A 126,581-nucleotide genomic window follows, 5' to 3' on the forward strand; every position below is an offset into this window, starting at 1 on the left:
CCGTGAAGTTGTCCATGAAGAAGTTGACGTCATCGGCGATCGAGCTCGCCGTCTCGAGGTAGGAGTCGTTAGGAGATGATGCGATGAGGCTGCGGATCGGCAGGAGGTGATGACCCGGCAGGTCCTCGTATTCGGCGAAGTTGGTGCTGGATGAAGAAGCGTAGGATGCAGTGTTGCGCATCCCAATGGGGAAGGGAGACGCCGCAGACGCGCCCCCCTGGGAGGCACTAAAGCTGCAGTCGGTGATGGTGTCGGCGCTGCCGACGCCGAAGCCCGTGATGACGAAGCGGTGGCCCCGTCAGCCGCGACGCTGAGCCGCGACACGGCAACCTCAACCCACGTAGGGGAGGTGAGGCTTGCCGCCCGGCGCCGCTCTGCGCGCGCTTGTCGCGAATGCTGGCCCGAGCGCCTGTTGCGCCAGGCTGGTGAAGCCGGAATGTCCGGGTTGCGTCTGGGCGAGAGGAGCTCCATGAGGTAACCGTTGCCGGTTGCTCTGAACTCAAGGCTCCCGAACTAGATCACGTATCGTGCTGGGAACGGATCCGAGACGCCCATGGGGAATGGGTTGGATCTGCTCGCCATCCCTGGAGATCAAATGGGAACAAAGAAGAAAATGTCACGCAGCGAGCCCCTACCTGGCACGCCAACTGTCGGTGTCCTGACACGGGGGTCCGGATCACAACTAGTAAATGCTGCGTGTTTCCTCGTCCCAGATGTTGATGCAAGAGGCAACACAGTAACGCACGAGTTTATCCTGATTCCGGCCGCGGGGCCGTACGTCCAGCAAAGGGGTGTGCGAGGGCACTGTATTATCTTGCACCGGAGGTGCCTGTAGTAGGGGGTACAGGCGTGGCGAGAGAGGGAGGGAAGCTCCCAGGTCTCTGCTAGAGGAGAAGTCGATTGAGGCGAGTGCCAATATCGAGTGCTGAGCGTTGTGGTCGTCAAAGGTGACGATCCCCTTTAAAGGAAGCCCGCCTCCTCCTTTTATAGTCACAAGGAGGGACGGTGTACATGCGCAGGGGATCGCGGAAGTCGTCGTTCTCCCCCAAATCACGGGGGTGCAGTGATCGAACACTGTGGGAAGTATACTGTGGGACATGGCGTCGGGCGTGGCAGTTGTCCTGGGTACCATCCTTGGTCTTGCGGAGATCGCGCCGGCGTCCTGCCAGCCCCAAAGGACGGCGTGGTCATCACTGTAGGCTGTACAGTCCTCCAGATGTGGCGTGATGGCGCTCCGTGGGCCCTGCAGGTCAGGGTCTTGTACATATACACATGCACCAGTGGTAGCGGGGCACGCGGCGGTCCCGGACCCCCTAAACGGAGTGCTGGCGTGTGCACTAAGGAGCTCTGGGAGTCTCACGGAGATCCCGAACCCCTTGAGGGGGGAGGTCCAGGCCTCCGGCTGCTAATGCTGGGCATCCCTCTTCGGGGGGGCGTGGCGACACCGGACCTCTTCCCGAGCAGGAGGCGGGTCCGGGGTTATACGTGTGATGAGGTGGAGTCCGGACGGCCAGAGTTGGCAGAATAGTAACGAGAGCAGTGCCGAGCCCGTCTCGTCCCACGTTGCGAGTTCCACAGTGCTGCCACAGCGTCCGGGATGGCGGAGCAGTGACTAGAGTTGGCGGACGGGACTCCGGTCACAGCCACTGTGGGGAATGGCGGCCTGACGCCGTCTGTCCCGGGTGCTGTGGAGGAGTGGTTGGCATTTAATGCCCCCGTACGACGGGCGGGTGAGCGGAAGGGCCGTTTGTCCTTTACGTCGACGGGTGGCCTCGAGCGAGGCGGAGATGATTCGACCTGCTCGAGGGTAGGTTTGCTACCGTCGAGCGAGGCGGAGATGCGGGGCGCAGTCGAGGGTCTCGATTGGAGCCCTCGAGTGAGGCGGAGATCGCTCCGCGGGTTCGAGGAGTGTGCGGATAGGCCGTATGCTGGGCTTCTTTGAGTCCTTTCCTTTCTTCCAGATTGGAAGGAGGTCGTGAGCCTTCGTGGGCCCAGTTGCTTAATATGTGTTTTGCGTTTTTAGGGTGATCTTAGTACCCCGATTAGGGTGTCCCTAATTGTGGTACCCGACACTATGGTTTTGAGAAACATGATTTAGCAAATTTCATGTCATATTCACATATCTCACCTGCATATAGAGTATTCATTGCATCCCTACAGACAGTGCCTATTCCAAGTGATTGGCGGTGTGCCAAGCAAGATCCAAGGTGGAAGAGAGCAATGATGGAGGAACTCCATGCTCTCCAAAAGAACCAAACATGGGAATTTGTCCCTCTCCCGGCTGGTAAACGAGCAGTTGGATGTAAATGGGTGTTCACTGTGAAGCAAACCCCTGAGGGAAAGGTGGACAGGTAACTCGTCCGTGAATTGTTCTCTCTCCCAGGCTGCCGCCCCTGTGTCTCTCTCCCCTCGTTCTTCTCTTTAGAATAGGATTAGTCCATGGATTGTTGAGACCTTGTGTTGGATTTGATTGGGAAAGGAGGCCCCATCCTCCTTGTGCCCTCTGGGCTTTTTGAATCAATCCAATCCCCTCGTTTTGTGCCCTTGTGTGATGGATTTTGATTTCATTTTTTGTGCACATGATTGCGAGGATTCTACGAGCTTTTTGTTGTGATTCCCGTGCTTCTAGTCCTATCCCAAACCCTCTGGAATCACGAGCTCTTTTGAATTGGATTTCTTGAGTTCTTGAGAAAACCCCATCCCTTTTGATCTCATCCCGAAATTCTCGTGCTATGAAGATCTTTTGGGCGAGATCCCTTGGGGATATGTTCACGGGGTAGATACGAAGCTTTCCTCCAAGTTTCATCTGATTTGGACTTTGTTTGCTCAAGATTCGTGGTTTAAAGTCTTGTTCACGGGGTTTTCTGGGTGTCGACCGGTAGGCAAGACTGGTCAGACCGGTCTTCTCGCCTTGGGACAGACTCGACCGGTCAGACCGGTCCAGGCAGACAGGACTATTGTTTTCCCGATTCGCTTCCGATTTGCTTTGTGGTTTTTGCTTGCTCGTTCGAGGCCTTTTGTGTTGGTTTAGCTTTTTCATAGCTATTCCAAACTTTGGTCAGAATGCTTGAGGGCTTGGGTGATTTTAGGGATATAAGCCGACGGTTTGAATTTCGGAAGAAATTTTGATCGGCTCCCATTCACCCCCCCTCTGGTCGCCGGCTTCGGTCCCTCAACCTAGCTTACTTTAGTACGATCACAGGTTCCGGTATGGGCCGGACTTAGCCTAATCCCACTGGTTAGCCTGACGGTCGCAGGGATGGTTTACGGGTTTGGACCATTGGGGTCAAGGCCCGAGGGTTTGTGCGGCCGGGCTGGGGCGTGACCACGACTGGGTGTCGGCTATGTCGGTTGTCCGTTCGGGCAGTCGAGCGTGTGGGTACAGTGTACGACCTCTGCAGAGTGTATAATCCATTCGAATGGTCTGTGTCCACGGTATGGACAGGCTACAGTGTGGTCCTAACAACTAGTGAGCTACCTATTGTGGGTTGTGTCGGGAAGGGTTGCATACCATTAGTTGCATTGCTAATGCATTGTGCTTAATGTGCGTCGTGCATATCATTCCCCTCCCGTAGGGCAAGGTGGAGCTTGCTGAGTACTTTTGTACTCACCCCTGTTGATTTTCTCCAGAGGATCCTGACTTTGTGCCGGAAGACCGCGACTAGATCGTGTCCGCACCCAAGCTTTTCGAGTGGAGCCGTGATGGATGAAGAGCTAGTCCTACATGTCGTTATGCTACTTGTTATCCTATGGTTGTTCTGTGTGGCTTTGTGTTGTCACTTTACTCCTCATGTACGTGTTAAATAAAGCTCTGTATGACTCTGGACTCTACTTGATGTAACATGTATTGTGCCGGAGACTTAATTCGGTAAATAATACATGGTTTAGCCTTGATTTTTGGGTCGGGGCGCTTCACAACACCTGGATGTGGAGGGATATTGTGATGCTGATTGGGCAAGCAGCACTGATGACAGGAGGTCTACCTCAGGTTACTGTGTGTTTGTAGGAGGTAACATTATATCATGGAGAAGCAAGAAGCAGGAGGTTGTGGTAAGATCAACTGCAGAAGCTGAATATAGAGCAATGGCCTTAGCCCTGAGTGAGATGATCTGGATGAAAAACTTGATGGCCGAACTAAAACTACTAAGAAATAACACTATGGTGCTGAATTGTGACAACATATCTGCAATGAATATTGCAAACAATCCAGTGCAGCATGACCGTACAAAGCACATTGAGATTTCTTCATCAAAGAGAAGCTGGATAGTAACACGTTGAAATTGAAATATGTAAAGTCTAGCGAATAGCTAGCTGATTGCCTCACAAAAGGGTTAGGTCCTAGTGAAAATGTAATCATGTGTAACAAGATGGGCATGATTGATATTTTTAGCCCATCTTGAGAGGGAGTGTTGGCTAGTAGTGTATTTATGTAAGTCTTGAGGGACCTATTTGCATATGGAATAATAAAAGAGGAGAAGGAAGTGGGGCTGGGCATCGATCCCAGAAAATCCCCAAATTGCAATATCATCAACTCAGAATCATGCACATCCATACATAATAGTAGACAAAGAAATGAGAAGCATGGAAGTGCACGTACCGTGCGAGTGCTGTGGTGATTCATTTCGCTCGGCTGACGGCATGCCCATGGGGTGCCAGCTGAGGTGCTGTGATTCATTTCGCTCGGCTGATGGCATGCCCATGGGGTGCCAGCTGAGGTGCTGCGGCAGCACGGGCATTGGCTTCCGGGAGATGCGAGTCACATTCCTTTGTGCTACTCACCATGTTTCTTGTTTGGCGCATGACAAATTCTACTTCTAACCATTACTGTATATCATGTCCTTGTATAGGATTGGACCAGCTGTGCAGTATGGCTGCATCTCCCGGAAATGGATGTGGCAGCGTGTTAGGAATGCAAATTTAAATTTGAACATTCTAGGATTTTAGCGCGGGAGCATAGATACGCTCTGTTCGGCTGGCTATTACTGATGACCGGTGCTGATTTGTTGTGAGAAAAAAATACTGCTCAATGGCTGGTGTTGATTTGTTGTGAGAGAAAAATACTGTTGACTGGCTAATGCGTATAGAGCGATAGTGTTAGACTTGGGAGTAGGGACCATGTGGGAATGTTTGAGTTCGAGAGGAAGGATGGTTCCATTGGTACGAAGATCTGAAAAATTAGACTTCGGAAATGTCGTCTAGATCGTCCTAGGGAAACAAAACTCCGGACAGTGGCAAGCACCACTTGCTTTAAACACGCACGTGCGCCCACCAAGGGCTTTAACCCAGCATCGCATGTTCCCTATCGTCTGCTGATGCAGTCCGGTGATACAGGCATACAGCCAGCCTGTAGGCCTGCTAATGGGTTGGATAATATTTGGAGTTTTTGGGTTGGGTTGTTACGTGGATTTGTTTGGATGGGAGTTAATGGGTTTACATGACAACTGGGTTGGGATGGAATGGGTTTGCTAGCAAATGGGTTGGGTTGGGTTGGAACGGGTTCATTTTCCCCGGGTTCTCACCCACTCCCTCAGTCTCACCCAACCCCAGTCTGCCCCCAGATCGCGCCGCCGCTCCTCCAGCCCCCAACCGCAGTACTTGTGGCGGCTCTTAATTGTGGTGTCTTCTAATCCAATTATAGATTCAGTACATGTATGACCATTGATATGCTAGTTGAACTTTTTGCTTTTCTGATGGATGCAGGGCAAGGGCGTGTACCAGTTCGTGGACAAGTACGGCGCCAACGTCGACGGATACAGGTGAGCTATCGAGACACACACCAGTCAATTCATCATGTAGATAGCAGCAGGCACATGAGGGTCTATCCATGTGTTTCTATTGCTGTTTGGGAGCTAGGATCATAGACCTGCATGTGTGCGTGAATGTCCAGCTAGATGTGCACTTCTTTTGATTACTCTGCTTAGCTTCTTTTGATTCACATTGATGAATATCCAGCTAGTAATCAATATCAAATATCAAATAACAACTACTTCTTTGGATTACCTGCATGTGTGCGTGAATATCCAGCTAGATGTGCACTTCTTTTGATGAATATCGTAGTGCAGTAGATGTGCGTGAATCGCAGCGCAGTAGATGTGCACTTCTTTTGATTACTCTGCTTAGCTGGATTTAGCTAAACTATCTTCTGATTATCTTAGTGTGTAAACTTTTTGCTCAGAATTTTGCATGTGGAGGCAAGTATAGCTGACTGAATTTAACTCGACCTGATTGCATGCTAACTTAGACCAACTGATTGATAAAATAAGGATAGCATTGGGATGCAGTTCAAATTGGCTTGCCAAGCAGAGTGTTTGATTCTTTATGCTAAACTAATTTCATTTACATTCTCCCAGACTACTTCAATGCGTCTTTGACTGATCTCTTGAGCTCACTATCTGGTTAGCTACCTTGGCACATACGGTGGTTACCTATCAGCAGTAGTTGATTTGATGGAAACGGTAATTCCCTCAAGCAAATATTTTTATTATTATTGAAAGTTCAATGGATTATTGGTTGACATATACGATGATTATTATGCTCAGATGTCAACTTCTCATCCGGCTGAGGCCTCAGACACCAATACAAGCAGCAATGATGACCATTCATCAGGAACACCAAATAGGAGGTCTAAAGTGTGGCAACACTTTGAGCCAGAGTTGGTCGAGGTGGATGGTGCTCTGAAGGCTGTTTGCAGATACTGCGGCATGAAGATGGCTAGCGGAAAATCAGGTACAAATAGTTTGAGAAATCACATAAAAGATTCTTGTCGAAAAATTAGTGCAGATGATAGACAGAGGTTTATTGCCACAATTCAGAAACAACCAGCGGGTCCATTTACCTTCAATCCTCAAATAAGTCGTGAGTTAATGATAACTTGGTGCATTCGGGCAGAGGTTGCATTTAATAAATTTGAGGACCCAAGTTTTTCACCATGGATGGCATCCTTGCAGCCCACATTTGATTGCATTGGGCGCCAAACAATCCACAATGATTGTGTTCGTATGTATGGGAGAGTGAAGCAAACATTAGCAAGTGAACTGCAAGGTCTTGATTCTCGCATATGCTTTACTTCTGATCTGTGGACATCTAACCAAAAGCTGGGATATATGTGTCTAACAGCCCATTATGTGGATGCTAACTTTGCCTTGCATAAGAAGATAATTTCTTTCAAAGCATTGAAGTATCCACATAGTGGTCTAGCCATTGAGGAGGCAATCACAAGATGTATGACAGAGTATGGAATAAAAGAAAAGATGTTCACTATCACCCTTGACAATGCATCAAACAACAACACAGCTTGTGACCTTTTGCAAGAAAGTGCCAAATCAGACTTGCTGTTTGGTGGTCAACATCTTCGAGTTAGATGCTGCGCTCATATTCTGAATCTTCTTGTCCAAGATGGTATGACTATTGCTGATGCAACACTTGAGATGATCCGGGATCTGATTAGGCACATTAACTCCTCACCGAGAAGAATCCAAAGTTTCAACGAGATAGCTGAAAGAGAGAGTCTTTCACCAAAGGCTGGTTTGGTTCTTGATATTCCGAACCGTTGGAACTCAACTTTTGATATGATTGTTGAGGCTGTGAAGTACAGGAGCGTGCTGAAGAGGTATGCTGCATCAAATCAAGAACCTTTTCCATCAAATGATGACTGGATAAAAGTTGAGGCTATAGGTGATTTTCTTGAGGCTTTCGAAGAAGCTACCAGGGCGTTCTCAGCTGATAGATATCCTACAGCACACACTTTTTTGGATAATGTTCTTTGCATTCATGAAGCTTTAAAAAATTCAGAAATGCAAGCTAATGAAGCCATACAAAATTTGGGTAGAGCAATGGAAAGCAAATTCAGCAAGTATTGGGATGGGAACTATAATATGACCCTTGTTATTGCAACGGTACTTGATCCAAGAAAGAAGATGGACTTCTTGGAATTCTTTTATCAGAGGGTGTGCAACTACTTTGTTGATATTGAGACAAGCATGACTTCAGCTAGAGAATGGATGACTAAGTATTTTAGGAAATATGAAGAGATTGTTAGGACAAATGGTGTAGATCTAGTATATACTACTGTATCTAGAGGCATTATGGGTTCACCTGTGCTAGCTAAAAGAAGAATGCACCAAGAGTTTGCCCACTTTAGAAATCAAAAGAGAGCTAGCAATACTCAAAAATCGGAACTTGATGCATATCTGGAAGATGAACATGTGAGAGATGATGAAAACTTTGAGATCTTGAGTTGGTGGAAGACAAATAAAGACTAGTATCCTGTCCTATCAACCATGGCACGAGACTTCCTTGCAATTCCATTGAGCACTGTGTCTTCTGGGTCCGCATTTAGTTTGAGTGGTCGGATTCTTAGTGATAATCGGAGTTCAATGACACCTGAAACCCTTGAAGCCCTTGTTTGTGTTAAGGATTGGTTGTATAAGCTCCCAGGCAATGAAGACTGCTCTCAGATTGTGGTTGACTAGCACAGGTCAGTACAATCGTTTACCAGCTTATTCTAAGTTTCTACTTGTGTTTTGTAAACAAAGCCATCAAAGACTGGAGCCAAATTTAGTTGTTGTAAGGAAATTTCTTGGCATATGGATGGCTATGATTATTCTTTGTTGGGAATTAGGACATCTGTAGGAGAGGTTTTTCCTGTTTTGTAAAATTATATTACCTCTTGAACGAATTCTTGGCTAGGAGGAGAATGCCGTCTTTTAACAGCTATAATTGTGTCATCCTGGAGCAAACCCTTGTATACCTGGTAGAGCTTGACCTGATGAACTACTTTCAGAAGAGTCTGAAGTTCTTCTGTGATGCCACAGGCAAAGTACAATTGCAACTATGACAATACCTAGTACTATCAAGCCTCCTACAGCACCTCCTAGAGCTGCTGCAAGAAGTCTTGACATCTAGTATGGGATATCCTCTCTCAGGATATTGAATGCATCCATGCATGCTTTCTCTCTATTTATTTTATTTTGATTCTTCTCCTTGCTCTGCCTGATCTTAGTAGTTTGGCTCTGTTGTCCTGGGTAACTTCTTTTTCACATGTTCATAGCCTGGCTATTTGTTGCTTAATTACCACTTTCTATACATTTTCGCCAGGATATGGAGTACACCCCTTACGCAGCAAGTTCCTCTGTATCCCACATCTCGCTGCTCAAGGAAGTTCTTGGCTGGAGGTTTTGTCTTAATCATGTTTTGCCGTGTCGATAGCAGTATGTTGGAAGGTTATTGCGGATTAGGATGTAATGTTCAGCTCCAAGTCCGTTTGATTGACGATGCTCTGAATTCAGTACATCTAGATCCTGAATAATTTGATTCAAGACATGGTGGGACTCATGGACTCATGGTCATGGCACAATCTAAGATGTAAACGATGGCCAACGATGTAAACTGGACGATGACATGGATGGTCAGTATGCTTGCGTGGTAGACTGCCAAGAGAGGCTAGGAACTTTTTTTTTTTTTGCATTACCATTACTCACTACTTTGAAGGATCTACTGACAACGGAAGATGTTTTGCACAGCGTGGCCCCAAACTCTGCCTTCTCGCTTTATATGAACATAAATTTGTAACTGTTTTTTTTTCTAATAAGTAGAACATTGTGGATGCAATCTGTTCCTGGCGACTAACCAAGTGGATCTAGCAAATAAAAAAAACACCATTTTTTTATTTTGATAATTATTTTATAATTATCCATGGCAATTCCACGGGAGTAGCTCCATGGCAACCCAAGACATGGTGGGTTGGGTTGGGTTGGGAATAACTTAATTTGGAATGGGATGGGGTGGAGTAAAAAAAACATATTTATTTTGGATTGGGGTGGGAATGGGTTGAATTCTTGCCCATTAGCAGGGCTACCAGCCTGCAAGGCTGCAAGCAAGGATATGCAACTGGGCCGGGCCCGTACCCGATTGATGGCGAATTAACTGCGGCCATGTGTGCATCCACCGTGCTGGCGCCGGGGGCCCCGCCGCCGCGCGCGTGGACCCCGCGCGTCAGCGCCAGCTCCGTCATAAACCCCCGTCTCGTTCTCCTCGCCTTCCGCCAGTTGGCCGTCGCTCCACGCCACCGCAGCAGCAGCCATGGCGGCGGCGGCCACCTCCGCCCGCCTCCTCGCCGCGGCCGCCGTCGCGGCCGCGGGGCACCGGCGCGCCGCGCTCGGGCTCGGGCGCGTCCCGGTGGCCGCCTCCCTCTCGTTCCCCCGCGGCCACCCCCCGCCATTCCGCGGCCGCGCCGGCCTCGCCTGCTCCGCCGCCTCGGCCTCGCTCTCCCTCCCCTCCTCCGGCGGAGGCGGGTTCTCGCCGCCGGGCTCCGTGCCCTTCAACCTCCTCCCGCCGGACTCCGAGCCCTTCATCGAGTGGGACCCGCACCCGGCCGACTCCGCCGCCCCGCCGCTCGGCGGCGGCGGGGCCGGGGAGGGCGCCACGCTGGTCGTGCTCCTCGGGTGGCTCGGCTCGCGCCAGAAGCACCTGCGCCGCTACGCCGACCTCTACCGCGAGCGCGGGGTCGGCGCGGTGCGGTTCGTGGTGCCCGTGCGCGAGCTCATCGGCCTCGACCTGGGCCGCCGCGTCGAGCGCAGGGTCGCCGACCTCTCCGCCGAGATCGCCGCCTGGTGCGACGCCGACCGCCGCCGCACGCTCCTCTTCCACACCTTCAGCAACACTGGGTGGCTCGCGTAAGTGACCCCAGGCCCCAACTCGTCTCCTTCCCCCCTCTTCGCTTCACGCAATGTCGCCAAGCTCTTAATTCTATTCTTCAGTTATCAATTCGAATGCTCAAAAAGCGGGTAGTGACTTCATAGAGCATTTTACCGACGTATGCTGTGCATGGGCTTCTCCTTCAATTCAACAAACTGGCATGGGGGCTCCAGAATGTGGTGTGACACGTTTTTGTTATGAAACTTTAGTTTCCTACATGAGATTGCTGGATAGAATGTGCTTTATTCATGAGGCATATTGGTCACTGAAGACACCATGAGTTGGATAGGAGCATTTAGTACTGTACCGCATCCATTTCTAGTTGTAAAACTAAAAGTGGTTGTGTCAGCCTGCATAGGAGGAAATCTCAGTCGTCTGTTTGGTGTATTGTAGAATGGATCTCTCTGTGATTCTCGAAGGTATGTGTTTCCACTCCCAGTGGTTAATTTAGGAGAAATGGTGAAAGTGAGCTGAGTTCGGGTAAATGCTTCAAGAACATACGGATAAGCATTAGCGGTTACCTACGTTGAATAAACAGAACGAAAAACATCTTGATATTGATGCCACCCTGCTGATTTTGGGTGATGCTCACATTGTTACTTTGTGCACGATTTCCTTATGTCGATCTGTTATGTAACAATTGTGATTTCTTATTAACATTAATGTGCTCATTTACTTGTCGTGCTAAAATACTTTCGTGGCTGGATTTGATCCTTATTTTTGCCGTTGAAACTTGATACTTGTATTTTATTATAGTAGCTTCATTTTGGGATAGTTCAGTTGAATATTCTGCATCTAGTCAAGGAAATGTTCCCATTAATCTTACTTGAAATCCTAGTAGATCACTTACTTGATTATTTAATATCTTTTGTCTGGCGTTCATGCCATTAAAGTTACTGTGCATAAAAACCTTTGCGTTCTATTTTTACTTTCTTTCCAGATATGGCGCCGTACTGGAGAATCTACAATCCAGAGCTGACATATCTGAGAGAATAAGAGGATGTATTATAGACTCTGCACCAGTTCTGGAGATAAGACCAGATGTTTGTGTGCCTGTCCTTTTTTTCTTACTGAATCATATATTGAATTAAAATAATTATTTAACTTTTAGTAGAAAATGTTCTGAAGTACTCCATATATTTTAGCATGTAGACTTTTCTGTCTGGATTATTTTTGTACCCTGAACTATTATTTATGTCTACAATGGTTTCTGCATAGCATTCTGTGCAATAAAGCTTGTTTGCTTGAAAGTTCTCATTTATAAGCTAAACTCAGGTCTGGGCTGCTGGGTTCTCTGCTGCAATGTTGAAGAAAAGTAGTTCCTTGACAGGACCGTCAACTGAATTTCTTGATGGGCCTATTGTCAATGGCACCTTGAGCAGAGCTAGCACTAATGTGACGCGGCCATCATGGAGTGAATGCTTTCTTCTATCAACTCTGCAGAAATTCTTTGAGATTGTTCTTCATGTGCCTGATATAAACACGTAAGTTCATTTATTGTTTTTGGTCACTGCTCTGTTTAAGTATCACGGACAGCTCATATATTTGTGCCAAGCAACGGTCATCAAGGTGTATCCACTAAAATTGACATGGCTGTTCTGTTGATCTGATGTTAAGTGCCTTTTAGTTTTACTTCATTGATAGCAGTATTATACTATTTAAAAATCCATAAAGAATTGCAATAGTATGTTCAGTACAACAGAAGTAAAGCTATATGAGTGCCTCTTAATCTAAAAAAAAAAAACTCGACCTGCGGGGGTTATGACGGCCCCTGGGCATTTGCTAAGAGAAGACCTCTCACGCAAGTCGAGAAAACTCCCGAACACTTTCCCCACCCTTACACAGGGGTGCCGTAACCCGTACCCCTGTGTGAGAGCGGGCCGTGCCTCTTACTAGTATTGCTCCATGCACTTAAAGAATTGATAGTAGTACTATAATATTTAAAATCCATAAAGTAATATTGAACTCAACCCATAGACACCCGATTCTTCTTTCAGTTCTATCTTTTTTTTTCTCTCCATTCAATCAAAGTTGTTCTGAATCTTGTCTCCTTTATAACTACGACTAATATGAGCTTTTAACAAAGAAAACTACAATTGTTCACCATACTGGTTTGTGCGGAGTACATCAACATGGGTGGGAATTACTATAGTGAAATAACATCAGAATAAACTAGCTCTGAATGATGGCTACTGGTTAACCAAGCTAAAAGAAATATACTGATTGTTTATAGCAGATATAGGCTGCTTCATATAGTTAATTTCGTAGTGTCATTGTTGGCTCATCTCTTTTTCATATAGATTCAATATATTCGGTTTTTCTTTCTCCATGCATACCAAATAGATGTGATGTCTTCTCCGTTACCTGATATGTTTCACAACTTGCTGATTCGTTCAGGCGAATGCGCAAGGTTCTGTCAGTTCTTTCAGACAAGCAGCCTCCATGCCCCCAGTTCTATCTGTACAGCTCAGCCGACCGAGTCATACCAGGTGAATGTGTCGAGAGCTTCATGGACTTGCAAAGATCGCTAGGGCGGAGCGTATACTCCCACAATTTTGTGTCCTCACCCCATGTGGACCACTACCGGAGCTTCCCCCACATCTACAATGCCAAGATCGACGAGTTCCTGAAGATCTGCTTCACGGTCAAAGTATCATGACCCCGCCTTCAACTAACAGGCCTGTCGAACGACCTCTTGATTTTTGCTGTATTCTTGAGCTGTAGCCTCTGTTATATCACCCTGAGAGGCACACATAATTCGCTGAATATCTTCGTCCATCTTCTTGAAGCCCTGGAGGATGCGCTCGTTGAAAGGAATAGGTGCGAGTAAAGCTTTTTGGTGCTCCTTTTTTTTTGTATCCTTGTCTTAAGAACATGTATCTGTTATCCCTTCTGATCGTAGGCTCCTGAAGAGGAAGTGTACTGTATCATTATTTGTTGAACGCAAGCTGTACCCTAATTCAAGTTACATTGAAGTTTTAGTGCCTGAATTAGGGGCAACATGTGCTCGTTTCCCATCAGTATGGCTTCATCTTGTGGCACGCCGCACCCATCACGGCGTGTCCTGCTTGTTGTTCGTGCTCAACGTGAGCCTATATTTTATCTCTGATCTCTGCCATGTCCCAACGCAGCTGCAGATGAGATCCCTTGTATTCGATCGCGGCCGCGGCCAAGTTGGTGTCTGTATCCGTAACCCTCACGTTGATGGGCGGCCACCACCTAACACAGCCTACCGCTAGGCTCTTGCCTGTTGGCGTCGCCTTGCAGGTTCCGATCGAGGCCAATGCCACGGTCAAAACCAAGGTGACCGTAGGGCGGCGCGGCAATATAAGCGGCAGCCCACGCCACACGCGCCAGGCACGAGCCAACCACCCGCCCCGTCTCCTCCTCCGGTCTGTTTGTAAGCCATGGCCATGGAGGAAGGATCAAGAGGAGGAGAGGAAGAAGCTGCTGCCGTGGGCACGTTGGCTGATGCCGCTACAGCTGCCGTTGCGGACGCCGTCGTCGTCCCGGGGCCAAACGACGACGACGACGACGGGAAGGAGGCGGTCGAGGGGAGAAGGCCGGCGCCGGCGGCCTCTGCCGCTTACGCGGCCGTGGTGATCGGGGGCACCTTTGACCGGCTGCACCAGGGCCACCATCTCTTCTTGAAGGTATGGCTCGCCTTCCATAGTTCCATCTGTCTTCCTCTGCTTTGGCTTCTGCTCTGCCTGCCTCTCGTGTTACTTTACTTTCATCATCCAATTCATTATTCATGGCTGTAGAAGCTGCATCAGTTCTTGAGCTTTTCGGAACAAAGTCCCGTATCCGTGATCGTACACATGGCGCCGTCTCTTCCCGCATCACATAAACCCTAGTTCATCGTTTGATCCGTGCTTGCTCACTGCTAAAAACTGATCTCGGTGGCATGCTTTGTCAGTTTATGTTCTGTCCCACTGCTTCTTCTTGTTCTTGGTGGTAGTTGAGCGAGCCTCGATGGAAGAAGAAAATTTCGTTTCCTTTTCTTTTCTCGTTTATAAAATTCATCATCAAATAAATAAGAATAACTTTCTTTCGTTCAAAGTCCCATGTTCTCTCATACAAATAAAGAAATAGTATTCATTTACGTGAAAAACGTGACAGGTGGCGGCGGAGCTGGCGAGGGAGAAGATCGTGATCGGCGTCTGCGACGGCCCGATGCTCGCCAAGAAACAGGTTTGCTTATTGCTTTTGAGTCATTGGTCTATATATTCACCATCCATAGTACTAAAATGAGTGATCGCCACACTTGCTTCTACTCTAATGAACCTTGACAAATGGTTCGTTGTTTCAAATTATTGGGCGTGCCATTTTTTTTATTACAATTCGGCGTGCCATTTGAAGATGGGAAATTGGGAATGACAAAGATTGCTACTACTACTCAGCACACTAGCCAATGAGCGCAATGGGGTCCATTGGTGTCTGGTGGGCTGGCCAGTGAGCCAGTGCAACCAGAGACTGAGACATCAGACGGCAGTAATAGGTCGATATCAGTCACTGAACCATGTCATAATCCAATAAAGGCCTAATTCAAACATGTAGGTGGGCGGTTCTACGGATTGCAGTTGTGCAAGTTCATTGAACATGGACAGGTTCCAAACTCAATGGCGAATTTGGTAGGGGTTAAGTGGTGGCATATTCCCTTCAAAGCATGCATGTGAGCCACGCATGGTCATTGCATGTTCATGAAGAATCTAGCCCCCATTTTTTTTATGGGTAATTGGGTGTAGAAATCTGATGGGCATCTTTCGCTTTGGCTGCTTTTTCCTTGCAGTATGCCTACCTGATACAACCAATCGAGAAGCGGATGAAAAATGTCAAGGATTATATTAAGGTACCCATATGATCCAACAGAACTTTTTTGTTATGTTGGTTTGCTGAAAGTGTATTTATGCAATTCCAAGTATATGTAGACCAGTAGGCATATGCCCATCCTCAAGCTGCAAGTATCAAAACCCAAGGACAATCATTCTTGTTATTGTTTAGAAAGTGCAAGTGCATGCAAGAATCAATTAATGTCAAATATTGATAATAAATAGAAGCAAATATGGTTATCTTACCTTCTTGTTAATTTGTTCTAAAATTTCTAAGATAGTTTGGTTTTTTTTAACAGAGGGAATACAAAGGATTCATGTTAACAGATATCATGACGCAGCTGTCTTTAACACTCACTCTTTCCACTTGCAGTCTATCAAGCCTGATCTTGAGGTTCATGTAGAGCCAATAGTGGACCCTTACGGCCCCTCCATTGTTGACGAAGGTCTTGAAGCCATCATTGTCAGGTTAGGATTCTCTTGCCCCACATATTTTCTGACATGGACCATCTTATTTGCCCAACAGTGCCCTATTAGGCCTGACCAAATCTTAAAGCTGATGTTGTTTATATCAGCAAAAAAAATAATTCTGTTTATTTAAAATCTGTTTGTATTCAATTCTTGAGGCAGCAAGGAGACATTGCCGGGAGGCTTCGCTGTCAACAGAAAGAGGGCAGAGAGAGGCCTCACACAACTGCAGGTTTGTTTGCAACTATGAATTGCTATTTCTTCTTTGAAAAAGAAATAGAGTATGTTCAGAGATCTTTCTTTCGACCTTGCAGATTGAAGTAGTAGAACTTGTGCCAGAGGAAACTACAGGGGGCAAGATCAGCTCAACAGCTTTCAGAAAGTTGGAAGCTGAGAAAGAATTACAGCAACAGCAAGAGAGACAGCAGCAAACAGCAGCCCAACTGGAGTGCAGAACGTAGCCGTTCAGTTATTTGGTATTTCAAGCTCACTGAGCAGAATAATAACGCACTACCAATTGTGAATTGTATTTTTCATTTTTTTTTTCAACAGCTGAGTCTGAGCTACACTCATCCGAAGGTAGAGTTACAAATGGGTGCCCCTTAGGTATCCATTGCCCCTCTTTAGTTCAAAAATTTGTACTAATTTTTAATTTTAAAAAATTAGTACAAATTTTTGAACTAAAGAGGAGATGTGGATACCTTTAGGGGAAGCTATTTGAACCCCTATCGGAAGGTATAGCAGAATGCCACCTAGTTAAGGACCGTAACAAGCAAACTTGGGCAAAAACCAATGATGAAATCAATGAGGCTCCGTTTGGATGTAGGTATTGGAAGGTTTGGCATTGAATTGGGTTCAATGCCAAAGCAGAGTAGTATTGATAATGGGTTACAATACCAAACCAACAATGAAATCAATGAGGCTCCATTTGGATGTCGGTATTGGAAGGCTTGGCATTGAATTGAGTTCAATGCCAAAAAAGAGTAGTATTGGTAATGGGTTACAATACCAAATTTATTGTTTGGATATAGATAAAATTGTTAGATGGAATCCAGTGATCTAATATATTCCAATTCATGTTTGGATGTTCATACCTTGGCATTGGGAATTAGATCATCTTCTTCTCTCACCACACAGCCCCGCCTCCTAGGCAGAGTTCACCGCGCGGCCCGTCCTCTGGGCCAAAGCTCACCGTGCCGCCCACCTCTACGGGGCATAGGAAAGAGGAGGGCGCCAAATAGGAGGAAGGAGAGTAGGAGCACCGGCCGCGAGGAAGATGAGTAGGAGGGGTGCCGGTCACAACGAGAGGAGGGTGGGGTGGCCGGTGGAAGGAGGGAGGGTGGCGCGGCCCATTGGCGAGGAGGGAAGGAGTGGGAGCAGCGCAGCCCGCCAACGGAGGGACAGGCCGGCGGAGGCAGCTGATTTGGGGAGGAGAGGGCAAGCGTCGCAACGTGCAGCCCGTCAACAGGGAGGGAAGGAGTGGGAGATAGGCGCAGCCCACCAGCCAGCAGAGGGAGAGGCCGGCGTAGGGGGATGGACGGAGGCACGACCGCTAATTTGGGGAGAGAGCAAGCGGCGCAAGGGAGAGACAACGAATGCATCACGAATGCATCACAATACCAAGGTGCGGGGCTCCAATTTGACCGAGGGTGCAGGACGTTAAGCGATTGCCGCACGGTATTGGCTCACGTTTCCAATCTCCAATTCCAGGGACATCCAAATCTCCAATTCCAGTGACATCCAAACAATGGTATTGGTGCCAGCAAATTCCAATTCCTGATTCAAGCTCCAATGCCAACATCCAAACGGAGCCGGAAATAAGTACACTAAAAAGCTTACGATGAAAAAGACAAGGACGACACAAGTACATTTCATAATACTTGGAGACGTTCATGTTCAGATGCTAATTTTGAACAAATCTAAAATCACACTGTTGCACAAATCAACAAAAGATAAGAAGCCAGATGGGCCCATGCTAACATGAAGTTACAAACAAGACTTCCACAGTAAGGTTCAGCATCTGATTCCAATCAGAGATTTCATTGGGTACATCTTTTCCATTTTCTGCTCCCCTATTCGTTTCAATAAACACAACTAATTGTACATACAGACTTCCAGTTAAAAAAAGAAACAATTAGCAAATTCTGAATGAAAATTGTCAAAGGGTGACGAAAGATGGCACAAAGTAACAAGAGAACCCGCAAGAGAAAGGTCTCATATATTCAAACAGGAGTGTACTATGCCCTCAGACATCCAAGGAAGGATTTTGCAGCATTAGCTCTCAAGCCTGGCGGGGCGAAAGCTCTTAGGCGGCAACTGCGAATGTAGAGAAACAAGCCTTCATTCTATCATCATAGGGCACAAATAACTCCAAATAATCAAAGACACGAGAGACTAATAAAATATCTATAGGCAACCACAAAACGTGACAGTATTGTATTGCATTGCATCAGACATCCAAGGAAGGATTTAGCAGCACTAGCTCTCAAGCCTGGCAGGGCGAAAGCTCTTAGGCGGCAACTGCGAATGTAGAGAAACAAGCCTTTCTTTTATCATCATTTGCAATGCATAACAGCTAATACAAGTTGACAACAGACCATGAACTATATGTACTTCAGAAAGAAAAACTGGATGGAAAACAAATATGGCTCAGACATCCAAGGAAGGATTTAACAGCACAAGCTCTCAAGCCTGGCAGGGCGAAAGCTCTTAGGCGGCTACTGCAAATGTTGAGAAACAAGCCTTAGCTTTATCATCATCGCCATAACAAAATAAAGTAAAAACAAAAGGTGTATTATGTTAAAAGAATAATGTAATAACAGAAACCGGCTCTGTGGACAGATAGAGTAGCAGTCCCCAGGTTCCTATCAACATGTGGAACGTTGAAACAACTCTGTATCGGCCTAATCATAGCATCTCCGATCAATGTCCGTAGCTAACAGAGACGTGGCATCAGGCCCAAACTACTTCAGCAATGGCAGTTAGAACTACAGTCCTACAGACCCAAAGAAATGCAAACCTACACAATATAACCTACTGGCAATTACGTAGAATCCCTCAGAGACCCGATTTAAATCACACACTACAACTGAATCAAACAGCTGCAGATGGGAGCTCCATCCAGGACCAAACCACAAAGGTTATGGTAGAAGGACGGACACCTGCAGCTGATAGAAGCAGCTGCTGGTTAAAGTGTCAAACTGCACTTCCTATCGGTAGGTCTTGAGATCTTCACAGGGACTACATAACAGACTACATCATAACACGGAAAAAGATAAATGCATGACCCCTCTAGAGCTGCATAGCAAAAAGAGGCTATGCTCCGAGTATGAGCTCAGAGAGTTGCTATGCTCTGCTCAACGAAGGGCTTCTCAAACTCATCGCAGCTAATTCTACTATTTGCCAACAGAAACAAGCAGAAATAAGAGAGATTCGCTAAAAGTAACGAGAAGCATCAGGTCAGATTATTTCAGAGAAATAAAATAGGAAAACAGATAGAACAACAACAAAAGGTGCCCTAAGATTGGCGCATACTCATGCCGTTGAAGAGCTCAGAGAGTTGCTAATCTGCTCAAGGAAGGGACTAATCCCTTCTCATACAAGAGGTGTCAGAAATAAGCAAGAACTCATCACAGCACAAGCATTGTCTAAAAACTAAAGAGCTAGTTGCAACGACATCAGAATTTATAGTCAAATGCAACAGAAAAAATACTGATTTCAGGAAAAGACCGCCAGCGAGGAGCTCAGAGGGTTGCTGAATCTGCTCAAGGAAGGGATCAACCGATCCCTTCTCATACAAGAGGTGTCAGAAGGAAGCAAATGCTCATCACAGCTACTCCTACCAGCATATCTCTGCTCTACCTCTGGTGATGCGGCCAATGCACAGATGCGAAAGTGATACAAGATGGGGAGGCGCTTCCATACCAGAGCTGTCAGAAGTAATCAAACAATCATCACGGAACAGCACCCGCAAAAACAATAGGACAATACCCAACGACCGAAACCAGCAGAAGGAGAACGGCGCTAGCGACGGCGGGTGGAGCCGGAGCGTCGCGAAGGGTGGCGAGCCGCAGGCGGGAAGGGTCGAGGCGGAGGCGGCGGCGGCGTTGAAACCCTAGCGGCTAGGTGTGGAGTCTGGCGTGCCCACGATGGAGTTATAAAGGGGAGGTGGGATCGGAACTGGGCCAAAGTCCAATCAGTATGCGGGCCGTAGGCCTTGTAAAAGAGACCGGCCCACTAATTCCGTCAACTACTAGCCCACCTACCTAGTAGGCCGAAACGATTGACCGTATCCCCAGGGTGGGTGACAGTCTAAGATCAGGTTACTTTTAGCACCAAGATCAGGTTACTTCAACCCCAACCCTAAAGAAAAAGTCCACCTTCTATGGCTGGAACAGAAATGGTTCCAAGCTTAGCTTTTCTGACCTCCTCTTCACAATCACAATGACTGGTCCCATATTCTTTGCCAAATCACAAATCATCCAATGTTCACTCTCCTATCGCGTTCTTGGAATATTCGAATCCAAAGAACAATTGGTAAAAATATGGATTACTACGGCAGCTTTGTTTTCAACGAAGAGATTCATACAAAGGAGTATGTTGCAAACGTCTACTCCGTTCTTAAATTAGACGCTGTTGATTGATGAAGTAAAAGGGAATTGTCAACCATCCGAACACGAGTCAACGTTCTAGAAGATGGCTGGATCAGGAATGGTTCTAAGCTTAGCTCGTCCACTTCCTCTTCGCAATGGCTCGTCCAATCTTCTTTCCTAAGTCACCATATCCACACTATTACCTTTGCTCGGAAAATTCGAATCCGAAAGTTATTGTTGAAAAACAAGTGTTTACTGCGCTCTTTTCGACGGAAAAAGTCATATCTTCCCCCCAACATTTCCCAATTCCGAAGTTGATAAGTTGATTTTTTTAAACAACGAATTAGAAGTGAAACATCCTCTAGAGCAAGAAAAGTTTCCACCACCAAACTTCGAAAATCCAAAAGGTTCAAAAGAACACCAAACTTCTGATATTCGTCTAGAACAGTACCGGTCATAACAAAGGGGAAAGAGGACGATGAACACGGAGAACGCGTGTGCACACAGCACATGCCTAAAATAGGCTGGTCCGCAGCAGGTGTGCCGGCACGTCTCCATTGGAGAAGAACTGAAGAAGCTTCTCCCTTCAAGGCCAAATTGCCGATGCAAGCTGCGACAATTCAGCTGCTCCATCACCGGCGTTTGACCCGGATCGTTGAGGTCAGGTCGTCTCGGATCACGCGCCGCCGGTCAGAACGATGAACTGGAGCTTATCCAAAAGCCAAGCCGGTCGCTTTCGTCAACCAGGCGATCACGGATTAATCAAATCGGTCGCTTCCATGAGATGAAATCAGGTCAGCTACTGCCATGGATGGTGCTGGATGCAGGTTGACAAGCAAGTTCAGAGTCAAGAATGGCGCCGGAGTTTTAATTTTTAATTTTTACTTCTTGTATGTACACGAAAAATGGCGATAGAACAATGAGCTATTGCCTAAAATCAAAGGGGGGAAAATGAACGAAATAATCTTTCTTCTTCGAGAGCTTTATTGGTCCCGATCGAAGCGAGTGGAGTGATCGCCGGCGGTAGCTAGCTAGTAGGGGTGGTGCGAGCGGCCGAGGGCGTGCGCGGAGGTGAAGAAGCCGACGATCCCCGGGCGGTAGGGGAGGTAGGACTGCTGCTGCTGCTGCCTCCTGTCGCCGGCGAGCGCGCTGCCGCCCGGCTTGCCGTAGAAGAGCTTGTGCGCGGTGGCCATGTCCATCTCGGTCACGGCAGCGCCGGCGGCCTTGCCGCTCTTCTTCTTGCTCTGCTTCTGCGCTGGCGCTGAAGCCCTGGCGGCCTGCCTGCTGCCGCCGTCCGTTTTGGACGGCGTGGTAGGCTGGAGGAAGACGAACTTCTCCTTGCCGTCGCTGTGGGAGCGGCCGGGGCCGCTGGACACGAGGCTGCGGAGGCGCCAGAAGCGGCGCGCCTCCCCCGTGGAGGCGGACTTGGGGAACAGCGGCGGGCCCGGGTCCCGCGCGGGGGAGCCCGGCGCGGACCGCGGCGCCCACGCGCAGTAGGTGTCCGGCGAGGGCGGCGCCGTGGAGGAGGAGGCCGCCTGCGGCGCGGCCGGTGCCTCGCCGTCGCCGTCGCGGTCGAGGAGGTGGCGGTCGAAGACCGGGTAGGCCGGGAGGATGCGGCCGTGCGCGAAGAGGTCGTCGGCGGGCGCGAGGTCCAGGACGTCCCCGGCGCCGCTCCCGGGCGCCGCGAAGGCGAACTCGAACTCGAACTCGAACTCGTCCTCGTCGCAGTCGCTGCCGGCGTCGGAGGAGGCGGGCTCGTCCGCGGCCGGCGGCAGGGCGTCGCCGAAGCTGGGGACGGAGTCTAGGCGCGGGCGAGGCGCCGCCGCCGCTGCCATCGCGGACAGGAGCTTTGGGGCTAGGCTACCGCAGCTGGGCGGAGGTGGGCAGGCGCGCTGGCTGGGTCTGGGCCGGCGGAGTGGAGCTGGACGCACGCGTCTTCGGCGGTGGCGGGATCGCTGGTGCGTGCACGCTTGGCCGGCGGCGTTTATAAAGGAAGGCGAGGCGAGTTGAGATCACGAGGCGGTGGCAGCGGAACGGAATGCGCGTGATGCGGCGGATGACGCGTGCGGGAGTGGGGCGCAAGCAAAGAGACAGTGGGAGGTCGAGATGGATCCGTCATCCGTGGCGAACGCTGGTCGGGGGAGGAAGATGATTCGGCGGGGACGCCCACACGGTTGCTTGCGCGGGAAGGAGAAGCAACCCGGAACGGACGGACGGTGGGTGGGCGCGAGAGAAAAGGGCGCGAATGTTCGGCCCGTTTCGGGGTGGGACCGAGGTGCCGGGTGGCTGACGAGGTGGGCCGACGGGCGACGGGCTGACGTGGATCTGCTGGTCTTGCTGCTTGGTCTGCAAGGCGCTGCTGCAGCTACGTGGGCCGAAACCGGAGCCCACGCAAACGGAACGTCGTCCGCCGCTGGTGGGCTCGGTCGATAAAACCAGGACGGAGGCCTGTGCCTAGTTGTTTGTTGGGCCAAAACGACGGCCGTGCGTGGAGAACCGAAGCCCACGCACACGCAACGCTTCCGCCCACCCTCGGCGGCGACTCCCACCCACGCCGACGTCGCCCGCGAGTTAGCAGCTGTGGCCTGTGGGCTGTGGCCGACTGGCCGGCGGGTGGGCGGGTAACGCCGTGCGCCGTGCGCCGTGCGCCGTGCGCCGTGCGTGCCTCCCATGCCTCTCGCACCCACCACGCTGCCCACCCTCCCAATGTGGCCACTAGACCACTAGCAAGCAGGTGATTGGTTGCTGACTTGACGGCTCCTCCGGTGCTTGCTAGCCCGGCTGCACATAGGGGTGGTAATAGATTAGATTATGATTCTAATATTTTCTTCACAAACTTACTTGGTCGTTATTTTTTTAGTTCAACATTGAATTAGATTTGAGTCTAGCCCTTTTTAAGCCTGGCCTTTAGATTATCTAGCCTAAAACCTAAAGCACTTTATCACCCCTAGCTGCACAACACACACACAAAAGTACCATCCTTTGGTTTCATCATTTCCACCGCTACTTTGTCGCATATCCCGCCTACTAATAAGGTTATGTTTGGTAGAGCTTAAGTTTAGTGTTTATCTTTATTATATACTATCACTAGGTGATCCCCACACGTTGCTGCAGGATTTGAGAGAGTTTTTCAATAAACTATGGAGAGCATGTAGTAAGACAAATAAACACTTCAATCTAGTTTGCTAAAAACAAAAATAAAGATAGATCTTTTAATAAAGAAAAGCTCGTGTAAATGGTTTGAAAGCCATACGAGAAATCTCTTGGATGAAAAATAATAGGCTTTTGAGTTATTCTTTGCTTAGAGAAGAAAGAAACAAATAAGACACGCATTTCACGGATATAAGACGTGCACTAAGTTGATTGGATGATTACAATAATGAATTTGACATGGCCGATTCAGAGATAAGAGAAATAGTAATAAATTACGGATCCCAATAGTGATGTACATGTTGACATGGCTGAATGAAGTAATTATATATATTCTAATTACTTTTATAAATGAATAAACTATTATAGATAAATAAATGCTAGTGGACTGCATGACATGTTGACGTGGATAATAAAATGCTAGTGTAGTGAATTTAATTGCATATGATAGTGCATTGCTGAGGTGGACAACTTGCATGTTGAGATAAATTTTTAGAGGGGACAAACTATATAGGTTTTATAGATTTGCAGCCATAAAAATGCTAATTTTTTTAAATCTTGTCTAAAGTTTAGCCCACCCTATTACTTTCGTTTGGATGGGTTAGTGCTAAAATTTAGCACTTTCGCATGTTAGCATTTGGATCCTAGTAGAACCTAAAACTCACAGTGAGAAAGGGTGGGATTGGATCAAGGGTTGGTTACAACTCTATTTGGACGAGCTGCTAATATTTAGCTGGCTAAAGTTTAGCTTTAGCACTATCCTGTTTGGAGCCATGTGCTAATCACATGCTAATAGGAACATATTAGCTCCTTCTCCCCTCTAATGTTTGCATATTTTTTAAGTTTGCTAAACTTAAACAGTCTTATTAGCTCTTTCTCCCCTCTAATGTTTTGCTCATATTTTTAAAGTTGGCTAAACTTTAACGCTCTATTCTTGTTTGGAGGTGCAATAATACAAAAGTTTAGCAATTTTATGCATTAGCACTAGTCTTCCAAAGACCCCTAAAGAACAGGGTTAATAGGTACTTTTTGTGCATGTGTATCAAACGACAAACTGTACGGCCGAACAATAGGATGACGTGCGGATTTGGCGATTCCAAAAGGATGATGACCTAGCTGCTTAGGGTAGTTACCTACGAACACCATGCTTGCAATGCAAAATGAAGTTGTCGATGCAAAGACGCATGTGACACGGCGTGCAAACGGTTTGTCTCGCCTAGCTCTCAGCTCAATCTCTGCTTCATAATGTTATGCATTCTTTTTAGCTATATAAAATCGTGTGGTTATTTATGATGGTCGGGTCGCTTGAATAACACATCTCAAATAGATAATGTGTTGTGATCTAAATCTCTTTTCTAAGTACCATAAAAATTTGAAGAAAAAAAATCGCATGTACTCCCTTTATTCACAGATGATAGCTTTATTGAGGATGTGCACAATGACCAAAGTAACAAGTTGCTTATCAATTCTACTTATTCCGTTATTATTTACCTCGTAGAAATAAGCAACCTTTAATCTTAAAACTGGTATCAATGCAGTAACTTTCACGGGCCACCAACAAAAAGGCTCAAATAAAACTAACAATTGTGAAATCTCATATTTTAAAATAGGACTATCATTGAATAAACTAAGGGAGTATATTCTTGCCCTTGCATTATTTGTTGGTCATAAAAGTTGGCGAATTAGGTCGGCATATTTTCTTAAGAGGAGGATGCTTTTTTTTAGAACTGCAGCCTAGGTTTCCCTTCAATTCGAGTGGAATCAGGATTTGTGATTGAAAATCGGGATGGATCGAATAGGTGTGTAATTCGTGTGTAATTCTAAAGGCAATAATAGCGTGGAAATCCTCCATTTTTCTTTTTGAAGTGGTAACGGAAAGTCAGCGTAGCATCAACCACAGGTCCAGGTCGATGGATCCGACGGCTGATGTGCTACTACCGAGGATCTCTTGCAGTCTTTCAATTCGTGTCCGTTTCTAGATCTGGGTGGATGCGGAAGGTGGTTTGCTGCTGTGGTGTGCTGCGCTACGATTGGAGGACCAACAGAGGCTAGTTCTGACGAAGAAGAACAGTAGCTCCAGTTTGGACTTTGTTGTAATTTCGTGTTTCATCAAGGTCCTTCCTGTAAGAAGGGGATGTACTGTGCATGTTTTCTTCTAATATACTAGTAGGGTGGATGTGCGACATCGCACGTGTCTAAAGAATAATATTGCGAAAAAATAACTACACTAAATTTTAGTTGCAGCAAACATTTTTAAGAAACTATATATATTGAAAACAAGCAACGAGGTCTCAATTATGGTGAAAATAGACAAAAATATTCGGAACATGAAAAAAATTATATAATTATAAAAATATGTAAATGGCATGTATAAGAAAGTGTATAATAGAATGTATAAGTATATAATTGTAAAAATATGTTCGAAACATGATACCGCTACGAACACAACTGCTTTTCTAATAATGCATTGCGTTCTATTAACTGTAGTTGTAGGACCAAACATCAGTACCTACCAATGTAGGTAGTGAAATTACCTAAATGCCCCTATGTACAGTCTGGTTTGCAGAACACACGTCATCAGACATGGAAAAAATGAGTATAGTAGTACTCAACACAGCAATGACTGCCTTTCATGCATGTGCAATAGTACGAGCTGACAGTTTTGTTCGAAGTGAGCGTTAATTTTGGGATAAAATTTAAACGCCATGATTGCATGTTTTTTGGGACGGAGGGATGGAAATAGTGGCACATATTTAAAGTTAAATTATTTAAAAATAGTTTGGATGACATCAAATAACTACTGAAAACTATCATAAATAAATTTAGTATGGTTAAAACATGAAATACGCTGGTTAATTTCTCGGATCATGTGTTGCTTTTTATAGAATTGATTGATCAAATATCTACACCTACTTACAATCATAAGTATTTCAATAATTTATCTATAATTGTTACAATGCATATACCTACACGTAGTTAAGTCTGGGGAGCCAAGTATGGGTAGCATATAAATGAAGAGGTAAAAAAGAACTTGATAAGATTGAATTATCAATGCCATATGTTCCCAAGATCTGAAAAAGTATAATTAAACCTATACAAAAACTAACATATGGAAAAAAATCTGAAAACAAACATATAGAAATAAACATGACTTTAAAAGTGCACATCAAGTCAACTCAAGTGAATTTTGCACACCAAAAATACCAACACTAATAGCTTGTCAGTGTACAATCTTATCAATACTTCCAAGCTCTCGGTTCAAATAATCACATATTACATGATTGAGACCATCTTTCCACAGTATATCTCAATGTAGAGTGCCAAACACTCTTTTTAGCCCACCCATTCAATAGGCAAAGAAACGATTTCAATGCATAGAAACAAAAAATTGTAGAAAAAAACATTATTGCAAGTAGAATACCACCCCTCTACGCTTTTCATGATGTCCCGACGCTTCCTTGCAATGCAATGCTGACAGGGAGAAATAAAGAGAGAAATAAATACATTGCCGACACATGTAGACCAATCAAATGATATTTCATCCTCTAAACTAATGTATAGTGAGCAAATTCACCTCACATAAAGCATAATGCTCCTGAAAAGGTACAACATGTGAAATAATAAATAATATTTAGAAAAGACATAGTGGTCAATTGAGCATTAAATCATCAAGTCAAACAAAAAAATGTTGCAAGACGGGGACATTAGAATCAAAGGCATCTAAATTGCAGTCCATCTAAATCTTGGGCTTCACAAGCACATCAAATTTTCATACACTTGAGTTTATTCACTAAAAAGTTTTTTTTTTCAGTTGTATGCTTGAAGCAATCTACCGGATCGATTAACGACAGCATTTTAACAAGGGAGGAGCACGATTCACATGCTAAAAGTTACATATCTCAACACAGGGGAATCGCCAAATTATACTTGACACAGATACTGTTTGGGCACTACAGTTTACTCATCATAAAGGCAGAAAAGACAACTAAACCGTATATACTTAATAATTCATAAACACAGGGTTTCCAAATGATTGACTTGTTAATATAATTGCAGTGTATAGATGAAGATTTACCTGAGTTAAATTTCATAATTAATCCCGATCATCTCCAATTATCCAGTTGAACTATTGCAAACACTATCACCCAGGATGATGATGTTCATAATCTCAGAACATATCTCCAATCATAGCAAATATATTCTATAAAAAAATGTGGTTCCTAAGAACAAAATTTGGTTCTCCAGTGGAGATGCACGTGCCTGGCACGTGTTTAAAAAAATTATTTAAAAATAATTAGATTGTATCAAACGCCTACTAAAAATTAAAAAGTATTAATTAATTTCAAAGGAATCAAATCTAATCTGTGATGTTTGTCCAATCACACTCTTCAAAGCAGTCTGACATGATCCTTGATGAGTTACAAATTGTAATGTATAAAATAACATGAACTGAAAGTAAATGTGATGATTTGATGCACTTGTATCACGATTTACAAGCACTCCAATGACCATCAAAAAGTTGTTTCCAGGTTCAATATCAATAAATTTTGCACCCATGGTTTGGTCCGATCAGCCACGATTTACAAGCTTTTGGCAATGGCACATTAGCCGGCTTCTCACTGGCAAGATAACGACTCTAGTTGTGGATCTAGCAACTCAAAACGAACACATGAAATCAATCAAAGGATCAGGACATGTTTTGCACTGTTCCGATCGCAATAAAAAAGCCAGAACAAGGAATCAGTTTCAGCGTGGTGTTGTGGGCCAGCTACTCTCAAAACCTAAGTGCCACAATTGCTACGAATGTTCTGAGAAAAGATTTGTTTCAGAGAGCAAATTCTTTCAGCATGAGCATTTACCTCCATTTCAGGTCTGGCCGCAGGCTGAACAGCAAGCGCAGAATTACTGCCGAGCAACTGGGTTTCCGACTCCAAGATGGCATTCTTGCTTTCCTGTCTAAACAGATCATTTTTGTTTTAACTTGTGAGACTCTCGTAGGATTTGAATCTCCAGAAAGAAAAAAAAAGGGTGCAAATGAAGGTATGAATATTGAAGAATGTACCTCTCTATCTGTTTTGATTTCTCCTCATCTGCTGATGCAACAACCAAAGATTGTTATCGTATAACCTGGTTTTCAGATTCCATATTGGATAAACCTGTCTCAAGCCTGCAACATGTAGTAGAGATAATGTATGGGTAGAGCTAGTAATTGATACAAGTTAATTTGTCCAAAGCAGAGAAATCATTAATACCTTTCGATCATCTCCTGAAGTTGATTAAATTTTGGATTCTCATTCTTGTGTCTCCTGTGACAATTCATCAAACCATTTTTGCATCTCGAGAAGCTTATTTTCAAGATCTCCAGCCTTTTGTCTAAACTTAGTTCCTCCTGGATCCAACAGTGGATGTGTGAATTTTGGTTTCAGACTGAGAGATGACAGCCCCATAGAACATAATCAAAATTTTATCAGGAAATAAAAATGTGAAACTTTGTCAGAAAATAACTTTTTTCAGTAGATAAAATGACTATCATATTTGCAAAACAAGCTGAGCCTCTCCAAACCAACTAAAAGTCGATTGGCACAAGGTTTGTGAATTTGCTAACCTGAATTCGGCATAAAAGATCAATAGGATCTGAAATAATGGTAATCAGAGGCCACCAGAGGCCTGGTTTTGGAAACTATAGGAACAAAGTTAAAATGGGACTCAAGATTTTGAGACAAAAATGCAGCACGACCAGAAAAAAATAAAGGGAAGAAGAAGATTAATTACAATGGCATTTAACTCATAGTGAGGAGCAGTACCGGATTGCTAATCCTTATGGCATTTAACTCATAGTGAGGAGCAGTACCGGATTGCTAATCCTTATGGCAGTCCACCAGATAAGACAAGATCGCTTGTTACCCTGATAGGAATATGGCAAATAACTAACTGGAATTCTTAAAATGAAAACTGCATAGTGCTCCTTAAAGTAATATATAGCAATTAGACTATTAGCACAAGTATATACTGCAATATCAGTACACAAATATTTGTCTAGAAATTAAAATTAGTAGCCAAAATAATTCCAAGTAAATCTGTATATAGTATATACGATGAAGCATCATTGATCAAGTTCACGCTGTATATAGTATATACGGTTGCAAATATACCATGACTCCATGAGTTCATCTTAACAAACATATGTAGAATGATGAAATGATTGGCCAGAAAAGCACAAAAAACATAAAGGTATAATTTTCAAGAATGGAAATGGAAACACAATAAACAATCCCGCCCATTGCAATGGTCGATCTGAAACCATAAAATGAATTTACAGCAAATGCATCTACAGGAGCTCCATGAACATGAACTTACAACCGGAGAACCACAATATGTTTTACTTTGTCTTATACTTAAGACTTATTTGGGTATACCACAAGATTTAAGATACACCAAACAAATGGAAGATATATCACAATGCAATGATAGGTTGATACATTTTTACTGTTCTGGCTTAACTATTACAATAGTAGTGGATATTAGTGATATCAAGGAATAGCACAAATATAGCATGAATATGAATTCCATGGCTCAAGACTTCTGTAAGAAACCCACATCACACAATTGTGCTACGATTTAAATAACAGGATTTGCCACCACACAAATTAGTTCAAACAGAATATTTACTGGTAGACAGCCATATCGACGCAACCAAAGGTTTGAAAGATGTCCATCAATGGAGGCTCAGATCCCGCGCCGGCCGACCACGGCCCGGCCAGAACACATTACCTACATGTGAATGGAGGAAAACAGATAGGAAGTCTGCACATCATGGCCACCGCCACCGCCTGCTGATGCACTTCAATCGGTCCTACTCCATCACTTGCGTGAAGGAAAGGGGCCACTATGCCATGCCAGATCGGTCTGCACTATGAGTTGTTAATTAGCACTTCACTATTATATAGGGAGTATTTGCTAGTTCCATACTATATGGGCACATATAAATAACATTCATGGAGTGATAACTCGTATTTCACTTTGAAGTCACACAAGCAGATATAAATTGAACTATATGGGCACATATAAATAACATATTTTGTAACTCACTGTAATTTTGAAACTGCAAGCCAGCAAACATTTGGAACTGCAGCTGACCCGTCTTTCTGAATTATCACCTGACCCGTAAAGCAAACAAACATATGCCTGGGAATTCAATAATGGAAACCTAGATTATCACCTGCTGTTGTCTGGCTCGATGGAGCTCGTGCTCTAGCTACTCCAACTTCATCCGGTTCATCTCAAGATTCTGGATGTAGGCCTGTCATACCAATCAACCAAAACAAAATTATCTTCATGGGTGATGAGCTAATCTGATCCCTGCATCTTAACTATTATTTGAGGCATATACACCTCTGCCCTCCAAATCAGGAAACAGATATTCATTTATCAATCAATTAGATTAAAAGGAGAGGAGCATTATATAGGATTTCAAAAATAGAGAGAAAGCAAAGTGCATCACTACATTCATCAGGAAACAAAATTGATTTATGGATGAAAAGGGCGTTAGCACTGTGTTAAAACAAATACCAAGTATGATCCCCTATGTATTTGTTAGTATAGTTCCAGAACATGGTATCTTCAGGTAAGTGTAAGTTCTGCATCTGCACAAATGTATAAATTTTGGTTCGGAAAAGCTGCTCATGTTTTTAATATCAATAGCATCATTTTTGGTTAATACATGAGTAGTATGGAACTAGCAAGGTGGCCCGCGCTAATAGCGCGGGTAGCTAGTTTTTTATTTAATTCTTTAAAAATATTTACATTGACAGAAGAGATGTATTTTATAATTTATTTACCTCTCATTTGCTCTTGTTGAATATTATAATACTTGCAGCTTTCTATGCATAGGAGTTCATATCAATCATCACTTTTTATGTTGCTTTATTCTATATTATAGTTGTATATTTTAGTACTTAAACCTGCAAAATCTAAATTTGAGGATTGAATTCAATTTTGGATCACCTTGAATACGGAGCAAATTGTACATAATTGTATTCATATAAAGTTTTTTATAATTATGAAATATATTTATATGTATTTGATAGTTATGTTTGCCAACAATCTGTAACTTAGATGTTGGAGTTCGATTTGTATCTTGCAATATTTTGATTAATATTTAGCGAAAATATATCTAGTGTAGTTGTTAGAGCACTTAAGTAGCATCTAGCAGATCTAGACCTGACTCATCATCGGTGTGAAATAAAAATGATCATGGATTAGACAAAAAAAAAAATATGTTAAAAAATAAGTTGAGGCATCCTGCTGGCTTTGGTAAATAAATGTTATACAAAACTTATATATATATGCGTGCTATGTTAATGCATATATGTTTTAAATTTTTTATTTAATCGAACCTATTATTATTTTCCCCACTTTGGTTACTGCACAATTTATTTGTTTTTAGCCCATATGACTGCATATATTGGTCTACTTTAGAGTTTTGTCATCTCGGTGATAGATAGTTCCATATATCTTTGTTGTTGTTTCTAACTCTTTTCTTTATTTTTCATTTTCTCTAGCAATTTTTATTGATTTCTCTGTCTTCTATTTTGTTCCTCGGTATATTTGAAATCAATTAGTGTGTATCGCATCCGATGCATCTAATGGAGAAGTTTCCTGTTTAGTATTGTGCCTCAGCGTTTTTTTTTCTGAGCGAAGAGGAGCATCGACAACGTACATTTGTTTGAATCATTTGATTTTGTACTGTAGGCAATCGACTTTGAGATAGATTAGTAGGGCTTCAGGCATGTATCTGTGGCTAAAATAATTTCAGTTGTGGCTTCTTTGATGGAGCAGATTTTTTTATGGATATAGAGCTGTTTTGAAAACCGTTCGGTAGAACCGCTTCTTCTATTTTTTCATGAATATATGAAAGATGTCAAATGTCCAACAGGACATGGCTATAATTTAATATTTTTCTCATTCTAATGATATTATTTATAGACTAAACCAATAAATTCACTTTTGTCCTTTTCTTTTGCCCTCATTTTCTCATTTTTCCTGCCTTCTTTTTCTATTCACCTTTTTCTACTTTCCTTACCCGTTCAATCTTGGTGCTTCTTTATCTTTTTCTCTTCTATTTCTCTATACTTCTTTAGAGGTATCGATCACATTTGTGTTCCATGCCTAGTGTGTACTTATAGAAGATTAGATGAGGATAATAATGTTAATAATTATCTATGCTATTTGATTCCTCACATGACTAACTCCCTGATTTTTCCCATGCATCTATTTAGATTGAGCTAATAATAGTCACATTTATTTTCGGTGCTTTACCCTTTATCCCAGTGATTATTACTTGTATGGAACTATTATATGCCCATAGAATCATAATTCTTTGTTGACCACCATTAGATTAGTTTGTATGAGGCTCCCTCTGCCAGCCTGTTGCCTGCGACCACCGTGCTGCTAACTACCAGTAGTTGCTAGGAATTCAAGTCAACATTATCTCTTTGCAAAGAGGTATTAACAATCCAGATTAATTCTAAAACATATGTTTTTCCATCAAGCTCACGTATTACCCATGCCCCCCTCTTCTTCAATCGTCCGGAACGCATAATCCGTTTGCAAAACTTTTAACAGGTACTAACAATATGACATACTAAAAAATTAGTCAACTGACAACAGTTGGACAGTCATAGAATAACGTAGGAATTTCTAGACCCTCTCGACGAACGTGGTGGTTTGTTTTAACACTCACTTAATAATATAATAGAATTTATACTTTTAATTTTAAATTTAGCTATTCAGCTAATATTAATTTTTATCTAGTGGTAATGCTATTTTTTAATTTGATAATTCAGAATTTTCCTATTTAGTAATTGTATTCAACATGGACTCTTTGATTAAGCCCTAATTTCCTTATTTTTTTAATTCTGAATTAAACTATTTACTAATAGTATTCAGCATGGACTCTTTGCCATGTCTTAATTTTCCTTAATTTTTTAAATCCGAAATTAGCTATTTATTAATCGTATTTGATATGAACTCTTGAGTTAGTTTGAGCCGTTAGATCTTCATAAAATCCAACGGTGCAAATTCTTCTCTTTTTTAGATTAATGTGGGAATTTCTAGACCCTCTCGGCGAACATGGTGGCTTCTTTTAACACTCCTTTAATAATATAATAGATATAATTTATACTTTTAATTTTAAATTTAGCTATTCAGCTAATATTAATTTTTATCCAGTGGTAATGTTATTTTTTTAATTTGATAATTCAGAATTTTCCTATTTAGTAATTGTATTCAACATGTACTCTTTGATTAAGCCCTAATTTCCTTATTTTTTTAATCCCAAATTAAACTATTTACTAATAGTATTCAGCATGGACTCTTTGCCATGTCTTAATTTTCCTTAATTTTTTAAATCCGAAATTAGCTATTTATTAATCGTATTTGATATGAACTCTTGAGTTAGTTTGAACCGTTAGATCTTCATAAAATCCAATGGTGCAAATTCTTCTCTTTTTTAGATTAATGTGGGAATTTCTAGACCCTCTCGGCGAACGTGGTGGCTTCTTTTAACACTCTTTTAATAATATAATAGAATCCAATGGTGCAAATTCTTCTCTTTTTTAGATTAATGTGGGAATTTCTAGACCCTCTCGGCGAACGTGGTGGCTTCTTTTAACACTCTTTTAATAATATAATAGATAGATTTGGAAGAACATATGTGTAATCTCTAACCTGACCTGGACCTGGAAGCCACGCCCACGACCTCTAGGATTTGGTGCCTCGGGGCGTGCTGCTGCCTGTCCCGACGGCGCGTGGAGCTCCGGCAGCCGAAGGACGGCGTGGCGTGGGCGACGGCGGCCCCGGCCGGATCCGCAGCAGGGTGGATCTCGGCATCAATCTGCGGTGGCCTCGGTGTGGATCTGCAGCAGGGTGGATCTCGACTGGGTGTGATGTAGCAGGAATCCCCATTAGCATGAACAGTGTGATGTGGCAACGATTCTTGCAATGAAATCATGAATCAGAAGAAATAGAAAACCAACAAAGCAAATCAGAAGAGATACAAAACTAACAAAGGAGAAATCGGAGATTACAGTTGCTGTGTTGGAGGAGCTGTGGGAAGCGGCTTCGATCGGTTCCTGCGATTGGAGGCGGGGCCCGGCCTCGGCTCTTCGCAGCGTGAGGTCACCGGGCACGGCGGTGGCCGGAGGCCGGAGGCTGCACGCGTTCCGGCGGTGGCCGAAGGCCGGAGGCTGCACGTGTTCCGGCGGTGGCCAGAGCCAGCAGGCGGAGCGCGGCCGGAGCCCGAAGGAGGCGCTGGGCCGGAGGCCGCAGGGGGCGCTCGTCCCGACGGCCGTAGGGGGCCGCGGGGCCTCGCCTGCGCGCGGGGAAGGAGAGGACCTTGGAGGCCCTCCTCGCGCACCGGCCCCTCGGTCGCCGCCATGTCGCCTCTCCTTGCACCACACACGCAGCGGCCTCGCCGCTTGCCGCCACCGGCACACCGCCGCCATGGGCGCCCCACCATCCCTCGCGCCGTGACCCCCTGGCCCCCGGCGCCGTGATCCCGCGGCCCCTCGCGTCGCTCCTCCCCGCGCGGCATGCGGCCGCCCGTAATTGGCCTCCGCACGGCCGCGGCGGAGCCGGCGGGGAAGGAGCGCCGGGGAGGGTATGGGCGTCCGAGGGAGGGGAGCAGCTGCAGGGAAGGGGAGGGGACTGGGGAAAACGCCGGGGAGGGAGGGGAGGGGAAAGGTCGGCAAAATCTCCAAACCATTCCTGTTTCTGTATTTTCCAGTCAGGAACGGGAAATGCGGACGCAAAACAAAACCGATATTACGAGATATCGGAACAGAATATATCGGTCGGGAACCTGTCCATTACGATCGGGAATCGGTAACTCGAGACAGGAAAATACATGTAACCATTTCAAACAGGAAGCTCAAAAAAATAGTTACAGATATGCATAAGTTATATTAGACATAACCAAGCATCATACTGGCATGTAGCAACAACCAACAATGCGACACCACAACCACATCCATGATCCAACAGACAACCAGCAACAGACCAACACAAAGCGTAGCCAACGCCCAACAGGCCAACACGGCAACATAGGCACATCCGCACATGCACATCGACATCAACATAAATATAGTCAATCCCAGCCTTTCTTCCTTCGTCGATGCGAGGACCCGCACCTGCGGAGTGGTGGGGGGCGGCCAGGCGGCGGAGTCTCTAGAACCTAGGTGGGCGGTGAGGGGTTGCGGCCTTGCCGGAGCGCTGGGCGGCGCTGCATCCGCTGCGGGCAGTTGCCGACCGGCCGCCGTGCCGTGCGGCGACGGAACAGGTGGTGCGGCCAGGGTCAGGCGGCGGCTGTGGGAGAGCCGGAGAGGGAGAGGGACTAAGGGTGAGGGAGACTGGGAGAGCTGGAGAGTGCCAGGACCAGGCGGACTAGCGGCGGCGGCGGCAATGGCCGAGTGCCCGAGCTAGGGTTTTGATTTTGGCCTTCGGAGCTGCTGAGTGCTTACGGGAGTGGAGGCTGGGTTGGGCTCAATGTTTATTTGGGCTGAATATGAGGTAGAGGCCCGTATAATACGAGAATACCGACGAGAATTCCCGGTTCCAATACGGGAACCGTGGAAACAGTCGGAAAACATCTCTCCCCTTTCCGTTCCCGTTACCGCCGGTTTTTCCCGTTTTTTTCCTTCCCGTTTTTTCCTGCCAAAACAGTATACGATCGGTTTAAACGGAATACGGTGCCTGTCGGAACAGGATTTTCCTGTTCCGTTTTCATCCATAGGAGCAGCGCGTGATTGACGGGGCGTTCCGCGCGTGATTCACGTTAATTTGCTAGGCGACTAATGAGGAGGCGGGTGCGAGGAGGCGCGGTGAAAAAAACAACGCGAGGGGGCAAGGGCGCCCGCCGATTGAACTGGCGGCGGCGACGATTTCGGCCTGCCATCCTCCTGTCAAATATTTGGTACTTCCAGGTGGGTCTAAAAGTAGGATTCGTAAGGTGGATATGAGGAATAATTTTTGGTGAAAAATGTTTGAATTATCATGAATCCGTATATATATAGATAGATGAATGCATTCTTTTCCCGCAAAAAAAAAACCACAGGTCCCCAGACGACCCCAGCCACCACGCCGGCACCCACCGCCGCCGGCGACCCCACCCCTCGATTCTCCGGGCCCCGCAGGTGCGCCGTCCCAGCCCCGGAAGGCAAAAAGCGGGCAGGGCGGGGGCCCCACGGCGCCAACGCCAAGATCCGGTGAACCTTCCGCTTGCGGTCCAGGCGAAAAGAGAGGGCACCGCACGAGGCGGCGGCGGCGTCGTCGGTCGTCGTCGGCGACGATGTGGCGCCTCGGGATGCCAAGAATTCTCCTCGCCTAGCCTTCTTTTCAGCAGGCCGAGAGCCATCTCTTCCTCGCTCCCCTTGTTTGGCTTTTCTTCTCCCAACTTGTCTCTTTCTCCATCCACCCCTTTTCTCCCGTTGCTTCTCCTCCCTCCCGCGGCCTCGCCTCCGCAATAAAAACAGCCGCCTGCGGAGCCGGGCACGCACGCCTCCGTCCGCTCCTTCGCCCCGCTCTTCGGAGGCCCAAAGGCCGTGCGCCTTTGAGCGCTGCTCCTCCCGCAGCGCCCTTCTGGAATTCGCGACCCCTTTTCTCCTCGCCATCCCCTTGCCATTGGAGACAAGAGCTAGCCTTTCTTGCGCAGGAGCAGGTGAGGGTGCTATCCTCCCGGCGGCTTTGTTTGTTCTTGGATTGCCTGATCCGATCTTTCGAAAGCTACTGATTTTGTCGCCGGGGATGATTGGATCTCCTCTTCTTGCCGCGTGGAGCGATCCCTCAACCAGAGAGAGACCTGCTCTGTTTCGTTGCCTTGTTGTTCCTCGGAATTCTTGCTTCTGCTGCTTGTTGATCCTCGAGATTACTCTTGGTTTTGGTGCTTCCACTCTGGGAAATCCAAGGATCTTGATTGGTTTCCGTGCTTTGGTTTCGTTTTTGCAGGCCCAAGGCCGGGATGGCGAACCTGACCAGCGGCTTTGCAAGCCTCCGATGCTCAGGGGCGATGCATGCCGACAAAGGTCACATGCAGGCTTCTGGACTACCATTTCTCTCTTTCAGAAGATGCGCCCAGCTCGATATCTCCAGGTGAAGTTGCTACTGTCAAACGTCCTTCAGGCTGACTCTTTCTGTTGAATTGTTTATAGTTTTTTAGAGGATCTCAAGTGTTTAGTGTAGTTTAATAGCATTCCTTGATTTGTCGAATATCATTCTTAATCAAGTTGTTAAGCTCCCGAGCATTTGATTTTCATTGCTTCTCGTTGTTCTCCACAATTTATTTTCTACTACCTTTAGAAGAAGCAGTATATAAATTCCAAATTGACAGAAGTAGGATTCAGTTATAAAAAACAATGTCCAAACATATAAAGTGTTTCGATTAACTGAGTTTCTTATTGCAGTTTGCAAGCTTTGATCTGACACTTGACACTTCCTATGGTGTCATTGTTGCATTGTTTAATCTGATACGGCATGTTAATTCTGTTTACAGACTAGGTAGCATGCCTCGTTTCATATGTGCAAGATCTGCTACTGTCTCCCAACAACATGTGAGGCACAGGGTCAGCGCCATCAGAGCCTCTGCTCTCTCGTGCTTTCAAGACGACACCACAAAATTCTTTGATTTCGTGGTTATTGGCAGTGGTGTTGCTGGCTTAAGGTATGCTTTGGAAGTTTCAAAGTACGGGTCTGTTGCTATTATCACCAAAGCCGAGCCTCATGAGAGCAACACAAACTATGCACAAGGCGGTGTTAGTGCTGTTCTGTGTCCCTCGGATTCTGTAGAAAGTCACATGAAAGACACAATTGTTGCAGGCGCTTATCTGTGCGATGAAGAGACTGTGAGGGTAAGTTTTAGCATCCATCATCTTTACAATAGCTTTTTTATTGCCTCACCATTGTATCAGAATGCATGTTCCAGTGAATCATTTTGCTTGTGAACATTTCCCCCCTGCATTTGTACAGTTGTTAATCTTTATTTATTTGTTTGCTAATGCCCTTCATGCTATCTTTCAGATAGTTTGCACAGAAGGCCCAGAGCGCGTCAAGGAACTAATTGCCATGGGTGCCTCATTTGACCATGGTGAAGATGGTAGGCTGCACCTTGCAAGGGAAGGTGGACATTCTCACAACAGAATTGTCCATTCTGCTGATATGACTGGAAGAGAGATTGAAAGAGCACTGCTGCAAGCAGTTGACAACGATGATAACATATCTTTGTTTGGTCACCACTTCGCCATTGATCTACTGACATGTCAGGTTGGTATATGTTATTCCTATGCCAATCATTAATCTCTAGTTTATTTGTTGGATATTACTTTCAGTAGACCCTGTCGTTCTGTTTTCTGACATGAAGTAGTTATTTGCGTGTGGTTTCCTTCTGTTAGTTTTGAAAGCTGTCTGCTATATAGTTGCGTGCGTGCTGTTTTCCTCCATAAACATATAAATTGATACACATCAAATAGCATTGGACTACATGAAAACAATTGTGCGAACTGTTGATTGGCCGGATTAATTTTTCCTTTTTATCTTCAAATCATACAAAGAACAAAATAGTGGAACTTTTCCAAAATAGATAAAGTAATGGAACTTGCGTATTATTAGTGAAGAGTATAGAAAAAGGTTTGAGAGCATAGCTGTTGAAGTGCTCACTTTTCAGGAAACAGCGTAGGAAGCGACAATATGAAGATATTGATTATGAATGACCTGTTATTGTCAGCTTCCAAATGTTTGTCGATAGCGACCTATTAAATGCAACCTGAAATTGCCATACTTGGCGGTCCCATTTGACCACTTCCCACTTATGTTCTCCAATTTGCACTCAAATTTGACATATTGTCCTTGTTTTTACCCATTTCCCAACTTTCAATGTCTTGCTCATATAAATCTAGTTTGAGTCACTGAACCTTTTTACTTGTGTTATTTCTGGAAGCACAACCATCAACAATTTTACGTTCCAGAAGTGGAAACATGTGTTGCACTATATATGGCATGCCTAATTATCTCCTTCAGTTGCAAAAGGTTTGCACTTAAAGTGTAAAACACCCATGGCTAATATGAATGGTTCTCTTCTTTCTCAGAAAAATGGCGAAATCCATTGCTATGGAGTGGATTCGATAGATATCGAAACTCAGAAGGTATATTATCTGGAATGTTTTATATTAACTAGTTTCTGCCTCATTTCCTCTAGTGATACTTGTCATTTCAGTTTCAGCCTTTTGGCACCACTCTTGTAAAAAATCGTTCAAGTTAAATAACTTGTTTCTGTGTCATCCAGGTAGTCCGTTTCATCTCGAAAGTAACGTTGCTTGCTTCTGGAGGAGTTGGTCATATATATCCCACAACAACCAATCCACCGGTACTTTTCAGCAGACACCACACTCCTTTATATCTTTTTCAATATAGTGGTTTTTTTTAGATGCATCTGTCGTTATCTTTTTTTTTTAATATTATGCTAAGATGACATGCTTTTTGAATGTTGCACACTATTAGTAGGTGACCTGATGGATATTATACTACAACATCCATTTGCTTGGATGGAAAATCAAGTTAATATATTACTCACAATATTCCTAAGACTCCTCGAAATTCAATGTTTCAGGTAGCTACTGGGGACGGAATTGCTATGTCTCACCGTGCTCAGGCTGTAATTTCCAATATGGAGTGAGTTTCTCCTCTTGGCTTGAGTTTCTAGAGAAAACATGTAACCTTTTTTTTTTTGGATAGAATTGTACTCGTAATAGTAGGCACCCGAATTCTATTTGTAGCAGTAGGTACCTTACGAACCCGTACCCCTTCAATTATCCTTAATTCTGTCTTCTACTTTGCACTGTCAGGTTTGTTCAGTTCCATCCAACTGCACTTTCAGATGAGGGCCTCCCAATAAAGCCAACCACAAAACGAGAGAATGCATTTCTCATAACAGAAGCCGTCAGAGGAGACGGAGGAATCCTCTACAACCAGTCCATGGAGAGATTTATGCCACTGTACGATGATCGCGCGGAGTTAGCACCAAGGGATGTGGTTGCCAGGAGCATAGATGATCAGCTGAAGAAGCGCGGCGAGAACTACGTTCTCTTGGACATCAGCCACAAACCGAGAGACGAGATTCTTGCTCACTTCCCCAACATCGCCGCCGAGTGCCTGCGGTACGGCCTGGACATCACCCGGCAGCCCATCCCCGTCGTGCCCGCGGCGCACTACATGTGCGGCGGCGTCCGGGCGGGGCTACAGGGGGAGACGAACGTGAAGGGCCTGTACGTCGCCGGCGAGGTCGCCTGCACGGGGCTGCACGGCGCCAACCGGCTCGCGAGCAACTCGCTGCTGGAGGCCTTGGTCTTCGCCAGGCGGGCGGTGCAGCCATCCATCGACCACATGGTGGACGCCGACGCCGGCGCGTCCCTCGCCGCGCGGTGGGCGCTCCCGACGCTGCCGTCGCCGTCGGCGCTCAGGAGCGGCGCGCTGTCGGACATCGTGGCGCGGACGCGGCAGACCAGGACGGAGCTGCAGTCCGTGATGTGGGAGTGCGTCGGCATCGTGCGGTCGACGGGGCGGCTGAAGCAGGCCGAGTGGAAGATCGGCGACCTGGAGTCGGAGTGGGAGGAGTTCCTGTTCCGGCGGGGGTGGACGCCGACCATGGTGGGGATCGAGGCCTGCGAGATGCGCAACCTCTTCTGCTGCGCCAAGCTCGTCGTCAAGAGCGCGCTGGCCAGGCGCGAAAGCCGCGGCCTCCACTTCACCGAGGACTTCCCGTACCTGGAGGAGAGCAGGAGGAAGCCCACGGTGATCTTCCCGGCCGCCGTCCAGGAGCTGACATGGAGCTCCAAGCCGCTGCAGAGGCAGCTGCAGTGCAAATAGATGGCATTGGCATGCTGCAGATGCAGTTCATGCATGGACCTGGGACATGGGGATTCATTAGTTTATCAGAAATTCAGAACTGGGCTGAAGTAGCCCGCTTTCATTCGACAGAAAACTCATATTCATCCGGTGAAACTGGAATGTGAGTGATATTCATCGGTTACAGAGTTCGGCTGAAGTAGCCTGTGTACTTGTGCCAATCTTAGCATTCTTGGCAGTTCCAGCTGTTGTAACTTGTAAAAGTGTTGGAGCTGCACTCTGAAGTCTGAACCTTTGATGGGTGACTGTACACCAATTGGTTACCTTTGAGGTTCTGATGGCCATGCCATGCAGTAAAATTACTTTGATTCAGAGTTACTGGAATTAATTTGAGTTACTGCGAGAAAGCAGAGGCGTCTGATTAGAGACCTCGAATGCAAAAGGCTTCCTCACACCACATCAACAGTCTCAAAGGAGAAGGAATCCGAAGTTCTGAACACCCAGAGGAACAGCAAACCAGGGCTTGTTCAAAACTTCCATTCAGTAGCTGTCTTGGACAGCAGAAAATCCCAACTCTGCAAAAAGCTCCCAAGTTACAAACATATCTGTAGAGCTTAGCAGACAATTGGAATCAGAGCAATGTCAAGGGGATTCCACTGCATGGAACAGTTAAATCCCTTCAGAAATCCTCCGCCAAGCGTCACTACAGAAAGATTAGAGACAAGTTCAGAGAAACACGGCTTTTTTGCTTTTGGCTCCTTTCAGCTTATTCTCTCTCACAGAATACTATTGAATTACTTTGGTTCAGAGTTACTAGAATTACTTTGATGTCCATCTCATATTTCCTCCCACCTATTATTCCAACCAAAACGATCCGTGAGTGCACTTTGAAACTGGCAATTTTGCAGATTATTCGAAGTCCCCCGTCAACTCCATCAAGTTGTCCAAGCTCAATCTCTCATTTTGCAGCAACGGGGCGGCACCTGCTTGCGACGGGCACGTGCGGTGAGAGCTACTGGACCTATCAACATTTCCGGGGGCACGTGAAGTATCAAAAAGAAAAGATTCTATTGTCTCGTTTATTCTAGACCTATACTACTCGGGTCTGTCAGAACTCAGAAGTTAGAAGGAGAAAAGTAGTAGAAGATATTTTCATCTATTATCTTATTATTTGGCTAACAAATGGAGTCTCCACGTTTGCTCTCAAAGTCTAGAAATTCCTACGTTAATCGGAGAAAAAAAATTAAAATTATTCACCACTGCCATTATAAAAAAATTAGACTAAAGTACCCCTATATATGTTTATTAATTACTCATCAGTGCCATTAATGTATATTTCTATTTATAAATATAAATCTATCCATCGTTTTGCACATCAAACTACATATCGTGCATACCTATAGGATACTAACTACACAAATAATTAACATATTTTATCACACATATATATTATTGTATTGCCAAAATCTCAAATGTACCTTCACGATTATATTATTATTAGTCAAAATAAACAAGATAATTCTAGACTTTGTCCTCCAAAGATTTGTTGCCGACATTACTACAAGACACTACCGCACCTCACAATTAACACCACAAGCTCAAGAAAATTAACATCACAAGCAGATCAGAAACCAGGACAATATCGATCAAGCCATGATTGGTATAGTAAGTTCATCAAGCTTGAGATTTGTTGGCTTCCAAAAAGCAAAAAACTTGGATTTGATTGTTTCCGAACATAAATTAGGCCATGAAAGCATGGCTTCATAAACATAGTAGCAACAGACGACCAAGAGGATTATAAAGTAGGGAAGCTAGCAAAAGAACAATTGAGTCAGTTGAACTGAGCAGTGGGCAGCATTACTGCAACCGCTGGCAAATAAGAAACATGTTACTACTACTACAACGAATGGTAGGCAGTCGTGAAAAAATTAGGGTTGTGCGCTTGCCATGCGGCCACATCATTGAGAAAGAAAAATGCATGCAAAAGGAGACACCACTGCACTAGCAGCAGAGAAGCACTCTTGATTACTGAAATATGTAGCATGTGATGAGAAAAAAATTAAATTTATGAATAATAATTATATAAAAATACAAGATATATTTAGAATATCAATACTAGCCGTGCAAATGTGCGGATCCCTAAAATTCAGGCCACAACCATTCCATAGGTAAATTCGGCTAGTCAGGCTTCCCATTGTTTCAAGGCAACGTATGAAGTGCAAACCAACATCTCCATGCAAATTATGAAAACTCCAATCTAAGTCATTGGATCAACATCCAAGGGGTATGGGAAATTGGGTAATTTTACAATCTGAACCTGCTCTTGGATTAGGTAATCACACTTTTGCAAATCCCCCCTCCCACCTCTCTGCGCTCCTCCTCTTGGATGATGATCTGATGGTCCAGATTGAAGTTTTTATAGTTTGTACGGAGAAGTTGGTTTGCACCTGATATGTTCCCTTGTTTTAATGAAACATAATTGAAATAATTATCTACCCCAGTTCAAAAAATTTCGGGTCTGTATAGATCGGTGTCAAGTAGGCCTAACAAAAAGGCTGATTTTTTTTTCAGATCTAAATTAGTGCCCAAACCAGCCTAATAATTGTCACGTTAGATTCGGGGCTCGAGCTCACACCGGGCTGCCGACTAATTTATAAATTCAAATATTTGTGCTAGGCCCGGACCGACCCACTTCTTTTGGGCCATCGATGCTCGATCCTAAACGAGCACTGGGTTACCCCTCAAAAAGAAAAAGAAAAAGAAAAAGAGCACGGGGCTCAGTCTCTTCGCATTCGGTCATATGTCCATGCATGTGATGCATGCTCACAAGACAGTACAAATCGATTCACTGGTCGATCATCGCCGTTCTCCGATCATCCTCGCTCACCAGATTAATAATAATAAAAATCTCTGGATCGAGGTTCTGGCCTGGCCGGTCATCATTGGCAATTGCGTCAGCGTGTGTGCGTGCGCGTATGACGATTGGGGTCTTGGGGATAAAGCAAGAAGGCTTCTTCCGTGGACGCAACAATGCAAATCGAGCTACCGCGTGTGCAGGTCCTCCCCGTCTTAGCTTTTTCCTTTTTCAAAGACCATGCATGACTGCTTCGATCGGTCAAGGTAAAAAAAGAAAAAGATTTGCATGTTCATTCGCAGGGTCCGACCTACTCCCACTCGCTGGGCGCACAACCAGAAACTAAAGGGCCAAACCGTGTCCACAGAAACTGCATGCCAAACATGTTCATCAAATGCTTGGCTGCTTCCTCCACTCCACAAACCAACCTCAGCTAGCTAGCTTCTTCACGACCAAGGTATTATATATATATACCGGCGCCCGCGCTGCCCGTTCCTCCATCACCATTCCTCCTCCTCGGCCGACTCATCGTTCTTTCTACTCCGCGCCAAGGCATGGGAGTAGTACTACTAGCTCCCAGTCTACCACCACCTCGCGACCTAGCTCTAGCTCCCGGCCGGCCAGAAGCTCCGCCGCGCCGGCGATGTCGTCGATGGGTTATGTGATCAAGTCGCGGAGCGACCATCATAATCGTCCCGCCCTTCTGTCGACCTTCAAGGTACTACCTGCATCGATCCTTCTCTGTCATCATAAATATATGTGTCACAACACTTTTGTAAGATTTTAGAGGATGTCTGGAAGAGCTACGCTCCACCAAATTTAACTTAACTCCATTTTTTTATTCAAACACATCACTCAACACCACTTCACTCCATCAAATATCAGCTCCATTCCACCAAAAATCTAGAGCTCCTCAAGAGGTGCTCCATCAAAATGTGGAGCTGGTAAAGTTGGAGAATGTTACCCACCTACCATTGATTACACCGTCTGGCAAAATGCGCACGTGCGGTCGGAGAGGAATCGATAGGGGGGCCGAACCGCCGGAATCTGCCTCGGCGACGGTGGCGGGGTGGCGGCCTCGAGCTGCGGTGGCGGGGGAGGCACAGGCTACGGCGGCAGGGGAGGAACAGGTGGCGGGGGAGGCATGGGCAGCAAGGGGAGGCGCCACGGGTTGAAAAGGAATCAGAGGTAGGAGAATGACCTGACGAGCGGAGCCCGCATGGAAGTGAGAAGGGCAGTTGGGCAAGGTGGAGTGGAACTTTCCCAAACAAAATAATATAAAAATGATGGAGTGGAGCTGAAAGGTGGAGTGGAGTTGATGGAGTAGAGCTGATTTTTTATTTAAACTGGAGTGCCTGTCAAACTAATATGCATAGAATGTTTTAGGATAAGAAATAGTTCATGGATGTACCTTATTTATATTATAACTATCCGAATAGACATAGAACTAGTAGTAGTACAAGGAAACTACTCGACCTGAGTAGGATTCCAAGTTTCCAACAGTACTCAGTAGGACTTTTTCATGTAACTCTGTCCCCAGAGTATATAAGGGCGGGCAGGGACCCCCTCAAAACAGAGACAACCTCATACAACATCTAAGACAATACAAGCAACCACTTAGGACGTAGGATATTACGTATTTTGCAGCCCAAACCTGTCTAATTCTTGTGTTCCTTGCAACCATCGGGTTCCAGAGCTAGTCGATCTCTTGCCTAAAGCTCTAAACACCGACAGTGCTTCCAAAATCTCTGTCGGAACATATCACGCGTGCATATATGCATATATGTATATGTATATATGTATATATATATATGTATATATATATATATAGATAGGTACGGGTTTGCCGGCCTCTCCGTTCTTCCTACCTATAACCTATGTAGGGTTAATTAGGTATCGGTGCCAACAGCTTTCTAATCAACTTGTGTACAAATTAAATCACTAGCGATGTCAATTCCATATATATATATGCATGGTATGTATACGAGTTGCAATCCATCATAGTTATATATTACCACGGAGGTTAAAGAATATAAGCTAGCTAGAGATTAACGGGGACAAGGTAAAGAAACAAATCACGTTATTAGCCGCGAGTCGTCACCGATATCAGAACGTGAAATTAGAGAGGCTAAACTATGACATATATAGAAAATATTTAGGGGTGTTAATTAATAACCCTTAGGTGCACCTCCAACCCTTTTTAGTTTATTAGTACAAAATTTTGAACTAAAGAGGGTTGGAGGTGCACCTAAGAGTCACCAATTTGCACCTCTAGAAAATATAGTGTGAAAGGACCTAATTAAAAATTCTAATACTCATATGAAAATTTGTAAAAGGTGATCTACATTATGAAATAGGGTATTCCTAATCGCAGTACTATCTTCCAATCCTGTGCGAATTCACATCAATCTACTACTATGATGAACAGGGGACCCTTCGAGGTTTGGTGGCCAAAATGGACTTGTTTCCAGATGCAGTGGTACTAGTCAATGACAGGGTTGATGATCTTGGTCTCAGCAATAAGGTTAGCTCACGCGTACCATGCACCATGATCTTGTGTAAATTTTCTCCATTTCAAATTTAGTGGAAGCTGAACTTATGTAGAATATTTGAATGACGATGGTGGATTCCAAGTATAAAGTTGCTAGTCCGTGTAATAGCTGCTACACCATGTTGAGGACTACTAGCCGCATGTTAACTAATGGAGGTTCATTATATTGATGGTTAATTCCTTGGCAGGAGGAGCCGATAGGGAGATCATTGTCTGATTCCGTACAGAGCAAAGACAAGCAGGTGTGAATCGTACATAGTGCATTATTTATTCTTCTCTCTAAGATCGATCACTAATAGATATATGAGGTGTTGTATGTGAAGTCATCATTCTAATACTATTACATAAATCGTTTTGAGGGATAGATAAAAATATATTTTTAGGGGGGGCTGGTATAGTACCCGCTCCTAGTTTTCGTAGTATAAAAATATTCTTTCTATAGGCGGGTGATGGCGTCACCCGCTCCTAAAAATGCATTTTGGAGGTGGGTCAAATACTACAGTAACTCCGCTCCATTTGATAGCAACGAGTTATATTTTGATCCGCTCTTGAAAAATAAATCGAGACGTTGCTACAAATCAAATAGTGTAAATTGGCTTTGTTGCTTTTGATGATAACTGTATTGCGAATTAGTAAAAGGTAAATTTATTATGCAAAACAAATGGAGATTTTTTGACGACTGATGATTGATTCCTAGAGAAAACAAAAGGAGGTAACTGAGTTTATCGGGATGTCTGATTATTATCCTCTCCAGAGCATAGCAGGCAATAGGCTGCAGGTACTACATGTGTCACAAACCATTCTATTTTAAAATAAATTAAAGATGTCCCGTACACAAACTGCTTCAATCATATGTTCATTTGATACATGATTAATCAGACTACTAGGAGTATTTCGGAGGAGTTGTTCGTCTGGAATATTACCCGGCCCATGAAGCAAACTACACCAAGTGAGTAGTAGTATATACTTGCTACGTATTCCCTCTATTTCACATTATAATTCATTTAACCTTTTATCCCAAATTTAACGACTCATCATATTTAAATATTTATATACAATACCGTTTCTTTTATTGTAGTTTGCTTTATTAATAAAAGTTATGTAAAAATAACTTAAATTTGACTATATTTACACAAATTTTTTAAATAAGACGAGTATTTAAATTTAGAATAAAAAAATCAAATGAATTATAATTTAAAACTCAAGGAGTACTTGCTACTGTGTAGCTAGCCAACTGAATTTAACTAGTTGACGAATGAATGCAACAGATACATGCGTGTTGGTGGCAGCAACGATGTGCGTGGTCTGCACCGTCGCGCGTGCGAGGCCCGACACGGGCCGGGTACGTTCCCCTTGAAGGCTGCGTGGCCCAGGGAGCTCATGCGGGAATGCTTCTATGGTAATGTGTAGCGAAAATAGTCTTTCATGTCATATTTCAATATATTGTTTTAGTGATTGATGACACACACAACACTTGGACTAATATGATTGTTAAGATGATCATTCTCAGGTTTTTAGGTTCAAGTGATGACAAAGAGAAGATAGGCAAAGTTAGACCCGAAGGGCCGCCCCTAGCGGGTCTCAGAGCAGCGCCCTGAAAGCTCTTCGGTCGGTAGCACCGGAAGACGTAAAAAAAAAGTACCGATATATGCAGAAGAAGACCGACCTCTGAACGAAGAAGAGGCCTGTATCTTTGGTTTGGTTTGCGCACCTCTTTTCCCCCCATTTTCGAGCTTGGTTTGGTGTCCTCGTCCTTGATTTGCATGTTCCAAGTATTGAATGAACTATCCTTATTAACTTGCATGGTCTGTTGACGTGTGGTGTGAACAACACAATACTAAATTACCAATGCCGGGATATAATATATAGGCTGCTTGCATGGAGTTTTTTATATAAGAGGAAAGTCCATTTTTCAACTTTGAACTATCACGATCGTCCAATTTTGGCCCTTAAACTACAAAACCGGACATCCTACACCTTCAACTGTTGAAACCGCTCGAAAAACAACCCTGGATTTTACACCTCTTTCAATTAAATAATATAGAAAGTATAGTTTATACTATCTAAAAATCGTGATATCTTGCTAGGAGGTACCAAAAGAGACAAGGGACCTACTTTGGCTAGACGTGCGACATTATATGTAAAGAAATTTAAATTATAAAATTTTAAAATTGGTAGAATTCAAAATTCCTTGAATTTTTAGGCTAGTTAAACCTTTGCTAAAAATGCATTAAAAATAAAATAATTTAAAATTTATATTTAGTTTAATGAAGTATTTTTTATTGACCCAAGTTCTATAGAAAATTATCAAATTAGAACTTTAAATAATCAAATTTGAATGTGAAGGAATTCAAATAATTTCAACAAAAAATGGAGCAATAAAAATACATTATTAAACTAAATAAAAAAGTGTGAATTATCATGTTTTTAGTGCATTTTTAGCAAATGTTTAGCCAGCCTAAAAATTCAAGGAATTTTTAATTCTACCAATTTTTAAAATTTTATAATTTAAATTCATTAGCAGATCTAGTTGAAATTGATTCTTTGTCTCTTGTGCTACCTCCTAGCAAAATATCACGATTTTTAGACAATATTAACTATACTTTCTCCATTATTTAATTGTGACATGTATACAATCCTAGAAATTTGGAAATTATATTGTAGCAAAACCATCTTAGGTTGAGTCCAGGGTTGTTTTTCAAACGGTTTCGACAGTTGAAAGTATAGGATGTTCGGTTTCGTAGCTAAAGGACCAAAATCAGACGATCGTGATAATTTAGGGTTGAAAAATAGACTTTTCCCTTTATATAATTAGTTCAATTCTTTTGTCCTTCGTATTCATCGAGGGTTTTGATTCCATGAACGAAGTGAGATGGTTCCATTATATTTGATCAGCCATCAAGCCAGTGTGCGTGTTTTGGGAGGGTTTTCCCCATCCTTCTGGTCGAGCCTTCTTTATTAGGGCACGGGTGGAAGGTCCTGCGCAAGGCTTGGGTTGCATCTCTCCCACAAGTTCCCTACACTATTTTTCTGCTGTCTTGTTTAGTCTCAAAGTAGTTACTTTCAGTTGTTTATCCCTGCCGTGGAACAATTATATTTCTGTCTCGGTTTACTACTGCTTCCTGAATATACTACTGTTTTTTTTTTTTGTAACTGTGGTTGCCCTAGACCTGCGCTTTGAGATCTCTGATATTGTTTTGTCTGTGAGAAATTGCATTTTATTGCTTCTGATTCTGAATATTCGTTGGGTTTTCCGCTCTAATTTTGTCGAGAGATCACATTGAGCATTGTTGCTGTTTTCCAATACTATCCTTCATACTCAATATAATGTTTGAAAAAGCGCTAGGTAGGCAGTTGAGCTTTGCCTAGCTCTTGGCTCTTGCTAGTAGACGTTTGTACATGTTTGCAGTTAGAGTAAAGCCATGCTAAACAGAGGAAAATATTTAGCATCTTACAACAGCAAAAGAAAATCACCGTGCAAGTGTGTTTTCGGATATATGTCTTTGAACTGTAATACATTGATGCCTCGTAGCTTTTCAGCAAGGAGAGGCTCGTGTGCAGTGTAATAAGGCTTCTGGATTTGAACGCCTTAAAATTATTTTGTCCTAATGGCAATGCAATAGAACTACCATGCAAGTTCCTCGCAGATTTGATGATAAACTATGAATCGTACCATGTAAATTAAAGCATATATGGGTAGTGTACGTCTATGGGTGATTGTACACCAAATGGTTAACTTGATGTCCACCTCATGCAGTAAAATACTTTGATTCAGAGTTTCTAGAATTACTTTGATTCCGAGTCACTGGAACTTCTAGATTTTGTTCAACACAGAAGTGAGCTGCTCTTCAACATGTAGATATATTATAGCTAGAAGTTTACAGATACCATAATATATATATACATTGACAATACAATGAAGTCTGTGCCGAAAACTTGGTCCAGGGGTAACAAGAAGTTGACAAGAGCAGCTACATATCTCGGCGAAACAGATTGTATGCAGAGATGAGGGAGCAGATGGCAAAAACTATGAAAGCCATGAAAGATATAGCGATGGAGCCATTCGCCATGCTCGGGAAGGGGTCGCTTCCCCAGTTGTCAATCAGGTCGCCTACTCGGGCAGTAGCTGATGATGAAGACGATATCAAAAGGTATGCCATCACCTGGAATAACAAAAGAAGAAATCAGCATTAGCCTCAACTTGCAGAGATTCAATTCAAGAGCTCAAAAGCAAGAGCACACACTGAAAGCAAGCTTATCTTTGGAAGTATATATTTGCCTACTATCCCAGAGTTCTCTACCCATATAGTTGAGAAAAGAAAAGGCGAAACGACACAACACCAATGCACAGTTTGGTCAATGGTGATTGTAAGTACAGAGTCTACCTTGGAACTAAGGTGATTGTAGGATAATTAATTAAGTTGACTGTCTAAATCATGTGCTCGACCATCCACAGAAGTCAATTCTGGCACTACCTATCATGTGCCCAGAAACTTAGGTGTCAAGGAGATTGTTCGAAATATGTGTAGGAAGTATAACTGAGAATGGTACACTGGTACAGTGACATCACAATGAAGATGCTACACATGAATTTTGTGGTCATGTAACTCTTCATCAGTTCAGATAACAAATCAGGAAGGGCCCAGCTAATGATCCTCCAATTCTAGTGTTTGCACTTCAGCGCATAACCGTTTTATACTGGTAAGTGAAATAATTTCACTTTACTTGAAGAAAGTAAATAACTATTCCATTGTAGCTCATCGATTGTTGACTCACTGGGAATAAAACAAACATTTCAACACAAACTTGAAGAGGAAATATGTCAAGGCAGCAATGATCTGCTGAACATCATGCAGCACCCAGTCAGATATTTTATAATTCCACACTGGGGTTGCAGTTAGACTCTCTTCAAATAAGTAACAATTAACAGCCATAAGATCCATTGCAATCACAAAATTGGATGATATAAAGTTTCCTATTTTAGAAAAAGGATAAAACAATTTGAATGTAATGCAATTGGATGCATCACAAGACGATGACTTTTTTCAGAATTCAGGGTAAAACACCAAACAGAAGGCATCTCAAGACAATGACAACTTGATCCCATTTACGGCTATGGCCTTACGGCACCAAACAACAACAACAACAACATAGCCTTTTTTCCCAAGCAAGTTGGGGTAGGCTAGAGATGAAACCCGAAAGAAATAAGTTCAAGGTTCAGGCACATTGATAGCTAGTCTCCAAGCGCTCCTATCCAAAGCTATCTCTTTAGAGATATTCCAATTCTTAAGGTCTCTCTTAACCGATTCATCCCACGTCAGTTTAGGTCTACCTCTACCCCTTTTTACATTATCGACCCGCTCAAGAACCCCATTACGCACCGGCGCCTCAGGAGGCCTTCGTTGGACATGTCCAAACCATCTCAGCCGATACTGGGTAAGTTTCTCCTCAATTGGTGCCACTCCGACCCTATCCTGAATAACTTCGTTCCGGACTCTATCCCTCCTTGTGTGCCCGCAAAACCACCGTAATATCCGCATCTCTGCTACACTCAGTTGCTGGACATGTCGTCTTTTTGTAGGCCAACATTCAGCACCGTATAGCATCGCCGGACGAATTGTTGTCCTATAGAATTTGCATTTTAGCTTTTGTGGCACCCTCTTGTCACAAAGGATGCCAGAAGCTTGTCGCCATTTCAACCAGCCAGCTGAAATTCTATGCCTAACATCTTCATCAATGTCGCCATCCTTTTGTAGCACCGATCCTAAATACCGAAAAGTATCCTTCTGGACCACCACTTGTCCATCTAGACTAACGTCTCCCCCCTCATGCCTAATCGCGCTGAAATCGCACATCATGTACTCAGTCTTGGTCCTACTAAGTCTGAACCCTTTCGACTCTAACGTGCGTCTCCACAGCTCTAACTTCCTATTAACCCCTGCCCTACTCTCGTCAACTAGCACCACATCATCAGCAAAGAACATACACCAAGGGATCTCACCTTGTATATCCCTTGTGACCTCATCCATCACTAAAGCAAATAAATAAGGGCTCAATGCTGAGTACACGATGAATACATCTTCACTAAATGCACCAAATGCAGCATAAAAGACTATATCACTAAACACAAGGAATACATCTTCACGAAGGTTAGAAAGCTTATACTTTGCTTCAACACGATGACTTGATATATATTCCTCTTCTTTTGTAACAACACATTAGAGGAGGACAAAAGCAGTCTAAAGAAACCTAGGAAAAGGAGCAGTAAAAGCGTCACGAGGCACAAACCTGATCCATGGTGAAGTCGAAGAGATCACGCTGGGGATGTGGAATCAAATGCTTGTTCTTCCTCATGAGCCCGACCAGCGCAGCGAACTGCAAAACCGAGTACACGAAGCCGATCACGTTCACCACCTCCGAGTACCTGCGTCAAGCAGCAGAATATTGACGTCAAGACAAAATCGCCAATCCTAGCTAGAACCCTAATGGCCATGTAAAAACAAGGGGGGATTTTTTTTACTGCATACCGGAACTGGCTGTAGTTGCTGTACGAGTCGCGGGCCCAGCCCCTGCTGGTGTCAGCGGCGAGAACCGCGAGCGCGGCCAGGCAGAGCCCCGCGGCCGCGCCCCTCGCCACCAGCGCAGTGCGCTGCATCGCCGCGATCCGCCGCTTGCGCGACAGGATGTTGGGCACCACCCGATCAGCCGACCTAAACTGAGCCGGAGCGGGGGCGGGGGCGGGGGCGGGGCGGGGCGGGGGCAGGGGCAGGGGCAGGGGCCGGAGCCGAGGCCGGGGCCGGGGCTGGGGGTGGAGCCGGAGCGCGGACGGGAGCAGGAGCCGGCGGCTGCGGCGGAACTTCCGCCGGGCGCTGGCGCGGCGGCGGCGGCGGATCGGGGCGAGAGCGACGAGGAGGAGGCGCGCTACGGCGGCCGCTCCACGAGTACCACCCCGCGGCGCGGCCGGGGTCTGGGTGGGCGGTGTGTGACTCGGCGCGCGGCGGCACGTACTTGGCGGCCGCCGCGTGGTGCCGCGAGGCGACGACGATGGCGGTGGAGAGGTCCGCCGCCGGCGGGGAGCGCGGCGGCGTGGCGCCGGCGGGGGGATTCTCCGGGTCCGGCCACTCGTCCCCCGCCGGAGGATCCGCCGCGGCGGCGGCACCATCGGCTGCATCCGGCGCGGGAGGCGGGGAGCGGCGCGGCGAGGGCGACGGGGACGGGGACGGGGAGGCCTGCGCCTCGAGCGCCATGGGGGTGGAGTGGAGGGGAGGGAGATGGGATTGGGGGTTTCTTTGTCCAGGGAAGGGGCGGGCTCCTTTGCTACTCTCTGTTGGATTGCTGTTGCCGGGGAAGCTTTTGATTTTGGTAGTGGCTGCCGCGTGCTGTGTGATTCTCTGAACCTGTAACTGTAAAGCACAAGCCCTAATCTTTCTTCAGAAACATTTGGGAAAAATCTAATCTTTTGGTTTCACTTTGCTAATCTCACAACAGTGTTTCAGAGGGTTCCTACAGAAATTCTACTGTTTATGCAGTGGACTCCAAACGTTCGCTGAACTCTACTGAAAGGGACGTGTCATTGTGATAAGGGTGTTAAATTTTGAAAGGCTTATAAATTGAGACTCAAAATTCTGAAATGTCTCGTTTGTAACCGGCAAACCTTTTGCCGAGATTTCCTGCTGCCCAGGACAGCCACTGAATTGAACTAGCCGGCCTTGCTTTCTCAGTTCCTCTCTGTGTGCTCAGGATTTCAGAATGCTTTTTCTCCGCGTAGGACTGACTCTGCCTGATCACTTTTGGTGCGTGCTGCGTCGTGGTCGTGCCACCGGTGCAGTGCGGTCCATCATCCACCCATGGTCTTGGGTGGTGGGTGTGGATTCCTTTCTCCAGCCGGTGGTGCTTCCCTTCTCATCCACCTTTGCGTCTCATTCCTTCTCCTCTCTGTCAGACTGCTCTGCTCTGGTGTGTTCTGGTGTGACTGTGAGGGAGGCTTTTGCATTTTGGATCCGGCAATGGTGCTTGTAATGCCTTCCAGCTCCCCTCTACTTTCTCTTAGGCAACTCCATCGTGTTCTCCATTTAACTTTACGAGACACCATCAAGTTCTCCAAGTAAAAATCTCCCTGCTGCAATTGCTTAGCTATTTCAGTAGGCCCGAGACTGCGCCAGCCCAAATTTGCAGCCGTATTGGACCGCATCGGATGGGCTGAGACTGAGACACTGCCTCGCCATGTCCCACCAAATCATCAGCTTGGATCGAGAATCATGTTGCAGGTTGCAGCACTGAGCCACTAACAAAATGGATCGAAAATCATGTTGCAATCTCAGGTGTTCGACAGTGTCTCTGCAGAGGCGCTTGGCAGCTCGTTTACTGTGTTTCAGAGTAATTCTGCAGGAATTCCACCGTTCCATGAAGTGGAATCCCCTTGGCACTGCTCTGATTCCATGTCTGCTAATTTCTACAGAGATGTTTGTAACTCGGGAACTTGGTGCAGAGTTGAGATTTTCTACTGTCCAAAACAGCCGCTGAATTGAAGTATAGAACAAGCCCTGATTTGGTGTTCCTCTGGGTGTTCAGAACTTCAGATTTCTTTCTTTGCGTAGAACTCTGCCCTGTCACTTTGTGTGTGTGTGTGTGTGTGTGTGCTTTGTAGCACCAGACCAGCATTGTCGTGCTCGTGTCCACCGGGGCAGCGCGGTCCATGGTGTGTGTGTATGGATTCCTTTCTCCGATCGGTGGTGCTTCCATTCTTCTCATCCAGCAGCTTTGCGTCTCATTCCTTCTCCTTTGGACTGCTTGTGTGGTGTGAGGAAGGCTTTCTCCAATAAGACGCCTCTGCTTTGGAAGGAATTACTACTGACACAGAACGACAGGATTCCAACTCTAAATTCTAAAGTTGAGGCCGCTTTAATTTGGAACTTGTAATTCATTGCATCCCCGCTTAACTTTATTTCTTCAGACATCATCAAGTTCTTCAAATTAATAAGAACCTCTCTGCCGCTAACGCCCTCTTATACTGTGAGACTGCGCAAGCCAAACATGCAGTCAGTTTCTTTCAAGAAACAAACAAACAAACTTTGCAGTCGGGATGGTCCGGATTTGATGGGCTGAGATCCTCCCTCGCCACGGCCCACCAAACCATCAGTTTGGACCGACAGTTAGCGGTTAGCCCTGGGACTGACAGTTTCGACGAAGAACGGTCGCCAAGTTTGCAGCGGCATAGGGTCGGAAATCACCTTCTTCGACGACGGTCGCCAAGTTTGCAGCGGACTGATCTGATTCTGAACTGCAAACACCTGCGTTTCCTGCCGGCACTTGTGGATCATCAACTCGCCATCCCTTCGCCGCTTCCTCGTCGTCGCTTCCAATGTGTCAGTGTCTCCATTCTGAATTTCTGATTGAATTCGTCAACGGCCGCCCGGTTCAACGGCATCTTGATTTCAGCTGAGCTTGTCTGCCGCCGCCTGAACCGGACCACGCGCGCACGAAGTCCACCGCTCTATATATTCGCGCGGTCGCTGCCACGTCCTCGCTCGCTCGTCCGCCTCGCCCGCTCGCTCGCAGCGCCGCCCCGTCCACCCGCCATCTCTCCTTCGCCCTCACGATCGTTGCGCAGTCGATCGAGCTCAGCTCATCGCCGGCCAGCTCCATCCATTTGATCCCGTCCGGCCGGCCATTGCCGCGCGCCATGGCGGCCGCCGCAGCTGCTCGTTCCACTCCGTCCGGTGTCCCGGCGCCGCGAGTGCCCCCCGTCGTCGTCGTCGTCGTCGTCGTGCTCCTCCTCGTGCTTGTGGGCGCGCCGTGCGGCGGCGCCAGGCCAATGCGCGAGGGGGTGGGTAGTGGCACTGCTACAGCTACTGCGCGGGCGCGGGCGTCGCCGGCGCTCGACGACGTCGGTCACTGGCCGCGCGGAGGCGTGGCTACGGCGGCGGGGGCGCACCGGGTGACGACGGTCGGCGGCGGCGCTCCCACCCCGCCGTCCGGCCCGTCGCAGAACCACAACTGACCGGTAGTGCTCGCCGTCGCCCTGGAGACCATCAAGATTTCCGACTGTCCGCTCCGGAGCACCAACAGATATCTGGTTTATCCTTTATTGAAAATGCTGGTCTTTAACTAGTTTCAACTTTCAACGTGTTATTTATTCATTGCAAGTATATATATAGTTTTGTAATTTTATTTTCAACTTGTTATTTACTCACTTTCCTCTTTGCAATGCAATTTTAGTAGAATAAACTCAGTTTTTCGTCGTATTTTGGTAGTTCTCGAATCTTGATGGAGTGGTTGTTCAGTTGAGATGTGCCATGCATGCTACTATAGACAGCAGCTGACTGTGCCTCAGCTCCGCTCAGTCTCTTTCATGCATCGTGCATGCAGTCATGGGGTGCTATACAGATGAACCCTATCCTGCAAACCGTGTTGCCGTGTTGGTGTGCCAGTGGCCAGGCAGTGACGCAGTGTCCGTGACCGATTTCACCTGCTCCCACTCACCGACACCGTGCATGCATTAGCATTGGATGCGTCATCTGAGACCAAGTCCCAAACTGAAAACTGCAGGAATTTCAAAGGCCAATCATCCTCAGTACAGAATCCACATGCAGTGTTTTATTCAGAGACAGATGTAGCACCACAGCTGAGGTCTGTTATTGTTCTTCAGAAACAGTACATCTAATAAACGAAGAAGAGTGTGCACAACAGAGTTGCCAGAATCTAGCAGTTGAACATCAATTCATCAAAAGTTAACAGTACACCACATGATTCGATTTCTCCAAACAGGGTGCTTGGGCAATGTCATATGATCTGGGTAGTTTACTGAAACTAGCAGCGTCGATATAGATGGCGCGCTATTATTTTGCTACCGATCTGGGGGCCTCCTGCGTTGTTTGATACCTGTTACAAATCTTGCATTGCAGTGGCATTGGTATCATGGCTTCTGAGTCTGTCCTAGGAGAGCACCCTGGGTACCTTGTCTAATGGTCCATATACTGCCTCTTTCTCGTCCACGGAGATTCCATTCTCCTTAAGGGGAGGAAAGCGAAGCAGTCAGTATCTCATCAAAACAGAACAAGTGAGAAAAAAACAGCGGCAATGGTATCCTTCTTACAAGATTTGGTTGAAATTTGAGTTTTGGTGTAATACTTGGTGGTAGAAAGTACCTTTGGGCCTTTGTTCCCTTTGATGGCACGTCTGGAAGAACTGATGTTAGCAGCACTCTACAAATAGCTCTTTGCACAGGAGATGGAATCGCCGCTGTGATAGGAAGACTGATTCTTACGCCGCTCTCCTTGTGACCTTGGGGGGCTTATGGTTGTTCGAGCAACATAGGATGCTGTTATTCCCTCTTCATTGCCAGAGTCCTGATTATGGCCATCTTCTGATGAACAAACTCTCTCCCTGTCACATTAACCGAACAACATAAGCTGGGAAAACAAAAAAAACAAAGATGATTATACCCTGCAATTATTAGTCATTTAATTTAACGGTAACGCAGGGGTTGACGTATATGCCTTGGCAAAGATGTAGGCTGCCTTCGCAGTGGAGTACTCGCTACTCCTCTTCTGTAGTTTTCTTCAAGATGAGCAAACTGTCGCTGGAAGCGATCAACACCACTGCAACAGGGTAGCATTAGCAAAAAGTACCAGTGTGTCAGGTATCAAACAAGATCAACACCTTCCAACGGTTTCAGTTGAAACTAAAATGTGAGACGCTTTTGCAGATCATACTGCTTCAGAATTGGGTTGTATGTGTATCCCATAACCATTTCAGCTACTACAGCTGGTGAGCTGGCACAGGTGGCAAAACAATTAATTGAGCCACCACGCAAGCCACCAGCAAAGGCTAAAAATATCAAGTGAGCAAGATGTTTCTGACCATTTTCAGAAGTACAATAAAAGACACGCTAGGTTTCATTTAATGCTTGCAAATAACAGATAATGTTAAGAATTGAAAACATACGAAGTAACTCTATGATGTAGTACACAATCAAATCACCAAATAAATTCGAAGACAGCAAGCAACGAGGTATAAATAGGATAGATGCCTATGGTAGATGTATACTGCAACTGAACAAAATACAAGAAATCAACAATAAAAATCTTCACCTTGGGTATAGGAAGTGAATCTGTTCTTCACCTTCAATGTACTCCTGAAGCATCTGTGGATGATACTCCAATATCTGTTTGCTTTCAGAAAATCATAAGTCCAATCTGTGAGTAATATAGGCACCCAGAACATGAATAGTTACATACCTCCCGATATATCATTTCTCTCACATCTTCCTTTGTTAGTTTTCTTCCCTCAAATTCAAAGTCAAGCTTTGAAATTGGTTGTGCTGAAGGCTCACATTCCAATTTAGCAAGGCCTCTAAAATATGGATCAGCTAAAGCCTGGACAAGATTAAGCAAACATAAAACTTTATTCATGTGCACTCATTGCTTTTGAGATCAGTTGAAAATATACCTCTTCAGCAGTAGGTCGATATTTAGGGTCAAATGCAAGTAAATGCTCAAGCAAACGGAGAGCCGAAGGATCAGCATTATGGAACTTATGAGAAAAGGGAATAGGGGGCTTCCTCGGCATGCCAATTAAATATTTCCTGGCCTTGTCACTGCAAATCTGGGTGTTCCAGAAATTACGAAGGAGATCATTATCTGAATGCCAATGTGCCAATACAAAACGGCTGTACAAATCATAAATCACAAAGATATAATGATACATGAAATAATTTGTTGATCTGTAAGAGATCGACCCAGATCATATTCACATCTTATTCTTTATGTTGCTCCAGTAGTTTTCAAATAGAGTTCGATGAACAAGTAATTCTGTAACATATATTTATCCCTCTGTCTGCAGTTACATATATTTATGCCACTTCATTGTAAATAAGTAAATATGTTCTAAAAATTATAAAGTAGGTGATTGAAACAGAAAATAGTGAAAGTCATGCATACATGTGTTGGCATACCTGGGATAAGGATTCCATTGATGGTGTTCCAAGGAGGTCTGTTATTAAATCTAGTTGGTGCACAACATTCCTCCCAGGAAATAATGGAGTTCCAGTGAGAACTTCAGCAAATATGCACCCTATACTCCAAATATCAATTGCAGGGGTGTACTGCACATACAAATCCAATAGTGTTGGTTAAGATGATAGAATAGGAAGATGTTCTCATGAGATTTATGAGAAAATAAATTAACAGCGTCCAGTGCAAGGGAGCTTCAACATTTCTCAGAAATATTTTCAGTTTGGTGGACACAACAACCATATCATCAAGCAGTGTAACAAGAAAAATCCAAAAGGTATATCACTGTACCGGAAAAAGCTCAATTGCATGTTTGTCATTCAGCACAAGCTGCTGTGTTTGGAAAATCTAGAAAAAGAAAAATACTATATACACATATCGAGCATTGGCATAGCATGCTCCAGGCATTAGAAATTAGACAAATGTGCCACATGTTTAGCTGAATATAAGCATCACGTTGTTACATACGAGTAAGCTCAGAAGCTAAGGGCCAGCTTACATTGGAGAAAAAGGAGCCACATAATTCTGGAGCTCGGTACCACCTTGTAGCCACATAATCCTTCAAATTGCAAAGCACATTAGGTAATTAAAATAAGGGGAAAATAATGGTAACAAAAATAATGACAAGGATCTTACTGTCCAAAATATAGCTGAATGGGAGTCATTAAATGATGCACGTGCAAGTCCAAAGTCACAAATCTTTAATTTGCTGTCTGAATTGGCCAGTATGTTCCTGGGCTTTAAATCACGATGAAATACATGGGCTGCAATGATGTATATCATATAACATGAAGATAAGGGCAATGAGAGTCCAGTATGTGTTCAACAAAGAATACACTAGTTATGAATCACTGTTGATGATGGGTTAAACATGCTAATGACTTTCTAACAAACCTGCATGGATGTACTTGAGAGCACAAAGGAGTTGGTACAAGAAAAAACGGTGATGCTCTGGAGTCAGGTTGTCATTTGCTTTGATCACTTGATGCAGGTCAGATTCCATGAGCTCAAAAACAACATAGATATCTCTGAACTCCCTTCGGGTAGGGGGCAACATAATGTGTTTGATCTGGACTATGTTTGGGTGGCGAAGCAGCCGAAGAAGCTTGATTTCCCGCAAAATGCGAGCGGCATCTGAGACATTCTCAAAAACATCCTTTATCTTTTTTATCGCAACCCGCTCCCCAGTGTGAGTATCAATTGCAGCAGCAACTACCCCATAGCTCCCTTTGCCAATGACCTCTTCGATCTGAAACTGGCTCGCCTCCCCATACTCGGTGAAGAACTCCATGTCCAGTGTTCTATAAAGATCAGAACTTGCGCTAAGTGTTTACATCCAAAAAAAAAAGAAGAATGTGCACTAAGTTGAAAACATATGAAAACGATCACGCTAGGCTTAAGCAACAATTAAGCAGGAAGAAACCAGAATCTATTGGATTGAACAAATCTTTGTAAAACAGAAAGTATATACAACATATGTTAGGAGACTATTCCAGTGTGATCACTGAAGCACCAAGAAGGGTATTGCAAAGGACCAATTAAACAAACAAGAACAGGAATCTAATAGGATAGAAATAAAAATGTCAGATAAACACATGTAAGATCAAGAGTTGGTACCTAGAAGGGACTACCAAATAACGAATCTAATAAAAAAAAATCAACTCGGGAGAAAAAGGTAAAGGAGTATGGAAGCATTACATGGTATGTCACAATGAAGCAAAACTACAGTTGAATAGCCTGATACAAAAAGATGAAGAATGATATTCACAGAACTTATTTTAGAAAATTATTGGCAAACACGGATAACAAGTGTTTTTTTTAAGGAACAAGAAATAAGCACATAATCCAAGGTGCAAAACTGGATTGAAAAGGGAAAATGTTATTTAAATGTCAATGCCTAAACCCAAGGCCAGTCAGCAACCTCAGCGCCACACAATTAGATTGAGATGAAGCAGTCTAATTGAGAGTCAGAACCAACTAGATCTATCTATAAAAGTATAGGGCATACTAAATTCGAACTATTTACTGAGGAACAACTGAATTACACAATAAGACTACTTCGCATCTATAGTTGCGCAAAAATAAGTTAGGTCACACCAAGTGGCAACGCGATAAGCTGATTGCGATCAAGTGGGAAGTCCGCGCACCGAAGCCAAAAGGGTGTTGCCTCCTGCCAAGAGTGAGCAGGAAGATCTGCTATCGAGGGAGGGGGGTGAGGGTGGAGGGTGTGAAGAGTATCAACGAACAACAAAGCTATGCTAGGGATTGAGAGTGGGTTGAGGCAAGGGAAAGGGAAAGTGGGAGAAAAAGGGAAGAGTCTTTTTTTTTTTGCGATGAAGAGAATAGCTCTAGTGTAGGGTTCCAGCTATGCACACCAAAGCTCATGTCGCACCAGTTAAATGTGACTTTTCCTTCAAAAAAAGTGAAATGTGACCTTTTCTCTTCAATATGGAAAAAAAAGAAGATTATGTACAACAAAGAAAACAGCTATAAGATCCACCAATCCAGAGGAAATTGCATAAAATGCCAAATATATTTTTAGATTGGTGGCAAAAATGAATTCCATATTAAAAAAGAAAACTCTCAAAGCTTTATTGAAGTGCTCCAGTCTGACACCACTGGAAAAGATATTTTTCTTGTTATAGGATTTCTATAATGAGACTGCATTGGCATGGATTCACATCCATAATTTCATTTGTGCAGCACTTATAAACATTAAAAAATGCTAAATGTTAATATGTGTGCATTCTGAATGTATAAGATTTGCCTAGGCACCACAAAGACCACTGAAACAATGTCAATATGTGGATTTAGTATGAGAAAACCATCAAAAATCATCGACTAATTACTAAGTGGAGGGGCATTGCCTGGGTCAAGAAATGGAGGCACATTACAAACTTAGAAAAGGCTCTTAGGTTAAACCCAGATAACTTTTGAAATCTATGTTCTGAAACATACACGAAGTCCAAGGATTTATGTAGTTTTCTCAGCCTAAAACTAATCTATAAAAAAATTCACTATCCCAAATACAGAACTATCCTTTATTTTTCGTAGTGAGTACAGAAAATTTTAATTTGCCAACAATACAATTAAATTAATATTTTTTTGTTTTTCACTTATATACCCTAAAAGTTTGCATGGCTCATTTTAGTCAAGCACAATATTTATTATCTAATTACTTGCACTCAGCACTTCAGCAGGCTTTACACAATTACGCCACCCTAACATCTTCCTACCAAACACATGCTCATCGTTTCCATTTATCTTATATTTCCATAACGAACTAAACACCATGATTCATTCTTGGTCCACTGCAAAGTAGCCGATGACATGTGTTCCTTTCCCATCTTCTTCCCCAACAAAAAGAAACTATGCAACCAATTAACATCCAACTCTGGGACTGAATGCCACTGGCATCAGTCTGTACCTCCCCTATCTCATTACTCCTCACTTTCATCAACATCCTAACCACTTTCACAAGAAGATAATGCAGAAATGTAGTCTCCAGTCATGGCGATAAGAGCAATATAACCCTCGAAACCAACTAAGCAATTGCCACCAGTTCAGGTTGCAACACAGATTCATCACCACTTGTCCTTGTTCTCGTGTAGCATATGACCTGTCTGTGCATGGTGAACCAAGATGCCGTGGTGATGATATAATTCAGTACCCAACTTAATAGGACTATGAGAGCTGCACAATTCACATATTTCCATGAGGTAGAATGCCCTCCAGTAATCACTTGAGCTCTATGGATAAGGCATGCTCAATTGTGAAAAGCATGCACCACCGCTCAATGTGCACCACTCCATGGCACAAAAGAGGAGATTTTGAGCATAAGGCTAGTCAATAAGACATATGAAGAAACAATTCAACAGATGTTGACATAGGGAGAATTTAAGGAAATGAACGTACCAGAATCTAAAGAGAAAACAAATAAACGTATAAAACTAGAAGGAAAGCAAGAACAACGAACAAGTACTGAATGTTAAACTCGCTCGATAACAAAAGAGTCAAAATGAAGGGCTAGTAGTGAAAGAAAACGTACATGTAATAGAGAATTGAACTGCGCCGATCAAGTAATCATAAAGAATGATGAGCAATGCACCGACAAAACTTCATATGTGACCACAAAAAAGCCAAACGGCTGCACAAGATCTTGCAGGAAACTGGCTGAACCATAGCAGGACCTTCTTTAAAAGAAGGCCTCCTGGATGCTCGGATTCACCAGCAAAATGAAGGAGGAAGTGAGTAAAACAGAAGTCCAGTAGCTACCACGTTTTCCTTATAACATCCTGTCCCATCCTAATAAAAAAATGCAATCTCCTTCGAAAGTCAAACTTATCAATTTTAAAAAGGAACTAGCTCCATGGTGCAAAGCGAAATCTTACCAGTGGAATTAGCCAAGAACATCAGAAAGAAAAGGACACCTGCGCTTTCGCTCAGAAAGAAAAGGACACCTGCGCTTTCGCAGGACAATCCAAGCAAAAAGTTAGAAGGAAACTAGTACGGAATGGAGTTATAATAAAGCATCAAATACGTTTGACTTGATAATAAAGTGTAATAAAGAAGATAAACGGGCACGAGTTCCAGAGAAGGATGGGAGAGAAAAAAAAATGCAACCTTCCTGGAGCAAGCAACGGCCAAGAGCAATCCAGATGAGGTCGCATGGTCAGAAATGAACACTTATCAGAACAGACACTCCAATCGAATAATTCCCACGGCACACATGACTATAAAAACTGAAAAGAATATATTCAAGCAAATGGACAGGACGAGCGGAGTGTGGCGGGCAAAAGTCGTATCGTTTCAGAATACCCACACCAGAAGCCACCTAACGAGTAGCACCACCGCTATAGCCAGATTGGAGAGCCTCAGAAATTCCACTCGTGGTGAATTATGAGAGGAAAATAAGAGGCAAGAGGACAGGCGTGCCATCCTGGTGAGAAAGAAAGGAAAGCTCCAATTGGTATTTCTCACTCGTCAGCCATGGACGGCAGAGGCAAAAGGGCAAATACTTTCGCTTTTAACATTGTAGAAATTGGTAACGCGTCGCCTCTTCGCCAGCAGTACTGCAGTAGGTGTGGAACAAAAAGGCCACCGACGGAAAATCGAGCGGAGCCCACCGCAGTCAAAAGAAATCGAGAAGGATTGGAAGAAGAAATCAAGCACTGTTAACCCAAGAAACACGCGAGCTCATTGGGCTTGAGTTGACCACTGACCCCGTCGTGGTGGGACTGACTGACCTTGTTGAGCTGCGCGTTCAGTAGCGGCGGGGGCGCCATCTCGCGCTTGGGCTGGGGCATGCCGGGACGGGGGCGAGGCCCGGAATCCTAGACCCCTTCGCTTTCGGATCGCGCGGTCGTCAGGGACGAATCGGACGATGACGCCGGCGGCTGCGGCGGCGAGCGAACGTCCACCCCGGAGGCGATGGCGGCGGCGGAGACCGCGCTCGTCGTCGTCGCTCTAGTCCCATCGGTTGCGCTCGTGGCCTCGTGGGGGTTTCGATTCCTCAACACGGCTCGCAGTCGCTGCGGTCTTTGCCGCGGAATCGAGGAGCATTAAATAGTTGATGAACGGACGCGATTTTATTGCGAATAATACAGGGAGCATTTCACGAGAGCTTCTAGTAAAACTATTTTCAAAAGAATCAAGGCATTCTGTAAGGTTTGAGAAACAAAATGATATTGAACATGAGCGTCTCATAAGAATTTCAGTGAAAACGGTTTAAAACATAGGGAGGATTGAAGATCATATGCAACGCAGAAGCTGAACCAAACTACCAACAGGGATTACTTCGTAAAAAAATTCTGATGACAAAATGCAATCAAGCTGACTTACTGACAGACACAAGTGTATTAGTGCAGATATTTAATCCGCCAGTCGTCCTAGATTAGACGGCAAAAATAGGATGAGTATGAGTCGGGTATGCATGTAAGAACAGGAGTACTCTAAGAGCATCTCCAAGAGTGTCTAAAAAAAACTAGTTTTGGACCTTGCCAAAAACTATTGGGAGGGAAAAAAGACCCCCTCCTCCAACAGTTCCCAAAAATTAGCTATAAAATAATTTAATTACTGCAACATCATCCACTTAACTGCACAGCAGATATCTGTTCTCTAACTTCCAATTGAAGCAGCTTGAGCTCCTCCCTCTCCCTCTCTTTCTATTCCTCTCTCCACCGAAGCATTCAGCTGCTGAAGGTCCAAGCCGAGTACCATGCGCCACTGCTTGAGCAAAACAGGCAACCAGTGTTGCTAGCAACTCAAGCCGTCCCACTTCTACATCTGCCATTCCTCCACCCACAAGCCTCGATAGCATCAGCAAAGCTACAGCTCCTCAACAATGGAGGGCCTTGCGTCATTGCGCACTGCAGGACATATGGAACAGAGGAAAAATGGCACCCAGGGAGAAACCGCACTGCAAGGAGAAGAAATCGCGCGGAATCCGTTCAACTTCAAGAATTGGGAGTGCGATCGAGCGGCACAAAAATGGCTCGAATTTCAGCCAGTTTTGGGCGTGCAGGAATATTGGGCAGTGGTTTAGGGAACTGTTGGAGCTGCTGTTTTTTTAGTTTATTGCCAAAACTACTTTTTGGAAGTATATATTGAGCACTCTTAGAGATGCTCTAAGAACAGCACATGGTCAATTCTTCCAGCACAAAAGCCAAGCACAGCCATGGCAAAAATAGGATGAGTCAGGTAGCAGCAACCAAAGGATGGTAGCCTGAACAAATGGCGCAGCCATAACTTACAAGCAGTACTCAAATCCAGTCATTAAGATCGGATCACCGCTTGGTTTCAAAAGTACCTATACAACATCAGATCAGGGCAGGCATGTTGGCCATCACTGGGAGAAACCGAGAGTCATCTCAATAGATATACAAAATTTGGGAACAGCTAACAAATGGCAGCTGAGCCCACTTGCTTTCTTGCTGGTGGGATATGATGGGACAGCAGTGTTTCTACTTCTTCGCCAGGACCTTGCCGATCTTCTCAAAAGCAGGGTGTCTCAGGATATCCTTTGCTGAAGGCCGCCTCACTGGATCAGGATCCATCATGGACTGGAAAATAGGTAGAATATAATATTTAGGATCATTTTTCGCTTGCCCCAGCTGTGAAAAATAAAAGTTTCTGCACTATGATATGCATGCAAAGTTAGGATGCCAGAGTGTGTTAAAGTTATAATATAAGCAGCAAACAAAATTCTCCAAAGTTGTAACTCAGCATACAAAATCCAAGATAATAGCTCCAATATTGGGTACCCAGAGTCCCAGATAAGCATGGTAGAAATGCAATTTTACATCAACTGATAGCTGTCTCAGCTATAGAACAAAGTACTAAATTTTGCTCATAAAAACAAGCTAATGAAAAGATATTCGGCACTAAATCCCTCAAGATCCAAAGTAAGACTACATATTCTACTACTATTTCATCAGTTTCGAGTTGGAACTTGAAAGTGTCATATGCTCGGGAAACATTTGCTTGTTGTCATGAATAACAGTAGCATTTCAACAAAATAATCAAAAGTAACAATCCCAACATCAATAATAGAGGACAGAAACATTGTTGGCCTTGTGTGTAAAATGAGGGTTTGAGTATGAAGTAATGCTTAATTTGTTAGGGATAGAATTTTCCATCCACAGAAAATGATCTCATTGGATAGCATCATTTGGTCACCATTCCGCATACATAAAAGGAAACCAAAACAAATAACTGGAAAGGAGAAGACATGATGTTATACCTTAATTAAACTCTGAAACTGCATTGGGCACCCTGGAAGTAATGAGATCTTGCCCTCTCTAAGACTTGTAAAGTGAGGGCCAGACTCTGGAAGCGGGGTGCCTCTTATAAGCTCATAGACGGTTGCCCCAAGAGAAAAGATGTCAACCTTGTCAAGATGCTCATACTTATCATTCAGCATTTCTGGAGGCATATAACGTGAATCTCCATCTTCAATTGCCAAACTCCGGTTAATAAGTGTAGCACAGCCAAAATCTCCAAGCTTATAGATACCATTTCTGAAATATATGTTATCAGGCTTCACGTCAAGGTGTGCTACGCCACGTTCATGAATGAAATCCAAGCCTTCGCAGATCTTCAATTTCACAAAGTTTACTATTAATATTTTAACCAAGATAGACATGAAAAATAGAAGGAAGATGCTTTCTAGTGAAGTAAAGAAGATATGATTAGGATTTTTTTTTAAGCCTGATTAGAATGGTTAGTCTGAAGAACTTCGCAGAGGTTAAAAAATAGAAACAATACTAATTTACGTCTAACAGATCATGATTACAAGCGTTAGTTGCATACTGCTGAATGAACTCCAGAGAGGTTGAAAAAGGAAATGCTACTAATTCATGTCTAACAAGACAGATTTACACATTCCTCATCGATATAAATAATTTTGAAGAGGATCTCTCCCACTCTAAAGCTTGCACAAGTAGAACATACTTTGACTTTATAGCTGTAGATCATACACCACAAAACTGGCATGCACCCTTCTTGGCAGCTTCACAACTCACAAGTTCACATGGATTCAACTTGGTATATGTTCAACGAGCTGGAGTGGTACACTTAACTATAACATCAAACTAGGGAATTTATCGATCCAATGCCTCTTCAATTCAACCTAGGAGCTAGGACAATGAAATATGATTTTCTCCTATTGTAATTTCATTGCAACAATCTTGCAACTAACATGATTAGTTCCAGAAGATTTCCATTCTCTGAACCAAAATGGACAGACTCAAATGAATAAATGCATGTAGAAGCTAACATAAGTGGATTCCAGCTGAGATGGGAAACATGCCAATAAGTAGTTCCATGTTTCTAAAAAGTTGCTCAGGACAGATTACAATAGTAAGACTCAGGCTTGTTATCTTACAAAGACGGGCTAGTTTGCATACTGGCTCAGTGATCAAGGAATAGAATTAGTAAATGGCAACATAGTAATCCAAAGTCTCAAACCTGATACAACAGTTCCAACGCTTCCCCACACTTCAGTGGCTGGTTTCGATTCATAGATAGACAGCGATCACATAGTTCCATCTGAATATAAAGTTGCTCATTCTCAAACCAAGCGGTGAAATATCGAACTATGTTCTCATGAGAACCTGGAAAGACATGCTAAAGATGTTAGACCATCCTAGCAAATGCAGCTGAAAATGAAGAAAAAAAAAGTTTGTCGAGTCACCTAAGGCTGCCATAGCTTGGACTTCCTTCACTGCTTGCCTCCTGCATTGAAGATGCAGTTATGCAATATTAGTTGATGGGCAATCCTGGTCCAGTGAAGCACTAACACTGCTTGAAATTACCTTTCCATGTCATTATGCAATTGTTTGATGCTCCGCTTCACTGCATACAAGCACCCATCTATCCTGTTCAGAACTTTGAACACAACACTGAAGTTCCCATGACCAATTTTCTGGGAATTAAGCATGTCACTACATCAGTGAATAAAACCACCCATCAAAGTGGATGAGTGCAGCTTGAACATGAACATACATGTAATTATATTCATGGTATACCTCAATTTCATGAAAATCAGTCCGGTAACGTGAAAGACCATTGCCACCAATTGATGGAGAGAACCCTTTGTACAATAAACATAAGAAAATATTTAGATCTGTTTGAGCATTCATTATAATTATGGAGATATCAATATTTTTGTTATGTTGAGGCAGAAAAAATATGCAGTAGTTACATATTAGACGTCCAAGGAACTGAAGTAAGCTCATAGAGTGCAGATGTGTGATTAATGTACATACTTTTGAACTGTTTTGATAGCAATAAATTATACCTGCTGAGTTGCATTGCCTCCCACCGTAAACATGATCAGCTATACATGGATCTGTATTCAGATACAGATTCTTGACGCATGGTGGAGGCATCACCCGGCAGCGTAGAGCCACTGCCGACTGTGAAACATAGGGCCTGATTGGTTGCCCGGATGGAGCCTTGGCCAGGCCCGTGGGGTGCAAGGGTCCCCTGATTGGATGCCTGGTTGGGGTCTGCAGCCTGGCTGGCGGCATGCAATCCGAGCGCGCGGGCCAGGCTCCGGAGATACGAAAAATTCGGCCATTTCTCCAGAGCCTGGCTGCCGTGATGCGCGTCGAGTGTGTGGATGGACTTCTATAGTTGTTGGCGTGCATGTGTTCTTCACTCATCAGGGTAACCAATCATCTTCTCTGTGTAGCCTGGCTCTACTGACACATGCATCCAAACACAATGCTGATGCATGCTCCTAGCCAGGCCACGGAGGGCCTGGATCTCTAATGCGAGCCAGGCCGGTGGGAGAAGACAACCAATCAGGCCCATAACCGCCCCTTTTATGCAACGCAGGTTGCATCGGCTTGTCTTCCTCCGAATCATCTCGAATCAAACTATCAAACTGGACTGGAGTAATCTGCTGGTCAAAAGAGAAGTCTGTAGATTCCACGCTGTTGGATGAACAATCTGCAAGTATTACTGATTATAATCAGATTAGGTTTCACACTCCAATCAATCAGTAATCAGTCTGAGGGTTTGAAGTCTCACTCACCGGTTCTGTACCTCTTGCTCCGAGGATTCGCTGACTTCTCTGGAGATTTGGGGCAAGGGATATTCTCCTTCACAAAAACAGTACAGCAGTTAGGGGAAATTGGAGCTCAGCACATCGCACTGTCACTGCATTGCCATACGCACACTGAAAAAGAGAAAAACCTCATCTTCCCCACCTTATCATCATCGAATTCATTGGCCACCTGCGGCATCTCCGGCGTGATGTAGTCTGGGGTGCTGCAAAACAGCGAGAAGTGGAATAGGGTTAATCTGAGACTGAGACCACATTGTCAGAGCGGACCAACACAGAGCTCGAATCGGAACCGACCAGAAGAAATCCTGGCTGAGGATGCAGCAGTCCTTCTCCTCCATGGACTCGTCCGCGTCCATCGGCGAGGCCTGCGGCGGCAGCGGTGGTGGGGGCGGGGGTGGCTGCTGAGGAAGCGAAGGTGGCGGCAGGGACAAGTCAAAGCGGGATCCGTCTTCATACTCCTCCTCTAAGAGCGCCTCGAAGGGCGTGAGCCCAGAGGCTGGGGCGCCGGGGCAGCGGTCGGAGAGGATTGAGATGAGGGAGACGTGCTCCAGCTGCAGCGAGAGCTCCCCGGACGGCGAGCTCCCCGGACGGCGAGCTCCCCTCGGCCGCCGCCGCGCGCTTCGCCTTCACCGCCGAGGCCGCGGGGCCCGCGCGGGGGCGCGCCTTCCCGCCGCGCTGCCGCCGCGGGGTCTTCGTCCTCAGCATCGCACCCCCCGGCGGCGGCCCGCGAGCGAGGGAGAGGACCTCCGATCCCCCGCCGCGGCTCGCAGCGATCTGCGCCTTGTCTCCTTGCGGATCCGACTCCTGGGGGTCGGGGGATTCGAGGCGGCGAGGGCGGAGGGCTCGCTCGTGGGGATGCGGAGATGGGTGGGGGGGAGTGGGAAAGGGGGGGGGAGCAGAGGAGAGGAGGGATAAATAATTGGGGGGAAAATTGAAATGCCTGGAATTGGCGGGAGGAGGCGGGGGAGAGGAAATGGAAAGCCGCCTCGGTTCTGCCCCCGGGTCGGAATGCGTGCGGTCGGCCAGGGAAGCCCATTTCCTTCTGGGGCCGGGAAGCCCGGAACTTGGGCGGCTGCCCACTGGGCCGGCCCAGCAGTCGGGAGCCTTTTTTTTCCTTTGTGCAATGCACGAATGGGTCGGCCCAGCAGTCGGGAGTATTTTTTTCGAAACATAGTACAGACGAGTAGACAGGTAGTTGTATAATACAAGCACCGTCTTCGGGCCGGGCCCACGGTGCAGGGACCCCGCGTGGTCCGAACGGGGCCGACACCGACGCCGCACCCGATTTCCTCCTCTCTTATTTTTTTCCGCCGCGTCAAACGTGTAGGCGTATGTGGTCGTCCGTCCCGCGCCCATCCGGCCGAGCGCGTCAGCCAACGCCGGGTCGCCGGCGACACGAAACAACCCGGTGGTCGCTACCAGCGCAGTACGCGGACAGCGCCACCATATTTGGTTGGTAGAGTTGAGTACATGCGCCCTACGTGCTTCCAAAATAGTAAACACCACGGGACTTTTGCATTTTTTCCAAAAAACAAAATTGACAACACGGACACGGTCCATTCAACAACCACAACAAACAAACAAACAATGAAAGAAAGAAAGAAAGAAAGAAAGAACACGAGAGGCGAGCAAGGGAGTCAGCAGGCGAGTGGTGTGCTTTCGCAGCAGCATAATACTACCATTATACTACTTGCTCTTTTTAATAATAATCATAATTCTTCGCAAAAAAAGGAATAATAATCATAATTATAACAGTATAATAATAATAATAAAAAGCAACTTGCCTCGCCATGTGCATGTATCTCCGTCGTCGTCGTCGTCCAGCCACCGACCGATCGGTGAGCGTGACATGCTCCGGTGCCTGGCTGGCAGCTCGCCACATACCATTGCCTGCCCGGATGAGGGATCGGATTCGGAGCTGCTCGCACCGTGCGGTTGCGGTGGAGTGGCTCGACACGACGTACGGCGGTGGCGACTTGGCGAGGGCCCACGAAGCGGCCGGTAACCGGCGGATCCGTGCCGTGCCCGGGGGTTAAATTTTGGAACGAGGCCGCGCGCGCGAGCCCGGGCGGTAGGTAGCTAGCGTCACACCCTGTACCGGATCGTTGCCGTTGTGTAACGACCGTGTGCGTGCTACCTGACGGAACGCAACGGCCGGCGTCGCGGCAGCGGCAGCTCTCCACGGCCGTCCGTCCGTTGCGGTCAGGGTAAATCCTTCCATCCATGTCACCCACGGTTATTTACCCACACCGACGTCAGCGTCACGGCCTCCCCAGGGCCCCAGGGGAAAGGGACACGGCCTCACCGCAACATCACAGACCAGGGTTAAGGTTAGCGGGCGGGGCCCCACCACCCAGAGCTGAACCACGGCCCGCGTGCCGCGGCTCGCTCCCTCCCTGCTTCCTTGGCCTTGCTGATGCCCCGGCCGTCGGCGGCTGGCCGGGTGGTTGGGCCGGCCGGCCGCCCGCCCGCCTCACATCGCCTCGCCGTCCGCGAGCCGGTCAACCGCGCGCGGCCGTCGTGCGCTCGCGCCTGCCCCCCACCGTCTCGCTGGCTGGCTCCCCTCGTTGCGCTTATATTACCAATGGTTAGGATATATATTTATTATATATACTGTATGATATACACATATACTCCGTATATATTTATATACTGTATGAGATATATATATATAATCTGCGGGATTAACCCCACGCGTAAATGAGAAACGACACGTCGTAACCCGACGGCGTCAGCGAAGGCAGAAAGCGTTTTCTCTCGCCGCCATGGTTAACCGGCTAACCCCCCTGCCCCACCCCCTGAGATCCAGCTCCACACGGCAGCATCAGCCAGCAGCTTAAGACCAGTCTCCTTCCTTCCAGCCTCCCCTTGAGCTAAGCATAGCATCTCGAGCCTTCCCTTCCTCGCTCCCCGCTCCCATTCCCTGCCAGCTCGCCCGGCCATCCTTTCTTCTTCGGAGGGAGCACAGAGCAGCAGGTCAAAGGGAGCTGCGAAAGGCGGCCGCTTTGGGCGCGGCGCGCCAGATCTGGGCCGGGTGGGGGCTCCGGCCGGCAGGCGGCGCGAGGAGGAGGAGGAGGAGGACGGCGAGATGAAGCCGTCGCTGCGGAGCCGGCAGGAGCCGCGGCGGGTCAGCAACAGCGTCATCATCGGCGCGATGCTGCTCTCGCTCTGCGTCCTCAGCATCGTCAAGGCCAGATACTGCGCCACCCCCTTCGGTACGCCCAGCATCCTCTCTCTGCGTCCTCTCGATCCGCTCGCGTGGTGGGGAAGCGGCTCCCTTTGCTGACGTTGCTCCGTGGCCGTGCGCGCAGGCAAGGCGGAGGACCAGCTCCAGGAGCAGATGAACGCCAGCATCCGGATGGAGACGGAGGAGTCGCCGGCCAGGACGCCCGGAGGTGAGTCGCGACCTTCTTCCCGACCACAGGAGGATTCTCTCGATTTCAAAAAAATCCCACAACGGATTTGTTTAATTTGTTCTAAAAATCGCTGCTGCTTCTTGGGTCTTCAGAGGAGGAGGAGGAGGAAGAGGAGGTAGCCACAACGGCGCCCGCGGTGACCACGCCGGCCGTCGTGGCCACCTCCGGCTCCGGCGGCGGGAAAGGCAAAGGCAAGAAGGGGTCCAAGGCGAAGCCGACGTGCTACATGACGAGCAAGCGGTCGGAGCGGTGCGACGCGTCGGGCGACATCCGGGTGGACGGGAACCGCTCCACCATCTACGTCAGCGGGATAGACCGGGAGTGGCGGACCAAGCCGTACGCGCGCTACCACGACCCCGTCGCCATGGCCCACGTCCGCGAGTACACCCTCAAGCCGCTCCCCGCCGGCGACGCCGCGCCGGCGTGCACCAGGAACCACTCGGTCCCGGGGTTCCTCTTCTCCAACGGCGGCTTCTCCGGCAACCTCTACCACGACTACACTGACGTGCTGATGCCGCTCTTCATCAGCACCCACCAGTTCAAGGGCCGGGTGCAGTTCCTGCTCACCGGGATGAAGCCGTGGTGGGTGGCCAAGTTCACCCCCTTCTTCCAGCAGCTCACCCGGTTCGACGTCATCGACGTCGACAACGACCGGGAGGTCCACTGCTTCCCCCGGATCGTGGTCGGCGCCACCTTCCACAAGGACATGGGCGTGGACCCGCGGCGGTCGCCGGGGCACGTCTCGGTGGTGGACTTCAAGCGCGCGCTCCGGCGCGCCTTCGGGCTGGGGCGCGAGGCGGCGTCCCGCGGCGGCGCGACGGGCGCCGGCCGGCCGCGCCTCCTCATCATCTCCCGGCGCGGGTCGCGGCGGTTCCTGAACGAGCGCGAGATGGCGCGCGCGGCGGCGGCGGCCGGGTTCGAGGTGCGCGTGGCGGAGCCCGACCAGCACACGGACATGGCGACCTTCGCGCGGCTGGTGAACTCGGCGGACGTGATGGTCGGCGTGCACGGCGCCGGGCTGACCAACATGGTGTTCCTGCCCCGCGGCGCCGTGCTGATCCAGGTGGTGCCCTTCGGCGGGCTGGAGTGGCTCACCGGCGTGACGTTCAAGGACCCGGCGGCGGACATGGAGGTGAGCTACATGGACTACAACGTGAAGCTGGAGGAGAGCTCGCTGATCGACCAGTACCCGAGGAACCACCAGGTGCTCACCGACCCCGACGCCGTGCACAAGCAGGGCTGGGACGCGCTCAAGACGGCCTACCTGGACAAGCAGAACATCCGGATGGACCTCGACAGGTTCAGGGCCACGCTGCAGGAGGCCATGAGCCGGCTGCCATCGCCATGACGGGTACTCCGGGAGGAGGTAGATAGGTTGGTGTATCTATCGGACAGGAGGACACATCCGTGCCTTGTGGTCGCTCGCTCAACTTCGAGTTCTCTTTTTTTTTTCTCGAGCTTCGATCGATCCTTTTTAGCAAGATTCATTGGATGATACATTGTTTTGTTACATAAAGGAGGATGGGAAAATGGTGGACAGGCAGAAGCAAGAACATGTTGTTTATATACTACTACTGTACTGTAGAGAGGCCAGCTCAATCCAGCCCAGATGATGATTTGTTAATTGCTTAATTTATAGAAACCCTTTTGTGATTATTGGCTACTCATGTCTCTGAATGTCAAGGATTATGGAGCTCGAGTCATGTGGCTGCAGATTCTCCCTCTCCCTGTCCCCAGAGAGCAAAGCTCGTGTTGGCCAGCCAATGGAAGTGGAAGGGAGCACCACGCGCCCACGGCAGCGGACCGCACCCACCGCGACGGCGACGCGCGTCGTTGGCGTCAGCAGACAGGCAGCAGCCGGAGGCGGCCGGGAGACGGATGAGGCGGGAGGCGGCGGAACACGATGGAACGGCCCGCGACCTTACTGTGCGGCGCGGCGCGGCGCGGGGGCTTTCTCCCTCTCGTCGCGTCGGGGTTCGGCAGGAAGACGGTGGCGGCCGCTGCGGCTTCGGCCGCGCCGCCATCCCGCGAAGAGCGGAGCGGACGGGATCACGGCGCGATCCGCGCGCGCCTGCCGCGGGCTCGTTCCCAGAGGAATGAGACGGCCACCGGATTGGAGGAGGAAGCAAGTTTGGCTCGCCCGCCACGGCGGGTCAACGCACGCGACGCGTCCCCGTCGTGGAAGTGCGAGCCGGCTGCCAACCCGCCACCTGCCCCCGCCGTGCCGTCACCTCAGTACCTCACGTCGCCTGTCAACCGGACAGAAGCTTCCACCCATCCCCGCGAACCCCCGGGGAAGAAAGAGTCCACCCCTGACCTCGGCCGTCCATTCGGACCTCGTGTAAGAACAAGAACAAGGAGGGGGCAGACGGGCAGTGACGATGGATCGAACCCGGACTGATTCGCGGATGATTTGGAGTTCGGCCGGGATGGACGAATCGAGCTCGTTGCGATCGCGGACAAGCTTCATGTCGTCCGACGGTGACGCCGCAACCGGAGCGCACCGGCGGCGCCGTACGGGAGCCTCCAGTCCTAGTAGCTTCCTAATCGACGCATCCACGAATGGTTTTCAGGTGATGGGACGATGCTCATCGGAGGGCGATTCGGACAAGCAACCCGGTCGATCACGGGCCGTCGCTGGCGGTGCTGGTTGCAAACTGTAAAACCGATCGACGGGGACGGCGCACCACAAGCACAGCGACTGCCGACTGGAGTGAAGCAATAGTGCTACAGTTGCAAGCTGAACCGTTCGTTGACCTAGCTACAGAACGGTGGTCTTGCAGGCTTGCAGCTGACGCTGCCATGGCCGGCCGGGGCAGTGTGAACGCAGAGGCGCCAGCCGTCCGGGAAACCTCCATGGTTACACGGCGTCAGGGGCGGCGCTGGATGAGCCGCCGGTGGCCATCGTGGAGCTTGAGGACGGCGCCGATCAGGCCGACCGACCCGACCAGAGTGCTGGTGAGCCAGAGCCAGGAGCTCCACGATGATCACCTGGAACGCGGCGGCGGCCGGGTGGCGCCGGCGACCGCCGACAAGATCCAGCTGCCGAGGTTCTGGCCTTGATTTTCCGTGCACTGTATAGGCTACGCTGTGGCCGTCGCGAATGATTGCAGATGGAGATGAAGACGTCTTCCTCCGAGGGGCTGAAACCGCCATGCCAGCGAGGCCATATATGGTCACACATGCATGGTTAAGGCATGATTACTGCTGATGGAATCGACCTCTGATCTGATGAATCATTAGTCATGGGCGATGTGTAGTGCAGGTGAACCACCGATCAGCTCCGCCGCCCTCGCCGCCGCCGTGCGTCCTGTCCCGTCGGTCATGTCGGTGCCGGGCCCTGCGAACGTTCTCGGCTGCCAACCAGCCTGGGCTGCTAGGAGTCGGGAGCAAGACGACGCCCCGTAGATTCCATTCCGAATGCTCAAAAACCAACGCGCGGCATGCCGGCATGTGCTCTGCGAGCGCTTGGTGCTCGTGGATTAGTGGGCCTAACCGCCTAATTAAACAAACGCAGATTGGCCCGCGGCGTGCTGATCATAGCATCGACAGTCCGTCACCGTCACCCCACGGCGATCGCGCTCATGTCCAAGCGGGTGCTATAAAGTTACCTGTCTGATTTCATTGCACGAGTCTGAAATTACAAATTAGTGCCTCGTTGCGCTACAACAAGGATTTGATAAAAAAATCACTCGCTAATAAATCACAAATAATATTCTCAATGTTGTCTTCTATCTTAAATTCTTAATCATAGTATCTTATGGGAGATGTTCCCCCACGAGTCAAGTTTTCTAAAAGTATGTATATTGCTCCTTCCGTTTCAAAATGTAGATTATTTTAGCATTTTTAAATTTTTATATCTTACTATGCAGAAATATATTATGTCTAGAAACATAGTAGTAAGTACTATAAAAAAAGAACCTACATTTTAAAGTGAAAGGGTAAAAAAACTGATCGCATTAATTAGCACGAGCTGCCCATCACGTAGGAAGAGATCGAAGCTTCCTAGGAACTGGCCAGCACAAGGTCGTGGCCGTCGAACCGGTTCCCATATCGGGGACGGGGACCGGACGGACAGCGACCCACGAACCACCACCGGCCCGACCGGCATGCGCACACACCGTAGCCTGTAGCTGAGTTAGAAAGGGGATTAAAAATTTTAAAATTTGTAGTTCAAAACTCACTTCCGGGTCGTGTCAATGTGTCCCATGCGACCTTTTGGTAACAAGATGATCAATCAAAACCAGCTGCTTTATTTTATTTTGTGTGTTTGTGTACTAAGGGGACGTGACGTCATGACAGGCTAACCGTACAACGCCTTCTAGTTACGGAATTTTTTTTAATTCTTTTTCTCGAGGGTGCGTTGCAGGTAACGGCTCGTAAACGAACCCTATTGCGACGTGCAAACTGCTCGTATACACATGGCACGTCACGTTCCTAATCTGACGGCCGTGGATGCGCCATCTTCGCTGCGGGGCCGAAGTTCTCCATGGCACCCAGTTGACGGAACAGGCGCGTCCTGCTCGTTCGTTCTCTACCCTATCTAGGAGTACTACCAAAGCAGCAGTTGAGACTTCAGAATCAGGCGACCATCGTTACCAATGGGCGACGGCAGCAGGTACTCCGGTGCCAAGTCCGGCGACGCAAAGAACCCGGCCGGTCGCCGTCCGGCGCTGGCAACGGGTACTCCGCCGTCGCCAGCCACCGACACGCAGAGGAAGGGGAGCTACGGTGACACGGACACGCATTGCTTTGTTCAGATAAAAAACTTTTTTTTCTTTGGGTTAACAATTTCGGCGAAATTTCGCCGAAATTTCGGAAAATTTTCCGTTTCCGCTAGTTACCGGGATTCGAAATTTCGGTATTTTTCGGAAAATTTCGTTTTCAAATTCAAAATTCAACAAATTTCGACCGAAATTCACCGAAATTCGCCGAAATTTACCGAAATTAATTTCGTTTCCGGTAAACACCGGGATTTGACCGGAAAACGAAATGGTTAACCCTGGTTTCAGCTGTACTCGTGGAAGAAAACGCGACCGTACCTAACGGCGTGGCGACCAGGAGAGACAAAGACAACACGGTTGACCCCGTCGCCGTGACGGAGCCAGCCAACGTGCTCACGGTACTGGTGTCGCGAATGCCGTGGTTGTCGCGATTCGTGAAGTACTCCGTATTGAGGATGGAGATGGGGTGTGTGCCTGTTCAACCGTCAGCTTCGCCGCTCTCGGCCACGGCGGGGCACGCCTAGGGGTGGTAAAAGACCTTGATTTTTGATCTTGATAATTTAAGAATCGGGCTCAAAAAAATCGGGACTAAATCTTATTTAATTTTGAACTAAAAGTATTAAAGACCAACTAGAATTGTGAAGAGAGCGTTAGCCCAGTTCCAACCCATGGTGTCTACTGAAGTGTCTTAGAGGAGAGAGAGTAATAAATTTGCATCTAGACACTACCTCCCCAATGTATGGTGTCTATGGCAGTTTCTGTAGAGAAGAAAATTTAATAGCTCTTTGCACATCATGTAAATGAAGAATGATCAACTGTGGCACGCATCAAACAAGCCAGCAGACGTAGGGAATGCAAGAGAAAAAAAGATTCGATGGCTTCTCGCCCAGACGACTTGATGAATCATGTAATTTGTTGCTGCAGCGACAAGTCTTGAGTCTTGACCTTAGCACTTTGTTGATTATTCACGAACGCACCTAGTAGATACATCCTATTTGTGAGCTACCCGGCCACCATGCGCCGGCGGCATGAGCTCCGCCGGCTGGAACATAAGACTGAATCACCAATGCTAGAGCACGCAGCACGGAGCACTTCGGCGCCGGAGGACCGTGGGTTCCAGGAGCACCGGTAGCGAGAAATGCTACTCCTGGAGCACAACCGGCCGAATCACCGGCAAATCGATTGGATCTCGACCACGCCGCTCCTTTTGATTCCGCCCGATTCATGCATGTGCAAGGCTTGGGGTGTTTTGTTCGGGAGCAAGAAACGGGGGATGAATTTTGCTGATTGCGGCTGCAGATCTGAGGGATTTGAGATGGCAACCAGGACCTTGACGCCAAGCAGATTGGTAGCGCGCCAAAAATTACTAGGAGACGGCGCAAGCAGTGAGCATGGAGATGACGGGATGGAGCAGAGACGGGCACATTGGATTAGGAGGTCAGGGGGAATGGGGGAGGAAGAAACGATGAGGTGCTCCCAACGCGGATTCCGCTCGTTCCGTATGTCTCGGTCCATGCGTCGACTTGGTGTCGTGCATGCGACACCGTTTCCTCAGTTTTTTCTTCTCTTACAGAATTTATTTTCCCTGCGTCTCGAACCGTCTTTCCCCTTCCTACAGTGCGACAAGGCAATTTCGAGGGCGACTCGTTTTTTCCCTCCGTCGATCTGCCGGCCCCCTCTCCTCCGGCGTCCTTTTCGGCGGCGGAGCCGAGAGGGGTGCCCGGCTCCTTGGCGGGGGGCCTTGTATAGCTTTAGACTTAGGTCTAGTAGAGCTCCTCCGTCCCACCGGCTAGGGTTAGATTTTCTCGGTGTTTCTCCGGTGTCGATGGCACCAGTGGTGTCGTCTCCGGCGAGATCTGTGCGAGGTTAGTACTGGTCTTCCTTTTTGCGTTGGGGAAGGACCTTTTGTGCTCCCCCGTGAGCTCCCTCTTCCGGGCTGGTGGCGCTGTCGCCGGCCGCGGACTTCCTGGTGGGCTCCTTCTTCGTTTCGGAGGAGGTGGCGCCATCTTTGTCTCCGGCGGCCTGGCGCGCCATCTGCTGGAGACTGCTTCTCCTTCTTCTCCGTCGGTCAGATCGTCGATGGTCTTTCAACGGCTCAAATTGTGACATCCCAAATTTTTAAATGTTAAGCAAGAAATCTTAAACGCTATTAACATGTAATACCAAGAAAAGATCAAAATAAATGCATTTTTTTTATACAAGCATGTGTATGTGTGGATATAAAATTTGTTCCTTTAATATTTGTAAACTTTCATACTCAACTTGTCATGAAAATTGTAGCATAAAGCACACTTATAGTTTTGTGCCATACAAGTTTACTTAAAAGACCACTTTCAAATTCAAAATTTAATTAACTAAGAGTTCAAATTCTAGTGGTGAGAAATTTCAAATAACTTTCAAACCAATGCAAATATGCATATGAAAATGAATAGACATATTCACCATGAAAAGATTAATGAATGTCTAGTTGAACTCTAGGGGTAAAAGCGACAAAAATCACATGAAATGACAAGTCATTTGAATCATGATTTTCAAAAATTTAAAATAACTTTTAAACCGTTGCTCGAATAAACTTTTTCCTGAAATAAAAGTTGTAGGCTTTTAAATTCTCTACAGCTTTTATATTGAAAGTTTTACAATCCTCCACACAAAATTTTGAGAAAAAAAAATCAAATTTGACTTGGTCAAATCTCTTTCTCTCTCTACTCTCTCTCTCCCTCCTTTCTCCCTCCTTTGCTCTGCTTTCCTGCTTCCCGAGCGCAGGGCCGAGCATGCCATCATGCCGCACGCGCGCCTGCTGCACTACTGCTGGCTCGCTTCCCTGTCGAGGCCGCGCCGCTGCCCCTGCCCGGCGCCTGCCCGAGCTGACCGGCCATGAGTGCTCCTCCGCATGCCACCACGCGACGCCCGCTCGGCGACAACACCGTGGCGACGCCGCTGGCCATCAATGCCACCCGGCCACTACCCTCGCCCCTCCTCTGCCCAGCTCTCCTCGCCCTCATTTCCTTCGCCGCGAATCCTCCTCTCACTCCTACTCCACTCCATCCTTTTTCCCCAGAGCCGAGCCGAGCTCCTCCCTGCGCCCAGGCGCACCCCGCCACGCCATGGCCACCGCCCCTCCCTAGGTCGCCGTGGAGACTCCTCCTCCGGCCTCCCTCGAGCCAAACCAACCCCTCCACTAGCTTCTCCTCGGCTTGGTGAGGCTCCTCGACCCGAACTCGCCGCAAATCCCCCACCGGAGCGCCTCCTCCACTGAGGTCCATCGCCGCCGCCGCTAGCTCGCCGTTCCGCCCTCTCTCCGTCCGAACTGACCCACCCCCGAGCTCCCCTTCGAGCCAAGGAAGCTCCTCAACCCGACATCGGCCACCCACGGTCGCCGGAGCGCCGCTGCCGCCGCTAGCCACCGCCGACCCCTCCACTGTGCCGCCGTCAACTCCCTTCCCGGCCGCCCCCAGCCCAACCGAGCCCACCCCTAGATTCCTCTCGCTCTCCTCTTGCCTCTCCCCCTCTTTCCCCTAGCCGCCGGTGAACAGGAACGCCGGATTTCGGCCAGCCGCCGCCTTCTCTGTTCCAACTCCGGCCAGGGACCCGATTGCAAGAGTTGCAATCTTTCCTGGGGTCTAGCTGCAAGTTTTTGTTTTCTTTTTATTTTCAAAAACAGTGAACTTATAAAATCGATATAAATTCGTAGAAAAATCATAAAAATACAAATCCAACTGTTCTGGGTTCCTATTAACTAGATCTACAACTTTGGTTACATTCACTTTTTCATTTGCTCAATAGTTTTAGCTTTATTTAAAATACAAAGAATAGGTAGCTTTTATTGTATCTCAAGTTACACGCATGATATGTTAGCCATTTTTGGTCAGTATGTTACATGTTAGATGAATAGCCTTGTGTAAAAGTTTCATAAACATTTGACATGCCTAACTACCAGTTTATTTAAATCTTGCTTTATGTCTTGTTTAATTAGTTTTGTTTGTGCATAATGTTTAACTTTGCTTCATGAGCTAAAACTTTTACAGTACCTTTAACTTGATGTCCAGCCACTGTACAAAAAGGTTAGTAAATTTTTTTTATAAGTAGAACCAGTCCAACTAATTAATAGCATGAATAAAGGTGTTAAATAAGGAAAAATAGTTCCTTCTCTATGGAAAAATCTCATATTTTTACCAGAGGTTGTTTTTGAGTATGTAAACATGCTGGAAAAATTTGGATCCCTGAATCTTAGTATAATTATCGGGAAAAATTAATCTTGAGTAATGTAGCTGAAAATTACTATATTTATCATGTTTTTTTGTTGCTTTTTTAATTCTGAAATTTTTACTGTAAGCTCACCCTAGGATAACCAACCCTCGGTTAAATTTTCATTACCAGCACTTTCATAGTTTGACCTGCACAAATTAATTTTATTTCTAGCAGTGGCTGTGTAAAATGTTTTTCATGCTTTTTCTACTTTATGAAACTTGCTGAAATTTCATGGCCATAAGATGTATGCAACTTTGAATTTTTTTATATGCATGTTTAACTAGTGTAAGTAAAGTACTTGAGTTGCAGAAATGAATAAAAGTTTTGAAGCTCAACCCTAGCTTCTTTTTAAAATAAATCATGTTAGATAATACTCTATAAACAATTGCCCAATAAAGAGAACATATGATATTGTACCACTTCACTTGAGTTTTTGTTGGACAACAACTTTATAGTGTTGTAATCATGAATTGCTACCATCACATCAACTCATGCATGTGCATTCATGTAGATACGACTACTCTCGCTGACGGAACGTACGAGCTGGTGCCGGAGTCCGAGAGTGAGCAACGTGAAGCTCAAGTGAATCTAACTGAAGCCACTGAAGACCCGAACCAAGTTTCGGAAGAGCCCAAGGCTAGTTACGTCCAGGAAGGCAAGCCCCGGAGCATGACCTATTATTTTCAATCTTATGCCACTTATTGTTTCTATATACTTGTGCATTTAAGTTTACAGGAGTTGATTGAAACCTTAGTTGCATGATCCTAGGTTCCTGTCGGTACCCTGCAACTGGGGTACCCACTCCTACTGTGCCAAGACTCGCGTAGTTATCCGTAACTACGCCCTAAGGAGCTGAGCAGCCGGACCCCTGGGGTCCGAATCCATCTCACCGGACCAACGGTCACGGACCCGCTTCCCGCTCGGGGACGGGTCCGGTGTCACCACGTGTCCTAAAGGTGGAAATGCTCAGCACCTGTGGCCGCGGACCCGGACCCCCGCAGGTGGGTCCGAGACCTCCATGTGCCTATCCGGACCCCCGTGAGCTCTCGGCTCAGCTAGCTGCTCGGGAGGGGTCCGGAGCCGCCACGTGTCACGCAGACGCGGGCACGGGCGCAAGCCTTTCGCTGGAAGCTCCCTCACCCACCCGCATTAAGTGTGAGTGGTTGAGGCGTGCTCTGCTGCCGCTGGGCACGGGGTAGCTTTTGTCAGTCCACACTATGGATCGCCAGCCCTCCTGCCGCATTAAATGCTGGTGGTTGGGGCGTGCGCTGCCAGAGCAGGGCATCAGATACCCACTCACGGGTTGGACAGGCGTGACATGACAACACGGTAAGCCCGCCTGTTTCCAAGGCGGCTCATCAGTTACCAAGGCAAGCATTAAAGACTCAGCGCCGCGCGGATGGGCAACGAGTCATGATGACCAGCTACTAACTAGAGCAACAGTGCACGCTGCTACAGCGGACTGAGTCAGTAGTTCGGCGCTTCATCATAACCTCGACGCGCGGCTCCAGAGGCTAGACTCTACTCCGACAGGACAGCTCAAGACCATTCCTGGTCAGAAGCTACGCACAAAAGCCGACGACAAAATCTCCGGATCTGAGGCATTGAAGGCCAAAGTGTAGTTTATAATATATCACCGAGCCCACCTGTCGGGGCCCCGCTCAGTGTACGTGCTCCCCTTGGACATATAAAAGGGAGAGCACGCCCGCTAGAACACAGGTTCACAGGGAGGGACACGAGGTTCCACAAGTTTTCACACATGCAGAGATAGGCATAGCTCCTCCCCTAGCTTGCACACAAGCTCAGGCAATACATCACACAGTGGACGTAGGGTATTACTCTCCGGCGGCCCGAACCACTCTAAATCCTTGTGTGCTGCCGTGTTCTTACGCCTCTAGATCGAGCATTCCTTGACTGCCCCAAGCACATCCTACACTTAGGATCAGGCGGGTGCATTCCGCCACCCGGCTGTGGTTTTTCACACCACGACAGTACCTATGTTTGAACACTAGTATGTGTAGGTCGCTAGATAGTTATGCTAATGATTTGGTAGAAGTCGAGTGATTCCCTGTCACTCGCGAGCTTATAGGTGTTGAATGTCTACTACATGCTGCAATCATAAGGCTCACGTGCGGGATCATGGGACCCCGTCGGTTTAGTGACAATGTACTAAGGCCGTAGTGTGTGGTAGTGGTTGTTAAGTGTTTGAATTTACTAACCACATGCCGAGAAATATAGTAATCGGTAAGCTTAAGTACCAGATTGGACCGGGGCGTGGAACATACCACCCCACCGTCAGCGGGTGCAGAGTCGTTGTACTTGTAGTCGAGGACGGTGGGCCTGTCTCGCGAAACGAGAAGAAATGGGAAATGTTGTGTGGGTGACTTCGCTCCCCATGCGTGTGTGTTAGGTTTGCCTTGCAAGGTTAATAAACTCGATTCGAATCGTTCCGCCGCTCACGGACAATGAGACTGCTTAACACTTTTGCCACATAGAGTAAGAAGTGGAACAATGGTGATGGTGAATATGGTTGAATGATAAAAAATAATTATTTTCCACCATGTATGCTATTGGATAGATGCTCACTTAGAAGGGTTAATTGAAATAGAATTTTGAAGCTAAAATCAGATATTAAGGATTTACTCTTAGCTGCTTTTCGGTGAAACAAACCCCTCTAGCCAAAAGCCTTGCATATCTAGGTAGTGGGCTAAGTATACCCATAGTCGGGTAAGCCTTGCTGAGTATTAGTATACTCAGCCTTGCTTGTGGCTCAACTTTATTTTCAGGTGTTACGTTTGAAGATCAGGTAGCTAGCTTGACTTGGCCGTGTACTTTACCTTCTGGTTGATCGGTGGAGTGGGTTTCGACTCCGGCCAACGATGACAATACCGAGTGATGTCATGTACGGGCTTCATTATGACATGTTGTATCGTCGTTTAAAACTCGCTTTATTTCCGCTGTGGTTGAACTCTGAACTACTTTAAATTTGAATTTCACGTACCTTTCTGAGATTTCGAACTTGGTTTGTAATATTTAAGTTAAGACTCGGTAATGTAATATATTTGTGAAATGTGGTACTCTCTGGGCTCACCTTCGTGTGAGTTACATGTAAGTTTTGGGTTTCTATCGACGCGTACGTGGATTATTCGGGATTTTACTCGGCAGCGCTGCCGGATTACTCCATTTGAAGTGCGTGTTAACCCATATTGCCTTTATGGAAAGAGTTAGCGCACGTGAGCCGGATTAATTTGGGCGGTTCTGCCACACAAATCCATCCTGATGGGAGGTCTGGGGTGGTGGTTTTTGTGACTCAACCATTGTGACAGAACCGCCCAAATTAAACCGGCTTAAGTGCGCTAACTATCATCTTAAGCATTAATCAAGTAAACACGCACTTAAAACGGTGTAATTCGGCAGCCTGTTGGGTTAAGAATCGAAAACACTGGAAGTCTCGCACGAAGACGAGCACAGATGATTACAAGTAGATAAAAATTCTCAAATTTAATTTACAAAGCGGAGTTTTACAAGCCAGATTACGCAAAATATCAGAGTTCAAAATGCAGCGGAAATTAAATAGAAGTTTAGTTTAGGAAAACAACGATTGCTACGATGACATGAGGACGTCACATCGAGCCCACCGATGTGAATCCTGGTTAGCTCCAGCCAACAGTAGTTACCTGAAAACCAGGGTGACAACAAACCCTGAGTATACTAATACTCAGCAAGACTTACCCGACACGGGTATACTTAGCCCACTAGCAAGGTGGACCTACCTCACACGACACGTGCAGCCACGCCGGACCACATATGTCAACCGTTCCCATCATTACCCCGACGTCTGAATCACGCCTGCCAAAACCCGGGTGAAGGGTCCCTTACAGCGAACTCCCAGAGAACTAGGAGGCGACATACACTCCAACACCCGCCATCATTCCACTCCCATAGTAGCAGGTCGCGATTCAAAGTATCGTTGCAAATCAGGTAATTAGCTTACCAGTTTCGACTACCTCCTACTTCCGGCATGTGGTTAGTACTGTTCAAACTCAGTCAGCACTGCCAACAACGGTATGGTCCTCAATCGACACAGGCGGAGGTCCACTTTCCAACATTCCATATCCATAATCCAATTCCTCTCCGCCCGGTCTCCATTTTTCTTTTCTCACAGATTCACTCTCAAACCACTTTTCCATAAGTAACAAAAACCTATAGCTCGCGAGTGACAGCAATCACTCGACTTCTACCGGATCCTAGTTAAGCATGGCAATACTAACGACACTTGTATACTAGTATAAACTCATAGGTACCTAGGGAGAAACATGCATACTAGGGTTCCATACAACTCCTAAAACGTAAATGCACAAAATAATTAAATAAACATTGAATACTCAAATTAGGGGTTATGCTCCGGGGCTTGCCTGGGTTTGACACAAAGTCAGTTAGTTAGCTTGTAGTCTTGTACCGGCTTGACATCATCCCAGTCCAAGCATGCACTCCAGTCGGTCCTTCCGTCTTCTGGATTAGTCCACCCGTGCACCATCTTCTGGCTCGGCTTTAACATTGCCCTCCGGTTCCACGTGTCGCACATTTAGCGTACCTAGATGATATGCAACGATGCAAAAACAATGCGATTAAAGGAAAGACATGACTGGGCAACCATTTATCGAGTAAATACGACAAACAAGCTCAAAAGGCAAAATCGGGTTGGTGCTACAATAAGAGAATTCAGGTTCAATTTATTTTAGCCTGAAGTGTTTCATACTAAAAAGCATTACTAGCTTGCTTAGAAAAGGCTAAGCAAGGATATAAAGCAAGAAAGAACAATCAACCTACGAACTGATCATAACTGAGTTGAAATGATCTACAACTGAACAAAATACATTTCTGAAAAGCACACATGCAGCAAAAGGATTTACTTAACCACATAAAAAGAAAACTAGAACTAGGAACTAAACAAAGTATTGACAGCACCTTTAAATTGGCATTAAGCATATTAACACTAATTATGAAAACCAAGGTAAATATATAATTAATTTTTAATTAGAAAAACTAGATGAGAGAATATTAATCAAATTAAATCTACAATTAATTTTAACAATAGGAACTATGATGCAACGACACTACTAAAAGATGGCTTACGCTAAGACGAAGCTAACGCAACAAGAACTAGCTTAAACGGAGCTAAAACGAGGAAACTATGGCTAAAACAAGGTTCTGGGGACTTAATTGCGAGAAACAGAGCTTCTAGGGGCTGTATCTGAAGAAACTAGGGGCTAGAATGTAAATAAAGGTTAGATCCAGGGGATAGATAGCAAAAGGGAGAGTCCTGGATGGCGGGTTCTATTTTCAAAAAGCTCAGGGGCTAAAACAGAAAGAAAAGGACCTCCCTGGAATTACTTTTGAACTAGTGTGGACTGCGGGTTGATTCTAAAGAAACACAGGGTCTCTTTTGCAAAAGTGCTAGAGACGGCTCTGGTTGACTCAGTCTAGATCTGATCTAGACCGTCGGATCAAGATCCGAGGGCTGAGGCGGCTCGACTCGGCTCGGGCGCTGCTGCGGCTCAGCGGGCGGTCAGCTCGACGGCTCTAGACACAAGCGGGCGGCTGGCGGCTCGGCGCGCGGCTCAGGGACGGCTCCGGGCGGGCGAGCGGCGCTGGGCGCCGGCGGTCGGCGGCATGCGGCGGCGTGGTCGCCGGAGTTGCTGTGGACGGCACTCCGGAGGCCGGTTCGGGTGGGGAAAATGCCGGGGAGGGAGAGGATAGCATGGGGGAAGCGATTGAGGGGTCGAGACGACAAGGAGGCGGCCGGAGCATGCCCGTCGGCGGCGGGGTGCGGCATGGTGCTCCGGCGAGCAATTTCCGAGGCACGAGTGTAGGAGAGAGAGAGGGAAAACGAGACCGGGGGCATCCTCACCACGGTGCGGAGCTCCGGTGGTAGTTTGTCGTCGGGAATAGGCGTCGATGAAGGAGATTGACAGCGGAGGAGCTCGAGGCGGCGCTCGGCAGAGCTTTGATGCGGCAGCGATGGTGCTCCGCGGCTCCGAGCGGTGAGGAGGAAATCTGCAAGCTTCACGGCACCATGGAAAAGCTATTTTTGGGGTTGATTGGGGCCGAGGAGGACCGGAGGTGGGCTCTCCACTGCGAGCCGGGTGGAGGAGGAGGCAATGGCGTGCGGCGGCGCCTCGGGGCACGCGCACAGGGCTCGCCCCGGCTCTGGAAGGACTGGAGCAAGTGCGGGGCGAAGCGAGGCGGCCTGGGGCGTGAGGATTCGCAGCGGGGCGGCGAGGGAAGGCCGGCGCGACGCCGGCGGCGGCACTCTGCTCGGCTTGAACCGGAGGAGGAAGAGCAAGGAAGGAAGAAGAAGCGAAGGCGCCCGGGGAGAAGAGGATAAGGTTGTGCGCAAGGGATAAGGCCGAGCGCGGCGTGGACAACGAGGATCGCCGGCGGCTGTCGGTCGCGGTATGGGCAGCACAGGGGAGAACAGGGAGTAATAGTGACTGATTTTGACCGATTTTTGGACTCGATTTGACCAGCCAAAACTCAAAATTTCATATAGAAACTCGAAATTTGGTCAAAATAAAAGTTGTAGAGGAAAAGAATGTCTACAATTTTGATTTTGGGCAGAACTTGATTTGAGGCTCGAATCATGGAGAAAAACGAGATTGAACCCAGGTAAGTTGAGGAACACTATGCGAACTTGATTAGCGTTAACGACGATCTTAAGTCCATGATTAACGGGTTAAGCACACGATTAGCACTGCGATTAACACTGGAGTGTTACAACCATGCTATGGGGTTTGATGATGGAGGATTGGGAGGCTGCTGCTTCGATTTTGGTCTAGGTGATGGCGGATCGAAACTTCTGCTTCTAACCAGTTGGCCTGTGCGATTGAGGAAGATGAACAGGAGTTTTATGGACTCTTTTGTATTTTTCTTTTTGTTCGGGGTTCTGGTTGAAGGGGAGTTGTACTGTTCCATATTTAATATAGCTTCCCTTTCAAAAAAAAGTTTTTCCTTCTCTCCCTTCATTAATTCCTTGCCACATCAGATTTTTGCTTACGTGGCCAGCTAATTAATTCCATAGACATCAGCTGAGTTGGAGGGTTGGGGGTGCCCTTAGGACTATGGTTCATTACCATACGCACGCCATGTCCCGCCGGCTATGATTGTGTTTAGTTCACTTTGTATTTTGTATTTTTGCGTTTTTAGAAGGGAATCTTCAATATTTGAAGTATTAAATATAGATTGATCACAAAACTAATTACAAATCTCGTATGTAAACTACAAGACGAATCTAATTAGCCTAATTAGAGGATCATTAGAGCTTGTTTACTATAGCATTACTTTAGCAATTTAGTATCTAATCACGCCCTAATTAGGCTCATTAGATTCGTCTCGCGATTTACAATCCATTTATGTAATGCGATTTATTTTTTTACTACATTTAATACACTATGCAAGTGATTTAAAAAAAACTACATTTTACGTTTTTGGATTTAAACACGGCCATTGTGGGTGCAGCCGTGCAGGAGCCGGGCCCTGCCGCCGCCGCCTCGTGGCCGGCCGGCAGCATGTGCGGCGGATGCGCCTCGCACCTACCTCGGCGCACGGCATGACCCCCACCCGGCAGGCAGCTGGGACGCAAGACGGCGTTCCATTCCACCCCTGCCTCAAGCTCAAAAGCGCATCAGCATGCGCCGAGGCGTGCGTGCAAGTGACCTGCTGCTGCTCGTGGATTAGTGGGCCTAGCCGCCGGAATCAACAGCAGCAAACTGGCCCCCGGCCATCATCAGTCCATCATCACATGTAATCTGCTGCCCTATCTATTTTGTACAGCTATCCGTGTTCTAACGGACTATAATCGTAATCACCCTTTTTTGGGCGAATCTTGTTGTGCTTAAATTAAATCTGCCATTGCCAAATGCTCATCAACAACCATCAACTACTCCTAAAAGAGTACAGTAAGCAGTGACTGGCCATTTGAATAGTACCACCACTACACTCTAGTAGCGTAAGATAGGGCCTGTTTGGCAGGGCTACGGCTCCTCCAAAAATAGCTCCGGCTCTGGCTCTTCCGGTGGAGCGGCTTCTCTGGTGGAGCTGAAGCCGTTTTAGGAAATGTTTGGCAAAACAGCTTCACTTGTTGGATTGAAGTAGTGAAATGTCTGAAATGCCCTTTCTTTTTTTTTTCCATTTGCTTTCTTTTCCTTTATTTCCCCTCCTTTTTTCCACCCCCGCCTCGCTCTCGCCGCCGGCTCCCTCCCCAGCCTCGCGGAGCTTGCCGCACACCCCGGCCGCGTGCTCGCCGCCCGGCCTTGGCCCGTACCGCCGGCGGACGGCCTCTCGCGCCCCTCCGCGGCACGCGCGGAGCTCGACCGCGGCCCCGGCGGCGCGCGGAGCACGGCCGCGGCCCCTGGCGGCGCGCGTGGAGTTCGGGTGTGGAGCTCGGACGCCGCGCTGCGGGGCGGAGGCGCTCCCCTGCTCACTCTCTCCGCCGCCGCCCCATGGACGCCATCTCCTCCGTTTCCGCCGCCCCATGGACGCCATCTCCAAGCTCTCGGCCGCCGCAACCTCCTCCCAGCGGCCTCCTCGTCTCCTCCCGACGGCGGCGGCGGCTCGCGCCTCCTCCTCCTCCTCCACACGCTGGCGGCGCGCATCTCCTCAGGCCGGTCTCCCGCCGCCGCTCGGCGCCGCCGCCTCCACGCAGCTCCCTCCGGCGGTCCGGCTGCCCTCCCCGCTAGGCCGTGCCCCTGCGGCAGCCACGCACCCGCACCCGGGGGGGGGGGGGGGGGGGCAGAGTTGGGAAGAGGGAGGAGGAGCCGCGCGGAGCCACGTTTTGGTGGCTTCACCTCCCAAGTGAAAGCCCAAAACAGCTTCACGTGCAACTCCGAGGATGGAGCTGCTGCGCTTCCACCCCTTTGGCAGGGCTCCGCCCGGAGCCGGCGTTGAAGCCGCTCTTGGAGCCGTGCCAAAGAGGGCCATAGTACCGGCTCCATCGAGTACACTATAGCAGCACAGCATCTGCCCTCCCCCTCGCTGACTGTAGATTCCTTCAAAGACCCATTTCAAGAACACAGGACCGAAACTTAATGCGCGTTAACACGAGCAACCCCATCCATCAGATGGGCGCCAAGTGGTCGATCAAAGGCAGGCGCAGCTTGCTAGGGACCGGTGGCCGTCGAACTGGTTCCCACATCAGAGACTGGACTGGACCGGGCCGGAGGGAGGACAGGGACGGCTGAACCGCCGGCCCAGGCGTCGCTTCCCCGTGTCCTCTAGTTCAAAAGAAGAATTATGAGATCACGATATAAATATAGTTGAAAAAACCTACTTACAAGCCGTGTCTTTTTTTATATAATTACTTACAAGCCGTGTCAATGTGAATGACAGGCGACTTGTAAATGAGATTTCGTTTCAGTAATCAATCAATTATGAATCAGCAATTACTTTATTTATTTTTTCTGTCGTGGGCAGATGAGGCGAGACGTCATGAACTCGTGGCAGGTTATGAGGTGATCACCACCACCACCACCCATCCTGCAATGTGCATGCGAGCTACTGCTACTTTTTTTTTGAGTAAATTGCAACTGGAATACAACAACTAGGCACATACGTGCAAATTAGTCCATGAATTTGTAATCTGCTTAATCGGATACGCGAACTTGACACTTTGGTGCGTCTGTAGTCCAAATCACACCACCTCACGTATTTGTCCACAGTGGGCTAATAGGTGGCTCAATCAGTCGTTGCAAGCTGGCTCATCGGAAGCACTCGGCTTGGCTCCTCCTGATGGGACGATGTGCTAATCAAGTAAACAAATTGCATGAAGGTTCGATGGATGCATGATCGATCTAGGGCAATAAAACTAAGGTGCGGCCGCTTGACATTGACCGAAGCCGCCATCGTCGCCGCGGCCGCTATCGCCGCCGCCGCCGCTGTCGCGTCGCTGCCGCCATCGCTGGCAAAACAAGAGGTGGAGGAAGAAGAAGGGGGCGAGGTAGAGGAGAGCAGTCTCATGTTGCACATGAAGAATTGAACAATACTTAATCAGCTCCAGGAGAGTACTAATATCGTGACTCAAGAGGTCATATGAATAAAATGACCATCTTTGAGTTTATCATCATTTTGACATGAATATTTTATCATATTTTCTAATGCTCAGATTATTCATTCTAAATTGTTCTAGAACAGAGTTCACCTTCGATATTTGTTTTAGATTCTAATGCATATTGATGCTTATACAAATATTTTACAGTAAATTGTGATCATGTCACAAAAATCATTTATTAGAAACACATTAATATCATTCCGGATTTATAAATAGCCATCCTACGCAGTTCAAGGTGCGAGCTGAGCGTGTGTATAAATTTTCATTTTTTAGATTGATGCGGACTTTGTTGTGAGCCACTCGCAACATCTACTATGAGCTGAGGCAACCCCACGTTGAGTCATTCCCCTTGCAATCTCGAGCCGAGCCGAGCTGAGCCGAGCCGAGTCGAGCCGAGCCCGATGAGCCAGCTTGGAACGACCAACTAAACCACCTAATAGCCCGCCATAGAAAAATACTTGAGGTAGTGGGATTTGGACCGTAGATGCACCAAAGTGTCAAGTTCGCGTATCCGATTAAGCAGTTTACAAATTCATGGACCAATTTGAACGCACGTGCCTAGTTGTTGTATTCCGGATGCAAATTACTCTTTTTTTTTGTGTGCGCCTGGCTCGACCGAGTTGGTTATGGCTTTGATAGCACCAGTAGTCGGTAGAGTACTGTCACTGCACGGCTAGTTGCGTCGCGTGGACCACGCCTTTTTTTTTCAGTTGCTGCTATGGACTCTGATTTTGGGGAGCGTCGCAGGTTCACGAGTCGTAAACTATTGCGACGTCCAAACGACTCGTGTACAAAAACCACCTTCGTGTACAAAAGCTCCATATGAACTCATGTGCAAATCTTTCATTGAAAAACCATTTTTTTATACTATTGGTAAAAGTATTTTCGTTCTTACGTGTTCGGTCTTCAGAATGTCCGGAGTTTAAAAAAGCATGCTGAGCGTTCGGCTTGTTGCTCCAGCTCCAGCCGAACAACACTTTTCTCTCACACTACTCCAGTTCCAGTCTCCAGCTCCAGCCAGTCCAACAGTATTTTTCTCTCACACCACTCCAACTCCAGCCTGCCGAACGCAGTGATTGCTCTTGGTAACTTTGGAAGGGCAAGAACTGACGGCCAGGATGCATTGCTTTACCTGTTAAGCCGTCGCCTGTCGGGGCAGAGTTGCCCGCGCCATCCACTTGGCAGAATCATGGTACAATTACGTAGGCATGAGGACAAATGCACCCTGTTCGTTTCTCCATCAACTACCAAAGCAACAGTTCAGACTTCAGGATCAGACAACGATGGCTAGGCAGCGCATGTTTGGTCTATATGTGTTCAGAAACAGACACGATGAAGTCAGCGATATCATTCCTGATATTTCTGAAGAGCATTTCTACAAGCAAAACCGACAAAATCACTGGTCCGAAATGTGCAATCAAACTGCCGATTGGTGACCCATCCACCAGCACTCAGACTTACTTTTTTTTTAAAAAAAAACAAGGCAGCAATATATTTATTTAGCAAGTCTAAGTCTGCACTAAGACTTGCTCTGTTCGTCTGTAGAATCCAACCTGTTATTTCCTAATGTATAGATGCAGCTGCAGCCCCACACTAATAGCAGGAACATCATCACCAAGTTTAAGGTGGTCCATGCAATGATGGATATTACCTTACAAGTAGGGCACTGAGCTCACAGAAGAAACAGCCATCATGTTAGAAAAGTATATAGATTACATTACATTACATGAGCAGGGAATCATTGCACAAAAATCAGGAACTCTGCCATAAGAACGCCTGGTACCATTTTGCTACAAATTTTCATTGACTGTTTAATAACAATCTTCAACACTTTTCGAATTAGCATCTGTGCAGAGTGCCCCCCTTCATATCCAATTTCACATGTCTGCTTAATTATTCCTTTGTTTCCCTTTGAAAACAAAAACTCATCCAGGGTTTCTTTTATTTATCCATCTCCTTGTCAATGGCGGATATCCTTATGCCCCATATTTAGGTGCCTTCCAGAGCTTAAATGCCACCTCAGGTAGAAAACGCTCAGCAAGCATGGCAAGGTTCCCACCACGCTGTTGATTACAAGACTAAAATTAGTTATAGTCATCCAGGGAAACGAGAGGACGGAATGGAAAAGTTCAAACACAAAGTTATCATAACTCTAGAAAAAAACTTATCATAACATCTACTGTAAGCATAAAATGTCCACACAAATGGGAACACAAAAGAGGATGCATGACAACAGTTCATGAATATTTGGCACAAGCGCACAACTTGAAGTTAAGCTAATCAACATTATGTGTTTAACAAGGCATATCCCAAAATATGAATCACGAAGACAACCACTGATAAAAAACATGTCATGAACAAAAATAAAAATCAAGTACAAAGAAGAAAAGAAGTGTGAAGCGCACATGTGAATCAATCTGACAAAGTTTTTCACGCTACATTCCAAATTTAATCTATGTCTGTCTTTCAGTTTTGACTGTTCATTGCATGTCTGAAATCTGCAAAAATTGTTGCTATAAATGTTATGAACTTCTCATGGTGTCATTTCCATTATGTGCCCTTACGTGTTCCTGTGGAGATAACTTACAAGGAGAAAAGGGTATTCATTCTGGTTTACTGTCAGCTGCACAAGTCAAGATACGCCACCGGATTTTCAATTTCAAATGCAGTAATTAGCAATATGTGAAACCTCACTATATTTAGAGATTTTTTGGCACTATAGCACTGATTGTGTGATATAGAAATGTCAACGAAAGCTAAGTAATTAACCATCAGTCCATCAGAGAATGCTACAAGTCGAGCTTAGATGAACCTTTAAACAGGAAAACCTCAATTCAACAGCTCTTAGCTTGAGCTAGTAGCACAGACAACTCAATTCGAAAGGAAGAACTTATCATAGAATAGTTAAACACCCCGAGCCTTCAATGTAACCCCGCCAGACCATGTTTCTTAATCAGGATTCATGACACATAGTGGTGCACAGCTGAGTATTATGATGGAGACATGTGTATTCCACAAGAAAACAGAGTAAACATGGCCTGATCTGAGTACAATCAGTGTCAACCAGTCTGAGAGTATGAAGGCATCCTACACCAGTAAGCACCACATTCTTTCTATGCTGGCCAGTACTGATATAAGAAGACAGAACTTTGATGTTTAAGTTGAACTGTCAAAAAACTATAATTCATCACAAGAACAATGGAAATGGTACCATCTGCGGAATGGGTACAATATGCACTGCAACAAGTAGAATAGACTGAGCGCACCTTCATAAATTCTTCAAAAGAGAACTCTTTTACCAAATCAACACGTGTTACTCCTTCCTGCCACTGTGCCAGCAGAATTGGATGATGAAGTCTGTAAACAAGCAGTACACAATTCTGTATAAGGATAAAGAATATTATAGCTAGAAGATCTCTATATGTACTTCTATTACTGTTAATAAGTGATAACTACATTGGTTTTCAGGGCTGAGTGATATAAAATCTGATAACCTTACCTATACTTCTATGACTGTACAATGATTGCACATTCACTTTCACAAAGGGAAGATATGAATAGTACATCGATTTATTTATACCTAAAAGAACGTGCTATGTTTTACTTGCACATACTGCAAACGAAATCTAGAAAAACTTTACAATGCCTAACAAGAGAGCAATATATACTGCAACCAGAGTAACTTCCAAAATCTACCTGACATCCTCTAATGCATGTCCTGCTTTCATGGTACAGCTCTGGCGTGGGCGCAGTAGATTCAAGTCTGAGTCAGTTTCGGCTGAAGAGGTTGATATGGAAAACTCATCCTTATTTCCAGAAGCAGATCCATAGCTCAAAATCAGAGATACATGAATACGGGAAGCAATCGCTGAACCAATGGGTGCAGCTTCCATAATTGTGCCCACTAATTTCTCAAGCCGATTTAGATCGGCCTTCATTCCTAATTTTCCCAACTTGCTGCTTGTATTCTCCATGGCAACATGCATAAAAACTAGATCGAATTCAGATGCTTCCTGCACATTCCCATCCGAGAATCCTAGCAGACCAAATGCTCGGTTGATTACTCCAGCCTCCTTAGTAACACTGGATGAGCCAGACTGTGCAGCAAAATCATTGGTTTGGAAAACATGGAAACCAAGATTCGCTGCGAAGGAGCTGATGCGGGGGCAATTGGTGACCATGGCAGCTCTCAGCCCCATAAACCTGAAATTTCACTAGCACTACAACTGGTTAGTACTCTCTCACTGGGCCAATTAACATACAGAAAACACAAACAACACACAAGTACCCACCTCTCAGACAGCTTGGGAACTACTAGCTCCTGTGGATCCACTTGGGCAACTTCCAGACCAGTTTCCGCATTCTAACATTTAACAAGTTCAAGTAAGCATTACGCACTCGAATGCTCGCACAAACACTCCATCTCAACACAAAATGGAAAGCAAGGATCTCACCTTTCCAGGATACAGATGATCGTACACGTCGAGCAGCTGCGCCAGTTCCAGAATCGTGCTGCTATTCTCCTCGGCACCTAGGTGCAGCACAGGACCGAACTATCAATCGGGGGAAGAAATGAGCAGCGAAAGCAGAGATGAGGGGGGCGGGAGGCGCGCTGGATCAGTACCGGTCGTGGGAGGGGAAGCCGGCGGGGAGCGGAGGGTGAGGAAGCCGCAGGAGGCTCGGGAGGCGAACGCGTCGAGGTGGCTCCCCGCGGCAGCGGAGCCCGTCGGAGGAGTGAGCAGCGCGGCGTGGCCGGCGGCGTAGAGAACCAGCGCGCGGCTCGGCTTGTCCGCCATGGCCGCGCCCGCACGCGCTCGCCTGGGCCGCCTCCTTTCCTCTCCCTCCGCCGCGGCGCCGCGCTTTATTCCGCGGGCCCACACGTCGGCCTCTCGCCCGACTTCCACAACACGCGTCGCGGGAGAGGGCCCACGTGTGGGCTTGATCATGGGCCTCGAGAATGGGCTGGGTCCATTTGCAAAATTCTAACCGCTCCTACGTCTCCCAGATAGAAAAATTTTTTTTAAGCGGACAGAAAAAAAGGAGAAAGAAAAACCCTAACCCTAGGCAAGCGCCTCCGATTCCCCTGCCCTCTCGTCTCGGCATAAACCCCAGCCGTCGCCTCCGCCGCTCCGCCCTCCTCCGCCGCCGCCTCGACGCCGTGCTAAGAATCGCGGCGAGTGAGCTCGGATGGCCGGTAAAAAGAGGGCCCAGACTGACCTCGCGGTGCCCGAGGCTGTTCCTGCCTCGGACGCCTCCCGTGATGATGCCGCCGTCGCGGAGGCGCCGGCGAAGAAGAAGAAGCTGGCCATGGAGAGAAAGAAGCAGAGGAAGGAGTTCGACAAGGAGCGCCACCGCCAGTCGGCAGAATCCGACGCCGCCAAGCCGCAGCCGCCAGCCGCGGAGGCCGCAGCGCCAGTGAATCCTCCGCCCGCTCCGGCGGCGGCGGGCCCGGGGCTGCACATGAATGTGTTCAGGGACCTGGCATCGCCGGAGGCCTCTGTGAGGGGGGCTGCGGCGGAGGCGCTGGTTGCCGAGCTTCGGGAAGTGCAGAAGGCGTACGAGAAGGGTGCGCGGAAAGGGGAAAAGGAAGCCGCCGATAGGGACGGGTTCTCGCAGATGGAAGCTGACAAGGACGATGGACTGGAAAACTGTGCCCCGTCAGTGCGTTACGCCATCCGGCGGCTTATTCGCGGTGTCTCTTCTTCTAGAGAGGTAGAAATGCTTTCCTTGAGTCCGGAAGAACTTAGTTTCAGTTCGATGATGTTATGCTCTGTTTGGTTGGTCTTCAGTTACTTCATTAACTTTTGGAATATCTTTGCAGTATGCAAGGCAGGGATTTGCATTGGGTCTTACTGTTGTGCTCGAATCAATTCGGTCAATCAGGATTGAAGCAATTATGAAGCTGATCCCTAATTTATTGGAATATTCATCTTCGATGAAGGGACCGGTAACATGAAAAACCACTGTCATTATGGCTGCCTGCACCTTCTTACCTACTTTGATGGCAGCTTACTTTTTTTTGTGTGTTTTAGGAAGCTAAGGACAATCTTTTGGGGCGCCTATTTGGATTTGGAGCAATTGTGAGGTCTGGACGGGTTTCGCGACAGTGGACACGTGACAAAAGCTCGCCCATTGTCAAGAATTTTGTGAATGAGGTTGTTGAGCTCAGTAGCAAGAAACGATATTTAACAGAGCCTGCAGTTGCAGTGATTTTGGATTTAGTCAAGAAGGTATGTCTCTCAAGCACTATGTAGCACGGATACGGATACGGATACGGATACGTGTATCGGTATCGGAAGGATACGGATACGTGGATACAGCAATTTCCTAAAAAACCCGATACGCGGATACGTTTTACTATTTTTTAAATAAATAAATAACGGCACATATTAAGTTTGTAAAAGCAGTAAATTACCTTGCAATAGCAATTACCAGCCAAAGCAAAGACCGGTTCCAATTGTGATGTCCAATTGTCCATTCTCGAGCTCTCTTTCTCCAAGTCCAGAGTTACCATAAATTCATAACATAGTAGCAGCTCTCAAATATCCGTCCTATCCTTCTCTCACACTCTCATTCCTCTACTCTCTTCCTCTACTTCTCTTCCCCACCGAACTCTCCCCTTCCTATTTCCCCCTCCGCCCCATCCCTTCCCATCTTCCACCATTGGCCCCTCCACCCTCTTCCCCCTCTGCTGCAGGCTGCAGCGTGGGGCAGGCAAGAGCGCGGAGGAAGGGAGCGGCGGCGGGCGCATGGGCAGCCGGCGTGCAGGCAGCGGGCGCGCGTGGCCGGTGCGGGGGCAGCGGCGGCCGGCGCGCAAGGCAGGCGCGGTCGCGGCTGACGGGAGCAGTGTCGGGCGCACGGGCAGCCGGCTCGCAGGGCCGCGGCGGCGCGCAGGCAGTGGGCGCGGCGGTCGGCGGCTTGCGGGGCTGCGGCTGTCGGCGAGTTCGCTGGAGCTTGGATCCGCGTGGCTGGAGCCTGGATCCGCGTCGTTGGCGGCCGGCGAGCAGGGACGGAGGCTCGTCGCGGGCGAGCGGAGGCGGAGGCTCGTCGCTGGCCGGCGAGCAGGGTTGAGGGGTGCCGGCGTCACCAGGCAGAGATGCGGCATGCGTCGGGGCATCGGGGACGGGGCAGATAAGGCTGTGTAGTGGGCTGGGCCGTATCCCTCCACTCAGATATGTATCCGGCCCACGTATCTAATATTTGTAAAAATAATAAAAATCCGGATACTCCTAGGATACGTATCCATGGCGTATCCGATACGTATCCATATCCGATACGTATCGGATACGCGATACGCTGCCAAACTGCCGTGTCCGTGTTACGTAGCTCAAGCATGTGCCAAAACTGCAATGATGTGCTTTTATCATAGCATGATGCATAATAACTGCATATAATATTAGTTTTTCACAAGTTTAGTAGAAACTGCAGCATGCTGATAGTCCGTGCTAATTTGACCTTTACCATTGAAAGCATACTCTTCCTGTTGCTGTGAATTAAATGGAAGCAGTCCTGGTATACAATATCTTGTTTGTGTGACTTGATGATATCTTGGTGCAACAAGTCCATTCGGTTCATTCGATCACTGTCAGGCCTAGTTGCATAACACCTTGATTCGAACCATCGGATTGATTTACAGTGGTTACTGAATCGTCCTTGGTTAATGAGCAAATAAAGTTGATGGGTTGGTTGAAGAATGGAATATGTTCAATGAGTGATTTCAGAAATTTGATTTGTTTGGTTGCCAGTGATACAAACAAACATTTTTTATATACTGATTCTTGTAAATATAAAATTTTGCAATTGGCATTATAATTGTAAGCTTGAAGCAAATCATTTCGATGAACCATATGTTTGCATGCACATTACATTACTGAATAGCATGATAGCCCTGCTAATGGCTGAATAAGACGTTACGATTTAGTTTTACCCTATCCTTCTGATAAGAGTTCTAATTTTGCATTTGAACATAGACTTGTCATTTTGTAGTATTACAGTCAGTGGCATTCATACATATAATATAGCAAAAACAAGAATGACGAGCATAAAATTGAAGATAGATAAAAGGGCTCATGCACAAAAGCAACATAGATAAATAAAATTCTACCAGCATACTACCTCTGTTCTTTTGCACCTGTGTTGACATCGCCACGGTCTCGAATATCCTTGACTATTACATTTCTCTAACTTTACTGTTCAGAATATATTCATTTGAAAGTATTTTTCATGAAAAGTCTACTTAACCTCTTGTTACCAAAATTAACAATTTGTCCTTATTTCAAGTTTTCTTTGTTTTGGCTTTTGCTAATGGTTGTTATGTGCTTGTGACGACTGTTTTGCCTCCTAGATCAGCATATTGATCTATATAACCTGTAGATATGGCTTAGTGATATTTGTGCCGTATTCATTATGTAGAAGTTGCATATTTAATATTTCATCATGGAAAAAAAGAGGATTTAGGAACCCTTCTCTGTGTTGCAGCTTCCTGATGAAGCTATATTATCTGAGGTTCTTGAAGCTCCTGGTGTTCAAGATTGGTTCAACAGAGCTGCTGATATGGGAGATCCAGATGCACTCTTTCTAGCTTTGAAGTTGCAGGAGAGAACTAGTGTTCAGAAGGAGATATTTGGAAAGCTTCTCCCATATCCATTCAGCCCTGACAACTTTTTTGTGGAACATCATCTTAAATCTATTGCTGCCTGTTTCAAGGTATTATTTTTAGTATATAATGATCATGAGGAATTTCACAAAAAAGAATATCATATTTTGCTACTATCTAAACTCATCAATGTGTATTTTGTAACATGTGTTTCTTATACTCCCTCCGTTCCAAATTGTAGTTCACTTTGGCAAATCTGGATACATATATTTTGCTATGTATCTAGACAGCATATTTGTAGGTGCATGGCAAAAGTTATGTATCTAGATTTGGCAAGCCTACGATTTGGAACAGAGGGAGTATTTCTTAAATTTTTGGTTTGCTGATAAAGGTTTTGATTTAACTTGTGCAGGAATCTGCCTTTTGTCTTCCTCGTATTCATAGTTTGTGGCTCGTCATCACCGAGATGCTTGTTCACGAGGCAGCATCTCAGAATGATATTAACACCAGTTGTGGCAAGAAGCACAAAAAGAATAAGAAAGCCAGTTCCTCTGAGGATACCAAAAAGAATCTGCGTAATTTCTGTGAGGTTGTAATTGAAGGATCTTTACTGCTCTCATCTCATGACAGGAAGCATTTGGCATTTAATATACTTCTTAGCATCCTCCCAAAATTGTCCCCTTCAGCTATTCAAGTAGTTCTGTCCAGCAAAGTTGTTCATGGTTTGATGGATATTTTATCAAATGAATCGTCTTGGTTGTACAATGCTGGCAAACATTTTCTGAATGAGCTAGCAAGTGTAGTAAGCCATGACAATGATCGGCGTGCTGCTGTCATTATTAACTTGCAGAAGTATAGTGGTGGAAGATTTGACTCCATGACAAAAACTAAAACTGTTAAAGAGTTGATTGGCAAGTTCCAAAGTGTTGAGGATTGTTTGTGTCTTGTGCAAAATTTGATGGCGCTTTTTGTGGATGAAGAGGCTGTTTCAGATGAACCATCTGATCAAAGTCAGACAACTGATGAGAATTCAGAAATTGGCCCAACTGAAGAGCAGGACCCTTTTGGGCATGGGAATGTTGATGTTCTGAAGAGTTGGGTGGTGAATACAATTTCATGTGTTCTAAAAAATCTAAAGCTTACATCAAAAGGAAATTCGGATTCTGAAATGGTTAAGTGCATTGAAGAAAAATTCCAAGTGCAGACTGAAATATTGAAATTCCTTGCAGTCCAAGGTCTTTTCTCAGCATCTTTAGGAACTGAAGTTACATCATTTGAGTTGCAAGAGAAGTTCAAATGGCCAAAGAATTCTATATCCACATCACTACGTAATGAATGCATAGAGCAGCTTCAATTTTTACTGGAAGATGCACAAAAGGATGAAGCTTTACATGTTGCTAGTGAGGTCAAGTCCAACGACTTAGGCTACTACTTTATGCGTTTCATTAACACCATATGCAATATCCCCTCAGTTTCCCTCTTCAGGACCGTGAGTGGCAATGATGATAATGCATTCAAGAAACTGCTGGCCATAGAATCACTGCTTTTCCAGGAGGTTTGTAATTGCTTGTCATTCTGCTTAGCTCATTAATAAGCTATATGATCTATGTTTTTCTTTTCGAATATTAGTTGGCTATGGTATGACCTTGCTTACACAAATGTTCTGCCTGATTTTTTTATGCACTTCCATTTTGAAATAACCAATCTGCTATCTGGTCTGGAATGAATGATTGACTATAGAATCTAGGATTTGTTCAGTGCTATCAATGATTATACCTTTTGAAACAGTTTTACTAGTGCCATGATGGAATAATCTACATATGTGTATATTTAAGACTTTGTCTTCTGTGCAAACTGGAACATACTAAAACAAAAACATGTGTAATGAAGCTCCTGCATATTTGAACTGATGTGGTACTCCACATGTGTCATTACATCCTATTTGCATCTAATTTTCTGAAACAATCTAATAATAAACATGCAATGGCCTTTTCCAATGCAGTAAGATTGTAAGAACTGAATGCAGCCTTACCAAGTTAGGGTAGTAATCGAATGGTTTCTTTTTTACTCCCTCTGTTTTTATTTACATGTCGTATTAGGTTTGTCCTAAGTCAAACTTGGCAAACTTTGACCAAACTTATAGAAAAGATAATATCATTTACAATACCGTTTCATTGAATCGACCATGGAGTATGTGTTGATGGTACATATGTTGGATAGTACAGTTGTTGCTTTATTTTTCTATAGGTCAAAGTTTAAAAAAATTGACTTAGGACAAACCTAATACGGATGGAGCAGTTGATGTGTGTAATTAAATAGAGACTTTCTTACAGCTTTGATTGTTTCTTCTTTGGAAACTGTATTTTTCCTTTTTCTTCTTAAGTTTTTTTAATTGAAACTAACATTTCCTCATGATTGCACCATATATGCTTCGGTTGCCATCTAATTTCTAATGGTTTCTTTCTGTGTGAATAGGAAAGAAAAGCTGGCCCTGGATTGGATTCTACTAAGATGCATGTGATGCGTTATCTACTTATTCAGTTGCTGCTTCAAGTTCTTCTCCATCCAGATGAGTATTGGGAGGCAGCAGTTGATGTGACTATATGTTGCAAGAAATCCTTTCCTGCTATTGCTCAGGGTGACAGCTCCAGCGTACAGGAATCTGGTGAACGTGGCCCGCAGGAATCCGATGAGGATGGGCCAGAGGAATCCGATGAGGATGGTTCAGAGGATTCCAATGAGGAAGCATCACTAGAGTTTATGGATGTTCTTGTTCAGACTTTCCTCTCTATTTTGCCTCATGCATCTGGACCCGTTTGTTTTAGTATTGAGCAGGCAAGTATACTTAGCTGTAGATATAAACTTTGGATATTCGTGGAATCAATGTTTATAATACTTGGAATAATGAGGCGCATACAATGCTTTACTTTTTGTTGTTTAGCCTTATATGTTCTCATGTAAAAATAGAAACATATTAAAAACAGTGGTTCACTTTTGTGGTAATCGTGCCTTTTATTTGAAACGACAGGTTTTTCGTGTGTTCTGTGATGATATTACAGAAACTGGTCTCCTTGATATGTTGAGAGTTGTGAAGATAGATTTGAAAGGTCGTCAAACTGATAGTGATGACGAAGATGATGGCCGTGTTGATATTGAAGATGATGATGAAACTGTAATGGAAGATGCAGAGGTTGGTGAAATTGATGATGTTGCAGATGATTTGGATGAGAATACGGAAGATGATTCAACTGATGAAGGTGATGTGGATCAAGATGATCTGAAAGATGGAGATAAAGCAGAAGCTACCAAAGATGGGGATGATTCAGATGATTCAGATGGCATGGATGATGATGCTATGTTCCGTATCGATCCTTACATTGCAAGGATATTCAAAGAACGTAATCTTCCTGGTAGCGAGACTAAGCAATCACAGCTTATGCGATTCAAGCTTCGGGTGCTTACATTACTTGATATATACCTTCAGAGGAATCCAGGTATATTCTAATTAGTGATTCGTACTACCTTTTTCAGTCTATGTTGCTAGTGATGTTTTTGCTATTCTGGGATATTTTCTAAAGGATTTCTGACTTTTTGTTATTCTTTCAGAGTCAAGATTTATCTTGTGTCATATTATCTTTTCGAGTTAAAAGAGAGCTATCTGAATGACTATGATAATTTATTTGAATAGTCTAGGGATATTAAAAAAAACTGTATTTGCAGTTGTCGCAGAATTACATCTCACACCTTCTGTTGTATTGTTTCTTACAACTTCTATGTTCACCTCTTCAGGGAAAACCTTGGTGCTGGAGGTGTATTCTTTCTTGATGCAAGCTTTTGTCAAATCACATGGCACTGATGGCAGTGAACCGTTCAGGCAACGAATAGCTGGTATATTGCAGAGAAGGATATTCAAAGGAAGGGAGTATCCAGAAGGCAATGGCATTGATTTCAGTAAACTTGAAAGGTTGTTGGAAAAAGCTCTAAGATTGGCATCACGCTCAAGATACAGCACAGTTGCTTCTGTAGCCCAGAATGCAGCATTTTGGATTCTGAAGATAATCAATTCAATGAATTGTTCCGAAGAGGAACTAGCAAGTGTGGTTGATAAGTTCCGATCTATCTTGAATGATTACAACAGGAAGAAATCACGGCTGAAGCTTGGTTTTGTGAAGGAGGTTGTTCGGAGGAATCCTTGGATAGGTCAGGAGCTTTTTGGATTGGCAGTACAGAAGGTAGAGGGCACGGGAGCTGAATACCGGAGAAATCAGTTGCTGGAGTTGGTGGACTGCATACTGAAATCATGGGTTGGTGATGCATCAGAGGTGTGGACAAACCATTTGGCTCAGCTGTGCGAGTTGATACAAGAAGTTCTTTCAAAGGTCCCCGAGAACAAGTCGCGGCGCAAGGAAGTACGGCGCTTTTGCACTGGGATCCTGCAAACAGTGCTGAAGCTTAATCTCAAAGAACAATTTCAGAACGCGTTGAGTCCTGAAACTTATTCCCTCTGTCAGGCGCAACTAGGAACTGCATTTGCGCCCTTCAAAAAGGATTCAAAGTAAATCCGTTTCTCCATGGGTCAAGGCGTGCTAGAAGTTTTGAGATGAATTTAATTTTGTTTGTAATTTTTTGGGCTCCATGAGAGTAGGCTCAATTAAATTAGTATGCTTAGACTATCAGCATCAAGTAAGTTACAGTTAGCAACATGTACCTCCCATAAAAGAAAGCAACATGTACCAGTTTCTGTATCACTGCTTGTGCAAGGATTGCGTGAATGGATAATGTTTCGAAGCGCCATGACCAAATTTGCCTCCGTTTTCACTTTTTCAGTTGGTAATCCTGAGCAATCGAATGGGGTGCTGGCGCAATGCGTTCTTCAATTCTTGCTCTAACTAAAGTTTAAAATGCCTCCTTCCACATCCTAGCCGTCCGTCTGCGGCCGCACGTATCTACGATTCCCTCCACCTTAGCTTTTGCACGGCGTCCTCACCTCGTCGGCCTCGGCCATCTCCTTCTCCACTGCGCTGCTGCCGTGCCGAGTCGACCAGGCACCGAGGGTTTTGCGCCGCCATTGACCGTCTCCTCCACTTCACGCCGCCTTCCGGCCTGGAACAATGCCCCCCTTGTTCAGGATGCCGCTGGGGACCTCGCGAGCTCGCTCAAGGCATCGAGATACGCAGCAAAGGTATGGTCCAGGGGTAAGCGCGCGCCACCACTTATCATGCATAATTGTAAATTCCTTATTGCTCCCTTTGACTTGCAAGAAGAGTACCGTGCTCTCTCTGCAGGAGAACGATTTCTGAGAAGTGCCTGCACTGAAAGACTGCAGCTGGCCATCAGAGAAAGAGCTGCATACTGGAAGCAGCGAGGGAAGTTCAAAGCCATCAGAGAAGCCGACGCCAACACTGCCTTCCACCATGCGCACGCCACAACCCGCTTCCGCCGTAACCAAATCAAAACAGTGACTGTTAACGATTGTGAGCTCACTGCACATACTGCAAAAGCGGAAGCACTGACTGCATACTTCACCTCCATCCTGGGTACCCCAACCGCAACACATTGGCAGTTCAGTCTGACCGAGATATCTACAGGGATACTCCTACACCTGACTTGTCGGAACTTGCAGCGCCTATCACTGTGGTTCAAGCAAAAAATGCAGTGCAACACATGAACCGGAATAGTGCCCCCGGACCTGACGGCTTTGGCCCAGGTTTCTTCTCGGCCGCCTGGGACACGGTGTCGGGCAAGGTCATGAACTTTGTGGAAGCTTTTGCAAGTGGTTCTGTGGATCTTGAACGGGTGAACCGGGCGTATGTGGTATTCCTGCCAAAAAAACCTGGTGCAACGGCGCCGAGTGACCATCGCCCCATCTGCTTATAGAACTGTCCCATGAAGATCATTGGAAAAATCCTCACTTCGCGGCTTCAAACTCAGATCCCCAAACTGATTGATCTTGATCAAACTGGTTTCATCAAGGGGCGCGCGGTCTATTTCTTAGAACTTCATCTATGCCATGGAGCTTGTGCAGCACTGCCATAAGCAACGGATGCCTACCCTGCTACTCAAGCTTGATTTCGTTAAGGCCTTCGATTCAGTTAATTGGTACAGCCTGCTGCTTATACTTCAGTGCAGAGGTTTCCCCCCAACTTGGTGTTCTTGGATTCTGAGGGACCGAAGGGACGACCAGGGGGGTGAATGGGAGCCGATTAAAAATTCTTGCAAACGGAAAGATCCGCTTAGTCCCGAAGTACACACCCAACCCTACCTAGGCACAGTGTGAAGTAGCGGAGGAGCTACACCAACACAAGAAAGCTTTAAGAACAAACAAGATCCAATGCGGAAGCAATCACCGAAAAGCAGTGTGAGAAATAGCACGGTATGACTCACCGGTTGATCCGACGCTTGAGTTTGAAAGGCGTCGGTTCAACCGACGAACAGAGCCGGCAGCAGTCAAGAAGTGAGCACCGGTAGATCTGACGGATGGGTTTGAACTGCGTCGGTTCAACCGGTGTTACACACCGGATGATCCGGCAAAATCAAACACTAACGCCGGTGCAGTTGTCCAGAGAGACAACAAACTTGAGATTCCAGGCACCGGTTAAACCGACGTAACGAAAATTCGAACACCGGTGCACTTGTCCAGAGACACTGCAAAACGAATCACACTGAACACCAGTTAAACCGATGCTTAGAAATTTCTAAACGTCGGTGTAACGAGTCAAAACGCCAAAACCCTAACACAGAGCAGCCTACTCACCGGTTGAACCGACGTGGACAACTTCAAAGCGTCGGTTCATCCGGTGCTAGGAAGAACAGAGTCCAGAAACGCTTTTCAGCCCGCGACCTTTGAAATCTTTGATGATTGGAGGGTCAAATCAAGTCCAAAGGAGCTCAAATTTTGCAGGCATGATCACAAAGAACTTGTGAACATGTCCACAGAAGGAATCGATGAATCACTCCATGGTTTGGGAGGAATCGAAGAATTTCGAGCAAAAACGGGGGTTTTCTTTAGAACGCCAAGAACTTCGATTCGAGTGAACTCGTGATTCCAGGGGGATTAGTACTAGGTTAGATGTATTAGAATCACTACAAAGAGTCACTCGATCATCAAAAAACCATTCGTCATCTCGTGCTCAAGATTCGTCGAAGGAAAATCGAATTCATCCAAAATAAAGCACAAAACGTACGAGATTGAATTGAATTCAAAACCCCGGAGGGCACAAGGAGGATTGGGCCTCCTTTTCCGATCAATCTCAGTACAAAAACTCAAAAATCCATACCTTTAATCCCTAGAGAGGAGAGGGAGGAAGAGAGGAAGGAGAAGAAGGAGAAGGGGGCCTGGGAAAGGGAGGAGGTGCGGTTTCTCTGTGGCTGGCGCAAAAGAGAGAGAGAGAGGAGAGGGTGAGGGGTATTTAAGGTGCCCCACGCAGGGGTCCAAAATACCCTCGACTCAAACTAGACACTAAAACGCCCGTAGGGCCAAAACTGGAAATGTGTACACGATCTCATCCGACGGCGGAGTTTCTTTCTTTGACTCGAAGCCTTCTCCGCGATGCCGCCATGTTGATGAAGATCCGGTTCGCGGTTTTAGGGTGTCCGCGAAACCCGGGTAGGTGGCCGGTTTTGAGAAAATCGCCAAAACTCCACGCGCGGGAAGATTCCCGCCTCCATGCCGTGGCCCTAGACGCCGTTCCCGCCTCGGCCTTCTGACGGCCCTAGACGCCGCCCGTCACCTCCTCGCCCGTAGCGAGGCCCTAGACGCCGTCGACGCCCGTCGCCTCCGTCAGTCCCGAGACCGACGCCCGTGCCTCCACGACTTGGCGTCTTCAACCGCCGTCCACCTCCTTGGTTTTGTGGCGCAAACCAAGAAACCCGCCTTCCGTCGCCGCTTGCGCCCTCTATCCAGGAGTGGACGCCACATCTGCCGCCCGACCCGAGCTCCGGTCCCGGCTGCCCTTCACCGCCGTCCACCGCACGGTCCATCGGCCACAGCACCTCCACGGCAGCTCTCCGTCGACACTTGACGCCCGTGTACCTGCAATCCAAAGACCAAGCGCACAATCACACCGCACGGTTGACAATTCACTCATCACAAGCAGAATAGAGTACTCAACATTCCTCAATATCTCCCTTGATGAGTGCATTGTCAACACACCACAAACGAACCAAGATTGAAACAAAAACAGTGAAGAACAAAGAAGCAAGAGAGAACTTGAACAAGTGACAAAAGCTCGAAAGAAGCAAGAACAAGTCACTTGACCAAGCACAAATCGATTCCCTCAGACAAGAGCAACAGCTCGACGTAATCGATCAAACACAAGCATGACTCCTCAAAGACAGAGGCAGGGCTCGACACAGTCATGCCAGAAGCGGAGGGAAAACCAGGAGCTAAACAAAGCAGAAACTCCCACTGAATGCATTTCCCCCTTACCAGTGCAACTCTCACCAAATGTATGCACCCTCAAGGCCCAGTGCTCAACAAGTTTTTGGTTCTCTCAAAAAAATCAAACTTCTCCCCCTTGTTGACACATGCACACATCAAGACTAAACAGACCTAAAGCTCCCCCTGAAACTGAGACTCCCCCTGAACATATGCTATGCAATGAATGCAATGAAGGAGGTGTAAGTGAAAGCATTCAGGGATACAATGACATGAGCAATAACTAGTCACAAGCACGTGTGCATCCATAAACAAGACCTGCATCTAGTTCAACAGGGTATATCAAATCAGTCTAGAGCTAGGCAAGTTACAGTTTAGGGGAAATAAAAGCATCACCATTGATCTAGCACTAGCAAGTAGGGAATAAAAGACAGTGCTAATCAAACTCATACAGGTGAGCCAAAAACATCCAAAGCATGTTATAAACATTGATTTTGCAATCTCATTATATCAAGTAATTTAATGCCAGGGGTTGAAAGCTTGTCATGCTTTACTTAGCAACGAGACCAAGCCTATGCCAAAGGCAATCAGAAGCTTAAGGCACTCGTTTCAGTCATGCACAGTCTTGCCCGGGTTCTCACAAGTGCAAAGTGAGCCGTCCCGAAAGCTCGATCAGTGCGACAAGCAATCCCACCTGGATCTTTCTATTCCATTTCAAGCACAATCCAATCAATTTTATTAATTTTATATCATGTCAAGTAAGAATTGCTGAACGAAAGGCTACACTAGCATGAATGAGATAGCAAAGCATATCAACACGCCCTAACATGCTAGTAGCCAAGACAGGGTGACCATGTTTTCAAATTTTCAAATCAAAATAGCTTAACTCAGATGATGTCATATACACAGTGGAGCAAGCTATACATGATCACGTTTATAAACTCACACTAGCAAATACTAGGAGATCATAGCAATGTATACAAGAATGCTAGTGCAAGTGAAGCAATGCAAAATGCATAAATGTACAATGCATATGCACAATGCAACTACCAAACCTAGAAAACAAAGAGAAAAATAAACAAGACCTACAAAGCTAACCAAGGAAAAGTCAGCGATCAAAAGGGGTAACAAACCCCAAGCTCCCCTCGCAAGCGAGCAAAGGTGTCCTGCTCAAGAGGTTTGGTTATGATATCTGCGGTTTGCCTCTCTGAAGGGACATGGATCAAGTCTATGTGGCCTCTCTCATAATTGTCTCGCAGGAAGTGGAACCGGATATCTATGTGTTTGGTTCTGGAGTGTAGGACAGAGTTCTTTGCAATGCTAATAGCGGACATGTTGTCTACAAAGATGGGAACCCTATCAAAACTCAGTCAATAATCCTGCAAGGTTTATTTTATCCAAAGTATCTGGGAGCAACAGCTAGCAGCGGCAACATACTCAGCTTCTGTGAAAGAAAGCGCTACGCTAGCCTGCTACGAGAGGACCAAGATACCAAAGATGTACTGAGAAATTGACAAGTGCCGGATGTCAACTTGCGATCCAACCGACACCCACCGAAATCAGCATCAGAAAAACCCACCAAAACTAGAGAAGAATCCGCAGAGTACCAGAGACCAAACTCAGGGGTGAATTTCAGATACCTGAAGATGCGTTTCACCACCTGCCTGTGGGAGGTACGCGGCGAAGCCTGATACCGCGCACAGAGGCCGACGCCGAACTGAATGTTCGTTCGCGTCACCGTCAGGTACAGGAGAGTGCCGATCATGCTCCTGTACTCCTTCTGGTCCACCGCCTCACTGTCCAAGTCCTCATCAAGCGCCGTCAGAGTGCTGATCGGAGTCGGCTGAGGTGACAAGTCATTCATGTCGAACTTCCGAAGCAAGTCCCTGGTGTACTTGGCTTGATGGACGAACGTGCCCTGAGGAGTTTGCTTGATCTGCAGCCCGAGGAAGAACTGCAGCTCACCCATCATACTCATCTCGAACTCCCTGGACATCTGCTCAGAAAACTTGGAGACAAGAGCGTGAGAAGAGCTACCAAAGATAATATCATCCACATATATCTGAACTAATAGAAAATCAGTGCCAGACCGCATGAGGAACAAAGTTTTATCCACACATACCATTTTAAAACCCTGAGCCAGCAAAAATGTTTTCAGTCTATCATACCAAGCTCTAGGTGCGTGTTTCAAACCTTAAAGTGCTTTCTGAAGTTTATAAACATGGTTTGGAAACTTGGGATTTTTGAAACCAGGGGGTTGTTTTACATAAACCTCTTCTTCGATAAAACCATTTAAGAAGGTAGATTTAACGTTCATTTGGAAAACTTTAAAACCCTTAGAAGCAGCAAATGCAAGAAAAATCTGAATCGCTTCCAAACGAGCAATAGGGGCAAAAGTTTCCTCAAAATCAATATCTTCTTTTTGGCAAAATCCCTGGACAACAAGACGAGCCTTGTTTCGAACAACCAACTCATCCTCACCCTGCTTGTTTTTGAAAACCCACTTCATTCCGATGGGATTAAAAGCAGGTGGAGGCTCGACCAAAACCCAAACTTGGTTTCTTTCAAATTTTTCGAGTTCCACATGCATGGCATTGTCCCAATTAGAATCAGAAAGAGCGTGTCCAATATCTTTGGGCTCAAAAGAGGCAACAAACGCTGAATGAGCAAAGCCAGCGATACTTGTTACCTTGGACCGTGTGACTATCTCGTTGAGGTCACCTAGCATCTGTTGAGGTGGGTGACGACGCTGAATGTGTCGCGGTGCTTCCCTTGTCGAAGCCGCCTCCTCCTCAACCAAAGCTGGTGTCTCCTCATGTGCAGCAGGGGAAGGCTGAGTCACCTGCTCGATCGGCCCCCGGGAAGTGGATGTAGTCGGATCGGGGCCGTCTTCATCGTCCGAGCTTGTGGCGGAGGCGACTGGGTCCACAGCACGCGTGGTAGCCTCAACATCACCCTCCGCAGCTTCTTCCTCCTCATCTTCAAAGATGGGGGTGCCGAGCTCCTCTTCTCCTGCAACTTCAAAGACAGAAGCATTGCATGGTGCAGTCTCGTCGAAAGTGACTTCACAAGTCTCTTTGACAATGTTAGAATCAATAAGCAACACACCGTATGCTCTGGAATGAGATGCATAACCGAGAAAAATGCCGTCAGACGAGCGAGACTCAAACTTATCAAGATTTCCTTCTTTCAGCACAAAACACCGGCAATTGAAAACTCTGAGATGGTCAACACGGGGCTGGCGTCCGAATCGCAACTCATAAGAAGTCTTGTGCATGAAAGCACGCAAGAAAATGCGGTTGGACACATAACAAGCGGTATTGACTGCCTCAGCCCAGTACTTTCGAGGAGTCCTATGCTCGTCGAGCATCGTCCTCGCCATCTCAACCAGCGTCCGATTCTTCCGTTCTACAACTCCATTCTGCTGTGGAGTGTAGGGAGAAGAATACTGGTGTTCAAGCCCTTGATCACTGCAAAAGGTGTCAAAACGAGCATTTTTGAATTCTGTGCCATTATCACTGCGAATCGCCTGCATGGCCTGGGGTAGCTCGTTTTTCAACCTCAAGGTCAAATCTCGAACAAACTCGAAAGCCTCATCCTTGGTTCTCATGAAAAAGACCCAAGAATAGCGAGAAAAGTCGTCCACGATCACAAGAACGTACCACTTCCCACCAACTGACATCACCCTAGAAGGATCAACTGTGTCCATGTGTAGCAACTCTCCAGGGTGAGTGGTCATCACCTGATTAACAGACGGATGAGAAGCGGCAATCATCTTCCCGTGGCGACATGGATGGCAAACAAGGTCCTTTTCAAACTTCAATTTGGGCAATCCTCGGATTAGACCAAGTGAGCTAAGTCTAGACAACAAGTCAAAGCTCAAATGTCCAAGTCTCCTATGCCACTTCCACAGATCGGAAGGACCAGCCAACAAGCAACGAGAAGGGCCAAGAGAAGTTCCAGAGAAGTCAATCAAGAAAACTCGATCGCGAGATAAAATCTGGCAAACCAAATCTCCTCTGTAATCCAAAACACGAGAACAACCCTCCTTGAAACGAACTTCAAACCCATCCTCAAGAAGTTGCGAAACTGAAAGCAAATTAAAGCCAAGATTCGAAACCAAAGCAACCTCTCTCAGGGTGAAGCGATCAGAAACTCTAACAGCGCCAACACCACGTACCTTGCCCTTACCATTATCCCCAAATATGATGTATTCTTTGTGGCACGTTGGGGTGAGACTGGAGAACCATTTGTCATTCCCGGTCATATGGCGCGAACAACCGGAGTCCATGATCCACCTGTTCTCCAAGCCTCCGACCTGCACATCAGTAGTGAGACAAAAGGGTGAGCAAATGCCTCAACACTGGGGTTAGCAAAGTGTGAAGCAAACCAGTGTCGTGCCATTTGCTCTACAGAAGGGTTAGCAAAATCAGGCAAATCGTATCCCATGTCCCGTCTACCGCGAGGCTAACGACCACCACCGCGTGGAAAGCGTGGTGCATCGTAACCTCCTCTAAAGCCTCGGTCCCGTGGTCCATAGCCGTACTGAGGACGACCAGGAGCACGACCGACAAAGCGACCACCCGCTGGAGCACGGTAACCACCACCGTCTCCCTGTCCTCCACCTACACGGCGCGCCCCAGCATCTTGCCTACCACCACGCCGAGGAGGACCATGCACCCGAGCAGAGTACATGTCCGAGTTGCGTCTCTCCTGCTCACGCCTCATAGCCCACTTCCTCCTGAAGCAAAACTCCTCCAGGTGACCCTCTCTGTCACAGTACTCGCAGTGGTACCTCACCTCTCTCTTGGGAGGTGGAGGCCTTACCTGCGGACGGGGAGGAGCAGCCCCCTTCTTCAGGGCAACCTGAGCTGTGGCAGCAGGAAGCCTATCGAGGGGATTCCTCAGCTCATGGGCTTTGGAACCCAAACCTGCTTCTGTGGAGGTGTTTTTTGTGGTTCTTTCAGCACACCATCCACAGGGTCAACAGGCGAAGGCTGAGTGCTCGTGCTAGCAGTGTTTAGAGCACTTGGAGCTCCAGCAGCCTTGCCGATCTTACCATATAGCTTGTCAAAGTCTGACTTCGTGTATGTGTAACCGACACCAAAACTATCACCACGCTTAAACTGCTTGATCATCATGCCCAATTGCGGCTCACTGCTAGAAACCCAACTCAGAATTTCCCTAAGATAGGTATTCTCATTCTCCAAGTTGGCTTTCTCTACCGCAAGATTATCCAAATATGAAATCAAACCAGGGCAAACATGACAATCAATAGGTGGGCTAGACTCCCCGACCTTAGTCTTCCCTAAACACTTAATCAAGGCGTTCTTCTCATCTAGCTCCGACCTAAGCGTGGGACAAAGCTTATAGGCACCAAACAGAACAGGCCTAGATCTAAGCTCCTCTAGCTCACAAACAACAGTGGCAAACTTAGACTGCAAAGAAGCTAGATCAGACTTAAAAATGGGACACTCATCGCATTCAAGCACATCACTAACGATGGGAGTGTCCTTAGCTAGTTTAAGCTCATGCTTGGCCTTAGCTAGCTCATGAGACACGTCAGCAAGCGAAGTCTTGGCAACATCCAAGTTCGCAACGTTCTCATCATGCTTGGCACGGAGAGCAACACGACCATTCATGTGAGATATGCAGCCAGCGCACTCATCCTCACCAAATTTCTCTCTAGCACAAGCCAGCTCAGCCCTAAGCTTTCTACACTCTCTAGCTGTTTCCTTAAGCAGCCTCTTCTGGTTGTCGAGAGTGGCATACAACTCCCTAACCTCAGTATCAAGCAGGTCAATAGTGGAGTTTACCTCTGAATCACTCTCGGATCCAGGAGAAGAGCCGTCGTGCGTCGGTGTAGCATGTCCACCTGGAGACACACGAGCACCATTGGCCTCACCCGCCATGGTGCAGAAACCCTTGCGCCGACCGGCCGCCAAGCAAAGGCCGATGAAGCCGGTGGCATCCTTGTCCCGCTTCTTCTTCTTCTTGTCGTCGTCGTCAGAGGTCGGTGAAGAAGAGCGGTCGATGTCGGAGCTCTTGTCGAGGTCGCTGAGCTGTGCCAGGAAAGCCTTCTCCCGCTTCTTGGCCCTGTATTAGAAATGCTTCTTGAGCGACTCTTTGTCGAAGCGTCCTCCCCGGTCACGACTGCGGTGCTTGTAGTGCCGACGCTCCTTGTTGGAGCCTCCCTCGTCGCGGTCGCGGTGGCGGTAGTAGTCGAAGTTGTTGTTCTGGCCACCACCGGACTTCTTGGGGCAGTCGGCGATGAAGTGGTTCAGATCGCCGCAGTGGTAGCACCCGAGGTTCTTCTTCCTCTGCCTGTTGTGGTAGACACACTGGAACTTGTTGATGAGGAGGCACAAGTCGTCGTCGCCTAGCGTCTCTAGCTGCTCATCTGTGACAGAAGGCAAAGAGACAAGAGAAAAGCCAAGAGCAGAGTTAGCGTTAGAGCTCGATCCACCTGCGCCAGTCACAAGAGCGATGCTCTTAGAAGGAGGGGCACCATTGACCTTAGCTCGTGTATGGTTATCCACCTCTGTGGCCTTGAGCTTACTGAAAAGCTCATTCACGGTCAGAGTCTCATAGCCTGCAGACTCGATGAACGTGTTCACCTTGAGATCCCACACAGAACAGTCAAGTGTGTAGAGCAACTTGAGGGCCTTCTCATGCTCTGTGTACTCAAGGGCATCAGCAGATCTGTTCGCATTGACTTTGTTCACAATCGATTGAAACCAACTGAATATGTCGCCAATGCTCTCACCCGGCCCCTGTGTGAAATTCTCATATTCACGCCGGCGAGTCTCGAATAGTCTGGCCTTGACCTGAGGTGTGCCCTCGTGGTAGTTCTCAAGACACGTCCAAACCTTGTGGGCTTCCTGAAAACCCTAGACGCGTGAGAACTCCGCACGAGAAACGCCAGCGAACAAGGCATTGACAGCCTTGGCGTTAGCCTCGTGCTCGGACACTTGAAGAGGTGTGGTCTGAACGGCAAGCACCTCGTAAGCTTGGTTCTTGGTGATCTCCCAAACCTCGGCTCCCATGCTTTGCAAGAAGGCTCGCATACGCACCTTCCAATAAACATAGTCATCGTCGTCAAACACCGAGATCTTAACAAGACTCGCCATGGTCGCCAAATGGTTTTCGAACCGGTTAAGGTACTGAAAACCTCAACCAAGCTCTGATACCAATTGAGGGACTGAAGGGGCGATCAGAGGGGGGGTGAATGGGAGCCGATTAAAAATTCTTGCAAACAGAAAGATCGGCTTAGCCCCGAAGTACACACCCAACCCTAGAGTCCTTGGCACAGTGTGAAGTAGCTATGGAGGAGCTACACCAACACAAGAAAGCCTTAGGAACAAACAAGATCCAACGCAGAAGCAATCACCGAAAAGCAGTGTGAGAAATAGCAAGGTATGACTCACTGGTTGATCCGACGCTTGAGTTTGAAAGGCGTCGGTTCAACCGACGAACAGAGCCGGCAGCAATCAAGAAGTGAGCACCGGTAGATCTGACGGATGGGTTAGAACTGCGTCGGTTCAATCGGTGTTACACACCGGATGATCCGGCAAAATCAAACACTAACGCCAGTGCAGTTGTCCACAGAGACCACAAACTTGAGATTCCAGGCACCGGTTAAACCGACATAACAAAAATTCGAACACCGGTGCAGTTGTCCAGAGACACTGCAAAACAAATCACACTGAACACCGGTTAAACCGATGCTCAGAAATTTCTATACGTCGGTGTAACGAGTCAAAATGCCAAAACCCTAACACAGAGCAGCCTACTCAATGGTTGAACTGACGCGGACAACTTCAAAGCGTCGGTTCATCCGGTGCTAGGAAGAACAGAGTCCAGAAACGCTTTTCAGCCCGCGACCTTTGGAATCTTTGATGATTGGAGGGTCAAATCAAGTCCAAAGGAGCTCAAATTTTGCAGGCATGATCACAAAGGACTTGTGAACATGTCCACAGAAGGAATCGACGAATCACTCCATGGTTTGGGAGGAATCGAAGAATTTCGAGCAAAAACGGGGGTTTTCTTTAGAACGCCAAGAACTTCGATTCGAGTGAACTCGTGATTCCAGGGGGATTAGTACTAGGTTAGATGTATTAGAATCACTACAAAGAGTCACTCGATCATCAGAAAACCACTCCTCATCTCGTGCTCAAGATTCGTCGAAGGAAAATCGAATTCATCCAAAACAAAGCACAAAACGTACGAGATTGAATTGAATTCGAAACCCCGGAGGGCACAAGGAGGATTGGGCCTCCTTTCCCGATCAATCTCAGTACAAAAACTCAAAAATCCATACCTCTAATCCCTAGAGAGGAGAGGGAGGAAGAGAGGAAGGAGAAGAAGGAGGAGGGGGCCTGGGAAAGGGAGGAGGTGCGGTTTCTTTGTGGCTGGCGCAAAAGAGAGAGAGAGAGGAGAGGGTGAGGGGTATTTAAGGTGCCCACGCAGGGGTCCAAAATACCCTCGACTCAAACTAGACACTAAAACGCCCGTAGGGGCAAAACTGGAAATGTGTACACGATCTCATCCGACAGCGAAGTTTCCTTCTTCGACTCGAAGCCTTCTCCGCGATGCCGCCATGTTGATGAAAATCCGGTTCACGGTTTTGGGGGGTCCGCGAAACCCGGGTAGGTGGTCGGTTTTGAGAAAATCGCCAAAACTCCACGCGCGGGAAGATTCCCACCTCCATGCCGTGGCCCTAGACTCCGTTCCCGCCTCGGCCTTTTGATGGCCCTAGACACCGCCCGACGCCCGTCACCTCCTCGCCCGCAGCGAGGCCCTAGACGCCGTCGACGCCCGTCGCCTCCGTCAGTCTCGAGACCGACGCCCATGCCTCCACGACTTAGCGTCTTCAACTGCCGTCCGCCTCCTTGATTTTGTGGCGCAAACCAAGAAACCCGCCTTCCATCACCGCTTGCGCCCTCTATCCAGGAGTGGATGCCACAGCTGCCGCCCGCCCCGAGCTCCGGTCCCGGCTGCCCTTCACTGCCGTCCACCGCATGGTGCATCGGCCACAGCACCTCCACGGTAGCTCTCCGCCGACACTTGACGCCAGTGTACCTGCAATCCAAAGACCAAGCGCACGATCACACATTTCAAGCAGGATAGAGTACTCAACATTCCTTAGATTCAGCACATTCTCACCATTTCTAAGTCTGCTATGCTCCTGAATGGCTGCCCATGCAACTGGTTCACCTGCAAAAAAGGACTCCGGCAAGGAGACCCCCTCTCCCCATACCTGTTCCCAGGGGCGGATCCAGGAATAAAGTATAGGGGGCTGAAGCTTCTTCTTCCTCGAGCTCCTGAAGTCCTGAGCACCCCCTTCCTCCATTGATGGCCCCAAAAATATCTGGGGGGGGGGCTCCAGGGGGGCTCCATGGTGTCCCAGGCGGTAGGGGGGCTAGAGCCCCCTAGCCCCCCTTAGATCCGCCACTGCCTGTTCCTGTTGGTGGCAGTCTGGCAGATGTTTTACAGCGACTCATCAAGTTCGATGGGGGGGGTCAGGCACCCTACCTCTGATGAACTCCCCTGCTCAGTGATCCAATACGCCGATGACACACTAATCGCCCTTCGTGCTGAGAAGCAAGATGTGCTGAAACTCCGGCAACTGCTCGACCAATTCGCTGATGCAACCGGATTGAAGATCAATTTTCACAAAAGTACAGTGGTGCCAATGCACGTCCCGGAGCAGGCAATGCCATGCTTCCTGGATGCTCTCGGCTGCAGAAGGGACCAGTTTCCCCAGACCTATCTTGGAATGCTACTGTCCAACATCAAACTGAACCTGAGTGCTTTTGCCCCCCTCATCAACCGACAGATACCTAACTGGCGGGCAAGCTACACTTCTCAACAGCATGGGGCGCGCTGTCCTTGTCAATGCAGTTCTTGACAGTGCATTATCTATGTCCTCTCGGCCATGCAGCTCCCACAGGGCACACTTGACGCAATTGACAAGAGAAGGAGAGCTTTCTTATGGTCTGGTGAATCCACAACCAATGGTGCACACTGCCTTGTTGCGTGGGAGCAAACGTGCTTGCCAAAGAAACAAGGAGGGCTCGGTGTCAAAAAAAAACTTGCAAATTCTCAACCAATGCTTGCTGCCGAAACACCTACACCGGCTTCACCACCCTGGGGAATCCGCTTGGGCACAGTGGGTGAGCAACCAGATCGACATTGCCTCTCTTGAAGGCAACTGTGAGGGAGCGCACTGGAACACCCTCCGGGGACTGCTGCCTGTCTACAGAGCAATCACCACCACCACTGTCGGCAATGGTCTCAACACATCCTTCTGGCACGATAACTGGCTACTGTGTGGTCGACTTGCTGAAACTTTCCCTGCACTGTTCAGCCACGCCAAAGTGCCAAATGCTTCGGTTAGCAATGTCTGCTCAGCACCTCTGCGTGCACACTTCATCTACCGGCTCTTTCAGGTGGCGACTGCAGAATTGGCAATGCTGGAAGAAATAATCGAGGAAGTACTCCTACAAGATGCACGAGATGACAGAACCTGCCCCCTTGCGGCAAGAGATGGAACATTACGTGCTGGTCCTGTATACACTGCCTGGATGAGCCTGCAGGGGGATACCCACTGCTCGTTCTATGAGTTTGTCTGGGGCAACCATGCACCGCCCCGGGTTCGTTTCTTCGCCTGGCTGTTGGTCCAAAGGAAAATACAGTGCAAAACAAACCTGCTAGCAAAACACATTGTGGATGACGCTGAATGTGAGGTGTGCCGGGATGGCACTGAAACCCCGGATCACCTAATCCTTCACTGCCAATTTGCCTCCCAGTTCTGGAGCAGGATTGGCATTACGGTGGAGCAGCTCTGGCTACTTCCAAGACCAGCAGGAGTCCCTGCGCAGCACTACCACACCTTCCTTCTACTATGCGCTTGGCAATTGTGGAAACACAGGCATGATGTCATCTTCAGAAGCCAAGACCCCTCCCTACTGCGTCTACTGCTAAGTTGCAAGGAGGAAGCTCGTCTCTGGAGCTGTAGACTACCGCAACAAGACAAGAGCGTGGCCGAGTCCTGGAGTTCTATCTTTTGTTCCAATATGTAATCTCCTACAAACCAATATTTGTTTTTTCCTTCAATGTAAAAGTTGCTGAACCCTCATGATTTAATGAGCCTCCAAAAGGCTCCAGTAATAGAATTGGTGGGGATCCTCCCCCCGTTACCCCTCAAAAAAAAAAAACTTCACGCCGCCTTCCCCGTCGCGCGGCCGTCTCCTCTATTTTGCACCGCCCTCCACGTTGCGCAGGGGTGAAGCCACTGCCGAATTGACCATGGTGCACCACTCTAGAAACTTTTATAAATTTTTAGGATTCTACAGTAATTGTAAGTTTACTTAATAATAATTTCTTTTTGGGCACCAGGCAAAACTACCATAGCTTCGGCCCTACCGTTGCGGTGCTCTCTCCGGTCACGCTGCTCCATTTGGCAGCACTGCACCCTCCGCTTTGTGTGACCCGACCTCCCCGCTCACCCATCTTCACACAGATCTCGGCATCATCGTGCTGCCCCTCCCCCCTCCGCACCCTATTGTCGTTCTAGGTACAGCTGCTTTCTCGCAAGTCGCCTGCATTCCGGTGTGATTTTTTGGGTGGTTGATCGATTTGTGGCATCGCTCGAGAGCTCGTTGGTTAGCTAGTATTCGTATACGATTCAGGTGTGTGGTCGATTGGGATGCCGGCCGAATTTTAGTTTGAAACTACTTTGTCAAGATTTGAATTTTAATTTGGGTGTGATTTGGGATTTCGTCAAGAATTTTGGAACTGATTGGCCTGGAAATTAAACATGGAAATGTAGCTTAAGCTCTCTACACATGCATTTGCCACTATTCTCATTTAATTATCTTTAATGTGGTTCAAAATTGTGATTTGCGAAATGGATACTAGCTTAATCTTGAGGTCAGAATTTGCCCATACAATATTTATAGAGGATTTGATCGACACACAATCTGCATGAATGCATACTGTATGTAGATCCAAGAATAACCAAGCTCATCTTTTATACAATTTACAAATGCAACTAATTACACTCAACCACTAAATACAATTAATAATGTGTCAAGGTTTAACATAATGATGGATTTTTAAAATTTCACCCGAATTGTTTTCTTTTGTGGTAAATTTGTATACACATACAAATGTTGATTATATCAGATAATTATCTTTAAATATATCTCCACCCACATGTTGGATAATAATACAACTCGCCAATACATTAAAGGCGGTGGTGCGACTTAGGCCTCCTTTTTCAAGTAGAGCAAAAAGGTGAGGTATGTTAACTTATTAACAAAGACACTCATAGAGTAGTGAAAGTCACCTTACCACAATTTCTAAAATTATGTTTTAAGTCTTCTCTCTTGCATCTTTGTGTCCACAAATTTTAAGATCCTATTTATTGGGACCATCACCATTTTGTTGCTCAATTCTCTATAAGGAATAAATTATCTCCACTTTTACGGCACCCCTTAGAAAAAAAAGGCATTGAGAGTGAGAGAATTTCATTTCTCATTTGATTACTCATCCAATCACATGTATTGCAATTAAATACTATTATAATCCTATAAGATAACAAAATGAAACCTAGCTTGAATCGAAGATGGCCACAAGAATGTTTCATTCATCAACTCCAAGCATGAAAGATGATGTGCCACTTTTGGAACAAAATTAGAATCAATGTTGGACTTACCGGATCATTAGCTCCTAATCTTGACACCGACTCCCGAGTAGCGGTATCAAAGTAGTGTGGTATAATTTGTTCTGTGGATCTTATACCCACACTACACTGACTGAACCTTCATCTTGACATCAACACATGAGACAAACTCTATACAAGAGAATTAACTATTTATTCACTATAATTTAGTAGAATACAAGACTCTTCCACTCTTTATGTGGCTATCTTATCATGACACAAAACTCTGTGGTTACCATGACACCTCCTACTTGATACCTGTTATGTCATGGTATGTCAAGAGGGGAGGGAGCACCTGGTGCTTATGGGTGTTGTGGTGTTGCCATGTAGCAACTTCCACGCTCTTCATGGATAATAAGGATAAGGAAAAATTCGAGTTATACATATTTTTTGAATGGTTAGAGTTTGATATTTTGTAAAGAAGAGTGTGGAAGTTGCTACATGGAAACACCACAATACCCATGAGCATCTATTTATAGGTCCTCATGGGTGTTGTGAATGTGAAGTGTTCTTGAACAAGCCGTAATCTTAAAATAACTTGAACATTCAATGATATAACAAACCTTGTAATCCGTCATTCAATAATAGAAAACGAGCTCTCCCACAGTGCATATCTCGAAGTGCTATATAGCACTTTGAATACTAAGGCTAATCCCAATTAATAGTATCATGCATATTAATTAGGTGCTACAAAAGATGCTTTTTTTGTTGATCTAGCAATGAATTAAGAGAGATAAGACAGATGTATCTTGCACAAGACATAGGTTTGTCATGAGATCTATGTCTGGCCTAAAATTTAATGTCATATATACACTTTATAAACACAACATCACATCATTTACTTGTTATGAGAGCTTCTAATAAACAACAACATGATACTGCACTAGAGATATTATCTCCAAACACCATGACAATATTGTACAATACTGCTAAAACAAAAAAATTGAGTTTAGGTGTGAGAAGATTTTTTCATGATGTATTTAACATAGTAGCATGAAGTTACATTATTCTCAGGGTGCTCACTCCTTGCTGTTATAAAGATAAGCCACATCATAAACTCAGGTGTGATTTACCGTTTTGATCCCAATAGGACTTTGGAGAACAATAATGGAGTTCCGGAGACACATGCTATCCATATGGTGTATTTTGCGGTAGATACCAAAGTGCCATGCTTGAAGTGTCAAAACTCTCGTGGCCGATGTTTTGGTAGTAATGAGTTTCAAATGGTAGACATCGCATCTATAAAGGAGCTTTGTAAAGGAGCTTTATAACATTAAGATTAATGTGTCTAATAGCTAGTAGTCTATACTGTTAAGTATTCAAGTGGCTATTTAGTATTTATATGATCTTGCGATCAGGCTCATTTAGATTAGGGAATGTGGTGTTGTGTTTTTGTGTTTGAAGTCCAAATGATTTATTATAGTGTTCACTGTAATACAGACACAACACCATAAATGTACCTCTTGTATTATTCTCGCAATTTGTTGACCGTTGTTCTCAAGTTCCTACAGTGGTACATAATGTTTTCCTCCCTGCTTGCTGAATAAATAATACTCCAGCCATTCCAAATAGGTCATTTAGCACATATTTGATGTATTAAAAAGTTATGTATCTAGAAAAGTTAAAACAACCTATAATTTAATCTGAAGACACTTTGCTTCGGTAGCAATCGGTTGTGGGATACTACAGGAAATAAAAGATTCATTTTCAAATGATAGGGAGAGATAATAATGGTTACTGGACTAAAATGCCCTCGGTCGAGTGGGGTCATTGTGTCAGATCTGAAAGGTCGTTCTTCAGGCTTGGCTCTATTGCTTCTTCCTTCCAGGTTGCTCTGTTCTCGGGTGCCAACGGATCAAAGTCATTCCACGGAATTCAACCATGCAGCCATGCTGCAACCTGAATCCTAATCCAAACTGGAATAAAAAACTTCAGGTTATTGGTGAAGAAGACAAGGTACAATTCTCAGCCAGAAAAAAGAGATAACAGAGATCAAAAGGCAGCAACCCATCCTGTTGCCAGAAAGGCAGAAACCTCAGAGCTTGGCGAAGATGGAGAGCAGCGGCTAGGACCGAGGCCGGCCAGATAGAGCTGATGGACTCGTTGCGCCACAGGCTTGTCAGAGCCAATAGCAGCCGAGGCTAGTGATAGCAATGGGAGGGACGATGGCAATGACGGCGGCCATAATGTTGTTCCCGACTAAAGAAATGGTTCGTTGATGCCTCCATTCATTTTTCATGCAACTACTTCAAAGTATACTTTTAATGTTGAAGAAGCAAATAAGTTTGTTGACGGATACCACAGATATGGAAAGAAACTGTGTGAGAACCGCCCAATTTGATATTATTTTAAACGAACCGTCGGTCATTATCATCTAGATGAGAGTTAACACGTGCTCGTCGGAGAGCGTGCCACGTGTTATCCCACATCTAGAGACATGAACAACTGACACGTCATTCATCCAAAATAATATCAAATCCGGTAGTCCCGGTATGTGCTCCAACATACGCCCAGAATCAGCATATGCACATACCGTTTACAATCGAATACATCGCTAAAAATCCACAAAGAGTAGTTTTATACAATCAGAGTTCACAGCTTAATATTACAAGTTCAGCATAGGTGGGTTTCAAACTTCACTTACAAGCCTTGGGCTCACGAAAGCCATATTAAACAGAAGCATAAAGTTTATTGCATTTACATGCTCTCGCGAAGCTCAATTACGATAAAGACTTACTAAGGTAATGACGCCTTACTCAAGGACATCATTACAGCCACCACGACCTATTCTTCCCCCGCGTTTGGATCAGCGGGGTAGAAATGGCCGAACACCACTTCGGGCTCACCTGTAACTAGGTTTAGAAAGCAACCTGAGTACAAAAGATCCTCGCAAGACTTACGCGATTACGTATACAAGGATCATGCAATGGCTCAAGTAAAAGCTTTAAGGTGAAATAATTATTGCATAAGCACTAGCTCTCTACACTAACACCTATCAAAATTAATTAATCTTGCCCAACCCAAACACTTTTAGTTGATTAAGGGAGTAATAACAAATAGATCATTGACCAGACATGATTCCAAAACCAACAATACCGAAACTCTCTAAGAGGAATTCGGCGAACCAAGAGCTTGCTCATATCCGAGAGCGCGGCAATTCGAATTGATTATAACCTTGCAAGGGTGTACTACTTTACCCACACGACGCGAGGACCATGCGACTCACCCAACCGATCACGCCGGGCAAGGGGGGTACTTACGTCAACCGTTCCCAACAAGGCTCGATCATTGAACCTCACACCTAGCTTACGAGTAGAGACTTAGTTCCACCAGGGACATTTCTAAACTTTCCTACACATAAGTCCACCTGGGGACACACTAAGCCTCTCTGCTTGCCTTGTAAGTGAATAAGGATAACAAATCAAGGAAGGGTAATGCAGGAAATTAGGTACAAGAATGCAATACATAGATAATATATATAACCCAACATTACCCGGTGAGATAGCTAAGCTAAATCAGATTAAATAGGTGCAAGGAATATGCTTAGCTGCTTGCCTTGGTTAGCTTCGGACTTGACCACGAACGGGACTCCGGGTTCAGGCTCCACGGACTCGGCGGGCTCCACGGGTTCGTTCTCCGACTGTTCTGTCACTAAAATGCATGAATGCGATGCACGAATTAAGGAATGAACTAAACAGCAAGCATAAATCATGAAATAATTTGAGAATGCAAAGGACATTGCAAAAAACTCATGAAAATTTGTTTTGCAGC

At 46.5% G+C, this 126,581-nt stretch overlaps 9 protein-coding genes, 1 long non-coding RNA gene, 7 other non-coding genes and 2 pseudogenes across 33 annotated transcripts; 6 read left to right on the forward strand and 13 right to left on the reverse strand.

Annotated features, from left to right (window-relative positions):
- The first annotated feature begins 10,046 nt into the window (after positions 1–10,046).
- LOC120654581 (transmembrane protein 53-like) lies at positions 10,047–13,697 on the forward strand. Its single transcript, XM_039932158.1, has 4 exons — positions 10,047–10,673; positions 11,636–11,738; positions 11,971–12,179; positions 13,093–13,697. The coding sequence occupies exons 1-4, from the start codon at positions 10,081–10,083 to the stop codon at positions 13,352–13,354; spliced, it is 1,167 nt and encodes a 388-aa protein (XP_039788092.1). The 5' UTR covers positions 10,047–10,080; the 3' UTR covers positions 13,355–13,697.
- A 243-nt stretch (positions 13,698–13,940) lies between these two features.
- LOC120654582 (phosphopantetheine adenylyltransferase 2-like) lies at positions 13,941–16,609 on the forward strand. The gene is made up of 6 exons (XM_039932159.1): positions 13,941–14,348; positions 14,818–14,889; positions 15,488–15,547; positions 15,901–15,995; positions 16,158–16,227; positions 16,310–16,609. The coding sequence occupies exons 1-6, from the start codon at positions 14,103–14,105 to the stop codon at positions 16,454–16,456; spliced, it is 690 nt and encodes a 229-aa protein (XP_039788093.1). The 5' UTR covers positions 13,941–14,102; the 3' UTR covers positions 16,457–16,609.
- Positions 16,610–18,236: 1,627 nt separating this feature from the next.
- Positions 18,237–18,355, reverse strand: LOC120657845. The gene has a single exon (XR_005668378.1). It is a non-coding gene; the product is annotated as a small nucleolar RNA SNORD14 (small nucleolar RNA).
- An 85-nt stretch (positions 18,356–18,440) lies between these two features.
- On the reverse strand, positions 18,441–18,559 carry LOC120657833. The gene has a single exon (XR_005668368.1). It is a non-coding gene; the product is annotated as a small nucleolar RNA SNORD14 (small nucleolar RNA).
- Positions 18,560–18,640: 81 nt separating this feature from the next.
- On the reverse strand, positions 18,641–18,759 carry LOC120657857. Its single transcript, XR_005668390.1, has one exon. It is a non-coding gene; the product is annotated as a small nucleolar RNA SNORD14 (small nucleolar RNA).
- A 44-nt stretch (positions 18,760–18,803) lies between these two features.
- On the reverse strand, positions 18,804–18,954 carry LOC120657896. Its single transcript, XR_005668428.1, has one exon. It is a non-coding gene; the product is annotated as a small nucleolar RNA snoR2/U65 (small nucleolar RNA).
- Positions 18,955–19,047: 93 nt separating this feature from the next.
- On the reverse strand, positions 19,048–19,236 carry LOC120657879. The gene has a single exon (XR_005668412.1). It is a non-coding gene; the product is annotated as a small nucleolar RNA Z112 (small nucleolar RNA).
- A 307-nt stretch (positions 19,237–19,543) lies between these two features.
- LOC120657885 lies at positions 19,544–19,632 on the reverse strand. The gene has a single exon (XR_005668417.1). It is a non-coding gene; the product is annotated as a small nucleolar RNA snoR1 (small nucleolar RNA).
- Positions 19,633–19,735: 103 nt separating this feature from the next.
- Positions 19,736–19,829, reverse strand: LOC120657884. Its single transcript, XR_005668416.1, has one exon. It is a non-coding gene; the product is annotated as a small nucleolar RNA snoR1 (small nucleolar RNA).
- A 1,598-nt stretch (positions 19,830–21,427) lies between these two features.
- Positions 21,428–22,657, reverse strand: LOC120654583 (oleosin-B6-like). Its single transcript, XM_039932160.1, has one exon. It carries the CDS (start codon positions 22,420–22,422, stop codon positions 21,619–21,621), a length of 804 nt encoding a protein of 267 aa, XP_039788094.1. The 5' UTR covers positions 22,423–22,657; the 3' UTR covers positions 21,428–21,618.
- Positions 22,658–26,897: 4,240 nt separating this feature from the next.
- Positions 26,898–35,474, reverse strand: LOC120654584. Of its 16 annotated transcripts, XR_005667120.1 has the most exons (9): positions 34,825–35,468; positions 34,466–34,732; positions 30,957–31,037; positions 29,542–30,643; positions 29,343–29,417; positions 28,990–29,126; positions 28,800–28,904; positions 28,597–28,693; positions 26,898–27,208 (listed from the first exon to the last, which is right to left on the reverse strand). It is a non-coding gene; the product is annotated as an uncharacterized LOC120654584 (long non-coding RNA). The 16 variants fall into 16 exon arrangements; XR_005667113.1 differs by adding an exon at positions 27,312–27,332 and having other exon boundaries at positions 27,813–28,693; positions 28,990–30,643; positions 34,825–35,473; XR_005667117.1 differs by having other exon boundaries at positions 28,990–29,642; positions 30,513–30,643; positions 34,825–35,469.
- Positions 35,475–37,023: 1,549 nt separating this feature from the next.
- On the forward strand, positions 37,024–42,010 carry LOC120654585 (L-aspartate oxidase, chloroplastic). The gene is made up of 8 exons (XM_039932161.1): positions 37,024–37,451; positions 37,739–37,882; positions 38,283–38,637; positions 38,807–39,049; positions 39,871–39,927; positions 40,068–40,148; positions 40,392–40,453; positions 40,627–42,010. The coding sequence occupies exons 2-8, from the start codon at positions 37,752–37,754 to the stop codon at positions 41,645–41,647; spliced, it is 1,950 nt and encodes a 649-aa protein (XP_039788095.1). The 5' UTR covers positions 37,024–37,451; positions 37,739–37,751; the 3' UTR covers positions 41,648–42,010.
- A 4,902-nt stretch (positions 42,011–46,912) lies between these two features.
- LOC120653901 lies at positions 46,913–49,156 on the forward strand. Its single transcript, XM_039931573.1, has 5 exons — positions 46,913–47,004; positions 47,220–47,273; positions 47,729–47,809; positions 47,911–47,980; positions 48,300–49,156. Exons 1-5 carry the CDS (start codon positions 46,936–46,938, stop codon positions 48,386–48,388), a joined length of 363 nt encoding a protein of 120 aa, XP_039787507.1. The 5' UTR covers positions 46,913–46,935; the 3' UTR covers positions 48,389–49,156.
- A 1,649-nt stretch (positions 49,157–50,805) lies between these two features.
- On the reverse strand, positions 50,806–54,495 carry LOC120654586 (annotated as a pseudogene).
- A 3,106-nt stretch (positions 54,496–57,601) lies between these two features.
- LOC120654587 (mitogen-activated protein kinase 13-like) lies at positions 57,602–65,229 on the reverse strand. Its single transcript, XM_039932162.1, has 11 exons — positions 64,867–65,229; positions 60,939–61,345; positions 60,681–60,808; positions 60,544–60,603; positions 59,987–60,136; positions 59,482–59,637; positions 59,271–59,408; positions 59,124–59,197; positions 58,530–58,631; positions 58,179–58,416; positions 57,602–58,041 (listed from the first exon to the last, which is right to left on the reverse strand). The coding sequence occupies exons 1-10, from the start codon at positions 64,980–64,982 to the stop codon at positions 58,236–58,238; spliced, it is 1,512 nt and encodes a 503-aa protein (XP_039788096.1). The 5' UTR covers positions 64,983–65,229; the 3' UTR covers positions 57,602–58,041; positions 58,179–58,235.
- A 1,440-nt stretch (positions 65,230–66,669) lies between these two features.
- LOC120654588 lies at positions 66,670–71,468 on the reverse strand (annotated as a pseudogene).
- Positions 71,469–73,403: 1,935 nt separating this feature from the next.
- LOC120654589 (alpha-1,3-arabinosyltransferase XAT3-like) lies at positions 73,404–75,696 on the forward strand. 2 transcript variants are annotated; one of them, XM_039932163.1, is made up of 3 exons: positions 73,404–73,832; positions 73,929–74,012; positions 74,126–75,696. In XM_039932163.1, the coding sequence occupies exons 1-3, from the start codon at positions 73,706–73,708 to the stop codon at positions 75,379–75,381; spliced, it is 1,467 nt and encodes a 488-aa protein (XP_039788097.1). In that variant the 5' UTR covers positions 73,404–73,705; the 3' UTR covers positions 75,382–75,696. The 2 variants fall into 2 exon arrangements, with proteins under 2 accessions (XP_039788097.1, XP_039788098.1); XM_039932164.1 differs by having other exon boundaries at positions 74,129–75,696.
- A 19,008-nt stretch (positions 75,697–94,704) lies between these two features.
- On the reverse strand, positions 94,705–98,022 carry LOC120654592. Its single transcript, XM_039932166.1, has 6 exons — positions 97,735–98,022; positions 97,565–97,641; positions 97,403–97,473; positions 96,807–97,313; positions 96,377–96,467; positions 94,705–95,173 (listed from the first exon to the last, which is right to left on the reverse strand). Exons 1-6 carry the CDS (start codon positions 97,904–97,906, stop codon positions 95,087–95,089), a joined length of 1,005 nt encoding a protein of 334 aa, XP_039788100.1. The 5' UTR covers positions 97,907–98,022; the 3' UTR covers positions 94,705–95,086.
- Positions 98,023–98,156: 134 nt separating this feature from the next.
- LOC120654590 (myb-binding protein 1A-like protein) lies at positions 98,157–106,516 on the forward strand. Its single transcript, XM_039932165.1, has 8 exons — positions 98,157–98,822; positions 98,932–99,057; positions 99,143–99,340; positions 101,589–101,816; positions 102,119–103,261; positions 104,182–104,541; positions 104,735–105,200; positions 105,496–106,516. The coding sequence occupies exons 1-8, from the start codon at positions 98,298–98,300 to the stop codon at positions 106,263–106,265; spliced, it is 3,816 nt and encodes a 1,271-aa protein (XP_039788099.1). The 5' UTR covers positions 98,157–98,297; the 3' UTR covers positions 106,266–106,516.
- The last annotated feature ends 20,065 nt before the right edge of the window (positions 106,517–126,581 follow it).

The sequence above is a fragment of the Panicum virgatum genome, chromosome 1N (genome assembly GCF_016808335.1).
Source record: "Panicum virgatum strain AP13 chromosome 1N, P.virgatum_v5, whole genome shotgun sequence".
NCBI lineage: Eukaryota > Viridiplantae > Streptophyta > Magnoliopsida > Poales > Poaceae > Panicum > Panicum virgatum.

Coding starts and splice junctions, on each gene's coding strand:
- LOC120654582 (XM_039932159.1), top strand. CDS start 14,103: ATGGCCATGGAGGAAGGATCAAGAGGAGGAGAGGAAGAAGCTGCTGCC. Junction 14,890..15,487: donor CGATGCTCGCCAAGAAACAG/GTTTGCTTATTG, acceptor TTTTCCTTGCAG/TATGCCTACCTGATACAACC. Junction 15,996..16,157: donor CTTGAAGCCATCATTGTCAG/GTTAGGATTCTC, acceptor TTCTTGAGGCAG/CAAGGAGACATTGCCGGGAG.
- LOC120654590 (XM_039932165.1), top strand. CDS start 98,298: ATGGCCGGTAAAAAGAGGGCCCAGACTGACCTCGCGGTGCCCGAGGCT. Junction 104,542..104,734: donor TTTGTTTTAGTATTGAGCAG/GCAAGTATACTT, acceptor TTGAAACGACAG/GTTTTTCGTGTGTTCTGTGA. Junction 105,201..105,495: donor ATACCTTCAGAGGAATCCAG/GTATATTCTAAT, acceptor TCACCTCTTCAG/GGAAAACCTTGGTGCTGGAG.
- LOC120654589 (XM_039932163.1), top strand. CDS start 73,706: ATGAAGCCGTCGCTGCGGAGCCGGCAGGAGCCGCGGCGGGTCAGCAAC. Junction 73,833..73,928: donor ATACTGCGCCACCCCCTTCG/GTACGCCCAGCA, acceptor CCGTGCGCGCAG/GCAAGGCGGAGGACCAGCTC. Junction 74,013..74,125: donor GCCGGCCAGGACGCCCGGAG/GTGAGTCGCGAC, acceptor TTGGGTCTTCAG/AGGAGGAGGAGGAGGAAGAG.
- LOC120654587 (XM_039932162.1), bottom strand. CDS start 64,982: ATGGCACGCCTGTCCTCTTGCCTCTTATTTTCCTCTCATAATTCACCA. Junction 59,638..59,986: donor CAATGGAATCCTTATCCCAG/GTATGCCAACAC, acceptor TGGAACACCCAG/ATTTGCAGTGACAAGGCCAG. Junction 58,632..59,123: donor ATTCACTTCCTATACCCAAG/GTGAAGATTTTT, acceptor ACCCTGTTGCAG/TGGTGTTGATCGCTTCCAGC.
- LOC120654581 (XM_039932158.1), top strand. CDS start 10,081: ATGGCGGCGGCGGCCACCTCCGCCCGCCTCCTCGCCGCGGCCGCCGTC. Junction 10,674..11,635: donor AGCAACACTGGGTGGCTCGC/GTAAGTGACCCC, acceptor CTTTCTTTCCAG/ATATGGCGCCGTACTGGAGA. Junction 11,739..11,970: donor TTCTGGAGATAAGACCAGAT/GTTTGTGTGCCT, acceptor AGCTAAACTCAG/GTCTGGGCTGCTGGGTTCTC.
- LOC120654585 (XM_039932161.1), top strand. CDS start 37,752: ATGGCGAACCTGACCAGCGGCTTTGCAAGCCTCCGATGCTCAGGGGCG. Junction 37,883..38,282: donor GCCCAGCTCGATATCTCCAG/GTGAAGTTGCTA, acceptor TTCTGTTTACAG/ACTAGGTAGCATGCCTCGTT. Junction 39,928..40,067: donor TAGATATCGAAACTCAGAAG/GTATATTATCTG, acceptor TGTGTCATCCAG/GTAGTCCGTTTCATCTCGAA.
- LOC120654592 (XM_039932166.1), bottom strand. CDS start 97,906: ATGGCGGACAAGCCGAGCCGCGCGCTGGTTCTCTACGCCGCCGGCCAC. Junction 97,642..97,734: donor GGCTTCCCCTCCCACGACCG/GTACTGATCCAG, acceptor TGCTGCACCTAG/GTGCCGAGGAGAATAGCAGC. Junction 97,314..97,402: donor GTTCCCAAGCTGTCTGAGAG/GTGGGTACTTGT, acceptor GTGAAATTTCAG/GTTTATGGGGCTGAGAGCTG.
- LOC120653901 (XM_039931573.1), top strand. CDS start 46,936: ATGGACTTGTTTCCAGATGCAGTGGTACTAGTCAATGACAGGGTTGAT. Junction 47,274..47,728: donor TACAGAGCAAAGACAAGCAG/GTGTGAATCGTA, acceptor ATTGATTCCTAG/AGAAAACAAAAGGAGGTAAC. Junction 47,810..47,910: donor TAGCAGGCAATAGGCTGCAG/GTACTACATGTG, acceptor ATGATTAATCAG/ACTACTAGGAGTATTTCGGA.
- LOC120654583 (XM_039932160.1), bottom strand. CDS start 22,422: ATGGCAGCGGCGGCGGCGCCTCGCCCGCGCCTAGACTCCGTCCCCAGC.